At 44.1% G+C, this 144,179-nt stretch overlaps 4 protein-coding genes across 6 annotated transcripts in view; 3 read left to right on the plus strand and 1 right to left on the minus strand.

Annotated features, from left to right (window-relative positions):
- Positions 1 to 1,576: 1,576 nt before the first annotated feature.
- On the minus strand, positions 1,577 to 80,047 carry ZNF831 (zinc finger protein 831). Of its 2 annotated transcripts, none has more exons than XM_075845180.1 (6): positions 79,999 to 80,047; positions 24,830 to 28,437; positions 20,857 to 20,960; positions 20,356 to 20,474; positions 6,023 to 6,126; positions 1,577 to 4,061 (listed from the first exon to the last, which is right to left on the minus strand). In XM_075845180.1, exons 2-6 carry the CDS (start codon positions 28,412 to 28,414, stop codon positions 3,387 to 3,389), a joined length of 4,587 nt encoding a protein of 1,528 aa, XP_075701295.1. In that variant the 5' UTR covers positions 28,415 to 28,437; positions 79,999 to 80,047; the 3' UTR covers positions 1,577 to 3,386. The 2 variants fall into 2 exon arrangements, with proteins under 2 accessions (XP_075701295.1, XP_075701296.1); XM_075845181.1 differs by lacking the exon at positions 79,999 to 80,047 and adding an exon at positions 42,330 to 42,405.
- An 11,117-nt stretch (positions 80,048 to 91,164) lies between these two features.
- Positions 91,165 to 103,619, plus strand: LOC142666710 (androgen-dependent TFPI-regulating protein-like). Its single transcript, XM_075846861.1, has 6 exons — positions 91,165 to 91,556; positions 94,944 to 95,084; positions 95,219 to 95,320; positions 96,259 to 96,374; positions 97,554 to 97,705; positions 99,616 to 103,619. Exons 1-6 carry the CDS (start codon positions 91,407 to 91,409, stop codon positions 99,660 to 99,662), a joined length of 708 nt encoding a protein of 235 aa, XP_075702976.1. The 5' UTR covers positions 91,165 to 91,406; the 3' UTR covers positions 99,663 to 103,619.
- An 8,636-nt stretch (positions 103,620 to 112,255) lies between these two features.
- On the plus strand, positions 112,256 to 135,940 carry PRELID3B (PRELI domain containing 3B). Of its 2 annotated transcripts, none has more exons than XM_075847058.1 (6): positions 112,256 to 112,362; positions 130,329 to 130,497; positions 131,850 to 131,939; positions 132,094 to 132,164; positions 132,752 to 132,854; positions 132,962 to 135,940. In XM_075847058.1, the coding sequence occupies exons 2-6, from the start codon at positions 130,360 to 130,362 to the stop codon at positions 133,079 to 133,081; spliced, it is 522 nt and encodes a 173-aa protein (XP_075703173.1). In that variant the 5' UTR covers positions 112,256 to 112,362; positions 130,329 to 130,359; the 3' UTR covers positions 133,082 to 135,940. The 2 variants fall into 2 exon arrangements, with proteins under 2 accessions (XP_075703173.1, XP_075703172.1); XM_075847057.1 differs by lacking the exon at positions 112,256 to 112,362 and adding an exon at positions 123,875 to 123,985.
- A 4,578-nt stretch (positions 135,941 to 140,518) lies between these two features.
- ATP5F1E (ATP synthase F1 subunit epsilon) overlaps positions 140,519 to 144,179 on the plus strand; it is a 4,214-nt gene continuing 553 nt past the window's right edge. The window contains exons 1-2 of the mRNA XM_075845182.1: positions 140,519 to 140,670; positions 141,546 to 141,676. Coding sequence (XP_075701297.1) covers positions 140,639 to 140,670; positions 141,546 to 141,672 — 159 coding nt within the window. The 5' untranslated portion in view covers positions 140,519 to 140,638 and the 3' untranslated portion in view covers positions 141,673 to 141,676. The remainder of the gene's footprint in view (positions 140,671 to 141,545; positions 141,677 to 144,179) is intronic.

The following is a 144,179-nucleotide window of genomic DNA, read 5'->3' on the forward strand; positions in this document are numbered from 1 at the left end:
CCATGCACACGACCGTAGATTTAATTTCTATGGCCGACGGACACCTTTCCGTGCCGTAGAAACCTTCTGTAAAAAATAGGACATGTCCTATTTTTTTATTTTATGGACCGTGCTCCCATACTTTATAATGGGAGCCCGCCCACAAATGCGGACGACTGTCTGCGGCCGGCCGTGCCCATAATCACGGACCGTGATTACCGGCACGGTCGTGTGCATGGGGCCTAAGTCTGTATAAGTCACTACCTATGACTCGCTATTAATTTTATTGTACTATTAGAGCGCAGCGGTGATCAGTGACTGCAGTTTAGCTGCATTATATATTGCAGTTTGCTGTAATCTGAAATCCACCTTCTGTCTTTTTACAGGCTGAGCATGCTACCCTGTTCCTCCTCCATGCTTTACATGGCAGTGCTGCTTGTTCAGATTCCCTGCTATATATTAGGACAGGCTGATTTCCATTAGCGCAGGCAAAAAAATTATTCACTAAAAGCCACTAAGTGACCAACAAAAGAAGACTAAGAACAGTGCCACAAAAAAGGCAAAAAAGACTCAATACAGAGATCCACTTTAATATGGATATATACCAATGTTGATGCTCCGGCACATAGAATTACAAACTCAGCATCAAAAGATTGTCTAAAATCTGTACAAAAATCTGTTAAATTAACAAACAGTAAATTATATGCTCCATATACATGACATATTATATATATATATATATATATATATATATATATATATATACCCACACACACACACACACACACACTGTACAATGATTGTCAAGCATCATCAGATCATGAATACAAACCAATCAGCAGTGACAAAAATATAAAATAAAGCATTTAACACTAGAACCACAAGCTGCTTGTGTCAGTCCATAATATCATGCAGCTAATATTACTCCAGATAATTACAAAATAATATATAAAGCCCCATAAATCAGAGAAAGAAAAAGGTTCAAATAAAAATACTTCAAGGGGTTTCTGTTTTTATGGAAATAGTCAATTTATATATATATATATTTATTTAAAGAGCAATTCCACTTTCTAATATTATTTGTGTTTCAGTTCCTCAACATTTTAAGCCCTACGCCTGCTATTAGCGAATGGAAACATTCTTGTTTACATGAGGATGGAAACGTGTCCTGAGCATGTTTAACTGACACAGGTGCAGGGATAAATACAAGAAAGAGATCTGATACACTTAAAGAGGACCTGTCACTAGGTCATATAAGTTGAACGGGTTTGCTGACCTGAATGGCGATGTCTCCCTGATTCCAGCGCTGTTTTTATTTTTTTCCTGGACCCTCCTGTAGCACTGTTGTGTTGGCTCCTTATATGCTAATTTGCTGTAGTTAGTCAATAGGGCGTGAACTATCCTCACGCTGCCTCGTGCTGATTGGTCAGTATAAGAGGCAGGGAAGCTAGCTTAACCCCGTTGGTTAACTACAGAAAATTAGCATATAGGGAGCTAACACAACAATGGGCCATATCTCTGGAACGGGGCGGTCCAGGAAAAAAAACAGCGCTGGAATCAGGGAGATAGCGCTATTAAGGTCAGTAAACCAGTTCAACTTATATGACCTAGTGACAGGTCCTCATTAAAGGGATTCTCCATCTGATAGATATGGTTCCCTGTTCTGCCAGGCAAATCGGCTGCATTGGCTGCACTGAATATAGAGGTGACCTAGAATAGTGCGCAGCTCTTTCCATTTAAGGCTAAGGGAATTACGGAAACAGCTGAACAAACCCCTACCTATCAGACATTAGCGGTGTATCCTATGGATATGTTATATATGTCTGAGGTGAGCAGGACATGATCAGGACAGGTTTTCAGCCTGTTTCCATTCATTGCCCATCAGCAGAGATCTTGAAAATGGTGAGGAACTGAAATACAAAGTATATTAGAAAGCTGCAGAACTTGATCTCTCACCTCTCCCGACATGTCTGTTTTAGTAAATATTTATACTTACCATAAAATTACAATGATGGAGCATCTTTTCTTAGAATTCTGCATTGTGCCGTTTCTCTGTTGTTCCTCCTGGAAATCTATGAAAAAATAGACACCTGGGCATTACCATTCCAATCCATAGGTGTGTCCCTACACAGTCTGATACGGTCAGCACTGATTGGACAGTATCAGACTGTGTAGGGAAACGCTCATTCAAAAAAAGGACATCACAACACCCAGTTGTCAATTTAGTCAAACATTTTCAAGAGGAATAACAGAGGAACATCAAAAAGCAGAGTTCTAATATAAGATGCTCCAGAACTGTTAGTTCATGGAGGAGAATACAAGTATTTTCCTAAAACAGACATGTCAGGAGAGGTGACAGGATCTCTTTAATGTCACAAAACATTACTTTGAGTTTAATTGTCACCTATATGCAGTGAAGTCAGACATTTTCTGGATTGAATGAATATGTATTAGAAATAGGCCATATATTTACCAGATATAAAATTGTTTCATTATGACCCATTAGTTTTATAGAAACAACATATTCCATAGCTCTGACTATATTAATTTAATTAATTCTCCGTCCGCAGCGGGGATTACAAGCCAATTTCCTACCACAGGCACAACCATACACATGCAGTTAGCAGCATAGGGAGATAATTACCCAAATATGCATGAATATGGGACACCGATATCGTGCCCAGATGAGAACTTACAAACCTCATACTGATGTTGCCTTTGTAGGCTTCAAACCCATAGCCCTAGTGTTGGATGGCAACAGTGCCAACCACTTACCCACCATGCCATCCAGTCTTGAAACTCGAGGCTCATAATCTATCTATATTGGGAGCTCTGGTTCTTTTTTAGCTGATAAATTATAGAATTCTGGCTGCATGCAGTCACCACTAGGGGGCGCTTACAGCTAGTATTGAACTGAATGGGAGATGTATAAATCTGTATAGTGAGCTCCTCCTAGTGGCAGCGGCTGGTAACCGCTTTGAAAGTATCACAGCACACAGAGAAGTGCCGTCTCCAACCATGGTCCCCACCGCAGGTATGTGCCTAGTTACGCCACTGAATACACATGAAAACAAACTACAAAATGAATCTATCAAAAATATAGTGAATTCCTTTTAAATAATCAATGATTGAGGAATTCTGTCTGTCTTCACTGCATGTGGGCAAAAGCTGCACTTTAAAATACTACACTACAATATATTTGGAATGGCTTTCGTTAAGGTTCACTGTGAAATCAGTAATAAAGATAGTTCCTTCTGTAAAAAACAAACAACAAAATCCCAGTTCCGTATTGTCCCGATACATAAATCTCAGAAACATGAAAAACTGGTCGGCCATGAGAGTCTTACAGAGCTGTCCATTCCATCGGGCAGTGTCTCATATCATGTCCATAGTGATCCTTCAAACAACTACTCAAGAATTTCTATGTACAGTCGGCCCTCATCGTCACTGCTGGAGTCACTATATTCTACATGAGTTTGTTTCCTTATGAGCTCCAGGTTAATCTTCTTCTGTGTTTTTAGACTTTTATGTTTAAGGATTGGGGGTTCTCCATGGTTTTCTGACTGAAGTTTCCTGCTCAAGGTTAAAGTCCTAGGTCCCAGAGTTGACCCAGAACGACTTGAATTTGGAGCCATATAAGTATCAGGCGTATTTATGTTTTGTAAAGACGACCGGCGGATTTCATCCCTTGATTCTACAGGAACTCTTGATTTGGAGTCTAAACATGTCAACCTGGAAGTTGACCCTACAGCATCATCTCCTAAACTGTGTCCTATTGTCTTAGACCTGTGAAGAATCTTTCTGATGTGTTTTTGTGGTGGAGGACTCCTTAGATCTTGATGTAGCTGAACTTGGTTGACTAAATTTTCTTCATTGCCTGTCGGAAGACTATGAAGAAGAATATTTGAGCAAGACTTTTGCCAAACTAATGGTGCCGATTGGGGAGGTTCTAGATGGGCCGTCTCTTCAGTAGGCTGTGAATTCTGATGATCTTCACCAGAAACCAACTGTTCCAATGCTAATGTTGGTGTTGATATTGTACCCTCATTCATTTGATTGTCTGGTGTAGCTTCACATTCACTCTGGTAAAAGCAAGAAAGATTTTTAGAAGATCTCTTTGGAGAATCATCTCAACAAATCAACCAATAATAACTTAATCTGGCTATAGAAGCGGCAATATTCCTGCCTGATGTGATGGCTGTGTCGAAAATTGGACGATGAATGGTGAGCTATCAAGAGCTTCTGGTAATCGACACATGCTCAGTATTCCATGGCTAATCTCGTTGAATAATCCATCTTTTCTCACTGACTATGGCTATGTAAATGGGGAGTGAAATTGGTTATATGGTTATATTAAAAAAATATATATCAAATCAGCTCCTAAAGGGGTTGTCCACTTTTGACAATTTTCTTTTGTTAGAAGTATCCGTGACAATAAGTTGCTCACTAGGTGTCCTGCCACTGGGACCCCCAAATTCTGTTGTAATCTGTGGGGGAAGTTTTAAAATTCTCTGCAGCACCACCACAGGGGAAATTAAGTATTGCACTTTTCTCACTGAATTCAAAAGTATGTCCATATAATGCACAGACGTGCCTGGTCCTCCATACCAAGATAAGCTGGCATATGACTGAGGTTGCTGAACGAGGTTCTTACCTCTATTAATTCAGTATAGAGTATTTGAATATGGAATTTCTAAACAAGACAAACCCATAAAACATATTTTCCAGGAGTAGCTTGTAAATCAAAACAGGTAGAACCATTAGAATGACAGACAATCCATCATAAAAACTGTTTCCAATTTCTTGATTCCAATAAATTCCTGGAAGATCTGAACTTGCTCCTAGGAACATTTTGAATGTACTGGATTATTTTTTTGTGGTTAGAAATCTACGGTTATGGGAAGGTGCACAGCGTGTGTTCAGAAACAGGGGCCCTTTCCTTGTATCACCACTATAGCATCGCTGCTGTTCAGCATTATAAAATTATTCATAATACGGACCAACATATGGAAGGACTTAAAATTCTCAGAATGGCTAAAACATAAAATATTTCAGTTATTTACCATTTTGTGGATTATCTCTTCTTTGTCTTTTTGTTTTTCACAGGGATTCCAGGATTTACCAAAGACAAAAACTTTTCCAAACGAGGTGGTGATGGGGTCTATAGCTCATTAGAGGATTATCTAGGAAGACCCCTATATTTCAATACCATTTCACAAAACATTTCCTGAATCCTGTACGACACATTGGTTGAATAGGCAACGACTGTCTCGGATCTATGCATATTCCATGCCTCATATATCAAGATTTCCATGACTTAATTTAAGTTTCTATCTTCCCTATCTTGGCCCCAGTCTAATATGAAGCACTTCTTTCCGTGGAGGAAATCAGCAGGAACCTACAGACTCCATGGGAATGTAGCGTGGTGGCACTTAGCACAACCCATGATTCGACGTATGCAGGACAACTAAATCTTCCACTGAATCAGTAGATGCGATGTTAAGCTGTCTGAAGGGTTTGGATACACAAACTAAACCATTCTTTCCTAGTTTCATGTACTGATGGATCTCCTTTTGTAATAACTTCCATTACTGCTCACTAAATTAAGCAATGGTCAAAGAAGCAGCTGGGCAATAGTGAAGACCTTCTCCAGGAGGCTTCTCAACCTGATTTCTATCATAACAAAGTATTTGATCTTGTGTATTAAGTGTACTAAGTGTATTAAGAGGTTGTCTACGGTTAGAAAATCATGGGTGCTTTCTTCCAAAAAAAAACAGTGCCACACCTATCCATGTCTAGTGTCTGGTATTGAAGCTCAGCTCCATTGAAGGAAATAGAGATGAACTGCAATACCACACACAACCTATGGACAGGTGTGGCACTGTCTTTGGAAGGAAGCAGTCATGTTTTTCTAATCCTCGACAACCCCTTTAAGGTTGGAGTTTCTTCATTTCTAGATGCACTGACCGTACTATGTCCCTTCAGTGTGTCCATATACCTGAAAATGGGTTTTAGACTTTTTGAGTATGGAGAAAATTCTTACCTCTCGGCCCAGATCTCCTGGTTGAGATGTTGGATGATGGACGCTGGTTCTGCATCCTTCCTTATCACTAAGTTCAAAGTTAGCAGTTGTCAGTAATACTTCCCCTGCAGGAGAGAAGGATGAGAGATTAGTAAATAATCAGACATAGATCTGATCGTCGCATCATTAGACAATGAAGTGATCGCTCTGGACTTTGCCATCTCTCTAGGCAAATAAGGACTTTATGATGTGTAACATCAGTGGTGACATCAGTGAATGGGCGATGGGCCCAGATATACTATTTACAACACAGCCCCAGTGTACATATCTTATATGGTGCAATTCATCAAATGTGGTGACATGATCAGTGATTGGGTGGTGGATCCAGGTATAGCACCCGTTATGCAGTCCCAGTGAGATGGTATCATCAATGGTTCGGTCATGGACTCCAAATATGCCATTTGTGGCCCCAGTGTATATATCTTATATAGTGCAGTTCATCACATCTGATGACATCATCAGGCTTAGGGTGGTGTATTCAGGTATAGGATTACCCCCATGCCCCATAAGTCTCAAGCTAAATCTTTGCCATGGATTGTTCATATCCTTTTTGCAATTCTAAAAACAACAAACCCCCTCATGTAACCATCATGTCGTTTCATCCATCAAGTAATGTTTTTATGTATATTGGTTAATAACTACAATTTATCATTAATATTGCGGTCCCTCTGATGAGAACACATTTATTTAATTCCCTTTGCAGGACTTCAAGCACGTTTCATCCTCATGCCAATACTTTAAATGTTTTCATACTCTTTTAAAATGAAGAATACGTCTTGTATTATTTCTTATTGTCACGTGTAGCCTTGCTTTTTATATCTAGGAACAGTTTAGGGTTTTCTCCCCATGTGGCCCTCCTTGCAGAGAGTTAGACATCACCCACAGAGATAAAAGCTTCTTACAAGTTATAAAACTTTTTGCAGTCATACTGTAATAAAATGAGGTCTATGGCCTGTTGTTTCATTTTTGGATATCCCAATTGCCAGGATGGTGTCTTATTATTATTATTAATAATTATTATTATTATAATTATTATTTCCTGAGATTCTTGAGACCAGGCTGCCAGTTGGAAATACAGAAACTAATAAATCTTACTACATCAATGTTCAGCTTCAGAAAAGTGAAGTATTTTTCCATTGCTACCAATCAGATTTCCGCTCTTATTTTTCAGAGGCCCTTTGTGAAATTAAAGGAGCAACTCAATTGGTTGCACTATAAATGTCCCCTAATGCTCCTTCTCAAAATCGCTCAGAGCACAACTGGACTTTTTCAACCCATAGGAACCCATGATGCAGTGTCCGTCACATTGCTTGATCTGGACCACCGCACATAACTGCTCAGAACATTTGTTACTACTCTTCTCTCATATTGCAGTGAGGGGGGGGGGCAGTTAGACATGGGTTTCAGCCTCTGGAAGTAGACAATAATGTCTCAACTCACTGACAGCAAGCAGAGATATTAAAATTGGCGAGAAATTGAAACACAAAGTATATTATTTTTATTAATATTAATAGGCTTTATTTACATAAAACTTGAAAATCCTTTTAAAGGGGTTCTCTGCTATGGACAATCCCTATTTGTTAGAAGGGTCCCGTCACAATAAGCTGATCACAAATTGTCCCCCTGCTGGGACCCCCAGCGATCAGCTGCAATCTGTGGGGAAACCTGGCAGATAGTGTTCAATTTCTCTGCAGCACCACCACAGGGCAAATTATGTATTACACAGTGCTCATTCATATCATTGGGTTTTCTGTGTAATACAGGAGGGGTCCTACAGAGCGAGAAATGCTCATTATAACCACTCTCCACTCTGCCTAAGTGATGAGGATCCTGAACAGACAACCCCCCTCTATTATCGCATAATTTCCTGATAAGGTATATGATAATTGGTTTTCTAAATCAGAAAGTCCCTTTAATTGTGATTTTATAAAAACAGCTTTGATGCTACATTTATATATGAATCTCTCCTGTAACCTATAATTAAGATCCCCTGAAATCATCTAAATCTAAAATAAACATTTGCATATAAATTTTTGGTATTTGGATACTTGACCTGTACCCCAGCATTCATGTATTCCCAGACACTAAATTCTCATGTAATTCGCACATGGAAAATGATAATGTTACATTTTCATATACTGGAGCCAAAGAGTCACATTGTAACCCTGCTACGTGTGGCACATCTCCCTGCAAGTCCACTGAGACACTTGTACTCTGAGAAAGTTTGAAGAAATGCAGAAATTTTTCTATATGCAAAGACTGTTTGTAATGAATCCCGGAGGTATAATCATGAAGATATTTCCCACTTCACCAATCAATACAGCAGCAAAAATGGATATAAATCATCACTTATATTCTATATTGTGGCAAATATTTGCATGTGAAGATCATGGATTTGGAGTCAGCATAAGAGACTGGCTGCAGAGGTAGGTGAAGATGTCATTAAGCATTAGGCCTCGTTCACATCTGCATTGGAGGCTTTGTTGGGGGCCTCCGCCACAGATCCGGCTGAAATTATCGAAAACAAAAGCGCAGAATGTTGTGCTATTGTTTTCTGTAATACGAAGGCCACCATGACGGAAACCCAACGCAATCGGTTAAAGTCAATGGATTCCGTCAGGCACCGATGATGTCCGTCATGTAACAGAACCGGCACTTCCGGTGTTTTCGTCGAAGCTGAACAATGGAAACACAGACGCAGATGTGAACTAGGCCTAATTCTATCGATTAATTATGTTCTATTGTTGACTGGCCCAGTAAAGTACCAAAGGATCGACCAGTAGGTCCAGCAATGTGGGCAGCAAGACATTTGCCATGCAGCAGCCACCACAGGGGAAATGTAGTGTTACATGGCAGCCTTTCAGATGAATGGACAGCTCAAGCCCGCTAGAGTGGGAGCCGCTCATAGAGGGGGTCCCAAGCGGAGAGGCCCCTCTATGAAGTCCATATGCTCTTATAGTGCATGAGACAACTGCTTTGATTTGACCTGTGCACATGATAAACAAGAAAAATAGCATAATTAAGGATGTAATTAAAAGTGGACATGCACATGTTCTGTGTAGATTGACCAGGCCCTTAAAATGGTTTCCTCTGGAGTGCCCAAGGCCATGTCACTCCGTCATTGAATGCGAGTATAACATTGAGGTTCACCCAACTTCTAGAGTGCAAGTGTGGACCCAATCTTCTGTAATGTGCTCCTGAGCTGACCTGTAATGCCTTAAGACCTCAAGATAGCGTTCCACATCTAGAAGTCAACGCATTTGGATTATGCTTACAAAAAAATGCATAAATGAACCATGACCAAAAAGCATTGTGAATGCAGTGTTATCCCAGAGTTGGACCTTCAGTGTTCAAACATTCATGGCCTATCATAAGTCCCGGAGAATCCCTTTACATATTTATACAGGAAACTAAGTCATTTCCATTTATAAATATAGGTTCCTAAGCCAAACACCAATGCTACCTTAATCTATATTGTAGTAATATACCATCAGATCTTCGTATGGGCTGCAAATCTGGATGCGTACACTGTGGAACATTTAGGTATATTTGAGAGCGACTCCTGTCACACTTTCTATTTGTCACTGAAAGAATCATACAGTACTAAAAATTCACCTGTTTGTATAGCAAATGCCCCAGAACAGAGGCCCCTGTGTTTGACAGACTAAGAGCATATCTTGTCCTCCTCTCTCTCAGCACGCTTTGCTCTGGACAGCTGCCAGTCCATACAGATGTTTCGTGTTGAGAACCAGATCCCACTACTCCCCCCCTTGAGTGGACTGCCTGAGCTGCTTAGCATCATACTCTCAATCCTCTTACAGGTGTTTCCCCAGCAATCTGTATATTGACAATTATTTGTCAGTACTCTGACCTTCGCTCAGATGCAGAATGTTTCTGGTTAATATTCATGACAACTTAGGTTTGGAAACAGTAAACATTTAGCTATAAGCATCTGCTCAATGACCTACAAGTTGGTGTTGATTGAGGTGTGTACTAAGCTATGGTAGACACAGACACAATACATTTTCATTATGCCTAGAGGTAAATGAAGACTTGTATGAGGCATTCCTGACACAAGAATATCTCAAGTCTCGAGGCACGTTTTGTAACTTCATTTATGTCCAAAATCTTGCACAACTGTTGTTGACTACAAGTTTTAGTGGACACTTTCTTGTGAATTACTTATTGCATTCCTATGTAGGAAAGTCATAGCTATATCCCAGTGTTGGAACCAGGAAACTTGATCCTACCAGAGGAAATTATTTTAAAGGCCCACACTCCATCTATACACAACATGTCCACGCTCCATCTATACAGAACACGTCCACTCTCCATCTATACAGAACATGTCCACCCTCCATCTATACAGAACATGTCCACCCTCCATCTATACAGAACACGTCCACCCTCCATCTATACAGAACATGTCCACCCTCCATCTATACAGAACACGTCCACCCTCCATCTATACAGAACATGTCCACCCTCCATCTATACAGAACATGTCCACGCTCCATCTATACAGAACATGTCCACCCTCCATCTATACAGAACACGTTCACCCTCCAGCTACACAGAACACGTCCACCCTCCATCTATACAGAACACGTTCACCCTCCATCTATACGCAACATGTCCACGCTCCATCTATACAGAACACGTCCACCCTCCATCTATACAGAACACGTTCACCCTCCAGCTACACAGAACACGTCCACCCTCCATCTATACAGAACACGTCCACCCTCCATCTATACAGAACACGTTCACCCTCCATCTATACAGAACACGTCCACCCTCCATCTATACAGAACACGTCCACCCTCCATATATACAGAACACGTCCACTCTCCATCTATACAGAACACGTTCACCCTCCATCTATACAGAACACGTTCACCCTCCATCTATACACAACATGTCCACGCTCCATCTATACAGAACACGTTCACCCTCCATCTATACAGAACACTTCACCCTCCATCTATACAGAACACGTTCACCCTCCATCTATACAGAACACGTTCACCCTCCATCTATACAGAACACGTCCACCCTCCATCTATACAGAACATGTCCACCCTCCATCTATACAGAACACGTCCACCCTCCATCTATACAGAACACGCCCACCCTCCATCTATACAGAACACGTTCACCCTCCATCTATACGCAACATGTCCACGCTCCATCTATACAGAACACGTCCACCCTCCATCTATACAGAACACGTCCACCCTCCATATATACAGAACACGTCCACTCTCCATCTATACAGAACACGTTCACCCTCCATCTATACAGAACACGTTCACCCTCCATCTATACACAACATGTCCACGCTCCATCTATACAGAACACGTTCACCCTCCATCTATACAGAACACGTCCACCCTCCATCTAGACAGAACACGTCCACCCTCCATCTATACAGAACACGTTCACCCTCCATCTATAAAGAACACGTCCACCCTCCATCTATACAGAACACGTCCACCCTCCATCTATACAGAACACGTCCACCCTCCATCTATACACAACACGTCCACCCTCCACCTATACACAACACGTGCACACTCCCTCTATACAGAACACGTCCACCCTCCAGCTATACAGAACACGTCCACCCTCCATCTATACAGAACACGTCCACCCTTCATCTATACAGAACACGTCCACCCTCCATCTATACAGAACACGTCCACTCTCCATCTATACAGAACACGTCCACCCTCCATCTATACACAACACGTCCACCCTCCATCTATACAGAACACGTTCACCCTCCATCTATACAGAACACGTCCACCCTCCATCTATACAGAACACGTCCACCCTCCAGCTATACAGAACACGTCCACCCTCCATCTATACAGAACACGTCCACCCTTCATCTATACAGAACACGTCCACCCTCCATCTATACAGAACACGTCCACTCTCCATCTATACAGAACACGTCCACCCTCCATCTATACACAACACGTCCACCCTCCATCTATACAGAACACGTTCACCCTCCATCTATACAGAACACGTCCACACTCCATCTATACAGAACACGTCCACCCTCCATCTATACACAACACGTCCACCCTCCATCTATACAGAACACGTTCATCCTCCATCTATACAGAACACGCCCACCCTCCATCTATACAGAACACGTTCACCCTCCATCTATACACAACATGTCCACCCTCCATATATACAGAACAAGTCCACTCTCCATCTATACAGAACACGTTCACCCTCCATCTATACAGAACACGTTCACCCTCCATCTATACAGAACACGTTCACCCTCCATCTATACAGAACACGTCCACCCTCCATCTATACAGAACACGTCCACCCTTCATCTATACAGAACACGTCCACCCTCCAGCTATACAGAACACGTCCACTCTCCATCTATACAGAACATGTCCACCCTCCATCTATACACAACACGTCCACCCTCCATCTATACAGAACACGTTCACCCTCCATCTATACAGAACATGTTCACCCTCCATCTATACAGAACATGTCCACCCTCCATCTATACAGAACATGTCCACCCTCCATCTATACAGAACATGTCCACCCTCCATCTATACAGAACACGTTCACCCTCCATCTATACAGAACATGTCCACCCTCCATCTATACAGAACATGTCCACCCTCCATCTATACAGAACATGTCCACCCTCCATCTATACAGAACACGTTCACCCTCCATCTATACAGAACATGTCCACCCTCCATCTATACAGAACATGTTCACCCTCCATCTGCAGTATACAGAACGTGTCCACCCTCTATCTATAAAGTACATGTCCACCCTTCATCTATACAGAACAAGTCCACTCACAAGAAAAAAAGTGGCATGTCCTTTCTTGCCACGGTTCCATCTCTGACCTCCCATTGAAATCAATGGGAGGCAGAAAAACCTGCGGTGCTTGCTTCCGAGCTTTTTTCGCTGCAAACTTAGCCCGTGGTACTTGCATTAACTGCAATGGCCGCGGGCGAAAATCGCCACGAAAACCGAGGCAAAAAAAGTGCAGGCAGGTCAAAATCTGAAGATATTTTCTGCCTGCAAAAAAACTCTGTGTGAACAGGGCCTAAGATAATTTCGGTTTTCAATGATATAGGATAAAACTTTGGATATCCATATCTCGTAATGTTTTACATGACAGACTTACAAGGCTCTATCGTAAGAATCACTCTATATTTTCCTCTACAGATGGATTTAATCCTGAACAACAAGCCTGAGACATGACCTTTGTATTTAATGGTGGGGTTTTGTACAATATAGACCATATGCATCCCCAAGAATCATCCGGTTTTAGGGTCATTTTGCAAACTGTGTTCCTCCTGCCTTTTACAGGTTGAAGAATTTGACACTGTAACCTTGTCAATCTGTTTGAGGTTAGCTGTACTATTTACATGATTTCATGTCAATGTATACGCACATGATAATGCATAATGCCTCCTGCTTACATGTATTTACACACTATAGTAATAGGAAAAACATTGGCATCAGGACTGCATAATGGGAACTGTAAAAAGAAAGGTAACACACAGTAGAAGTATAAACTGAATGATGATATGGGTGTGATCTATATGTTGGGTTACATGACAAGTAAATGTTGTATTCAAATTGCAGGAAAATTGGCGCCGTAATGCCACATTGATTAAAGTTGCAAGTGATCTTGCGACTTTTGAAAATTTCTGGCACAGTTGTTGTAGTCTGTATTACTGAACAGTAATGTGATGGAAGAAAAACGAACTCTCCCAATGCATTATTGGAGCACAGCTAAGCTGTTAGGGGTGTCCATCCACAGACTCCTAAGCTCCCCCTAGTGGTGGCCGCAGATAGCCGGAACTTAAAGGGTAACTAAACTTTCAACAAACTTCTGACATGTCATAGTGACATGTCAGAAGTTGTGAGCGATCGGGGTCTGAGCACTGAGACCCCAACTGATTGCTAAAACGAAGCAGCAGAAGCGCTCGGGTGAATGATGAGCCGCTTCGTTTCTGATCGTCTTTTCTCGGAAAGCCGAGCAGTTGGTGTATGGGCACATAGACTTTCTATTGAGTCCATACACCATTACCACTCTGTGATCCCACTTGTCTTTTGACTAAATTCAAAAGAATTTTGACAAATTCAGCGAGAATTGCGGCACACATGTTTCCCATGTAAAGAGCAGACCCTACACTTGAAATGCATAGTAAAGGAATCTTCAAAGAATAGCCATTGAACAATTCCCAGTGGTATCACAAATGAGATGATAAAAATCTTCAAATATTCCATTTGCGTTGTACAACAGCTTCTACTTGACAAGCTGCCAGAGGTCTCCCTCTAATTTATCTATACCATATTGTGTGACAATGACATCCTACAGCTTGGAGATAATGTGTATGTGTGCAAGATAAAGCCACAGAGTCACGTTAAAGATTAACAAAACATAAAAGTATATTAGTATGAACTATACCGTAAAAACAGAACTCCCCCTGAGGAAGCAACCGTAGCGAAACGCGCGTTGGGGTCCATGTGAAGGAGCAAATACCAACCATTACTTTCCCTTGCTGTCATGGGTAAGGCTGCCAAATATTAATGAGACTTTAAAAGCACCATTACTTTATCCTATATTCTTTCCTTCCCTCTTATCCTCTACTTACTTTGATTATATTAAAAGGGTTATTGGATGAAGAATAGGTTAACTCTCTCTGTTTTTTGGGGTTCATTTATAAAGCCCTTATACCTGTAGACACTATTTTGCAAGTGTTAACAATTGCTCCATTGTTCATACTAGAGTCTTGTTCTTATTTAACTTTTTATACCGTATTTGTGATATATGATACATGTTTAATAAAAGTTTATTTTTTATATGAATTGGCTTTATGGCTCTTTTCTGTCCTTCTGTGTATAGCTGTATATAATAATATAGCAAATTTATTTAACAAATAAGACAAACAATGTTACGGAACCATAAAAAGACAAGACTCTAGTAAAAATATGTGGTATATCTAAAAAATGACTATGTAGCTGAGTATATATTTAGCAAGAAGTCATTTTGTTAAAATAAATACTTTATCAACCTTCTTTAAGAGTAAGGTCATACTTCTTTAACCCCTTAACCCACCAGGACGTGCCCGTACGTCCTGGTGCAGAGGTTAAAGTATGGAGCGGGCTGCATAAACTGCGGGTGTCAGCTATGTATTACAGCTGACACCTTGCACTAACGGCCAGGAACAGACATCGCTCTGATCCTGGCCGTTTAACCGCTATTGATCGCGGAATCTAAGCCGGTAGAAAGAAAGGGGCGGTCCCCTCTGACAGCCCATCGGCTCGACGCGATCGCAGGTTGCCAATGGTTGTCATGGCAGCCCGGGGGCCTTATGAAAGCCCCCAGGTCTGCCTTTTCTCTGACTCTGTTAAGCCCTGCCTCTGGCTGGGGTTAAAAGAAGCCTTTAAAAATGGCAATGTACTGCGATACATTAGTATTCAAATCCCCTAAGGGGACTAATGAAATGTGTAAATATAATTAAATAAAGTCTTCAGTAGTGTACAAAAAAAATATTAAAAATCCCAATTTTGTACCTGAAGTAATGTTAAAAAAATGAAAAAGGTAACATAGCTGGTATCTCCGCGTCCTTAAAAGCTCAAACTATTACAATATAATTTTATTTATCCTGCCCGGTGAACGCCATAAAAAAAAAAATTAAGATTGCCCAAATTGCCGTTTTTCGGTCACCTTAGCTCCCCCAAAAAATGGAGTAAAATATGATGAAAGAGTTCCATTGAACCCCAAAAATGGTACCAATAAAAACTGCAGCTCGGCCCACAAAAAATAAGCATTCAAATCGCTCAATCGATGGAAAAATAAAAAACTTATGGCTATCAGAATAGTGTGACACTAATTATTTTTTTCTTAAATAGTTTTGGTGGTAAAACATAAACAAAATATATAAATTTGATATCGTCGTAATCGTATCAACCCGTAGAATAAAGTGAACCTAATTGTATCAACCTGTAGAATAAAGTGAACATGTTGTTTTTACCGTACAATAAATGCCATCAAAACTAAACCCCCCGAAAATTGGCACTATCTGTTAAGGATCTGCCAGGCACAGCTTCTGTATCCACGCCCATAGGTAATCAGTCTGCACCTGCTTCTATGTCTGTGAGACTGACTCCATCTTCCACCACCCAAGATGGCAGGGTTAGGAGTGGGAGAGCCTATCACAGCCTGGCCAGACGGAGCTAGCTCCCGCCCTCTGTCTATTTATACCTGCCTTTCCTGTTCCTCCTTGCTTGTGATTCTTCTCTGTTGGTTTCCTGGCCCTGCTGCAGCTTCTTGAACTACTTGTCCCTGCTTCGTATTGACACTGGCTTACTGACTACTCTTCTGCTCTGTGTTTGGTACTTCGTACACTCCTGGTTTGACTCGGCTTGTTCACTACCCTCCTGCTCTGCGTTTGGCACCTCGTACTCTCCTGGTTTGACTCGGCTCGTTTACTACTCTTGTTGCTCACGGTGTTGCCGTGGGCAACTGCCCCGTTTCCCTTTGTTCTGTGTTTCCTTGTCTGGTTGGCTGTCGTGCACTTATTGAGTGTAGGGACCGTCGCCCAGTTGTACCCCGTCGCCTAGGGCGGGTCGTTGCAAGTAGGCAGGGACTGAGTGGCGGGTAGTTTAGGGCGCACTTGTCTGTTTCCCTATCCCTGTCATTACACTATCGCTGTTTTTTACCCATTTTACCCCACAGATATTTTTTTACATTATATGGTGCATTAAATGGTTCCAACAAAAACGACAACTTGTCCTGCCTAAAAACAAGCCCTCATATGGTTATGTTGATAGGAAAAATTAATAAAAAGGCATGGCTTTTGGAATGCGGAGAGAAAAAAACAAAACTGAGAAAAACTAACATTGGCCGTGGCGTTAAGGGGTTAAAAGCTTGACACTGATGAGATGTGCCCTAATGCCGTACATGACGAGCTTAATTTAAGAGTCTGATGATTAGGACAATCGTTTAGTGTAAACCTAATGACCCGTTTAAGAAGAAGAAAAAGTTTTCCCACTAATGTGTTTTTCTTCTGAAACAGAGCGTGACTTTTTGGCACATGTTCCTATTTAAGAGAAAAGAGTCAATCTCTAACAGCTGCCCCCCCCCCCCCATCTCAACTTGAACGCTTATAAGGTATGAATAACCCGAATAATGACATGGTCTGTAAATAATCGGATGGTATGCTGCTACAGGTGTCCACAATTGTAGATTGCGATGGAAACCACGTCTCATGTTACATGGTTAGGTTACCGGGGAGGAAGCTGACATCCTATGGTGACACTGCAGGTAACATCTATGTGCTAACCAAAGGCAGAAGATTCTTTAATGGCTTCAAGATGGGAGAAGACATGAAATAGGATTTCTGCAAATACTTTAATTTTATATATAATAAATTCTACAGAAAAAGCTGCAATGAATCTGTCAAGGGGAAAGGAACGGTGGTTGTATGTACATATATATATATATATATATATATATATGTGGTGTCTAAGCTTCTAGATGTAATCTCATCACTCATGTCAATGAGGGCTCCTCAGATGGGTGGGATCTAATTTAAGTAGGTTTTCCCATAAGGGACATTTATGACATATCCACACAATATAATCCCCAAAAAAAAATATTCGAAGTAGCACAAATCCCGATATCAGGAGCGGTGACACGCTGTAAGATCAGACAAACCCAGTCTGACGTAATGTAATCCTCAGAAAAATCGTGGTTGAACAGCAGCACACGTCTCCCAAATTTCCATCAATATTGGTCAAACATCCAGTAAAAAAATGGCAACGTTTCAACCCGTGACAAGTGGAGGGTCCTTCTCATGTCTGTGAGATCCATTGTGGGTAAAGCATAAAACAAGTTTCACATGTCTTGTTCCATTTTTTAATGTGAGAAATTCTATTCACACTTATTGGCAGATCATAAGAAAACAGCGAGGCGTCTGCCTTTGTGCCATGGGAAGATGCATTCAAAGGAGTAAAAGTCATGTTGCCCTTTATGCCACTTTCAGACGTTGGCTAAGAACAGTTAATAAAAACCATCCCACCCACTAAGACAGACTGTTAATCTCTTACATAATCTGCCTTCTCCTGCTATCAATTTGCCGGTTCCCACAACAGAATCGGAAATACTGCTGGTATTTTTCATTACTTTCTGGTCATAAAACAGGATGGCACAGGGTTCTCTTAGGCTATGTTCACACAGAGTTTTTTGCAGGCGAAATTTCTGCCTCAAAATTCCATTTGGAAGTTTGAGGCAGATTTTCCTCTCCCTGCACGCCGACTTTCGCAGCGTTTTTCGCCCGCGACCATTGAGCGCCGGGGGCATAAAACGTTGCGAAATATGCTTTCAAAGAAAGGGCATGTCGTTTCTTTTACCCGCGAGGCGGTTTTACCGCTCGCGGGAAAAAGACACCTCCGCCTCCCATTGAAATCAATGGGAGACTGTAATGACGGGGGTAGGGAAACGGACAAGTGAGCCCTAATCTACCCGCCACTCTGTCCCTGCCTACTTGCAACGACCTGCCCTAGGCGACGGGGTACAACTGGGCGGCGGTCCCTACGCTCAGTAAGTGCACGAGACAAACAGACAAGGGGACACAAGCAAGGGAAAGGGGCAGTTGCCCACGACAATACCGTGAGAAACAAGAGTGGTGAACGAGCCGAGTCAAACCAGGAGTGCACGAGGTACCAAACGCAGAGCAGGAGAGTAGTCAGTAAGCCAGGGTCAGTATGGAGCAGGATCAAAATAGTAGAAGCTGTAGCTGGGCCAGGAAACCACACGAGAAGAATCACAAGCAAAGGAGGAACAGGAAAGGCAGGTATAAATAGACAGAGGGCGGGAGCTAGCTCCGTCTGGCCAGGCTGCGATAGGCTCTCCCACTCCTAAGCCTGCCATCCTGAGTGGTGGAAGATGGAGTCAGTCTCAGAGACATAGACTCAGGTGCAGACTGATTACCTATGGGAGTATACACAGAAGTTGTGCCTGGCAGATCCTTTACAGAGACATTTTCGGGCCATTTTTGACAGGTTTTTTGGCGCGGTTTCCGCGTAAAAACACTTGTATAAAAACTCTGTGTGAACATAGCCTTACAGTGACTCTTGCTTGTTTTTGGAGGGTCCATTTAAATGTTCTTTGACCATGGTTTAATTGGAGCAGTCCAGATTTTCTACACATCGGGGCAATATAGATATTACACTTATTTGCTTTTGGGATGATAACTGTTCAAAAAGATGTACACTGAAGGTATAGACAGAAGAACTAGTAATCATGAGGTCCCATAGCTCTAAGGGATTGTCACATCTAGACTATTAGGACATATGAATGTCATGGACATGTCATAGAGCAAAGAGCCACTAACAAGTAGCGGCTCTGGCGGACCTGGTCTACCCATATTATATTATATTTGATACACATGTAATACTAAATTTCTCCTGTAGTGGCTGCTGCAGGGGAAGTGAGCAGCCAACTGCAACTCCGCCCTGGCAAAATCAGTTGTTTGCAGGGGGCCTCAGGAATCAGGCAGCTCTCATGGGACCAGGGGCCACATCTGCATGGAGGTTATATGTTCTCCCTGTGCAGCAGGTGTCTCTTGAGAAACACCCTGATAGATTAATTAACTTCTTAAAGAAATTAGCCCTAGTGTTTGGGAAATTACACTTTAGGTCATACTGGGCATAGGGACTGATGTGGAGAGATTACAATATCTGGACAAAGCTCCTGAATATGTTGCCGCCATATAAGAAACAGGAAATAAATAATATTAAAATAATTTGTATAATAAGTCCAATCAAAGCTATGGCCTAAGGTTGTGGGGTTGTCTCAAGTGAACAATCTGTTCTTAAATCGGAGCCGCTTGAATAGAAGACCCTCCCCAAGGATGTCCATCTGCCCTTATAGGACAGATGGAAAGAGGTTGATATCTGCATTATATACTTGTACTTTCCTTGAGGTGATCACGAACCTGCTCTTGAGTTATATTACTCGCATTGTGATACAATACTGTTCAAAATACTGAGTTGCAAAATACATTTTTGAGAGTGAAATCTTAGAGGATGGAGAACACAGTACATGGATATCTGATGGAGGTTTTAGGATAGACTCAAAGAATCTAAAATCCTGATGTTCACCCCTGGGGCCTGGTCACTGAAAATATGTTTTTGTGTGCTGTAGTGTTATGACCTGTCTCATTCTCCTCTCGAAAGTTTACAAAACCTCAAAATAAGGTGTTAGTCTGTACCTGACTCAAGAGTTGAAAGACAATTGATATTGTTATACTGTTGGTCTTGGACAAGAGCTTCTGGAGTCCTGTGTTGGGACACCTTGCTATGGGAACGTCCACGGGTACCATCCTTGCTCCTGCATTCGATAAACAACATAGAGACATCACATACTATGAAGAGACCTGCGTAGCCCGAGGCGATCTTTTTAAATCACTCATTGTCCTTATCTAAAACATTAAGAAGACAAGTGAACCATCCAGCCAAACCATAATCACCAAAAAAGAAACACTAATAAGAAATGAGTTAAAATTATGCTTCACCTGAAGATCATTTTCTGTACCAGACATGAGATAGGAGACAGGAAACCGAAGCATGACAACAAAATATTCATGTCTCCATTGCCAACAATATCAGACATGACCCTAGGCAACGTAGTAGTGGTGCCCAAAGTTGTGCTCATGGTTGACATCAACAGATAAATAAAGACAGCTATAGAAAAGAGTAGAGATGTGGCACACCTTTTTACATGCCTCGACTTCATGACTGTTCCCATCTTGCTAGACCTCTTGACCAATGGATGGAAATTGTCATTGTCAGTTTCTTTAACTTCTTCCAAACAATCCTGTAAAAAGGAATAACTATATATAAGAAAGGACATTAAAAAAATAGTTATTTCCATAAAGCTAACAACATCATATTATTACGGGCAGGGCCACCTTTAAACATCACATCACTGAATCACGTCAGAAGACGCCATTGGTGGGAATCAGTGCCCTGACGGCCGTGGTGTTGGAAGATTCCCCAGTGAATGAAAGACTTTGATGACGGACACAGAAATAGAAAAAAAAAAAGGGGGCACAGTGCTCTAATTGGTGGGGTTCTCCGGCTACAGATCACCCCTGATGATATTTTCTGTAGCCCCTGAGATGTTTAAAGGTGAACTCTCCCTTGAAATAATAAACAGAATTGTATAATCTCATGTGTTTATAATAATTGTGATGTCATCGCTTGCAAAGAGCCAACTTTTTGGAGAAGAAATGAATGGAAAATAGGACAAGCATCAATAAAAAAATTGAAATTCCAAAAACTGTATAGAAAAGCCTGAAGGACTAATGAGAAGACAGGACATTCTGGTTTAGAAAACCCATTTCGATTACTTTCTTAGGGAATTCGGAGTTAATAGGCGGGGGTCCCACATTCAGGAACCTCAACCAGGCAGACTGAGCACATCCATTACATGGACAGACACTGAGCACATCCATTACATGGACAGACCATTGATTTAAAGAGGCTCTGTCACCAGATTTTGCAACCCCTATCTGCTATTGCAGCAGATCGGCGCTGCAATGTAGATTACAGTAACGTTTTTATTTTTAAAAAACGAGCATTTTTGGCCAAGTTATGACCATTTTCGTATTTATGCAAATGAGGCTTGCAAAAGTACAACTGGGCGTGTTGAAAAGTAAAAGTACAACTGGGCGTGTATTACGTGCGTACATCGGGGCGTGTTTACTACTTTTACTAGCTGGGCGTTGTGTATAGAAGTATCATCCACTTCTCTTCAGAACGCCCAGCTTCTGGCAGTGCAGATTTGTGACGTCACTCACAGGTCCTGCATGGTGTCGGCCACATCGGCTACAGTTGATTCTGCAGCAGCATCAGCGTTTGCAGGTAAGTAGCTACATCGATTTACCTGCAAACGCCGATGCTGCTGCAGAATCATCTGTAGCCTCTGGTGCCGATGTGTCCTCGCTCGTCTGACACGATGCAGGACCTGGGGAAGTGACGTCACTGCGTGATCTCTGGAGAACACGCTGTGTCTGCACTGCCAGAAGCTGGGCGTTGTGTAGAGAAGTGGATGATACTTCTCGTCAGAAAGCCCAGCTAGTAAAAGAAGTAAACACGCCCCGATGTACGCACATAATACACGCCCAGTTGTACTTTTGCAAGCCTCATTTGCATAAATACAAAAATGGTCATAACTTGGCCAAAAATGCTCGTTTTTTAAAAATAAAAACGTTACTGTAATCTACATTGCAGCGCCGATCTGCTGCAATAGCAGATAGGGGTTGCAAAATCTGGTGACAGAGCCTCTTTAAATGAGAACTGTGTAATATTTAATTTCTCCTTTGGTGGCACTGTAGGGGAATTGAACACTTGCTTCTAAGCTCCAACACAGTTTACAGCTGATCGCTGGGGTTCCAGCAGCAGGAGAGCCTGTGATCAGCAAGAGAGCTTTCCTACAAAAAAAGATAGTCCAAATAATGCAGCTGATCCCTTGGGTGGTGAACTAATTCATAGTGGTCAATGAGGTCAGCTACTTCATCTTACCCTTGAAGTCATGACACTATAAGGGGTCGGACATTGACTTATCTATTGACCTATAGGTGGCACTATAGAGACAGTTTTCTTCCTTCTGGAAGAGATCTATTTTGCATAATTTTTCCAGGAAGCATTGCCCTAAAAACTCCCGACCAGCTTGATCTCTGCAAGGAGAATTAGTACCTTCCAAGAGGCGGTAAATAAGTCCCGGCATGAAGTATTTAAAGAGGCTCTGTCACCAGATTTTGCAACCCCTATCTGCTATTGCAGCAGATCGGCGCTGCAATGTAGATTACAGTAACGTTTTTATTTTTAAAAAACAAGCATTTTTGGCCAAGTTATGACCATTTTTGTATTTATGCAAATGAGGCTTGCAAAAGTACAACTGGGCGTGTATTATGTGCGTACATCGGGGCGTTTTTACTTCTTTTACTAGCTGGGTGTTAGGAATGGGAGTGTATGATGCTGACGAATCAACATCATCCACTTCTGTTCATTAACACCCAGCTTCTGTCAGTGCAGACACACAGCGTGTTCTCGAGAGATCACGCTGTGACCTCACTCACAGGTCCTGCATCGTGTCGGACGAGCGAGGACACATCGGCACCAGAGGCTACAGTTGATTCTGCAGCAGCATCAGCGTTTGCAGGTAAGTAGCTACATCGACTTACCTGCAAACGCCGATGCTGCTGCAGAATCAACTGTAGCCTCTGGTGCCGATGTGTCCTCGCTCGTCCGACACGATGCAGGACCTGTGAGTGACGTCACAGCGTGATCTCTCGAGAACACGGCTGTGTCTGCACTGCCAGAAGCTGGGCGTTGTGAAGAGAAGTGGATGATACTTCTCGTCAGAACGCCCAGCTAGTAAAAGTAGTAAACACGTCCAGATGTAACACACATAATACACGCCCAGTTGTACTTTTGCAAGCCTCATTTGCATAAATACAAAAATGGTCATAACTTGGCCAAAAATGCTCGTTTTTAAAAAATAAAAACGTTACTGTAATCTACATTGCAGCGCCGATCTGCTGCAATAGCAGATAGGGGTTGCAAAATCTGATGACAGAGCCTCTTTAAGGTCCCTGTTTAGTACAATGCACGGCATCAAGTGTCCCTTTTATTTCAGTTTAGATTACCCAGAGCTCGAATCTGAGATGAATACTTATCTGGACATATTACTGAAAAAGTGGCAATTACAGGGTGTTATAAGTAAGTCAACTCAAAATGCATATATAATTGGATTCATGGGAATATTACCACACATTATATGAATTGTCTAACCATCTGTAATATGTTAAGGCATATGAGAATATGTCACATGCCTACATTAAGCCTTAGGAATTCATCACAAATGATGTACCCTGAGGAAATGTATTATGCGTAATGATCAAAGACTTCATAAAGTTCCATGACATTTTGTAATAACATGATCATGATCAGACGCCATATTTGATAACAATTACCAGTCTATCGTTGTGTTGGGATTTGTATTACTACTGTTTGCCTAGGTAACTATTATGTGATATGTTTTCAAGGGGTTGTCTAAGTAAAGACATTGACATCATATTTCAGCGATATGCCACCAATGTCTAAATGGTGGGGTCCATTATAGTCAATAGCTGACCATGTGGTCTATGGAAGAAGCCAAGTGGAGCTGATTGGAGATAAAATGGCATGGTGCATTCCTATTGCACTTCATGCTGGTGATCTGCGGGGGTCACAACGGTCTGACCCTCTCATTAAACATTGATGACATATCGCTAGGATATGTCATTAATGTCTTTACTGAGACAACCCCATGAAAAGAAACGGGACAGTAAAAATATTGACTCCTTTGAACTTTACAATTGGTGAAACCTTTTGAGAAAGCTTTGGGCAGCCTGAAAACAAATAGATCCTTGACCAAATCGGATTTATAGAGGTTAAATCTTATTTGGAAATACTAGGAGAAGACTAACCTCACTGGAAAAATACTTATGATTAAAAGTCAAGAAGAAAAAAAGATGAACAAAATGGATGGCAATAGTGACAGAAATCATGAAGTCATCACTGAGAAGCATGAAGACCAAAGCAGAAGACATAACATTCTGGAGAAACACTTTTCATACATTAGTAAATTACAATATATCTTTGATGAGAAGGTTTCAATGATTTGCCTGATTAAAACACCTTTTGTTTTGCTGACATCAGAAGTGATGACATCACAGGTTTCCCATGAATGGTTGTCCTGTCCTTCATGTCCTTCTCAATTCTTCTTGCATGAGGTTCAGGTATCCTATCTTTAAAGGCATTATTTGACAAAGAAGCATAAACTGAATATGACTTTTCCTTTTGCTCTGCTGGGAGTGGTAGACATCTATCGAGCCAGCACCATGTAGACTTCGGTTCTGTGCTCATTGTTGAAAAGGTGACCTGTGTGACCCTAACAGTGCAGATACCAGATTGTGAATCTTTTGTGGAGAGCAATGAGTTTTCTTGGTTTTGACATCCTGTTGCTTTCCAATCAGTTTGTCCAGGCTGAAATATATCTAGAAATAATGGATCCTGAGAAGGTTTGGTAATGTCATTGGTTGACATGGTGTCACTGCTTACCAATGCTATAGAAGACTTCAAATCGATTTGTTTAGACATTAGGTCGTTGTTCTCCGATTGCATGGTATTGTCGCTACAGTGGAGCGCAGGTTTATAATAAAGAGTATTATATGTAACTCCCACCTCTCTATGATCCTCAAGTGTATGACGTCTCTCTCGGCACATGTCATCTAACCTGACTTTTTGGTACTGACTTCCCTGAGTGTCTAAACTTTTGTTCTGTACTAGATGTTGGGAAATCTTAGAGGAGCAACATGTAGGAACACATTCTTCATTAAGACTTATCTTCCCAAAGGGGGCAATTACAGAGTCGTGTTTCTGTGTCAGTTTCAGCTGATTTTCGAGTAAGGTTTGATGACATAGTTTGGTTGGAACAAGAAGGGATCTTGCGTTTGTATCTTCTGTAATGTCTAACACATCAGTGTCTTTGGAGGAAATACCAGAAACTTTAGGCTGGTTTGACTGTGCGCCAGGTTCCTCTACAGAAGTTCCAGTGAAATTAAATTTTATTAAGTATCTTGGAGAAAATAAAGTTTCTTTAGATGTGGATGATGGCTGAGTAGTTGGGATAAAAAGTTGTTTTGACTGTGCTGGTATTTGTCCAGAATATTCTCCATGAGAAAGAAGAACATTCTTACTGAGGATGGTGGAAAGTGAGTGACAAGATAAGATAGTGTTAGCTCCATCACCACCTAACGTTCTTGAAGTATTTACAATATCTGTGATGGGGTCCACATTCTTATTCTGATGCTCAACAGGATCTTCTGGAATGTCCAAGGAAACGCTGTATAATACCTCGCCTTCTAACTCTGCCACCTTAAGTTTTTTTCTGTCTGATGGAGATCTTTCATGGTTTTGGAAACTGTCAGTATAAAAGGCTTCTAAACAGTCATGCATACTTGAAATACTTGGTGCTTTTTGCTGATGTTCAGGCCCTGCAATACTTATGTTATCTGAGACAAAAACAGAAGGAGCTGAAACATTTGCTAGAACATTTAGTGAACAATCTATTTCAACTTTGGGCTTATTTAGGTTACTTCTGAACTTCGCTTCAGGCTGGTTTCCTTGGCCACTACCATCATTATCTAGCGATAACCCCAAACAATTCTGATGATTTCTTATAGAAATAGGAGCATCCATTCCTTTGCTGACGGAAGTCATCGTAGAAGTACATGTAAACTGCAAGCTTAAAGTTGAAGGTGAAACCATGGGTATAGAGACAAGATTTTCAGATAGTTTTCCCGTTTCACAAGCTGGTGGCAAACAAATTTCATTGCTGATCGGGCCTTTTGACTCTGGAGTCTCTTGTTTTGTTTTCTTTACCTGTTCATTCTTCTTATTTTTTTGATAAAATTTCTTGAAGGTTTCATCCCCATACATTTGCCACTTTTCATGAGAGAACATATTTACTTTTCTTTGTCCACCTTTTTTATTTGATGTTTTAGATTTTGAGGGAAGTTGATCTCCTACAACCATTTTCTTTTCCCTAATTTCTTCAAAAGTGGTGGAGTCGGAAACATTGCTAATTTGCATCTCATCTACGGCAGCTTGTCTAACAAGTCCACGAGGATGGCTACTTGAAAAGTCCACTGTGCAGGCTGTGGCAGTGTTGGAGAGTAATAAATTGCCATAGCTGGCATTTAAAGGTTGTTTTCCTGAGACATGTGATTTAATGCTATGTGCAGTCAGTCTATCTTTTAATCTTCCACTTTCCACAAATGGTAAAGAGTTGCTTCGAGTCAATATTATGTTCTCTATAGTTGTAGATATCTGAGTTGGTACAGAGTGAAAAAATAGAGGTTTGTTCTTCTCTGATACATTAAAAGTAGTTTTGGCAGCGCAAATGGATACCTTCTTCCTGTTGGCATCAAGGGACTTGATGTCAAAGTGGAAGGAGTCTTTGAACGTATATGGCATTGGCAGGTCAATGCTGCCTTGCTTTGACAGAGCAGTTTTTCGGGGTCGAACATTGTCCAATTGTGTATTATCCACAACCGCTTTATTCTGAGAGATCAGCATGGAGATACGTTCCTCCAAGTTCTTCTTCTGTGAGGATGCGGTTTTATCCTCACTGTCCCCAGGACCAAAACCTGGCATGTTCTCTGATTCAATACTGCACTCACTAAGGCTATGAAGAGGACTTCCAGCAAACATTTGAAGATCTGCACTGTCTGAATGGGATAAGTATCCAGAATCTGTACTTTCACATTTTTTAAGTTTCCTTTCAGAAGGAGAAGAGTCCCATTGCTTATCTAGACAGGCTTCATGTTGTCTCTGTAGTTGACCATGCCTTCTTGAAGCTGTAGACTTTGGATCCATCACTGTTCTTTGTTGGTTCGGCATACCTGGTGAGTCAATGGTCTGAGATAAATGGTCAGAATCACCATGTGCCTTGACAGATGATTGTGTAGATACATCGTCTTTGTTTCCTGGTAAATTATCATTTTCTAGATTTTTGTTCTGGATGAACTGATTTTTATCCATACAAACATCCCTCGTTCCACTACTGATATCAAAACATGTGTTTTTTCCAACTTGTACATGGAGCTTATCTTCATGACAACTACCACAATCGGAATCAAAGCTCTGCTTGGCATTGTTGACATGAGTTTGTGTCCTTCTATGTTTGTAAAGGTTGCTTTGGGTTTTAAATGAGATACCACATATGTTGCAAGGAAAGGGTCGCTCCCCAGTATGTGAGCGAATGTGCTTTTCTAAGACGCTTGGCTTCAAGCAATCCCGACCACAATGAGCACATATGTGCTTTCCAATACTCTTTGATTTTCCTAAGCTTGCACCAATGAGACCAGCAGGGGAATTGGGACTCAGAATTGGTAAAGTGTTCAAAATATTCAATGTGAGAGTCTGTGCTGGAGTTTTTTGGAGGATGGTTTGAGGCTGGGGGGTAAATATTACAGACAGGTTGGCATTTTCAATGGCAAAGCTTGTACCACCAGATGCTAGTTGAAAGGGTGTTTGTTGACCTTCCTGTTGGGCAATTTGAACTACAGGCAGACTGAGGCCATTTAGAACCACAGCTTGCGGAGATTTTCTTTCAGTTGTAGTGGAGGATTGGTGGCTATCGATACTTGGTGGAGCATTAGAAGTGCATGAAGGCCATGCCAAGCTGGATGACAAAACTGACACATTTGATGCATCCATTTCTACAAGCTCTTATGCCGTATCTGCAGGGAAAATAGAGAAAGAATGATAATTCTTACCAATGTAGTAGTTGTAATATTAAATGTAGTAGTTGTAATATTATTACAGAATCAACAACAAGATGGGAGTTTTTCTAAACATTTGGAAAACTTAAAACACATACTACGCGCTACATTGCAAAGGTTCACTATAGGAAAATACACAGCTTCAGTTCTATTGGAGGAAAACCTGTATCTATGTGTCTACGGTTGTTTCACATGAATATGGCAGTATTGTGCTGCTTCTGTCTTAAAGAAACCCTCAATGGCCATTACTTAGTTATAAGCAGGGGTGTAGTTGTAGGGGGTTCAGTTGCACCCAGGCCCTGGTGCCTGAGGAGGCCTGGTACTAATTTTGATAAGGGCCCAGGAGCTTTGGATCATGCTTCTGGTCATAAGGATATTCCGTGTATAATAAAATAAAACTGTGGGGAAATAAAAAGAACCCACATTAAAGGGGTTTTCCCATAATCATTATTTATCACCTATCCATAGGATAGGTGATAGATTTCTGATTGGTGGGGGTCCGACCATTGGGACACCACTGATCACCAGAATGGGCTGACCTTGCTGTTCCTGGGAGCCCCATAGAAATGGAGCAGTAGTGCGCATGCTCGGTCACCGCTCTATTAATTTCAGAATGAATGTGGGTTCCGAAGATACCGCTCCTTCCTATGGAGCTCCAGGAACTACCAATCAATTCCTATGGGGCTCCCAGGAACAGCAAGGTAAGCCCATACTCGTGATTGGTGGGGTCCCAGCAGTCGGACTCCCACCGATCAGATATTTATCACCTATCCTGTGGAGAGGCTACAAAGAGTGTCTCTCACTCTGGAGGACCCAACACGCCCATACACTACATGGAAAGCCCATTGATTTAAACTATGTAATGCCTCATTACTCCTGTGGTGGCACTGCAGGAGGATTGAACAATTACTACCAGGTTTCCCCACAGATTACATTGAATCGCTGGGAATCCTAGAAGAGGGCTATCCTGTGATCACCTTATAATCCGGAGACCCTTCTAACAAAAAGAGATTATACAAAGTGGATAACCCCTTTAAATACCTTCCATACCGATATATGTATTGCCCTGCTCCTTGGCTGTATAAACCATGGAGCTGTTGACTCGCAGTGTGGGAATACATTTTTCGAATCAGGGAGGCTCCCTTCCCTTTTTCTCTCCCCCTCGCATGGCTTCATTTGTATTGGTGCACACATTACTGGAGGCGTCACTTAATATGCGCATCTCGTGCCATGTTAGATCTTTGGGTGGAGTAGTTATTAGGCATCACCAGCTCGAAGGTGACAATAGGGGTCTCATGTTACAGGACGGGGCACTTTAAACTATATTGGTTTGGATATACTTATTTCGAGCCTTCAAGACGCTATAGATAGGGCTATTTTTCTTTTGATGGGTGGGGGTAGGAGCTGCATGTTGGTGTACACGCGATCCTTTGGCTTGTGGTAGGACCTTGTCCCTTTCCGGTCAAGAGGTAATCGCAGTCGTCAGCTGATATATCAACTAGGACATGCTCACCGCGAACGCGGTGGCGAGGCATCCTAGGTGGCTAAGACTCTAAAGAACCACGGGCAAGGTTTGTTTCTCTGGGCTTGTTCCTGCTGCCAGTCAAAATATCTTATAGCATTCCCAGTTGGAACATCAGGATTAATGAGGTCTTATCATTAAAACGTAAATGATAAAATAATTGATCATATTAGAAGACAAATATCTACATTTACAAAATCCCAGTAGGTTACATGTCCATGTATTGCCAATGTTATTTTTTAATATTATTATTATTATAACCCATTTAAACTTTTGAATTCACAAAAACCAATAACTATTCACTGCAGGTGAAATATTTTACTAATCAGATACTCATTTTATGTGTTTTGACCTTTAATTTATATCAACCTTCAATATTGGCTGATAAGCTGTTGGCTCAGATATACATATAATCCATTATAGTAACTCGTCTGTCCTAAGGCGTGGATTCAGAAAGTCTACCTTTTATCACAACCTAAAAACCTCGCCAGCAGCACAGTAAGCAGTGAAAAGATAACATTTACGCACAGCTATTTGCATGTATAGACCATAGTGAGTGACTTATAATAAAATATTTATTCATCTTGGCCCTTAGTCCTTTGTATTAAACACTTAATGTGAAAGGTTCCCTGCAGATTTACTAATTTAACCCCTTAAAGTGTAGCTAAACGTTTGACAAAGTTCTGAGATGTCATAGTGACGTCAGAAGTTTTTGATTGCTGGGGGTCCGAACACGGAGACCCCCACCAATCGCTAGAACGAAGCAGCTGAAGCGCTCGTGTTAGAGCTCAGCCGCTTCGCGTCTGTTCGGCTTTTTCCGGAAAGCCGATGTATCGGAGTACGGGCTCATAGACTTTCTATTGAGTCCGTAAACCGATACATTTATTTCCGGAAAAAGCCGAACAGACACGAAGTGACTGAGCGCTCACACGAACGCCTCAGCAACTTCATTCTAGCGATTGGTGGGGGTCCCAGTGCTCGGACCCCCACCAATCCAAACTTCTGACATGTCACTATGAGATCTCAGAAGTTTGTCAAACGTTTAGCTACACTTTAATGAACCGGCCTGAAAAGGTCTTAATGACCAGCTACATTTTTCAGTTTTTACCTCTCTGCATTTCAGCAGCCATAACTTTTTTTTTTTTTTTTCAATATTGTTTTTATTAACATTTTCCAATAAGGGGTACAAAAAGTAGAAAGGAGAGGATGGGGGCTGAGAAATATACAAGACATTGAGAAAGATCAAATAATGGGATAAAACAATAAATAAAAAAGGAGAAAAAAATAAAATAAATATATATATTAAATAAAATAAAAAAGAAGTAAACAAAAATAGGGGGGGGACGGGACAAAAACATAACAGTCATAACCGTTACTATCAGTGGCGTAACTACCACAGTAGCAGCAGTAGCAGCTGCTACGGGGCCCGGGGCATGGGGGGGCCCGTGTCGCCTTGACAGTCAGGCACATTACATTATGTGCCAGGCATGGAGGCACGGGCCCCCTAATGCCTACTAGTAGCATCCCGTCCCTAACGTTACACTAGGCATCCGGGGGGGGGGGGGGCCCGGTGACAGCCGTGGGGGGGGGGGGGGGCCCGGTGATATTCACTGTGCACTCCACTGATAGTCCGACTCCTCCTCCACACACTATGGAATAGGACGGCGATACGTGGTAGGAGGAGCGCTCAGGCAGGGGAGAGGACAGGGGGCGGAGCTAAACGAATGGCGCGAGACATCGGGCGGAGGACAGTACAGTCAGGAGCCAGGACTGCCGGAGAACTAGCATCCCATAGGACGGGCGGAGGACAATCAGAGGACGGCCGGAGGACGTGCAGACTGCAGAGGACAGGTACATAAAATAAAAAAGTTCATGGGAGAAGGGAAAAGTTTTTAGGTAGAAAAATCTGCCTCATAATTCCTTCCGGAATTTTGAGGCATATTTTGAACACTTCCCACGTTTTTCGTTGCGTTTTTTTGTGACGTTTTTCGGCCATCGGGCCGTGGACAGAAAAACGCAGCAAAAAATGCATGGGAGGCGTCGGCGTCTTTTTCCCGCGAGCAGTAAAACTGCCTCGCGGGAAAAAGAAGCGACATGCCCTATCTTCGGGCGTTAACACCTCTGACCTCCCATTGACTTCAATGGGAGGCAGAGAAAGCGTATTTCGCGGTGTTTTATGTCCGCGGCGCTCAATGGCCGCGGGCAAAAATCGGCGTGCAGGCAGAGGAAAATCTGCCTCAAACTTCCAAACGGAATTTTGAGGCAGATATTCTTCCTGCAAAAAACTCAGTGTGAACATAGCCTAACGCTTCTTTTACCCGCAGGCGTTTTTTACTGCTCGCAGGAAAAATTTCATGGTTTTCAATGGGTGGCACTTTCCCCCTAACACCTATACTGAAGCCTTAAGGTCCTGTTCACACACATTTTTTTGCAGACAGAAAAATCTGCCTAAAAATTCCTTCTGTAATTTTGAGTCAGATTTTCACATGCCTGCACGCCGTTTGCCGTATTTTTGGCTGCGTTTTTTGGCGGCGGACATTGAGCGCCGCAGGCAAATTTCTCTGCCTCTTATTGTCAATGGGAGGTCAGAGACGTAAACGCACGGAGATAGGGGCAAGTCGCTTGTTCCCGTGAGCGGTTTTAGCTCGCTCGCTGGAAAAGAGACATCCGTTTCCGTCTGTTTTTTTACACGTTTTTCCGCGTCAAAAAGCATGCTGAAAAACTCAGTGAATTCCCCCTCAGGGTATGTGCACACACACTAATTACGGACGTAATACGGCCTTTTTTGCCCCGAATTACGTCCGAAAAAAGCGCCTCAATAGCGTTGACAAACATCTGCCCATTGAAAGCAATGGGCAGACGTTTGTCTGTTCACACGAGGCGTATATTTACGCGCCGCTGTCAAATGACGGCGCGTAAATAGAGGCCCGCGTCAAAGAAGTGACCTGTCACTTCTTGGGGCGTAATTGGAGCCGTTATTCATTGACTTCAATGAATAGCAGCGCCAATTACGTCCGTAATGGACGCGGCGTTCAAGCGCCTGCACATGCCGTTACGGCTGAAATTACGGGGGTGTTTCTTCCTGAAAACATCCCCGTAATTTCAGCCGTTACGGACGCTGTCGTGTGAACATATCCTAACACATATACTGATGCCTGCCTGGCCCTGCCCTCTGCCAAGTTATATAACTTCAAACTTCACACACATTACATTACATTAAAGAAAGGGGTCCTCTGGGCATTTTATATTGATGGCCCATCCTTAGGATAGACCATCAATATCAGATCAGTGGGGGTCCGTGATTGATGGGACCATAGCGTTCGTCTGACTTTTCCCAGTTAACAAGCACAACACCATACACACACACACACACACGGGGCGACTGTGCCTGGGATCGCATTCAAGTGAACGGGACTGAGCTGCAATCCCAGGCGCAGCTGCTACCGATGTGTACGGCGTTGTGCCTGGTAAACACTGAAGAGGCCAAGGCGACGAGTTCTACGGCCCCTCCAAAAAAGCTGATCGGCGGGTGTTCTGGGAGTTGGACCCCCGCCGATCTAATATTGATAACCTATCATAAAGATAGACCATCAATAAGAAATGTCCAGAGGACCCTTTTAACACCCTAATGACATGCCACGTAAATGTACGTAGCAGCCATCATGGGGAAGTATGGAACGGGCTGAGCGCCCCCATACTCAGCAGGTGTCAGCTGTATATTGCAGCCCAGTGTCGCAGTGTAGCTATTGAGGTCGCAGTAGTCACAATTGCGACCTGGCCCCGAAGGCAGTGGGCCCGTAGAACTGATAAGTGTTCATTGTCGGGAAGGCGGGAGTTGTGGCGCCGTTGGTTACCGGGAGGGGGGGGGCCCCAGTCAAAAGTTTGCTATGGGGCCCAGTCTTCCCTAGTTACGCCCCTGGTTACTATTAAGCTCATTATATCCATAATTCCAATAAGTTAGGTGAGGGGATCTACATATTAAACAAATGCAGGCTCTCCCCTCCTCGTCGGGTTTTCAAACCCAGTGTGACGATAGCATGGGCATGGAACCAGCCAAATACCCTGTGCCAGTCCCACCGATATGTTATCCAAAAGCTTTCTCCGAGAAGTGAGATCGCCAATAAGCAGATCAGAGGCGTGACCCCCGCAGGCATCGTAAGAATCCGAATCCCCGACAACTCCTCATCTCGCAGTGAACACACGTTACAATATAGGTGCGTCCCCCATAAGTAGCTGTTCGTTAAACCATATAGTGGAGTCAAAGCAGTGTTTTATTTTCATTTGCACGTTCCGCGGGAGGAGTGAGATAAAGGATTTCCAAGTATTGAAAAATTGCTTGACCTTTTGCTCTTTATGGAGAGATGCCTCCATCCAATCCATCTTCATCAGATAGGAAAGCTTGTCAAGAAACAGTTTGATCGGCGGGGCCTGATCATGAAGCCAGGTTTGTAGGATAGCCTTTACCCCCGCTGCTACCACGTAGTGCAATAGTCTGTGTGCCCCGGGGGAACAGTGGTGTGTATCAGGGTCCAGGTACCCAAAGATTGCCCATAACGCTGTGTTAGGAACAAAGTTTGTGAGGTGTTCAGAGGTGAATGATTGTATTCTGGACCAGAAAGTTTGGATATTTGGGTTGGACCATAGACAGTGATATAGGTTAGCTTCCGGTGTGTGGCATTTGAAGCACTGCGAGGTGGGATAGACTCCTATTTTGTGCCCTATATGCGGTGTTAGGTATGACCTATGGGAGACTTTCAATCTCATCTCCAGGAAACGAGCCGAAGGGAGAAATTTATGTGCCTGCGTCAAGGCCGCTAAAATGGTTGTGTAGGTGAGCGTGTGGTCATCTGTTTGCCATTTGGTTAGGGGGGTTTGAGTTTGAGAATAATCTAAGGGAACGTGGATAAATTGATAATTACGAGTGATTTGACCCCTGAGGTAGTTTTGTTTTGAAAAATGATGTCGCAGGCATGGGTTCCATTCTTGGTCAGGTAGCGGTGGTAGTATCTTTGTTAAGTAGCTTTTGACTTGCATATAGCTAAAGAGATCAATCTGGTGATCCGGAAACTTAGAACATATCTCCGTAAAGGAAAACATCCTACGCTCTTCTATGTTCACAAATTGCCCCACAGAAGTGAGCCCCAGCCTGTACCACCTGTGGAAGACGGCAGCAGGGTTGCCACTCTGAAAGTCAGGGTTACATACCAAGGGCATATGAAGAGATAGCAGAGGAGAAAGATGAAAGAGAGATCTTATCTTCTGCCATGCCTTCCATGTAATAAATAGTAAGGGGTTGGACCTTGTTTCCCTCGTCAAGCTCCCATAAAGAATATGCAAGAGTCCTGAGGTGAGCCATAAGTTTTTTATTTTTTTCATTGACGTGGCTGTACAACGCCTTGTTTTATGCGGGAGAAATTAATATTTTTTTTTTTCATAGTTTGGAGGTATAAAAAATAATCTTTTTACGGCGTGAATATAAGAAAAAGCAATACTCTGCATCATTTTTCTTGTTTATTTTTTATCCCGTTCACGTTTCACGCTAAATAACCCATTAGATTAATTCTTCAGGTTATTACGGTCATTTAGAAATCTAATATCTGTAGATTTTCTGTTTTTATTTAGTGTAGGGGCAATAAAATATATTTTATGCAAAACAATGACTTTTTTTGGAAATTTTTTAATTCTTTTTTTTTTGTTGCTTTTTTTTAATCCCCTTAAGGGATAAGTGTATTTATAACTTTATTTTTCACTTATAATGTATTAGCATACTCCTGTATGCTAATACATTACACTGTGTCACTATGACACCGGCTGCTGTTAGGGCAGCACATAGTGGGCCCTAACAGCAGGCTTACTGAACAGACAGCCCTGGGGTCCTTTGTAGGACCCCAGGGCTGACTGCAGAGGGATTCCCCGGTGTTTGATTACGTCACCGAGTTTCCGATGACAAGATCAAAGCGGGGAGTTACCTTTGATCTTGCCGCGGTCACGGACCGCGGCGATCAAAGGGTTAAACAGCTGGGGTCCGAATGTTTTCAGACCCCAGGTGTATTGAGCAGGCTCCTCTGAGATCAGGAGCTGTTAGTTACACACGAGCGCTCATCAGCCTCTTCTACAACGACGCCAAAAGACGTCGCTGTAGACTAAGGACCTGCACCGCCTGCCGTCAAAAGACGGTGGGCGGTCATTAAGGAGTTAAGCTTTTTTTAATAGATTCCAATATCAATGTAACGTCTAACATGGTTTTGGCTCTGTGATTTAAAGGAACACTCCAGGCAAAACTGATACTCAGGGGGCGGTGCATGACACAGGGATTCTCTGATTGGAGTTCTTTGAATTATTTGTTTCAAGCCCCGCCTCCTCAGGGCCTGCACAAGGCTCGCTTTACAATAACAGGACCATGACAGATTTACCAGGTCTGTATGCAAACAAATACTGACGAATCCGGACACACCCTATTGACTTATAATGGCGTCCGTCAGGTCTCTGACATTTTTGATGGCAAGATACCAGAAACTCAGGCGGATTGGTAAAAACCAGTGTAAGGCTACATGCATACGACCGTTGTTTTCGTCAGTGTGCTATCCATTTTTTTTTAAAGGGATAGCACACTAACCCATTAATTTCTATGGACCCATATGCACTTCTGAGTTTTTCATGGATCCGTGTGGGGGCTGTGGGACCTGGCCGCAAAACTCAGAGCAGGTCCTATTCCTGTCCGTGTTTGCGGCTCAGTCTCGCCCATTCAAGTCTATGGCAACGTGAAAACCACGGACGACACACGGATGCCATTTGTGTGCTGTTCGTATGCCGTCCGAGTTTTGCGGATGTGTTGCTAGGCGACGGGGATCCTGTGAACAAATAACAGCTCCTGCCTTCCTTTTTTAATGCGGATCCGTAAATACGGATGACATATGGAATGGATGCAAAGGACTCACTGATGACACACGGATCGCAAAAACGGACAACAGATTTGTTGTCCATGGGCCGCAAAATACAAACGGTCGTGTGCATGTAGATTAAATTGCCTTTAGGGCTCATTTACACGAGTGTGTTATACGTCCGTGCAACGCGCGTGTTTTTCACGCGCGTCGCACAGACCTATATTAGTCTATGGGGCCGTGCAGACAGGTGCGTGATTTTTACGCAGCGTGAGTCCGCTGTGAAAAACTCATGACAGCTGTTCGCGCATCACGCACCCATTGAAGTCAATGGGTGCGTGAAAACCACGCATGTCACACGGACGCACTTCCGTGGGACAAGCGTGAATCGCGCAACAGCACTGAAAAGGATGAATGAAAACAGAAAAGCACATTGTGCTTTTCTGTTTACAAACATCCAAACAGAGTGTCATAATGATGGCGGCTGCGCGAAAATCACGCAGCCGCGCATCATACGCTGATGACACACGGAGCTGCTAAGTGCCTTTTGCGCACGCAAAACGCCACGTTTTTTGCGTGCGCAAAACTCACACGCTCGTGTAAACCCGGCCTTACAGTGATATATGCTTTCTTAAATGGGTTTTCCAATAATATGGAACTAGATCTTTTTTAATATAGCGATTTAATCATACTCCATGTTTTAATTCCTCACCCTATAGCTGTTCTAATTGCTCATCAATTTCAAAATATCTGCTTGCCATCAGTGAATTAAGGCATTCTACTCCATTCGGACACCAAAAATCGCGGACACAGCTGCAGAAAGCTCTGATACACTATAACGGGTTGTGCAAATGTGTGAGCAGAACTTTATCAGGATGTTTTTTTTTCCTTTGACACTGCAAGCAGAGATTTTGAGGGGGCTGAGGAATTGAAATAGGTGAATTAGATATATGAATAACTTTCAACAAATAATAATTAAAAGGCTTTTCCAGTCATAGCAAGTGACAGCACATTTCCAACCTTAACCTTTACTTGCTGATCAGTCGGAGTCTGACCGTTGGGATGCCCAATGACTGCTAGAATGGAGGGGCCACAGAGCTCTATGGAACACCATGGCTCCTTCTGAAGGTTTCGCTGCATGGTGCTACTGACTTTAAGGTGCTGTGCATGTACTGGAATGGCCCCATTAACTTCAATGGGGCTGAGTTGCAGTTCTCTTTGCAGAACCTGGTGAGGAGTGGTGCTGTGCAGAAAAATGCGAGGGGCATTCGGCTTCTTTCTTCTCGTGATCATTTGCGGTCCCTGCGGTCAGACCTCCACCAGTCCGCAAGTGACAGAATTTCCCAACATTATGTCATCCCTTGGTAAGACTGGAATAACCCATTAAGCTGTTTTTACATAAGAGTAGAGGATGCCCTAAATGCTCCATATATTCCCTATGTGGAAAAAAAAAACACATCAATGTCGGGAAGATCCATGCTGGCTGAAGGCTGCACCTTTTGCACCAGGCTGAATAGTTCTGTGACCTGCACACACTGGAGGCAGCCATTGTGTGGGACCGGTTAATACTCATACGAGTATCAATGTACATGTGAGAGTATTAGGGTATGTTCACACGGGCTATTTTCAGCTGTTTTTTTGGGGCAGTAAAGGTCCCGAAAAACGTCCGAAAGATCGGAAGCCTACAAACATCTGCCCATTGATTTCAATGGGAAATACAGCGTTCTGTTCCGACGGGGCATAATTTTACGCCTCATTTTAAAATAACACTTCTTGAGCCGTTTTTCATTGACTCTATAGAAAAACAGCTCCAAAAAAATGGCCGTAAAAAACACCAGTTGCTTAAAAAACGGCTGAAAATCAGGGGCTGTTTTCCCTTGAAAACAGCTCCGTATTTTCATTGGTATTTTGTTAAAGTGTAGCTAAACGTTTGACAAACTTCTGACATGTTATAGAGACATGTCAGAAGTTCGTATTGGTGGGGGTCCGAGCACTGGGACCCCCAGCAATCACTAGAACGAAGCAGCTGAATCGTTCGTGTGAGCGCTCAGCCGCTTCCTGTCTGTTCGGCTTTTTTCCTGAAAAAAATGTATCCTGTATGGACTCAATAGAAAGTCTATGAGCCCGTACTCCGATACATCGGCTTTCCGGACAAGGCCGAACAGGCACGAGCGCTTCAGCTGCTTCGTTCTAGAGGTTTGTGGGGGTCTCAGTTCTCGGACCCCCACCAATCCCAACTTCTGACATGTCACTATGACATGTCAGAAGTTTGTCAAACGTTTAGCTACACTTTAAGCGTGTGAACATACTCTTCCTCCTCGACATCTGTGTTACTCCTCGGCATACACTCACCAGTAATGGCTATGATCCCGCATTGTACAGACTATACAGCCAGTGATTGTGGATCCCAGAACAAAAGAGAAGATCTACAGCCTATGCTTATTGTAGTTGTCCATACCGTATCTGACAGATGTGTCAGTGATGTCAGGCAGGATGTGACACCCAGCTACGTATTTACTGTATTTCCTGAGATGCAAACTACCCTGCTCTATACACCTGCTCCAGAAGAAGTTTTGGGGTGCAGTGGAGTAAGAGTTATTAGCATTTCTATAACTTACCTCTTCACAGGTCAGCTGAATATACAGGGAAGTCCCAGCTTGCATTGATGGGATAAGCGGTGATAAGCGGTGACGCGATCAAAAAACAAGAACATAACATTGTGCTGGACCAGCTTCAAAAAGGGGAAGCAGAGAAATTCAATTTCAGTTTTTACAACCTTGTCACTTGGAAACAGAAACCGCTGACTGGTTTAACCCTAATGTTACCAAGCAGAAGCTCCAGTTATGTCATTTCCTACTACCGTATATAACATCTAACAATATAAGCAAGTCATATTAGACATATTACACCAATGGTGTTTTACTATATTTGTTTTTAGCTATATTCTCCAGCTAGTGGCGTACATAGAAGAGAGGAAGCCCCATGGCAAAGGTTAAAATGGGCTCCCATTATTGTGCAGGATTTTGCCAACGAGGACTAAAGGGTGTTTGTTTGCCCCCTCTACAGGACTTTCCATGGACCTTCAGCCACTTTCCACCTACTTATTTGCTAACAATGCGGGTCCTGTGGGGAGGAGAATGTTGCACAAGTTGTTGCCACCTAGTAGCAAAATGGTATGGGACCAACCAGAGCTGGGCATGATCCGCCCCTATGGTATGTACACCCTGGTCTCCACCTCTGTTATATATTATAACAGTAAATTATTCTTTAGATGACCCTATCATAACACTGCAGGTAAATCTTAGACACATAGCACAGGGCCTAAGGGGGTGGTGCATGACACAAGGATACAAGAAAAGGGTTACCCGGTGTGTTCCTTTAAAGGGGGTTTTCCTAAATTTAACATTGATGGCATATTTTATAAGTTTGTGTCCGTTCTTACTTCTAAAAACGTATACTTTTTTTTTGTTCTTGAGCTAAATCAAATTTTGTAAAGTCAAGATTTCCCATATACAGTATGGTGACAAAAACGTATGAGTTTTACGTATGCAAATGTAAGGTTTAAGGTTGCATACGTTGTCCATACGTCGCCATTGACTTCAATACAAATAAAAACGTATACGTGTGGTATACAATTTTGGAAAAGTACTGAAAAGCATAGCAGACTGGGCTTTTCAGGACATGAGGGGAAAGAACATAAGCACACAAAACGTATGCACAAACTACACCATTTGGGCATCCGTCCTGACCATAGAAATCAATGTACACGCTCTGGTACACATTTTGACACGTTTTTTTCATCTCAAGACGTGCACGTCAGACGTACAGTAAAAACGAGATGTGAACTTAGCCTTACTGTCTGAGAACCCATGTGTTTGCCTTTCCTCATCTAAGTTTCCTATGAGAATGTGGATGTGTTATCATGTGTTTACCTTCGCATGTGGTCGTGTTGACATTGCAGCTGTAGTATTCTCGTAGGAAGCTTTTGTCTTAGGCTGGGTTCACACAACCTATTTTCAGGCGTAAACGAGGCGTTTTACGCCTCGTATTACGCCTGAAAACACGGCTCAAATACGTCGGCAAACATCTGACCATTCATTTCAATGGGTTTGCCGACGTACTGTGCCGACCTGTAATTTTACACGTCGCTGTCAAAAGACGGCGCGTAAAATAACAGCGTCGTCAAAGAAGTGCAGGACACTTCTTGGGACGTAATTTGAGTAGTTTTTCATTGACTTCAATGAAGAAGAGCTCCAAATTACGTCCGTAATGGACGCCTCACAAAACGCGAGTACGAGCAATTACGTCTGAAATTCAGGAGCGGTTTTCTCCTGAAAACAGCTCCGTAATTTCAGCCGTAATTGTCGTTATCGTGTGCACATACCCTCACTTGTGATTTCCCATAAAAAACCTTTCTTGCTTGTGGTTGGCTCAGCTCAAGCCTACTCCCCTCTTTTGGGATACAATTGTAACTGCATACTAACAATAAACCAGAGGAGGATTTGGGGTATACAAAGCATGTCTCTGTGTGTCTTACTTCTCTCCGATATATCGATATAACTAATGGATTTGGATCTGGGCAAGTAACTGAAGGGTGTCAGTTGACACACCCATCTAAACCTTCAGTCTAATATATTTTGCACAGGATTGCGTCAATAACGGCAAGTAATACAACAAGTGTATCTATCACCATATCATGCAGAACCTTCCATCTGAAGCAAACACGACTAGACTGAAACTTTATCTTCATCTGGCTATATCATAAGACCAAACTTCATTCTACACCATGTCTTCTCTGTATGACCCCTTCATATTATACTACACCCTACCCCCAATATAGCCAAAACACATTCTACTCTACCTCTTCTTCATCCTTCCTTACTGTTCCTCAGCTAAAAACAAATCCTTATCTATTACAATAAACATTTTGTTTGATCTTCCTATTACTATTATTCTTTAGTCCTTCGCCTGGTAATGACACTTCTTATTGTCCTTGAGCTGCTAAAACCCTCTTATCCCTATTGGATCTCTTTTCAGAAAGTCCTCTCCTTACTATGGTACTCTGACTGTAAGCCCCCCTAACAATTAGACCATCCACCAGCGTAAGGCTGGCCAGACACGTTAGATAGCTGTCGGCCGACAGCTATACCTCCTGATCCCCCAATAGAAATGCTTGCACGGCTCGGCCGAGCGTGCATGTATTCTGAATAGGGAGAGGCAGTAAGTCGTTGCCAGGCACCACTGGCAGCGGCTTATTACCCTTAAGAACAAAAGGATCGGGCATGTTGAAATCCAACTGCCTGATAATTCTCTTCCCTAACATCTGGTGTCAGAAGAGAGTAGGAACCCCCATAAACATTAGATGGTCAGCTGACCTTGGCAGGTTCAGCTGACAATAATCTAATGTCTATGGCCACCTTAATGCCACCTCTTAGTATAAGTCTGACCTCTGTTCCATGCTGACCAGCGGAAGGGTGGGTAAGAAGTCCACTCCACCTTGTTGCCTTCTCTTTCCCCATCATATGTTGCCTCTCTTAAACTGTTCATGTTTTTTTTTCTTTTGTGTAGATCACAGCAATGAGTCAGAAACCCCAAACGTGAGCTTGTGACAAGCACTGAGGGGCGGGCAGCTCTTGTTATGACTCACAATAATGAAATAGCTGAAAATTGGAATGAAATGTATCTCTACAAGACAACAAGAAATGAGTCATGATAGATACATCATGTGCAGAACTTAATATAGTGCAGTCTGCCTCTACTGCAACAGGCTACATGTCCACTCCGTAGTGTAGTTATATGGTGACCTTTATTATCGAGCAGTAATAGGAGGAGATATAGTGGAGGTTATCTGGAGTAACAGGAGGAGATATAGGGAGAGGTTATATGGAGTAACTAGCTTTTATACCCGGCGTTGCTCGGGAGGTTGACTTACGGTATAGATAGAGTAAAAGCTCACTATTTAAATACCCAATTATGTGTTGCAAGGCCCCATGCAAACGACCGTAGAATTCGTCCGTAATTACGGACCCATTCACTTCTATTGCCCATGGACACCTTCCTGCATATTTACAGGAAGGTGTACATGCCGTAGAAAGGCTCCGCAAAAGATAGGACATGTCTATAGGACTTTATACGAGAGCACAACCCGCATAATAATTAGAGAGTATTAAAAGTTAACTTACCTGCTTCTTCCTCCAGTCCGGCTTGCCGGGATGACGTTTCATCCCATGCGACCGCTGCAGCCAATCACAGGCCAATCACAGGCTGCAACGGTCACATGGACTGCCGCGTCATCCAGGGAGGTGGGACTGGATGTCAAGAGGGACGCGTCACCAAGACAACGGTACGTATGAACTTCTTTTACTTACTCATTGCTTCTCCATGCATTTTAGTCCCTCAATTATACGAGACAAGACAACTAAACCCGCTGTGGCCAACATCGCAGTGCTGCTGTGCTAGGCAATTCAGCGAGGAATGATGTACATTGCAGCCAATTATGGGCTGCCACGTCATCAATAGGGGCGGAGCCTATTCCCTGATTTTAAACCAATGAAAAATCGGGCTTCAAACAAACTTTACATGGAGTAACAGGAGGAGATATAGGGAGAGGTTATATGGAGTAATAGGAGGAGATATACTGAGTAATAAGAGGAGATATATGGAGTAATGTAAGGAGATATAGGGAGAGGTTATATGAAGAAATAGAAGGAGATATAGGGAGAAGATATATGGAGTAATAGGAGGAGATATAGGGAGAGGATATATGGAGTAATAGGAGGAGATATAGGGAGAGGTTATATGGAGTAATAGAAGGAGATATAGGGAGAGGATATATGGAGTAATAGGAGGAGATATAGGGAGAGGATATATGGAGTAATAGGAGGAGATATAGGGAGAAGTTATATGGAGTAATAGGATGACATATAGGAAGGGGTTATATGGAGTAATAGGAGGAGATATAGGGGAGGTTATATGGAGTAATAGGAGGAGATATAGGGAGAGGTTATATGGAGTAATAGGAGGAGATATAGGGAGAGATTATATGGAGTAATAGGAGGAGATATTGGGGAGGTTATATGGAGTAATAGAAGGAGACATAGGGAGAAGATATATGGAGTAACAGGAGGAGATATAGGAGAGGTTATATGGAGTAATAGGAGGAGATATAGGGAGAGGTTATATGGAGGAACAGGAGGAAATATAGGCAGAGGTTATATGGAGTAATAGGAGGAGATTGTAATGACGGGGTAGGGAGACAGACAGGGGAGCCCTAATCTACCCGCCACTCAGTCCCTACCTACTTGAACGACCCGTCCTAGGCGACGGCGTACAACTGGGTGACGGTCCCTACGCTCAATACGTGCACAACAGACAAACAGACAAGGGTACACAGAAGCTAAGGGAATAGGGGCATTTGCCCACGGCAACACCGTGAGCAAAGAGTAGTGAACGAGCCGAGTCAAACCAGGAGTGTACGAGGTACCAAACGAGAGCAGGAGCGTAGTCAGTGAAGCCAGGGTCAATTTGAAGCAGAGGTCAATAGTACTAGCAGGACAGAAGAGCCAGGAAACAAGAAGAATCACAGGCAAAGGAGGAGCAGGAAATGAAGGAATAAATAGACCGAGGGCGGGAGCTAGCTCCGTCTGGCCAGGCTGTGATAGGTTCTCCCACTCCTCAGCCTACCCGCCTGAGTGGTAGCAGACCTGGGAGCAGATGCAGACTGATTAACCACGGGCTGTGTCTGGCAAATCCTTTACAGTACCCCCCTTTTATGAGGGGCCACTGGACCCTTCTTAGGTGGACCTGGCTTATTGGGGAACCGAAGATGGAACCTCCTGAGCAATACCCCAGCGTGAACATCCCGAGCGGGTACCCAAGTCCTCTCCTCAGGCCTGTATCCTCTCCAATGGACTAGGTACTGGAGGGAGCCTTGGACCATCCTGCTGTCCACAATCTTGGCCACCTCGAATTCTACCCCTTCAGGGGTGAGAACAGGGACTGGAGGACGGTGGGCGAAGGACGGTGAGCAGCGTTTAAGGAGGGAGGCATGAAACACGTCGTGTATTTGAAAAGACGGGGGTAACTCCAGCCGGAAGGAGACAGGGTTAAGGACCTCAATGACCTTGTACGGCCCTATATACCGGGGAGCAAATTTTTTGGATGGAACTTTAAGACGCACATTTTTTGAAGACAGCCACACCAGATCCCCGACAACAAACAAGGGGTTAGCCGAACGTCTTCTATCTGCCTGAGTTTTTTGTATGCTCTGGGACGCCTCTAGGTTCCTAGGTTCTTCTGAACCTGGGCCCAGACTGTGCACAGTTCCCGATGAACTACATCTACCTCGGGATTGTTGGAACCACCAGGTGAAATGGAGGAGAACCGTGGATTCAACCCAAAATTACAGAAGAAGGGGGAGACCCCTGACGAGTTACTGACCCGGTTATTAAGGGAAAATTCGGCGAGGGGAATGAAGGAGACCCAATCATATTGACAGTCAGACATAAAACACCTTAAATATTGTTCTAGAGACTGATTAGTCCTCTCAGTTTGGCCATTAGTTTCAGGATGGAAGGCCGAGGAGAAGGACAGATCAATCTCCAGCTTTTTACAGAAAGCTCTCCAAAACAATGAAACAAATTGTACCCCTCTGTCAGAAACAATATTGACAGGAACCCCATGGAGAAGCAGGATATGTTTGACAAACAAGTTAGCTAACGTCTTGGCATTGGGTAGTTTCTTGAGGGGCACAAAGTGGCACAACTTACTGAAGCATTCTACTACAACCGACACCACCGACTTGCCTCGAGATGGAGGCAGATCGGTGATAAAATCCATGGAGATATGGGTCCAAGGGCTCTGGGGAATGGGCAAAGAACATAGTAAACCCGCTGGTCGGGACCTGGGAGTCTTGGACCTAGCACAAATTTCACAAGCGGCGACGTAGGCCTTAACGTCTTTAGGCAACCCGGGCCACCAATAGTTTCTAGCAATGAGGTGTTTGGTACCCAGGATGCCTGGATGGCCAGATAGTGCAGAGTCATAAAATTCTCTGAGTACCCTTAGCCGGAATTGCAGGGGAACAAACAGCTTGTTCTCAGGAAGGTTCCCAGGAGCTGAACCTTGATCAGCCGCAATTTTGGAGACTAAGTCAGAATCAACAGAGGATATTATTATACCTGGGGCCAAAAGACAAGAAGGATCTTCCTCCGAAGGAGGCCTGGCAATAAAGCTATGCGACAGTGCATCAGCTTTAATATTTTTAGACCCAGCCCTATAGGTGACCACAAAGTTGAATCTAGTAAAAAACAACGCCCATCGAGCTTGTCTCGGGTTTAGCCTCCGGGCAGATTCTAGGAAAACCAGATTCTTGTGGTCGGTAAGGACCGTTACCTGGTGCCTAGCCCCCTCCAAGAAGCGGCGCCACTCTTCAAATGCCCATTTAATGGCTAAGAGTTCGCGGTTGCCCACGTCATAGTTACTCTCAGTAGGAGAGAACTTCCTGGAGAAGTAGGCACAGGGAGGGAGATGGGTGAGGGACCTGGTACCCTAGGATAAGACAGCCCCCACTCCCACCTCGGAGGCGTCAACCTCCACGATGAATGGCTCCATTTGGTTAGGCTGAATCAGCACTGGGGCAGAGATAAAGAACTTCTTAAGGATCTCAAAAGCCTGGACCGCCTCCGGAGGCCAGTGGAGGAGATCAGCACTTTTGCGAGTAAGATCCGTAAGAGGCTTAGCGATGATCGAGAAGTTAGCAATAAATCTCCTGTAGTAATTAGCAAACCCCAGAAAGCACAGTAACGCCTTCAGGGAGGCAGGTTGGACCCATTCAGCCACAACCTGAACCGTGGCAGGGTCCATGCGGAATTCATTAGGAGTGAGGATTTGACCCAAAAATGGTATCTCCTGCACCCCAAACACACATTTTTCAGATTTAGCAAAGAGTCAGTTTTCCCGAAGGGCCTGGAGCACCTTCCTGACATGCTCAATGTGGGAGGACCAGTCCTTGGAAAACACAAGTATGTCATCAAGGTACACTACAAGAAATACCCCAGGTAGTTTCTTAAAATCCCATTTATGAAATTCTGGAAGACTGCGGGAGCATTACACAACCCAAAGGGCATGACGAGGTATTCGAAATGACCTTCGGGCGTGTTAAACGCAGTCCTCCACTCATCCCCTTCTCTGACTCGGATAAGGTTATAAGCCCCCCGAAGATCAAACTTAGAGAACCATTGGGCCCCCTGAACCTGATTGAAGAGATCAGGAATCAAAGGAAGGGGATACTTGTTCCTTACAGTGACCTTATTCAAGTTTCGGTAATCGATGCACGGCCTAAGACCACCATCCTTCTTCCCTACGAAGAAGAAGCCAGCACCTACCGGAGAAGTAGAGGGGCGAATGTAACCCTTGGCCAGGCTTTACTGGATATATTCTCTCATGGCCTCACGTTCGGGACAAGAGAGATTAAATATCCTACCCTTAGGGAGCTTAGCTCCTGGTACCAAATCGATTGCGCAATCATATTCTCTATGAGGAGGTAACACTTCGGAGGCCTTTTTAGAAAAAACATCAGCGAAGTCCTGAATAAACTCAGGTAGAGTGTTCACCTCCTCAGGGAGAGAAATAAAATTAACAGAAAAACAGGCCGTCATGCATTCATTACCCCATTTAGTAAGATCCCCAGTACTCCAGTTAAACGTGGGATTATGCATCTGCAACCAGGGAAGGCCTAAAACCAAATCAGATGATAATCCCTGCATCCCCAGAACAGAACACTGCTCCAAATGAATGGAGCCAACAATGAGTTCAAAAACAGGGGTATGCTGCGTAAAATAACCATTAGCAAGTGGGGTGGAGTCGATACCCACTACCGGGACAGGTTTAGGCAAATCAATCAATGGCATAGCTAGAGACATAGCAAATTCCACAGACATAATATTAGCAGAGGACCCTGAATCCACGAAGGCACTGCCGGTGGCAGACCTACCCTCAAAAGAGACCTGAAAGGGAAGCAAGATCCTATTAGGTTTCATATTTACGGGAAATACCTGTGCGCCCAAGCGACCTCCCCGATGGTCACTTAAGTTTTCCGGCTGGAGTATTCTTACGCCTAGGACAGTCGTCCACTTGATGCTTGTCATCCCCACAGTAGAAGCAGAGACTATTCTTTCTGCAGAGCACTCTACGTTGTTGGGGAGACAGGGAGGACCGAGTTGCATTGGTTCATCCGAGTTTTCCGTGGAAGAACGAAGTAACGGAACCTCGGGAGCCATCATGGGGGAGCCAGAGGAGAAGGCACAAAAACGTTCAAGTCGTCGTTCCCTGAGACGTCGGTCAAGACGTACAGCTAAAGCCATAACCTGATCTAGAGAGTCAGAAGAGCGATAGCTAACTAACAGGCCTTTCAGGGCGTTCGACAGACCCAATCTAAACTGGCACCTCAAGGCAGGGTCATTCCAGCGAGAAGCTACACACCACTTCCTAAAGTCAGAACAGTACTCTTCAACGGGTCTCTTACCCTGACGTAAGGTCACCAGCTGACTCTCGGCAAAGGCAGTCTTGTCAGTCTCGTCATAGATGAGCCCGATAGCGGAAAAAAAAAAGGTCAACAGAGGAAAGTTCAGGGGCGTTAGGAGCCAAGGAGAAGGCCCATTCTTGGGGGCCGTCCTGGAGCCGGGAGACAATAATACCCACTCGCTGGCTCTCAGAACCTGAGGAGTGGGGCCTTAGACGGAAATAGAGTCTACAACTCTCCCGAAAGGAGAAAAAAGTATTCCGGTCCCCTGAGAACCGGTCAGGCAACTTGAGATGGGGTTCAAGAGGTGAGGTGGAGGGCACTAGCTGGTTAGCATCACGCTGGTCACACCTCTGACCCAGGGCTTGGACCTGTAGGGAGAGACCCTGCATTTGCTGAGCCATGGTCTCAAGGGGGTCTATAGTAGTAGGAACCAGGGTAGAAAAGGTATATGGGCCTGTGATTATGTAATGACGGGGTAGGGAGACAGACAGGGGAGCCCTAATCTACCAGCCACTCAGTCCCTGCATACTTGCACGACCTGTCCTAGGCGACGGCGTACAACTGGGCGACGGTCCCTACGCTCAATACGTGCACAACAGACAAGGGTACACAGAAGCTAAGGGAAAAGGGGCATTTTCCCACGGCAACACCACGAGCAAAGAGTAGTGAACGAGCCGAGTCAAACCAGGAGTGTACGAGGTACCAAACGAGAGTAGAAGCGTAGTCAGTGAAGCCAGGGTCAATTTGAAGCAGAGGTCAATAGTACTAGCAAGACAGCAGAGTCAGGAAACAAGAAGAATCCCAGGCAAAGGAGGAGCAGGAAATGAAGGAATAAATAGACCGAGGACGGGAGCTAGCTCCGTCTGGCCAGGCTGTGATAGGTTCTCCCACTCCTCAGCCTACCCGCCAGAGTGGTAGCAGATCGAGTCACTCTATCAGACCTGGGAGCAGATGCAGACTGATTAACCACAGGCGTCGACACAGAAGCTGTGTCTGGCAAATCCTTTACAGAGATATAGGGAGAGGATATATGGAGTAATAGGAGGAGATATAGGGAGAGGTTATATGGAATAATAGGAAGAGACATAGGGAGAGGATATATGGAGTAACAGGAGGAGATATAGGGAGAGGTTATATGGAGTAATAGGAGGAGACATAGGGAGAGGATATATGGAGTAACAGGAGGAGATATAGGGAGAGGATATATGGAGTAATAGGAGGGGATATAGGGAGAGGATATATGGAGTAATAGGAGGAGATATAGGGAGAGGTTATATGGAGGAATAGGAGGAGATATAGGAGAGGTTATATGGAGTAATAGGAGGAGATATAGGGGAGGTTATATAGGAGTAATAGGAGGAGATATAGGGGAGGTTCTATGGAGTAATAGGAGGAGATATATGGAGAGGTTATATAGAGTAACAGGAGGAGATATAGGGAGAGATTATATGGAGTAACAGGAGGAGATATAGGGAGAGGTTATATGGAGTAATAGGAGAAGATTGTAACGGCTGTCGCGCCGTTCCCCGTCGTTCCCACGGCCTCTGCTCCGGTTCCGGCACCCTCCCTCATCAGCTGCTCATCCCGAGCTCCACTTACCCGGTCCGGACGCTCTGCTGGCCCTGGACAGCGTCAGGTGAGTGCATCCGTTACCTCCTTCCGTGGTCGGCATCCTTGTTGTGCGGCTGCAGTCACTAGAGGGCACGCGCGCGCTGACTCGTACTGCCTTAAAGGGCCAGCGTGCGCCTTAATTCCTAGAACTCCCTATTTAAGGTTCCTCCTCCCTTCCATCCCTGTTTGTTCAACCAAGTTCCCCGTGAGTTTCCTGTGCCCTAGTTCCCTGTTTCCGTTCCTTCTGCCTTTTGTCTGGATTTCCCGTTACTGACCTCTGCTTGAACTTGACTATCCTTATCTGCCACCTGCCTTGACCTATTGCTGCCATACCCGTTACGACGTCTGCCGCCTGCCTTGACCTATTGCTGCCATACCCGTTTCGACGCCTGCCGCTTGCCTTGAACTATTGCTGTCATACCCGTTACGACGTCTGCTGCCTGTACTGACTTCTGCTTATTCATCCGACCGCCTCTACCCGCTTTGCCAAGCGTTGCCTGGGTTCCAAGCACCATCTCCCAGACGACACCGAGGATCCACGAACAAACCGGTGAGAACCGTTATAGGTTAAACAAGCCATGGATACCCTTGACACAGCCCTGCCTGACACGGCTGATATGGCTCAGGAGCTTTCTAGACAATGAGTCCGCCAAGATCAGCTGTTTCAGCTACTGCAGAATGTGTCCACTCTTTTTAACAAACTAGCACCTCCGGCGCCTCCGATACCACCACCACCGCAACAAGCTCCTGTCTACAGTCCCGGACTTCACCTACCTACGCATGCCCATTATGAGGGAGACCCCAAGACCTGCAGGGGATTTGTTAACCAATGCACCATCCACTTTGAAGTCATGGCACATCATTTTTCCTCAGACCGGGCTAAGGTGGCCTATATCCTGTCCCTGCTGTCTGTTGAAGCTCTGGCTTGGGCATCACCCTTGTGGGAGAGAAACGACCCGATCATGTACAACATTCAGAACTTTCTCTCCACGTTTAAAAGGGTGTTTGAAGAACCGGGTCGAGCCTCTTCTGCAGCTTCCTCTCTACTCAAGCTCCGACAAGGAACCTCCACTGTAGGCCAATACGCCATTCAATTCCGCACCTTGGCTACTGAACTCCAGTGGAATAATGAGGCTTTGGTATCGACCTTCTGGGAGGGTCTGGCGGGCCGAACCAAGGATGAACTTGCTGGCCGAGACCTTCCACCGTCTTTGGATGACTTGATCACTCTAGCTAATCGTATTGATATACGTTTCCGTGAGAGACAACAGGAATCTGCTCGAGGCAATTGGACATCAGGATTGGCACCAACCTTCCAAAGACCTCTTCTGGACTCATCTTCCTCCCGGTCGGACGTACCCATGCAGGTGGAGAGAACAAGACTCACGCCTGAGGAGCGCCAGAATAGACGCAAGTTGAATTTATGTTTGTATTGTCGTGGAAAAACGCACTTCCTCAGAGACTGTCCAGTGAGGCCGGAAAACTCCAATGCCTAAGGCAAGTAGGAGAGGCTACCCTAGGTGGAGTACCATAACAGTGAAGCTGTCCTTTGCAGGAACCACTTTCGACGTTCAAGCCTTCCTAGATTCCGATTCCGCTGGGAATTTTCTGTTCCAGTCCTTGGTAAATAGCTACCAAATCCCAGTGCAAAGTCTAACCAAACCTTTGTCCATTGCTTCTGTAGATGGGAGGCTCCTACAGGAAATTATCTATCTCGTCACCAAGCCCATTCTCCTGTTAACAGGGGCGCTGCACCAGGAACGTATCTCCTTCTATGTGTTAACTCCTTAATGACCGGGCATGTTTGTACCTTAATGACCAAGCCAGATTTGTCAAATCTGGTATGTCTGACTTTATCAGAGAATAACTCTGTGAAAGTTTTGAATATCCAAGTAATTCTGACATTGTTTTTTCGTCACATGTTGTACTTTATTTTAGTGGTAAAAGTAGACTGATACGATTTGCGGAAATTAATTAAAAAATAGAGAAATTGAAGAAATTTTGTAAAAATTATCATTTTTCCCTATTTTTAACTGCAATATGTCACATATGTACATACATACTGTACAATTTTTTTAATTAAATATATATTTCCATCTCTTTACTCTATTTTGGCAGCACTTTTGAAAAAAAATTTTTTTTTTTGAGCAATTTGGAAGACTTACAAGTTTAGTAATCATTTTATACATTTTGAAGTACATTTTGTTTTCCTGCACCAAGCCAGGTTTTCAGAGGCTCATAGGTGTCAGAATGGTGGAAACCCCCACAAGTGACCCCATTTTGAAAACGACACCCCTTAAGGTATTTATTAAGGGGTGTTGTAAGTATTTTGACCCCACAGTTTTTTTGTAAGAATTCATGCAAAGCAGGCGTAAAAAAATATAATTTCACTTTTTTCATAAAAGTATCACTTTGAAGACCGATTTCTGTGTAAAGTGACCATGAGAATGAAGAAACACACCCCAAAATATATCACCCTGTTTCTCCTGTTTTCAAAAATGCCCCCATTGTGACCCTAATGCATTGCTTGGACACACGACAGGGCCCGAAAGGGAGGGAGCACCCGGAGGCTTTCAGGACTCATATTTTGCTTGAAAATGTTTTAGGCCCCACTGTACATTTGGAGAGGCTTTGAGCTGCCAGAACGATAGAAACTCCCCATAAACGACCCCATTTAGAAAACTAGACCCTTTAAGGTATTTATCTAGGGGTGTAGTGCGTACTTTGACCCCACAGTTTTTTGCTAAATTTAATGCATAACAGGTGAAAAAAAAAATTATTTCACTTTTTTCATAAAAGTATCAGTTTGAAGACCGATTTCTTTGTAAAGCGAACATGAGAATGAAGAAACACACCACAAAATCTATCACCCTGTTTCTCCTGTTTTCAAAAATATCCACATTGTGGCCCTAATGCGCTGCCTGGACACACAGCAGGGCTTGAAAGGAAGGGAACACCCGGAGGCTTTCAGGACTCATATTTTGCTTGAAAATGTTTTAGGCCCCACTGTACATTTGGAGAGGCTTTGAGATGCCAGAACGATAAACTCCCCATAAACTACCCCATTTCGAAAACTAGACCCCTTAACGTAATTATTTAGGTATATAGTAATTATTTTGACCTCACAGTTCTTTGCTAAATTTAATGCATATCAGGTGAAAAAAAAAAGAATTTCACTTTTTTCATAAAAGTATTTGTTTTAAGACCGATTTCTTTGTAAAGCGACCATGAGAATGAAGAAACACACCCCAAAATCTATCACCCTCTTTCTCCTGTTTTCAAAAATACCCACATTGTGGCCCTAATGCGTTGTTTGGACACACGGCAGGGACCCAAAGGAAGGGAGCACCCGGAGGCTTTCAGGACTCATATTTTGCTTGAAAATGTTTTAGGCCCCACTGTACATTTGGAGAAGCTTTGAGCTGCCAGAACGATAGAAACTGCCCATAAACGACCCCATTTCGAAAACTAGACCCCTTAAGGTATTTATCTAGGGGTATAGTTAGCATTTTGACCACACAGGTTTTTCGCTAAATATATTGGAATTAGTCTGTAAAAATTAAAATGTACTTTTTTTCTGAAACAACATAGAAATTTTTATTATTTACAAGGAATAACGAAGAAAATGCACCCCAACATTTGTAAAACAATGTCTCCCGATTACGACAATACCCCATATGTGGTAATAAACTGCTGTTTGGACCCACAGCAGGGCTCAGAAGGGAAGGAGCGCCATTTGGATTTATGATTTTGCTGGAATGGTTTTCGGTGCCATGTTGCATTTGCAATGCACTGGAGGGACCAAAACAGTGGAAACCCCCCAAAAGTGACCCCATTTCTGAAAAACCTTCAAGGAATTTTTCTAGGGGTATAGTGAGCATTTACACCCCACGGGTCTTTTGCAGAGTTTATTAGAATTAGGGCGCGAAAATTAATATCAAATTTTTTTCCACTAAAATGTTGAATTTTCTCATTTTCACAAGGGATAAAGGAGAAATAAACAACCATTTTTTATAAAGCAATTTCTCCCGAGTGCAGAAATACCCCACATGTGGTCATACGTTTTGTCATTAGAAATGAATTAACCCTTTCAGGACTGATCCATTTTTTGCTTTCATATTTTAGATTTTCACTCCCCGCTTTCCAAGAGCCATAACTTTTTTATTTTTGCATCAATAGAGTGGTGTGAGGGCTTATTTCTTGCGGGAGGAGCTGCAGTTTTTATTGGTACCATTTTTTGGTACATAAAAAGTGATTCAAAAGTTGTAGTACATTTTTTTTTTAGAGCGAAGGTGACAAAAAAAAAAACTGCGATTTTGGCGGTTTCAATTATTACATTTTTTTAAGGTGTGCACTGTGCAAATTAAATAATGGTATATTGTAATAGTTCAGACTTTTACGAACGTAGCGATACCAATTTTGTTAATTTTTTTACATTACTTTAGAAGAAAAATGCGAAAAGGTGTTTTGTTTTTTTAACTTTAAAAAAAATAATTCTCACTACTAATAACTATAATTCTTCTACACATTTTATTAATCAATCCCCTTAGGGGACTTGAGCCAGCGATCATTGGATCACTGGTACAATACACTGCAATACTAATGTATTGCAGTATATTGTTATTCTTACAGGCTTCTGTAACAGAGCGATCGCTGTTCCTGTCCGTTAGTACCGAGGGGGCCTGCTGTAATACACAGCCGACGCCCGCAGCGTATGGAGCGGGCTCAGCACATGAGCCGACTCCATACATCAACCGCCGCACCATGACAGGCAATTAAGTCATAGTGCGCAAAGGGGTTAGTGCACAGCGGATGGTTCAAAGTGAAAATTGCAATTTTACACTGATATGCCATTTTAGTGCATAATATGTTGTGCCCAGTTTGTGCCACAGAAGACAAATACATCATAAAACGTTAAGCGGGTTCTCTCGGGTATGGCGACGCCGTATGTGTGGGCGCAAATTGTTGATTGGGCACACTGCAGGGCTCAGAAGGGAGGGACGCCATTTTGCTTTTGGAACGCAGATTTTGCTTGGTAGTTTTTCTGTTTTGGGTTTCGCTGGTATTTTAGTTTATAATGTGGGGGGCATATGTAATCTGTGCGGGGTACATCAGGGCATAATAAGAGGGTATAATAATGGGGTAAATAAATAATTCATAGATATGTACCCGGTGTCGCACTGATAAATGGCGCCCGATCTTATCCGCTTTTGGAACACTCTGCACATTTTGCATCGCCATATTCTGAAAGCCAGAACTTTTTTATTTTTTCTCCACCGGGGGCTTATTTGTTGCGGGACAATCTGTAGTTTTCATTGGTACCATGTTGGGGTACATGCGATTTATTTATTTTTATCACTTTTTGTTCAATTTTTTTGCAATCCTGAGCAAAAAACAGGAATTCTGACACTGTTTTTTAGGTTTTCTTTTTGCGGCGCTCACCGTATGCTATAAATGAAATTTTTACTTTATTCTGCGAGTTGGTACGGTTACGGCGATACCATATGTATATAGGTTTGGTCCTTTTTTTTAGCGTTTGCACAATAAAATGACTTATTTATAAACAAAAAAAAATTCTGTGTCACCATATTCTGAGAGACATAATTTTTTTATTTTTTAGTCAAAAAAGCTGTGTAAGGGCTTGTTTTTTGCGGGACAGATAGAAGTTTTTATTGGTACTATTTTTGGGAACATGCGACTTTTTGATCACTTTTTATTCTTTATTTTGGGAGGGGTGGTGACCAAAAAAATTGTGATTCTGTCGTCGTTTTTTATTGATTTTTTTGGGGGTGTTCATCGTGCGGGGAAAATAACATTATAGTTTTATAGTTGGGTTCGTTACGAACGCGGTGATACAAAATATGTGTACTTTTTTAACGTGTTCATTTTTTTTCTATAATAAAAGTTTTATTATAGGAAAAAAAGCAGTTCATGTTTATAGAACTTATAACTTTTATTTTTACACTTTTTTTAAAACATTTTTATTACTTTTTTTTACTTTTTTTACTTGTCCCACTAGGGGACACTTAGTCTTGCAGCTTTGATCGCTGCTAGAGTACATTACACTACACACGTAGTGTAATGTACTCTAACTGTCATTGTGACGTAACTGTCACACTGACAGGAAGCAGAGGAGGAACGGCCAGAGGCTGCTCCTCCGAGGCTTCCGTACATGGCAACCCGGAGGTCATTATCTGACCTCCGATTGCCGTGACAAGCATCGGTAGCCCCCACGATCACTTCGTGGGGGCTGCCGATGTGCTTCTAACCACTTAAATGCGGCGACGGCAATCCGTCGCCGCACTTAAGGGGTTAACTGCCGAAAGCAGCGGCGATGGTCCGCTGTCCGGCGAGACTGATGTCTCAGCTGTCTAGGACAGCTGTCAGCGCGGGTCTGTCACTCTGTGTTTACACAGAGTGACAGTTTGAAATGCGGACGAAAATGCACGTCCTGGTGCGGGAACTAGCAGCCGACCATGACGTACATTTTCGTCCTTGGTCGTGAAAGGGTTAAAGAACTCTCTGAACCCTTTGCTTCTAGGTCTACCATGGTTACAGAAGCACTCTCCTGTTATTGACTGGACTGGAGGTCAAATTACTCGCTGGAGTGACTTCTGTCACCAACATTGTCTACTATCTATTCGCCCACCTATGCCTCAGTCTACAGAACCTAACTCAGCAGGACTTCCTACTCCATACAAAAGCTTCTCGGATGTCTTCTGCAAAAGCTTCTCGGATGTCTTCTGCAAACATCAAGCTGAATCGCTGCCTCCTCACAGGCCATACAACTGTGCCATAGACCTGGTCCCCAATGCCACGCCTCCCAGAGGTAGAGTCTACCCTTTGTCTTTGCCCGAGACTGAGGCCATGTCTAGATTTGTCTAAGAAAATCTGGAGAGAGGATTGATCCGTAAGTCCCCCTCTCCTGCTGGCGCAGGGTTTTTCTTTGTGGGAAAAAAAGACGGCTCCCTGCGTCCTTGTATTGATTACCGAGGATTAAATAATATCACGTTAAAGACCAAGTACCCGCTACCATTGATCTCAGAACTCTTTGACCCTCTACAGGGGGCAAAAATCTTCACCAAACTAGACCTTCGTGGGGCTTATAACCTCATCCGTATCCGTGAGGGAGACGAATGGAAAACCGCATTCAATACTCGTGATAGGCATTTTGAATACCTTGTCTTGCCCTTTGGGCTTTGTAATGCTCCTGCGGTTTTCCAGGCCTTTATTAATGAAATTTTTTGAGATCTGTTGTACAGCTGTGTGGTGGTATACCTAGATGACATTTTAATCTTTACTCCCAATATTTAAACTCATCGTGTGCATGTGCACCAAGTGTTACAACGTCTGCGAGAGAACTCTGTTTGCCAAGCTAGAAAAATGCCTCTTTGAGAGAACCAGCCTGCCTTTCTTGGGGTATGTCATTTCCGACCAGGGTCTTCAAATGGATCCAGCCAAGCTGTCCTCAATTCTCAACTGGCCTCGTCCGCAAAAACGCAGCGAAAATCGCGAGTGGCTTAAAAAATGTCTGAAAATCAGGAGCTGTTTTCCCTTGAAAACAGCTCCATATTTTCAGACGTTTTTTATTTTGTGTGTGCACATACCCTAAAACATGCCAATATTTTACCTCCAGCTCTTTCACTCTAAGGCTGGGTTCACACGAGCATGTTACGTCCGTAATAGACGGAACGTATTTCGGCCGCAAGTCCCGGACCGAACACACTGCAGCAGGGGCGTAACTAGGAAAGACTGGGCCCCATAGCAAACTTTTGACTGGGGCCCCCCCTCCCCTGGGTGTCACACAACCCCCCCCCCCCCCCCTTGTAGATAGTGCCTTTTTTACAGCCCCCCCTGTAGCTAACGCCATACAGCCCCCCCCCTCTGTAGATAGCGCCATACAGCCCCCCTGTAAATAACGCCATACAGCCCCCCCTGTAGGGAACGCCATACAGCCCCCCCTGTAGGGAACGCCATACAGACCCCACCCCTGTAGAGAACTCCATACAGCTCCCCCCCCCCCGTAGGGAACGCCATACAGCTCCCCCCCTGTAGGGAACGCCATACAGCCACCCCCCTATAGGGAACGCCATACAGCGTCCCTCCCCCTGTAGGGAACGCCATACAGCGTCCCCCCTCCCAACAAAAATGCGACCTACAGTATGTCCTACAAAATACATGTATCCCCTCTCCACAGGATCTCCACAGGATAGGGGATACATGTGTGATCGCTGGCAGCGATAGGGAGAACGGGGGACTGAAAGTCCCCTGAACTTCTCCATGACAAACCTCGGACTTCCGGCGTCTGCGCAGCTCAATAACAATGAAAGGAGCGCTGGTCACGCATGGGCACAAGCACGACCGGCGCTCCATTCATTTCTACGGAGCTGCCGACACAGACCCCGGAAGTCCGAGGTTTGTGATGGAGAACTTCAGGGGACTTTCAGTCCCCCGTTCTCCCTATCGCTGCTACCGATCACACATGTATCCCCTGTCCTGTGGAGATCCTGTGGAGAGGGGGGGGGGGGGGATACATGTCTTTTGCTCTGTTTTGCGCCTTCAGGACCAGACACCGTTTAGCCATTTTTAGCACGTGTTTGTTAAATGGCTATAACTTTTTTATTTGTTGGGCTAACGACGTGATTTTTACGACGTTTTTTCCGTAGATCTTGATGGACATGTGTCTTTTTTCAGCCGTACTAACTATGTAACTATGTAACTATGTAACCATGCAGGTTTCATTTTTTTATCGTTTTTATACACACCTTTTTTGCTATTTTAGAATTTTTATTCATAAAGTTTGAAAATAATAGTAAAAAAATAAGCTTTTTTACATTTCAGCTATTTTTTTTTGGGTAATAACATAGTTTTACCCTAAAATAGACGTTTTATTTGTGACCGTCATTGTCTACCGTAAATTGTAATATATTACATGTCTATATTAGGGTAATTGGGTCAGCGCTAGCGTTACAACAATGATTGGCGGGGGGGGAACGTTTTTTTTTTGGGGTGGGTATTTTATGTATATTTATTATTTACATTTTTTTTGCACTTTACTATTTTTTCATTACTATGGTCTGTTCCTCAAAGGTCAAAGAAGACCTTTGGGGAACTTTATATATTTTTTTTCTCTCTTTTACACCATGTTTTTCCACTGTAACTGGAGCTGCACAGCAGCCCCAGTTACAGGGGAAATCAGCCCTCTCATAGTGACGATTGTCACTAATAGGGCTGTGCTGGGTCTAGTAAGACCCAGCAGCAGCCTGCCACTAACGGCACCCGGCGATCATGTGACCAGTCACATGATCACCGGGAGGAATAGAGACAGCGACGCTGCTGCTGTCTCTATTCCTGTACACAGCGCGCATTCAGCGCTGTGTACAAGTGATCAGAGAAGACAGAAGCAGCGAAAGCTGCTTCTATCCTCTCCTCAGGGTCCCCGGCAGTCACTGACAGCCGGAGACCCGACATTCAGCTGCCCGATCGCGCGGGCAGCAAGTTAAAACCCGAGCCGTAGAAAGTCTATGGCTCGGGTTTTAAGGACCCTGACCGCTGGCCATAAAAATACAGCCAGCGGTCGGGAACCAGTAAATGGCAGAGCGGGGAAATACCTCCCTGCTCTGCCGTAGTGTTCAGTGGCGTCCCGCTGTAGCAGCCATAGCGGCTGCTAGCGGAGCCTCCGGCCATGGTGGGGGCCCGTGCCGGCGGACGACACGGGCCCCCTCATGCCGCGGGCCCCGTAGCAGCCGCTACTGCTGCTACGGCGGTAGTTACGCCACTGCACTGCAGGGAGCCGGGCTCCTAGCATCATAGTTATGTACGATGCTAGGAGTCCCTGCCTCGCTGCAGGACAACTGTCCCGTACTGTAATCATGTTTTCAGTACGGGACAGTAGTTCCACGGAGAGGCAGGGACTGCTAGCATCGTACATAACTATGACGCTAGGAGCCCGGCTCCCTGCACACTGCTCGGTCCGGGACTTGCGGCCGAAATACGTTCCGTCCATTACGGACGTAACATGCTCGTGTGAACCCAGCCTAACCTTAAAGAGGCTCTGTCACCAGATTTTGCAACCCCTATCTCCTATTGCAGCAGATAGGCGCTGCAATGGAGATAAGAGTAACGTTGTTTTTTTTTAAAACGAGCATTTTTGGCCAAGTTATGACCGTTTTTATATTTATGTAAATGAGGCTTTCTAAAGTACAACTGGGCGTGTTTTAAGTAAAAGTACAACTGGGCGTGTATTGTGTTCGTTACATCGGGGCGTTTTTACTTCTTTTACTAGCTGGGCGTTGTGTATAGAAGTATCAGCCACTTCTCTTCACAACGCCCAGCTTCTGGCAGTGGACAGACACAGCGTGTTCTCGAGAAATCACACTGTGACGTCACTTACTTCCTGCCCCAGGTCCTGCATCGTGTCGGACACATCGGCACCAGAGGCTACAGTTGATTCTGCAGCAGCATCGGCGATGTAGCTACTTACCTGCAAACGCTGATGCTGCTGCAGAATCAACTGTAGCCTCTGGTGCCGATGTGTCCGACACGATGCAGGACCTGGGGCAGGAAGTAAGTGACGTCACAGTGTGATTTCTCGAGAACACGCTGTGTCTGTCCACTGCCAGAAGCTGGGCGTTGTGAAGAGAAGTGGCTGATACTTCTATACACAACGCCCAGCTAGTAAAAGAAGTAAAAACGCCCCGATGTACACACAATACACGCCCAGTTGTACTTTTACTTAAAACACGCCCAGTTGTACTTTAGAAAGCCTCATTTACATAAATATAAAAATGGTCATAACTTGGCCAAAAATGCTCGTTTTTAAAAAAAACAAAACGTTACTCTTATCTACATTGCAGCGCCTATCTGCTGCAATAGGAGATAGGGGTTGCAAAATCTGGTGACAGAGCCTCTTTAAACCCTAAAATTTGGGAATCGGGATAAGGTGTCAGTGCTACATACGTGTAATACAGTACACAATAAATGCATCCACAGTGCTTATTTTTCAAAAAGGTATTCCGGTTTTTGCAAATTCAGCTTAATCTTTGTAACTTTGCCCGCTATATTTCGTATAAATTCCTCACGATTTTCAAAATCTGTCCTGTTGATGATCACACAAGTGCCTGGGTTGTTACAGTTATCAGAGCTCTCTCTTGTAACAAACCATGCAACTGTAAAACTGTCACATGGCCAGGCCAGATTTTCCGCCTCCTGACGTAAGCAATGAAGGTTTCCATTCAACCACTACAATTAGATCTTGAAAATATTGGAGAACTGATGCGAAAAAACATTATGAAACTTGTATAACTTTTTATCACACGATGCATAGGCCTTTCTGAAGCCATAATACCCCTCTAAATTTGTATGAGAGCCTCTAATGATCCAGTTTTTTTACCCCACCATATTGCATGCATGCTCTGAACACGTATTGCAAAACACGAAGAACCAGTGCATGCAAATTACAGACTTTACGACTAACAAGTTACTATTTGCAGGTGTCTTCATGGCCGGCGTACATATACGCTCTGAGATTTGCACACTGTAGGCTCAGTTTAGGAAGGTTCTTCTCTCTGTACAGCCCCATCTTCTCAGTACGTTCTGCCTTGGTGTTAAGGACCTGGATGGCATGGCGTGGGTAGAGCTTTAATGACCGTAATATGGTTTTCCTGCTTATAATATCTGTGCCACTGCAGCTCTGTGTGGGCGTACAAAATGACACAACTGTGTTTTAACCTCTTCTATACATGATCCAAAAATGACTTAGCTGACGAGATACAGGAGCGGAGCATATGACTTATCTCTTTATGAGATCTACCTACAGAGTAAATGGGAACCATAGATTTAATTTGCATCAATACCCTGTCCTCAGTGGGGTACACACAAGAGAGGGGGCCCCATTGTGAAGATAGGCTCCACATTATGGTGTGGTGTTTTGCCACCCAGAACAATAGGGCCTTGTGTTTGCTTTTCTCTCTACACCCTTTACATGACTTTTTGGGCCAATTTGAGTCCTTCACAGGTTCTTGCTACTCCATAGAAAAGGGATAGTATAACCCGGACCGGGCAACATAAAATCCCAATGGTCTGCATCTATGGAAAATTCGTCATTGACTGTTCTATAGGTAATGGCTTATATAGCATGATTAGGTCCAGTATTCAAGCAGACATTTCCTATTGGTGTTCACCACTTAAAGTGTACCTCAAACAAACAATACATAACTCCTACTGCTATCTACTAAAGCTGGCCATTCACTAGAAATTTTGGAGAGCCGAAAAGGCCGACTTAGACCATGTGATACGAACGAGCGTGACAGACTCCATCTGAAGACAGATGTATGTGAAATGTTGACTTGTAAAGTCGTTGATGCCAAAAAACAAATCTGCAACCCATTAATAGATGCCAAAACCAGGCCACAGATCAAGGCAGAAAGCGATGGGGGATTTGTCTTTGTAACTTATGGTGTTGTCGTCCAAAACATCAACCTTCCCAGACCAACCATGAACTACAAGTAATTCAGAAAACAACCACTTTCCTGATCTCCAGTAACCACAACAGCTCAATAGTGAAGTGATTGGGGAGGAAAGGCCCAACAATGCTGCTTTATTGTAAGTCCGGGTTCAGAGATTCTGATCACAATAGATTGACATTAAATTTAATGTCTCGTTGATCGGCGCTCGTTATCACGGCTCACATCGGGCCACGTAAGAGGACTCTTAGAAGTTGGTGGGATCTACATGCAATACCAAAAGATAAACTGAACTGCACAAAGGGATGTCATTTGATAAGACCTTTTCTTCATCAATATAGAAAGGGTTCTTTACAGTAAGAGCAGTAAACTCTTGAATTCTCTACCATTAGAGTTAGTAATGGCAAAACACACATCAGCACAAGTCATCTATTTTAGGAACATAAGTATTAATAATAATAATCAATAAGGAGGAAATATTGAGTTAGGCTTTACCAGGTCAAGTATTTGACCCCCTATAGGGTTAGAAAATGATCTTCATTTGTGACCCTATGAAATGAAATATTAAGAAATTGTACTAAATTGTTTTAAATCACCTAGGTCTGAGAAAGATTGAACAATTTCTCAAATTATGTGACTATAGCTTTCAAGATAGATGTGGCCACCCTTGAATTATGAGAATACAGGCAATACAGTTATTCTCAAACCTTTTATGCTGGTAAATTAAGTAATCCTGATAATAGCATGATATTAAGGGGTTGTATATGATTAGAAAAACATGGCTGCTTTCTTCTAAAACAGTGTCACATCTGTCCACAGGATGTGTGTGGTATTGCAGCTCAACCCCATTCACTTTAAGGGTATGTTCACACGACAGCGTCCGTAATGGCCGAAATTACGGGGCTGTTTCCAGGAGAAAACAGCCCCGTCATTTCAGCCGTAACGGCATGTGCAGGCGCTTGAACGCCGCGTCCATTACGGACGTAACTGGAGCTGGTTTTCCATGGAGTCCACGGAAAACGGCTCCATTTACGTCTGAAGAAGTGACATGACACTTCTGTGGCGCGGGCGTCTATTTACGCGCCGTCTTTTGACAGCGATGCGTAAATATACGCCTCGTGTGAATAGACAAACGTCAGCCCATTGCTTTCAATGGGCAGATGTTTGTCAACGCTTTCAAGCCGTATTTTCGGGCGTAATTCCACGCGTAAAACGCCCGAATTACGTCCGTAAATAGGCCGTGTGAACATACCCTAATAGAGCCGAGGTCTAAAACCAGATACAAACCATGGATAGGTGTAGCGCTGTTTCTGGAAGAAAGAACGCAGCCTTGTTTTTCTAATCCTGTGCAATCCCTTAAATGCCTAAATATGCTCCGAACATCAGCTTTGCTTTATAAGGGAATCACTACGTAGCAGACACATTTGGTATAAACAGTGTTTTGTATTTGACTGCTGTTGATTTTTACGTTCACGGCATAGAAATGATTGCTACCCGGGCAATGCATAAACACATTGCCTATTCAAGGGTCATTTTAGAAAAAGTACAATAACAGAATTCCAGCACTAAGATGTATGTGATTAGGTCGGCAGGTAGGGGAAATTGGTATATCTAAAATTGATTCACGAGATTATGTTCTGTCCTTTTCCCCTACTTGTATATGGTTTTGTCTGTGTGTTTCTGCAGTAACAGGTAATTTATTAAAGAGGGGGATCCATATGTATTGAATATTCATTTTTTGCAAGCACAGCACGTCCAAAACTGGTACCTAAATCAACATGAACTATTTTTAGAAAAGAGCATTATTTTTACAGTACTTATAAAAACATTGTTTTCCACAGCCATCTGCTCTGAAGAGTGAAGCCTGACTCCAAAAGATGTGACTGGTCTGCCTCTTCATGTCATAATCAGGAAGATGAGATACGAGGTGCTGCTTGGTGGGGTCCTCACACTATAGACCTGCTTTAGTGGTTGCTACCTGTGACATAGAGGTAACAGTGTGGTCACCAGGGATTTTATTTCCCTGACTAAGGGTTAATGTAGTAATCACTCCATAGTAATGATATTATTGTTTTGTGTTCACTGTATGGCACGACTATCTTTGCAGTCAATGGCAATATTATATGGGAACTTCATAGTGATATTATTTAGCTACTATTGGGGCAGTAGTACTATCCATTTCCCACCTCTAAATTAAAGGGCATGAAACACGTTTTCCCAGGGGCATCCACAGAATTACATGAGGAAGAAAAATGTTTCAAACATCAATATAGAAAAGGGTTCTTTACAGTTAGAGTAATCAAACTATGGAATGCCCGACCCCAAGACACTATGTCAGCATTTAACAAAAGGCTAGATGATTATTTACGAATGGCATTGAGGGTTATAACTAATCAAACAAAGAATGACGGGTCATTTATTGAGGAAGGTTGAACCTGATGGACCGGTGTCTTTTTTCAACCTATGTAACTGTGTAACTTAATCTGACATTGAGAGACCTAATGCCTTTATTTCAAAGGTTTACAGTAATGCTCTTGTTTACAGTAATGCTCTTGTTTACAGTAATGCTCTTTACAGTAATGCTCTTGAGGGATGCCCAAGAGTCCACCATACTTAGAGAGGTTGTTACAGAAAAAAACAATTATCACCTATCCACAGGATAGGTGATAATTGTCTGATTGCTGGGGGTCCCAGTGTTGTGACCACCACCGATCTTTAGAATGGGGGTCCTGAACCCTGAGATTGTCCTCACTGCAACCCTGCAGTGATAAGCAGCTTAAATAAAAAGGTGGTCAAGAATGCGCCTGCAACTCCAATCAATATCTATGGGACTGACGGAGACAGCCGAGCATTGTACTCGGCTGTGTTTGTCATTTCCATAGACATGGAATGGAGCAACAGTGTGCATGCTCGACCGCCGCTCCATTCAATGTTCTCCTCTTTTCACGGAGGTCGAGAAGTGAGGAAGATCTGGGGGTACAGTACCCCCGTTCTCGCACTGGAACCCCCAGCAGTCAGACAATTATCACCTATCCTGTGGATAGGTGATAATTGTTGAGTCTGGTAAAACCCCTTTAAAGAGTGTTCCCATCGTGGACATGTGAAAAATATCCCAGCAGCAAAAAGGTAAAAGAGGTTGTCTCACCAAAGAAATGTGGCATATCAGTAGCATAACTGCCACTTCGTTCTAGAAATCCCTCACTGATCAGACGTTGGTGCCATATCATAGCAATATGCCACCAATGTATTTGATGAGACAACCCCAATTCAATATGATTACTCTTTGGATATAGTTTTTTTTTCAACTTTGTATCCAATTACAAATGATGCTATCAAGACCAATGGACCTTGTGCAGTAATCACAGTATCAAAGCATCAATTGTATATTACTGCCGACCCTTTATCCAGATGAAGAACAGGCAGCTGCGGTGACAATCCTGGATTCGGGCAGCCTTGTATGAAATTTATGTATCTATGACCAGATATGCCATATACTATTGAGTAATATTAAAATGAATTATGGATAGTAGAATAATTTCCTGCTGTTCTCCATCTATTAGGAGACCCTTCTCAAAGCATTGGTGGTCCCCTTCAACCTTTCCATAATTTTCCTTGGAAAGGTTTCCAACATAGGAGGAAAAAAAAAATTGGTGCGCAGTTCCCATGAATAGGAGACAGATGGGAACGCTCCATCCCATACTCTCCCCTAGAGATGTGTCTTCACCGTTACTCCCCAAGAAAATTGTAACTATTCTCATAAATAATTCCTCAGCAGGTCTAGATTTCGTAGTCCTCTAAAGTAAGAAATATCTGTGAAGTTTAAAGTTTATTGGTCCCCCATCTGTCTAGACATCATATATCGGCACAGTGATCACATACAATGTGAGAAAATGACTTAGAAGTTAGTATCATATGAACGGAATTTGTCAAATCCCCAAAGCTACAAAGATAAAGCCCAAGAATAATAAAGTTGTGCTGCAAAGGCTTTTTAAATATGAGATAGGGAAATTAAATGTTGAGCCTCATAGGGGACAGGGACTGTGAATAATGAAAACGTCCGTACAGCGCGGTGGAATATGTTGGAGCTATATGAGCAACAAAAATAAATAATTAACATGGAGGTACTCGGCAGGAAGTTTTGCATGTCATATCATGGTATTATGGAGCCTTTCTACCCTAGAAGTATTACAATTGTTTTTAAAATAGCGATTGGTGCAGAAGTTGCGCCACCATATAGCGCCTCCATACGGAACTTATAGAGGAGAATTCCCCTGTAATACAGTACCCTATGGAGCAAGCCACAAATTGGAGGAATATGGAGGCATAGTACAGGTCGGAGGTTGTATATGGAGCCATTTAACACCTGCATGCATGACCCCTCAGAGTAGGGTTTTATATGTAAACCTTTGAAAACATTTTGGTTATTTTTAATAAAAATGTCTATCAGTGTGTTTGGTGTAACTTTGTAATTACATTCTATTAAAAATATTTTTTACTTTTTGAGATACAGCTGCTTTGTATCCTGTATACAGAGCAGCTGTATTGTGCACTGAAACCTGTATCTGTCAGGTCAGCAGCACTGACGGGTTCAGTGACAGCGGGTCATTGCGTGTCTCTGACATGCAGGATCGAGCTGCTATCGATCACATCTATAATATGAACTTAGATGTGATTGATCGGTAAGGGCTCGATCACGCAGGACATGCTGACAAGAAACCCGTCAGTGCCGCTGACCTGACGGATATAGGTTTCAGCACAAGATACAGCTGCTCTGTATACAGGATACAATGCAGCTGTATCTCAAAAAGTAAGCATAATTTTTAATAAAATGTATTTACAAAGTTGCACCAAACACACCGATACACATTTTTATTGAAACAAAAAAACAACAACATGTTTTCAAAGGTACGCGGTGCTGCAACCGATCGAGTAGGGACCCACTTTTAAGAGGTCGCCGTGAAGTGGCAAGTGGGCTTGCATAAAATTTGATCAAAATGTTACAAAGAACCTCTCGTTCATGTTTAATAATTTTGCCTAGCCGCAATTGATCATAGTATATATTGGATGTGCGGTCCATGTCTAGTCTCCCTCATTGATATGTTTTCAAAGGTCTACATAGTCTTTAAGCTGCTGCTTACAGTAGATTTGGAAAGATAGAAAAGTCACATTTTTGCAACAAAAGATTGGAGCCATGTTGAGACAACACAGAGGGGACACTAAAACGGCGGATCCACGGCAGCGGGGGCAACTGGAGGGCACCAGATAATATTACTTTATATACCCCATCACATTTATAATTTTGTCCTGAGACCGGAGGGTCACTTTAATATTGTGAGATGTTTAATCAAATCAAATATAGATACAACAAAAGTCATATGGACCCCAGCGACAGAATACAGATCTTACTGACATATAATGGGGTCCGTCGGGGTTCCGGATAGGGACGACAGAATCTGTGACAAAACCTCCTAAATGACCCTCTGGCAGAGATGTGAGCAGAGCCTAATGCCCCTGGTACACCGGCCGATAATTGGCCGGAGAAGCGAGCGCCGATCAAAGAGACATCGTTGATCGGCGCTCGTTTGCTCCTGTCACAAGGATCTACCAAAAGGAACGAGCTGTCGTTACTTCGATCGCTCGTCCCCATACGTTATTATCATGTTGGCAGCGCGTCTTCCTGTTTACACAAGGAGATGTGCTGCCAACAACGATAATATTTTATTTATTTAAAACGATACGATCAGCAGATGATCCAGCGTTTGCTCGTTCATCTGCTGATCGCTGCCATGTTTACACAGGAAATTATCGGCAATGAGCGTTCTGTGAACTAATTGTCTGCCCGATATTCACCCAGTGTAAAACCCCCTTAACTCAGGTACACACTGCATTCATATATACGTAGGATCAGTTTGAGCATTCAGACAAAATTATTAATTGCTTAGAGAACAAATTCCTAATATTATAGAATTTTAGGAATGGCTCCTGTTAGCTGTGGCTCAGGTATACATGTCTTGTACAGTATAGGCACACATTTTCGTGGATTGTACCAGTGCAGAACATATTCACCTTTGAACACCATTATACATTTTATATTTTGATATAATCAACATCAAATGTTGAGTTACTTTGTAAACACATTGCATTACTTATTACGGATCCTGAGGCCGGATTCACACGAGCAAAAGGCACTTGACAGCTCCGTGTGTCATCATCATTATGACACTCTGTTTGGATGTTTGTAAACAGAAAAGCGCGTGGTGCTTTTCTGTTTTCATTCATACTTTTGACTGCTGTTGCGCGAATCACTCGCGTCCATGTGGTGCGCGTGATTTTCACGCACCCATTGACTTCAATGGGTGCGTGATGCGCGAAATACGCACAAAGAACGGACATGTCATGAGTCTTACGCAGCGGACACACGCTGCGTGAAAATCATGGACTGTCTGAACTGACCCATAGACTAATATAGGTCCGTGCAAGGCGCGTGAAAATCACACGAGTTGCACGGACGTATATCACGTTCGTCTGAATAAGCTCTCAGTAGCAGTTCGTATTGTCCTCCAGTGCTGCACTCACTATTCTGCTGATTGTCAATGGAAACTGACATCAAGCTTGTGGTCAGATATATTTCCTTACAGCTTAGCTCCCACAATGCAGTGGGACAGTAGGAGTAGTCTTGATCAGATCACTATACGTTGCCTGATATAAAGACTACACTTCACGTAATAAAGATCACTGTGACAAGCTCTGTGCAGACCCAAAACCAGAAGGGAATGTTGGGAGATTTCAACTCTGAAGCCTGCAGAATTGTGGCTGCAGCTCTGGCATATAATACAATGTGTTAGGATCAATACAAGATAAGTAATTTAAAGTACATACACAGTGACTACACCAGGAGAATAGTGAGTGCAGCTCTGGAGTATAATACAGGATGTAACTCAGGATCAGTACAGGATAAGTAATGTAATGTATGTACACAGTGACTCCACCAGCAGAATTGTGAATACAGCTCTGGAGTATAATACAGGATGTAACTCAGGATCAGTACAAGATAAGTAATGTATGTACACAGTGACTCCACCAGCAGAATAGTGAGTGCAGCTCTGGAGTATAATACAGGATGTAACTCAGGATCAGTACAAGATAAGTAATGTATGTACACAGTGACTCCACCAGCAGAATAGTCAGTGCAGCTCTGGAGTGGGTGGAGTAGGAGGTGTGGAGAGAGCTGCTGAGACTACCGTGCAGGCCTTGGATCCAGGGACTTTCCTTATTCTATCTGCCCAGGCCTCATACCATCTGCCTGGGCTTGGAAAGTACCCTGAGGGGGGTTCCATCCTAGGATGGAGCCTCAGACCTCTACCTCCCGGAGCATGCCAGCGGGGGGTAGAGGGTCATCCCAGCTGGCTGGGAATATGCAAACAGTCGCGGGGGTGAGGAGATCATCTCGGGGCAAGGCTGTCCTGGCTCCCCCTGAGGCTGGAACCCTGGATAAGGGTATGGAGACGCGGTCCGGCAGGGTGATCGAGGTGTTGTCGTCTGGAGAAGGACCAGCGCCGTCCGGACATTTGGATGACGGTCGTGTGGAGGAATGGGGACAGCTGAGGACCGGAGAGACGGTGGAGAACTTCAGCTCCCGTCTGGCTATGCGGTTGGAGGAGTATCGGGACCTCAGGAAGTCGCTGCAACGGCTCCGTGCGGACTTGGCGGTCGCCAGAGGAAGAGCTGCAAAAGCCTCAGGAGGTAAGAGGTCCCGATACCTTTTAAATGTGAAATCCTTGTTGGAGGAAATAAAAGAAGTGGAAGAGAGACGTGAGGAGATTTTGGCAGGCGGAGGGGTGTTTGGTGAAAAATTAAAAAATGAAGAGAGGTTTGCCGAGATGGCAGAACCTATAAAAATAGAAAGTGTGGAGGAAGATACAGCAAAGGAAAATGTGGGGGAGAAAATGGAGCATGAGAATGCAAAGTCCAGAGAAGGCTCAGATTCTGATGCACCCAGGAGCAGTGAGGAGGAGGAGGGTGGACTCACAGCTGGGAGAAATCAGGAGAGTTTTGATACTGACAGTGAGCGGCCTCCAGGATTACTTACACAGATCCGTAACGTGGAGTCGCCGGTATCCTTCCAGGGATTTTGTTTCGGTGCAGAGTTACCCGCAGAGGAGGAAAAGCAAAAGAAAAAAAAATTTAAGAAGAAAAAAAAGACAAAGGAAAAAAAATCTGCTGAAGGTTCATTTAAAATGGTGTATACAGCAAGATCCTTCCTGTGCTCTGAGCCAGATGCAAGTCAGGATCAGGGCGCAGGTCCCGCAAGACCCCCAGCTCAAGCCTCTGCAGTGGGGCTGGAGCGGGAATGCGGGGAGAGTGTTACGGGTCCGGCATTAGAACACGTGGTGGTCAAAATGGCGCCGGACGCCAACCCCTGCAAAGGGGGCGGTACTGGTGGCCTGGTGACGCCAGGGGGTGTGTCCCCGTGTCCGGTTAATGGCGAGCCCGGGAAACTGGTCTCTGATGCGAGTCAGCGGTCTGGAGAACGGGTAAACCAGAAACCGGATGTGGTGTCTGAAAGCCAGAAGTCTGTCGGTGTCGCAGTAAAGCCGTCAGACGTTCCGGACAAGGGCGGTCACAGAGGGGGCTCCGGCTCTGTTGGCCACTCCTCTGTGGGAGGGGGGAGTGGTCCGGCGCCGGAGGCGGCTCCAGTGACATCAGTGGCTCCTTCGTCCGCATCACTGAAAAGTGGTGTAGGCGAGAAGGGGGCTGCTGGCGTCGGGGGCGGCGGTGGCCCCTTTCCCAAAAATGTTCCGCACATAGAAAAGATGGAGGTTAATGAGGCGGAGGGCACAGCGGGGACACCGCTTATAACATCTGGTGGCGTCCCTGCAAAGGTGCCTGATGATGCGGAGACTGAAGCAGTGTCTACCCACACAAAATGTACAGGAAAAATACATAACATAGGACCAGGCCTGGCCAGAAGGATGACTGCAGGGGGACCTGGTGGGTTAAATAAAAAAGTTGCGGCTGTGGATGTGGGAACTGCTGGGGGTATGCAGGTGTCTGTAAATAAAGTTGCTGGAGTGTCTGCTGGTAATAGGGTGTTGAGTGCTGTGTCTGTAGGTGGTGAGGTGGTGGGTGGTGGGGATGGGGTATCAACCAGGGGCAATGGGCCTGGCGCTCCTCTTGCTGTGACATCCGGCAGGTCTTATGCTGGTGTGGCAGCGGGGGGACAGCGGGCCCACCCATCTTCATCCTCAAGGTCCGGGGACGGTAACTTGCAACAACGTCTCTTGGACGCTTTAAGAGAGGGAAAGCAAACCCTAACCATAGGGGGAGTGCAGAAGGACCTGTCTTTCTGGATAGACAGATATGGTCTAAATGCCTTCCGAGAGCAACGAGGAGATCAGTGGTTGCTCCCAACAGCCGGGCAGGCTGTAGCCAGGAGGAATGTGGTCCGTCTCCGGTGGCGTGGCAATGATGCGTGCCCTCCCAGAAAGAGGGTGGTGGAGCTGCTGCTGGGGATGGGCTTCAAGGCGAGTGACATCTTTGCCTTGATACATCCTCATGGCTCGGTCGAGTTTGACATCAGCTTTGTTCACCTAGGGGGCCTTGAGGTCTTCTGGGGGAACTACGAGCTGATGAAGGACGAGCCTGGCTGGCGAGACTTTGCTGCACAAGCAATTTCTCGCCAAAGTGGTCCCAAGAGAGTGACTGTTCTTACCCGTAATGAGTCACTCTCTTGTATTGATATCATGACCTGGTTGGGAAGGTACGGAGAGGTAGTAGAGATGCCACGGAAGAACATGGATGAGTTTGGCATCTGGTCAGGGGCCTGGACGTTCATGGTTAAACTAAAGCGTCTGGGACAGACGGTGTCCCACATACCATCGTCTGCTTTCCTGGGAAGAGATCGGATCCTTGTCTTCTACCAGGGGCAGCCGAAGTTGTGTCACCGGTGTGGCGACCCCTCACATTTGAGTGCAGGCTGCAAGGTGCAGAAGTGTGCTCATTGTGGGGGGATTGGTCATCTAGCCGCATCGTGTGACCGGATTCGCTGCAACCTGTGTGGTGACTTAGGTCACCCGTTCAGTCGGTGTCCTCGCTCTGTTGTCAATGCTTGTTCCAAACCTGCAGAGGATGAGAGGAGGGAGGCCTCCGTGGGTGAGGGTGCGGGCAGGGACGATGGGGCACAGGGGCAAGGGAAGAATGCAAAGAAGGGTCCCCCTTCTCGCCAGAGAAGGGCGGAGAAGCGAAGGAAGGAGAGGATTCAGAGGGCGCTCCAGGAAACTGGGACGACCTCTGATTCGGATCTGGATGACCCCCCTGAAGCTGATGCCCCTGGGGAGGCCGAATTGAACGAGGAGATGAGGAGGATCCAAAGGGAGCAGAGGGCTGAGGACTCTCAGTCCTCCCACTATGAAAGTGTGGGAGAGGAAGAGAGGACTCAGCCTACAGCAAAAGGGACACCGGGCAAAACCCAAGGGCCAAATACATCTGGCCCCGCCCTGGCCCAGGAAGGTAAATCCTGTACCCCCCTGGTGCGCTCTACTGATCGATACCATGCTCTTGTGGACGTTCCAGCCTCCCATACTAAGAGGGAGGGCATGGTAGGGCACCCCAGAGTCGTTGAGCCTCCCCTGCTGCAGGGGCCGTTGCCCCCAGAGGGGGAGGTTGACCCGGAACTTGGGGATGAAGATGGGAATAGGGTGGTGAGTATGGACTCCTCAGTTTGCAAGAAGCGAGGCAAAGAAGGGGGGTCCTCATCAGATAGAGGGGGGGGTGGGAAGAAGAAAGCCGTCTAACTCAAACATCCATGATGGCGGCACCCACTCCGTTGACGCTGGCATCAATTAACGTTGCCAGCATTAAGTCAGATAGGGCGAGATTTGCAGCCTTTGATTTTCTTGGCCGAGTTGAAGCCGACATTTTGTTTTTGCAGGAGACCAGGCTGTCACTTTTGGCAGACGTCGTTAAATCTAGGAGGGAGTGGCGACGCGGGCCCTCCTACTGGTCTCTTGCGGCTGAGCCCTATAGCGGAGTGGCGGTCCTTTTCACCGCACCGGTAACATGCCGACGGATGATTGAGTTAGAAATGGGGAGGTGCTTGATCTTAGATGTCCTCATGAGGGGACAGGAATTAAGACTAATTAATATATACGGACCCCAGAGCAAATGGGACCGTAAAAGTCTCTTCATGAGGATTAAGCCTTTCCTTTTTACAGGTCGACAAGTTATCTTTGGAGGGGACTTCAATACTGTCGTGAGGCCCCGAGATAGAGGAGGTTCCGGAGATAAAAAATTGACCTATGATAGTGTAGCATTAAAAAATATAGTTAGCGATGCTCGCCTGGTGGATATCCACATCAGGCATACCCCAGGCCACTCGGGTTTCACCTATCGTAGAGGTAGTTGTAGGTCTAGGATAGACAGGTTTTTTTTGAAGGAGGAAGCCATCTCTTCACCAGTGTCCGTTGTTGAGGTGGAGTTCTCCGATCACTGTATGATTATTTTCTCTTTGAACATTGCAGAGTCCCTCCAGATGGGAAGAGGTATATGGAGGCTGAATTCTACTCTCTTGGAAGAAGCGGAGATAAGACAGGACTTTGAGGATTTTCTTCAGAGCCAGGTACCTTTGTTGGATCTCAGTGGTACTAAGTCTGAGTGGTGGGAGTTGTTTAAAGTCCGGGTGGCAGGATTTTTCCGCAGGCTCTCGAGCCTCAGGTCCATGAGTAGGTACCGCCTATATCAGGAACTGAGGAGGAAACTCGAACATCTGGTCTCAACCGGGGGTAGTGGGGAGGAGATCTCCGTGGTGAAAGCTTTGCTCAGGAGGTGTCAGTATGATAGGCACACATCTTTAGTTCTTGAGAGGGATTTCGGGAGGTACCGCTCGCCCGACCCCTACAGGAACTGTAAGATGTCAGTGAGTCGTAAGGTTGTGACAGGACTGATTGATAGTACAGGATCTCTGAAGAGATCCAAATCAGGGATCTTGGAGGTCGTCAGATCCTTCTACTCGCACCTCTTGGGGAAGCAAGATCCAAACCGAGACGAGATGTCGGCTTTCCTGGCTGAAACCATCCCTGAGCCAGGGGTAGACCCCTCTCTCGGTGTTTTGATAGACTCGATCAAGGAAGAGGAAGTGGGATTGGCGATTGATGGGCTTGCCCTCAAAAAATCGCCAGGGCCGGATGGCTTAACATCCGAGTTTGATAAGACTTTTAAAGGAACCCTAGTTCCCCTCTTGACTGAGGTGTTTAATGAGTGCCTTTCCTCGGGTACTTTGCCAATGTCAATGAGGAGGTCGGCCTTGATCGTTTTATCGAAGGGTAAAGACTCGACCCGTATTGAGAATTGGCGTCCCATAGCGCTGCTCAATACGGACAGAAAGGTTCTCGCAAAGGTGCTGTTTAATCGGCTGGTGAAGTTTGCATCCCGGCTCCTTTCGCCGGTCCAGCATTGCTCTGTTCCAGGCCGCAGCACATTTAGTGCTGTCCTCAGTGTCAGAGAGGCAGTGGAGCAGGGAAATTCTGGTCGGTGGGAGGGGTACATCCTGTCCTTGGACCAGGCCAAGGCTTTTGACCGGGTGGACCACGAGTACCTCTGGTCGGTCCTTCTGAGGTACGGCCTACCGGGGGGGTTTGTCAATTGGCTACAGACCTTATACACTGGGGCTGAGACTTTTGCGCTGGTGAACGGTTGGGTTGGAACCCCCTTTGAGGTTGGGTCTGGTGTCCGCCAGGGTTGTCCCTTGAGCCCTTTGCTATATGCGTTCGCAATTGATCCTTTTCTTAAAAGGATCGATCGTGGGCCATTGGCGGGAGTCAGGGCCGGCCTGGAGGGGCCGGAGGCCACTCAGAGGGTGGTTGCGTACGCAGACGACGTCTCCATTTTTGTCTCCTCGAGAGGGGAAGCAGAGTGGGTGATGTCGGAAGTGGAGCGTTACTCATTGGCATCTGGGTCCAAGATCAACCGGGATAAGTGCAAAAGTCTCTGGCTGGGAGGAGGAGATCCTGGTTTTGATCTCCCGGACACCCTTCCAGAGCCTCAGGGGTCTGCTAAGATCTTAGGAGTCGAATTTGGCCCGGGTGATTACCCCAAGAAGAACTGGGAGGATAGGCTGAATCTAGTTGCCCAGAAGGTCGACCAATGGAAGGGTTGGTCCTTAACCCTGAGGGAAAGGGTTCACTTGGCCAAGGCCTACCTGGTGCCCATGTTGCTTTACCTGGGCAGTGTGTGCATCTTGCCAGAACCTCTCTGGACTCGGGTCTATAGCCTGTTCTTCCAGCTGTTATGGGGGAACAGGCTCAACCTAATCAAGAGGGAGGTTACTTACCTACCAAGGACACTAGGCGGGTTAGGTATGGTTAACCCGGTGGTGTTCCTAGTGAACACCTTTGTTAAGATCAACCTGGCAAACCTCTGGCAAGAGAGGGCTCCTTGGTGGATATCCTCCTGCAGGGGGTGGTTTCGGCCTTTCTTCCAGGAATGGGAGAGAGGAGGGCAAGTGAAAGACCTGCGTACACCTCACGGACATCTCCCGGCTTATGCCACCCTGGCGCTGAAGATTGTTCGCCGGTGGGGTCTGGAGGTGTGGGAGATCAGGACCATGTCGAGAAAATTTCTTGACAAGAGGGTCCTGATGACCCACTTCCAGAAGCCCCTGGCGCTCAAAGACTGCCCAAGTAGTGACCTCGGGGTGGGATTAAAACTTTTAAATTCAGCGAGGATTCCCCAGAAGTTTTGGGATCTGGCTTGGCGTTGCTTCCATGGGAGACTGTATGTGAGGGACAATCTAAAGTGCAGAAGCTCTGATGATCGGGATTGCCCCCGGGAGGAGTGTGGCGGAGTGCTGGAAAGCATGGAGCATTTCCTGCTTCATTGCCCTTTCAATACAGAGGTATACAAAAGGGTGGGAGCCTCCATTGGTTGGCCAGGCCTAACCAGCCTCTCCTATGCTGGGTGGGCCTATGGAGTGTTCGGAGACCTCGGTGGTAGGGACCATTGCACCTTGTTTCTAGTCAGTATAGTGGTCAGGCACTTTATGTGGAATGCACGATGTCTAGTTTCTACCCAGAAGAAAATCCTCCTAGTGGATGAGGTTGTTAGCAATATCATGGGTGACCTGGTGAAGGTGCATTCTTTGGAGGTTGGCAGATTGGGAGCATCCAAAGCCTCTCGTCTTTGGAGGGGCTTTTCCTTTTGGGTGCCTTAATGTGTCTGCCTTCATGAGGGAGGGGGGGTCGTCACCGGTGCTCAACTGGAGGTGGGGGTCTGCGTTCCGCTGAGGCACCAAAAAATTATAGAGATAAGGCTCGGAATAAGGGAAAGGTGAGGGTCAGCATAGGGTCAGCTTTCAATAGGGTCAAGAAAGGGCTAGTAATAGGGTAAGGAGATAGGGCAAGCGATAGGGAGGGTGCAGCGGTGGACGTGGTACCTTGGCCTCTGGGGGGGAGCTGGGGGGGCTTTCCCTTCTCTCTATCTGGTGATGGGCTAGGTAAGCACTGGAAGATTTTTGTTTTGTTTAGGATTGAAATGGCAGGAAAAAGGTTTACAAGCGACCGAACTTGGTGCTTTCGGGTACGGTGTATTTTGTATATGGTTTGGTATTTGGACAAGTTGGTGATGTGTATTGTATTATATTGTAGAAATGTTGTTAGAATAGGGATAGACTTAAGTGGGTTAATAGATAGGTTGGGAGGGGGTCGGGTGGGGGGGGGGGTTTGCCTGACCCAGCCCCGGACTATGCGGACATGGGAGGACATGGGGCGGGGGGCTGGGCTGGGGTGTTGGGTGTGGTGGTGGGGGCCAGCATCTGGACTATGCGGACGTGAGAGGACATGAGGCGAGATGCTGGCTGGGGTGGTAGAGTTTAGGTAAGAAGGGTAAGGTTAGGGAAAGTCAGGATGTGTATAGTGTGTTTAAAAAAAAAAATAAAAAAAAAATTGGGATTAGTATTATTATATTTTGGATTGTTTTTGTTATTATTATTATTTTATTTGTTATCATTATTATGTTGTTTCTTTAGGCCCTTGGTTGACGCGGGTCGGGGGATTTTCTGTTGGTACTTTTGATTACGTTTATATGATGTTTGTATATATTCTAGTTATTGTTTAGTTTCGGATGAAGTGTAGATGTAAGTATATAAGAGTGGGGTGTATGTGGCCGGGTCTGGTATGGTTTTCTCTTCTCATATACAGAAATGTATATAAGAAAATTTGTTTATAAGAATTTGGTTGTGACTTTTTGGTTATATGGAATTAGTTATGTATTTGTTTTTCAGTTTATGTTTTGTAAATTTATATAAAATAAAGAGATACAGGATGTAACTCAGGATCAGTACAGGATAAGTAATGTAATGTATGTACACAGTGACTCCACCAGCAGAATAGTGAGTGCAGCTCTGGAGTATAATACAGGATGTAACTCAGGATCCTTATGGGTTAAGTAATGTAATGTATATACACAGTGACTCCACCAGCAGAATTATTAATACAGCTCTGGAGTATAATACAGGATGTAACTCGGGATCAGTACAGGATAAGTAATGTATATACACAGTGGCTCCACCAGCAGAATTGTGAATACAGCTCTGGAGTATAATACAGGATGTAACTCAGGATCAGTACAAGATAAATAATGCTCTTTGTTTAGAAGTTTGTGTCAGATATCCAGAAACAGAAATCTCTGAGCAGTACCAAAGGGAATTGATTGTTCTATAGAGCCCTTCCATTTTGAAAATCAATGGTGATTTGAGATCACAGACTTCACCAACGTCCCAGATACACATGTATCTTTAACACATCAATATATCATTTTGATTGGCTTTTCCTTTTAAAAAAGGACCAACAGCATTACATTGGATGTCATTACATACCTGGACATTCCTGTATTCATCAGATCTCTCACTTTAAGAGAACCCAGATGTATATACTTGATTGTGACAGAGAATTATGTTCATGTGCAGGGAGTGATCCTGGTCTCATTAGTCGTGTAATGATTACCTGTTCGTTTATGCAGAGTAATTGCTTGGTTAGGGGTCAACGGCAGCTGGCTACAAAAGTATGATTTATGTTTTATCACATTTTGCTTCTTTCATCCAGATTTATAGGTTTTATGCCCTGATCAAGGGAGATTGCTCCACTCTCCAGGTGGCAGGTTTGAGGATGCCGAAACAAGTTTTCCATACTTGCAAGAGTTTTTTGTAAATATGAATGAGGGGGGTGTGGATGTACAGTTTAGTGATAGCGTTGGACTGCATGACCTGTATCTTTAAGAAGATGAGGGGAGCAAAGGAAGAGGCTACAATTGTGGGGTTGAGAGGTTGCAATGTTGGGCGCTCTGTGAGTTTGGCATTTATGCCAGGTTATGAATATGCAATAGATTCCCATGATCATAAACTAGGAGGAAATTTGTACTGCATGTACTTTTAGCTATGGTCAGCTACTTGGAATTGGGCCAACAGTTTGGAATGAGGTCCTGGAAACTGGAGAACCCCTTAATTCTCTTATCAGTCAATTTGTGGACCCAAAAAGGGTTGACGTTTATTCACCAGAGATGGGAAGACGTAAAACTTTTTTAACTGATTTGGGATAAGGAAATGTTTTTAATCTTCCCTAAAGTTATAGGTGGGTGCTGATGGCACCCATGTACTTGTGGAGGAATGGCTCTTTAATTCAAAAGTAGTATTTACAAACATGACTTTGATTTTGCCCCCCCAATCAGCTCTTTAGGGGGACATACTGGACATTAAATTGCAACCATTAGCTAAAATTTAATAGGGTATTCCTAACACCCCGTTTTATTTATAGAGATCTGTCTTTCAGTTGGCATTCCTACATATTCATATGTTTTATATTGAGGTTCTTATGAATACCCGTCAGAAGGGAAAAGGCTGTGATTTTATGCAGGATGTAGCCGGAAAGGGATGATTAGGCATATGCCCTGGGAGCTGGCGCCGTGGGCATCCGCAGCAAAAGTTGTTAATACATTTTTTTTTTTATATATAATATGGGGCACATTGGAGGAGTTGCCACCCAGCAACAGTAGTGGAAGGACATATTTCTTTGGGGAGTGGGGCACCAAAGTAAATAGCCTAGATTCATCTGTTTTATGGCAGTCTGTGGTCTGCCAGTAGACTCTAAAACAACTTGTGCCCGCTGGTAAATCTGTGGGGCAACAGTATGGATGGAAATGATCCAAAAAGTCCCCATAAAAGTCAATAGAGAGTCCTGGATGACATTTTCGCATTAAGATCTGGAGCCTTGGACAGCACCCTTGTAATAGATGCCTGTTCTATATGGCTGTCTATATAGTGTCCATATGTTGCTTCAGATCTATATCACTGATGGCTCTTAACATGGACTGAAAACTATAGCTGATAACAGAACATGGTGACGTCTGACCAAGGAAAATGTATAGGATAAGCCCAGGGCACATGACCCCAATTTCTGCCCCACCAGGGGGTTTCCGGCCATACCACAGAGTGACAAGGGACAGAATAAGACAGACAAATACACAACTCACCGGGGATCCGACACAAGGCGTGTGATGCAAAGTCCTTCTCTTCCCTGATTTCTCTCTAAAAAAGATACAGCTCTTGCATTATTATTTTTTATATATTTTTTTTGCTTTCATGCAGTTATGCTTTCATCAGTTGTCACGGAAACACTGTTTTTTTTTCTTTTCCACTCGAATGTCTACATTTCGGTAACCATAGCTACAAGACAACCAAAGAATGTAAAAGTGACAATTATAGGGTCCTGTAAGTTTACGAATTTGCGGTGCACGTGTACAGAACACTGTCTATACGATGTTGACATGTATACCCTTTCAGCCATTAGACTATATACGCCGCATTATATGGCGTTTGTTAAAGGGACTACAACAAAAGGTGACATCATTCTGCAACAACAGGCAACATTTGTTTTGTAGTCATACACGGACATGATACTAAATGTTATTTGTACAGTCCTTATGGGAACCCTCTTGTCCCACTGAAAAGCATCAAGAAGCCTTACATGTCACAAGTTGGGAAGATTACACAAGTTCATTCATGGGCATAGATATAGGGGTGCAAAAGTAGGAGCCGCTACTGGGCCCTGGTGTCTGAGGGGCCCAAAGGTCCCTCTGCTACATAAGAAAACACCGGGATTGGAAAGAAGGTTTTTTTTTTTTCAAGAAATAGCACCACTTTTGTCCACGGGATGTGTCTGGTATTATACGTCAGCCCTGTTCACTTGAATGGTAATGAGCTGCAATACCAGGCACAACCTATGGACAGGGGTGGAGCTGTTTCTGGGGAAAGAAGTAGACCCTTATTTCTAATCCCGGACAACTCAAAACAATTTATATTCTTCTTTTCGCCATCACTTCTACTGCTTCTCTCCAGAGACAGTATGGGTAGTCTGATGTTTGCAGTGATCTTCCATCATGTAAGCACAAGTTTTGAGAAGGGACATCAGGGAGATTCTGAAAATCATTGGACCAAGTAGCGAACGCAGCACACTTTTTATATAAGACACCTTCCAAACTACCACACAAATAGTGCATATGACCTCCTTCATCCCAGCCAAAAATGAATACAGACCCCAGACCAGACCGCCTAAATACATAGACTCCCTAAACTACTACAGCCCCCCTAAATACAGACCCCAGACCAGACGCCCTTAATACATACGGACTCGCTAAACTAATACAGCCCCCCTAAATACAGACCCCCAGACTCCCTAAATACATACAGACTCCAAAAACAAATACAATCCCCCTAAATATAGACCCCCTAAATACAGCCCCCCTACCACATTCCTTAAATATATAGACTCCTTAAAATAATACAGCAGCCCTAACTACAAACCCCAGACCAGACCCCCTAAATACATACAAACTCCCATAACTAATACAGCCCCCCTAAATACAGACCCCCAGACCAGACTCCCTTAATATATAGACACCCTAAACTAATACAGCACCCCCTAAATACAGACCCCAGACCCCCTAAATACAGACTCCCTAAGCAAATAGAGCCCCTCTAAATACAGACTTCCCAAACTAATACAACCCCCTTACCACATTCCTTAAATATATACAGACTCCCTAAACTAATACAGCAGCCCTAACTACAAACCCCGATCAGACCCCCTAAATACATACAAACTCCCTAAACTAATACAGCCCCCCTAAATACAGTCCCAAGACCAGATCCCCTAAATACATACAGACTTCCTGAACTAATACAGACCCCCTAAATACATAGAATACCTATCAAGATATATATATATATATATAGACAATAAATCCAGAATATAAATCACCAGTTGTACAAATATAGCACTAACCAATATATCAAAAAATATCTTTATTTAGAAAATATTTTTATAAAAACCATACATAGACCATCACACAAGATGTAAGACAACACATAATAAAAAAAAATACATAGACCCCCTAATCTAATTCAGCCCCCTAAATACAGACCCTCTAAATACATGCAGACTCCCTAAACTAATACTGCCCCCTTACTACAGTCCCTAGACCAGACCCACTAAATACATAGACTCCCAAAACTAATACTGCCCCCCTAAATACAGACTCACTTCTCCCCGTTCCTACAGTTCACTCTCAGGCGCTGGCCGCGGGATCAGGACATTATCTGTAGTAGCACCTGGGAGCGAAGAAGACTACAAACAAGAGGAGAAGTGAGTATATAGTGAAATAGGGGGCACCCAGCAGATTTGCCCGCTCATCCGAAAGTCCTGGAGATCTCTTTATCCAGCAGTGATCTGGACAGTGTAGGAGACTTGGCAAGCATGAGATACCTGAAATTCTATATAAATCTACACAACTATATCACATGAGTTGAGTCTAAGGCTGGGTTCACACGCTCTATTTACAGACGTAATTCGGGCATTTTAGCCCCGAATTACGTCCGAAAATACGGCTCCAAAGCGGCAGCAAACATCTGCCCATTCATTTGAATGGGCTTTACGGTCATTTTTTTTACGTGCCGCTGTCAAAAGACGGCGCATAAAAAAGACGCCCGCGTCAAAGAAGTGCCTGTAACTTCTTGAGACGTAATTGGAACCGTTTTCCCTTGACTCCATAGAAAAACAGCTCCAATTACGTCCGTAATGGACGCAGCGAAAAGCGTCTGCACTTGCCATTACGTCTGAAATTCCGGAGTTGTTTTCTCCTGAAAACAGCTCCGTAATTTCAGCCGTAACTGAGGCTGCCGTGTGAACATACCCTCAGGCTGGATTCACACGAGGTCATTACATCCGTAATTGACGGACGTATTTCGGCCGCAAGTCCCGGACCGAACACACTGCAGGGAGCCGGGCTCCTAGCATCATAGTTATGTACGATGCTAGGAGTCCCTGCCTCGCTGTAGGACAACTGTCCCGTACTGTAATCATGTTTTCAGCACTGGACAGTTGTCCTGCAGCGAGACAGGGACTCCTAGCGTCGTACATAACTATGATGCTAGGAGCCCGGCTCCCTGCAGTGTGTTCGGTCCTGGACTTGCGGCCGAAATACGTCCGTCAATTACAGACGTAACATGCTCGTGTGAATCCAGCCTAATAACAACCTCAGCTCTGCTTCATCTGTAGATAACTTAAAATTCACACTTAGATTCTGTATTTGGGCCTTACATAACAGGGTCAGGCCTGCAGCAATCTTCGTGGTTATTTGATGTTGTGCTGTCATTCACAAGACACGTGAGCTCGGCTGAGAGAAGCCTATAGCGGCGGCACACGTCGTGTTACTTGCAATGCTCCCATGACAGGCGTCTCCATGGCAACGCATCATGTTTGTGCTGGTGATAACAGGGGAGGCTACTTCCATAGCAACCATTTCAGCGTTAGCCGGATCATTAAATGGGAACAGCAAATAAAAGTGGTGAAAAAAAAAAATGGAGAAGGATGTTCGTTTCCTTATAGTGATCCACGGCTAAAGGGCAAACCACAACCACAAGGCTCAGCGCAGGGTGACTCGTATATATTCCAGTATTCTCCGTTCATCTGCGCCTGTCCAACGCAAATTTAGTGCAAATTTGTCATTGATTTTGTGGCGAATTTCACACGGATCTGAAATTTGCGCTGAAAATCTTCGATGTGTGAACTCCGCCTTAGGCCGGGTTCACAGGTAGTGTAAATAATGCGGATTTTCTGCAATGGATTTTGATGCGGAAAATCCGCAGCATGATACAGTAGCAGCTGAGCGGGAAAAACGCTCAGAAATTGACCTGCGGTGCGGTTTTTTAAGTCGCAGCCTGTCTTGTATTTGCGTAATCGCTGCTTTTTTTGCGGGTTTTCCCCAATAAATTCAATGGGGAAGTAAAACCCGCAAATAGTAGATGTTGCGATTTTTGCGGTGGAAAAGCTGCGATTCCGCCGAAAAAAACAAAACCTTATACTTATCCAGAATTCTGTCCTTCTTCGTCCGGGCCGGCTTCCTGAGATGACGTTTCATCCCATGTGACCGCTGCAGCCAATCACAGGCTTCAACGGACACATGGGCTTTAGCCTCATCTAGAGAGGCCGGACTGGACAGCCACGGAGGGATGCGTCACCATGACAACAACCTAGGTAAGTATGGGTATTTATTTCTACGCTGCTTACCGCAGCGGAAATTCCGTCAAAAAAACTGCACCACAATGTAGTCTGGTTTTTCTAACGAAATATGCTGCGGGTTCCAGGTCGGATGCGCAGCGTGGTTTTTACCGTGGTTGTATCTAACCTGTGGGAACCCGGTCTTACAATGAAACTCAACTCTGGATAAAATGTTTTTTTTTGTGTAATTGAAAGTTATATAATTTTCCAATAAACTCTCTGTATTAATTTCTCACGATTTTCAAGATCTCTGCTTGTTGTCAATCAGTAGGAATAATTCAGTGTTTACTTCAAATGGATAAAATTCTGTCCATGGTCATGTGATGAACACACAGGTGCTGGGATAGTAAGGCTGGGTTCACACGACCTATTTTCAGACGTAAACGAGGCGTATTATGCCTCGTTTTACGTCTGAAAATAGGGCTACAATACGTCGGCAAACATCTGCCCATTCATTTGAATGGGTTTGCCGACGTATTGTGCAGACTACCTGTAGTCTGCACAATACGTCGTTTTGACGTCGTTTGACAGCTGTCAAATGACGACGCGTAAATTGACTGCCTCGGCAAAGAAGTGCAGGACACTTCTTTGCAACGTAATTTGAGCCGTTCTTCATTGAACTCAATGAAGAGCAGCTCAAGATATACGAGCGTCACAGACGCCTCGTATATTACGAGGAGGAGCATTTACGGCTGAAACGACGCAGCTGTTTTCTTCTGAAAACAGGCTGTCATTTCAGCCGTAAAAGCCAGCTAGCGTGTGAACATACCCTTACAAGACGCGGCTCTGATAAACATACTGTAACGATCCCAGCACCTGTGTGTCCATCACATGGCCATGTAGTGAGCCGTGCACCTGTGTTCCATCACATGACCCTGTAACGATCCCAGCACCTGTGTGTCCATCACATGAGAATGTAATGAGCCGTGCACTTATGTGTCCATCACATGACCATGTAACGATCCCAGCACCTGTGTGTCCATCACATGACCCTGTAACGATCCAAGCACCTGTGTGTTCATCACATGACCATGGACAGAAATTTATCCACTGGAAGTAAACAATGAATGTGCCTACTGAATGACAACAAGCAGAGATCTTGAGAACCATGAGGAAATAGTACAGAAAGTAAATTGGAAAATTGTAGAACTTTTTATTAAACAAAAAAATAACATTCATTTGCTGAAACTGGACAACCCCTTTAAGGCCCTATTACACGGGCCGAAAATTGGGCAAACGAGTGTTGGCATATTTTATGCGGCCAAAAAAATGGTCACTTGTCGGCAGGACATCTCCCCATGTAAACTGGAAATGTGCTGCAGACAAGATGCAAAACGTATGAGGACCAACGCTCAGTATTAGGCCCCATGCACACGAACGTATTTTTGCGTCCGCAATTCACCCGCAACTCTGCGAGTGAATTGCGGCCCCATTCATTTCAATGGGCCCATGCACACGACCATGGTTTCCACGGTCCATGCATGGACCAATAGCCTGGACCGCAAAAAGAACGGACATGTCTTATTACGGCCGTGTTTTGCGGTCCGGGCTCATAGAAATGAATGCACGAGGCCATGTGTACGGCCCGCAGGTGACACTCCGCGGCCGTCCAACCCGAAAATCACAGCCGTGTACATGGCTACGGGTGGGTGCATGAGGCCTTACTGATCGTTCATTACGACCATTGCTCCGTCTCTTCAAAGAGGTGGTGCGTGTCTTTTTCACCAACTGCCCTCTGCGGCGAATTTTTTTCAAAGAAGGGCTTGTCTTTTTTTAACTGAGCTCTATGGGTGGCAAAAACCAGCCATGGGGGTCATGAGAATTTAGGAACGGTATAAATGTTGGTGTACCAAATGCCATATTTATGAAGCCACTTTTTCCGACGCATACAAAAGCCGAGCGCCATTTATTTATCAAAGATTTCCAACATTTTTCTACTATTGATATTTTTAGTGCATAATACCCAGGGGAGCAAAACTGAGTAAACATGACTGAAAACGTTGCTAAAAACTGACCTAAATGTTGTGTGTGAATTAACCCTAAAATTTGACAAAACTACGTGTTTTTTTAAGGCGTCTTTGCAAGCTTAACCCTTTCACGACCAAGGACGAAAATGCACGTCCTGGTCGGCTGCTAGTTCCCGCACCAGGACGTGCATTTTCGTCCGCATTTCAAACTGTCACTCTGTGTAAACACAGAGTGACAGGCGCGCGCTGACAGCTGTCCTAGACAGCTGAGACATCAGTCTTGCCGGACAGCGGACCATCGCCGCTGCTTTCGGCAGTTAACCCCTTAAGTGCGGCGACGGATTGCCGTCGCCGCATTTAAGTGGTTTGAAGCACATCGGCAGCCCCCACGAAGTGATCGTGGGGGCTACCGATGCTTGTCACGGCAATCGGAGGTCAGATAATGACCTCCGGGTTGCCATGTACGGAAGCCTCGGAGGAACAGCCTCCGGCCGTTCCTCCTCTGCTTCCTGTCAGTGTGACAGTCACGTCACAATGACAGTTAGAGTACATTACACTACGTGTGTAGTGTAATGTACTCTAGCAGCGATCAAAGCTGCAAGACTAAGTGTCCCCTAGTGGGACAAGTAAAAAAAGTAAAAAAAAGTAATAAAAATGTTTTAAAAAAAGTGTAAAAATAAAAGTTATAAGTTCTATAAACACTAAATGCTTTTTTTCCTATAATAAGACTTTTACTATAGAAAAAAAATGAACACGTTAAAAAAGTACACATATTTTGTATCACCGCGTTCGTAACGACCCCAACTATAAAACTGTTATGTTATTTTCCCCGCACGATGAACACCCCAAAAAAAATCCATAAAAAACGACGACAGAATCGCAATTTTTTGGGTCACCACCGCTCCCTAAATAAATAATAAAAAGTGATCAAAAAGTCGCATGTACCCGAAAATAGTACCAATAAAAACTTCTATCCGTCCCGCAAAAAACAAGCCCTTACACAGCTTTTTTGACTAAAAAATAAAAAAATTACAGCTCTCAGAATATGGTGACACAGAATTTTTTTTTGTTTATAATTAAGTCATTTTATTGTGCAAACGCTAAAAAAAAAGGACCAAACCTATATACATATGGTATCGCCGTAACCGTACCAACCCGCAGAATAAAGTAACAATGTCATTTATAGCATACGGTGAGCGCCGCAAAAAGAAAACCTAAAAAACGGTGTCAGAATTCCTGTTTTTTGCTCAGGATTGCAAAAAAAATTAACAAAAAGTGATAAAAAAAAAAAACGCACGTACCCCAAAATGGTACCAATGAAAACTACAGATTGTCCTGCAACAAATAAGCCCTCACACAGCTCCGGTGGTGAAAAAATAAAGTTCTGGCTTTCAGAATATGGCGATGCAAAATGTGCAGTGTCCAAAAGTGGATAAGATCGGGCGCCATTTATCAGTGCGACACCGGCCACATATCTATGAAATATTATTTATTTATCCCATTATTATACCCTCTTATAATGCCCTGATGTACCCCGCACAGATTACACATACCCCCACATTATAAACTGAAATACCAGCGAAACCCAAAACAGAAACCTACCAAGCAAAATCTGCGCTCCAAAAGCAAAATGGCGCTCCCTCCCTTCTGAGCCCTGCAGTGTGCCCAAGCAGCAGTTTGCGCCCACAGATACGGTGTCGCCATACCCGAGAGAACTCGCTTAACGTTTTATGAGGTATTTGTCTTCTGTGGGACACACTGGGCACAACATATTATGCACTAAAATGGCATATCAGTGGAAAATTGCAATTTTCACTTTGAACCATCCGCTGTGCATTGACCCCTTTGCGCACTATGACTTAATTGCCCGTCATGGTGCGGCGGTTGATGTATGGAGCCGGCTCACGTGCTGAGCCCGCTCCATACGCTGCGGGTGTCAGCTGTGTATTACAGCAGGCCCCCTCGGTACGAACGGATAGGAACAGCGATCGCTCTGTTACAGAAGCCTGTAAGAATAACAATATACTGCAATACATTAGTATTGCAGTATATTGTACCAGCGATCCAATGATCGCTGGATCAGGTCCCCTAAGGGGATTGATTAATAAAATGTGTAGAAGAATTATAGTTATTAGTAGTGAGAATTTTTTTTTTTTAAAGTTAAAAAAACAAAACAGCTTTTCGCATTTTTCTTCTAAAGTAATGTAAAAAAATGAACAAAATTGGTATCGCTACGTTCGTAAAAGTCTGAACTATTACAATATACCATTATTTAATTTGCACAGTGCACACCTTAAAAAAAATTATAATTGAAACCGGCAAAATCGCAGTTTTTGTTTTTGTCACCTTCGCTCTAAAAAAAAAATGTAATACAACTTTTGAATCACTTTTTATGTACCAAAAAATGGTACCAATAAGAACTGCAGCTCCTCCCGCAAGAAATAAGCCCTCACACCACTCTATTGATGGAAAAATAAAAAAGTTATGGCTCTTGGAAAGCGGGGAGTGAAAATCTAAACTCAGAAAGCAAAAACTGGATCAGTCCAGAAAGGGTTAATTAATTTCTAATGAAAAAAACGTTTGACCACATGTGGGGTATTTCCGTACTCTGGAGAAATTGCTTTATAAAAAATTGTTGCTTTTTTCCTCCTTTATCCCTTGTGAAAATGAGAAAATGCAACATTTTAGTGGAAAAAATGTTGATATTAATTTTTGCGCCCTAATTCTAATAAACTCTGCAAAAGACCCGTGGGGTGTAAATGCTCACTATACCCCAAAAAAAATTCCTTGAAGGTTTTTCCAAAATGGGGTCACTTTTGGGGGGTTTCCACTGTTTTGGTCCCTCCAGTGCATTGCAAATGCGACATTGCACCGAAAACCATTCCAGCAAAATCATAAATCCAAATGGCGCTCCTTCCCTTCTGAGCCCTGCTGTGGGTCCAAACAGCAGTTTATTACCACATATGGGGTATTGTCGTAATCGGGAGACATTGCTTTACAAATGTTGGGGTGCATTTTCTTCGTTATTCCTTGTAAATAATAAAAATTTCTATGTTTCAGAAAAAAAGTAAATTGTAATTTTTACAGACTAATTCCAATATATTTAGCGAAAAACCTGTGTGGTCAAAATACTTACTATACCCCTAGATAAATACCTTAAGGGGTCTAGTTTTCGAAATGGGGTCGTTTATGGGGAGTTTCTATCGTTCTGGCAGCTCAAAGCTTCTCCAAATGTGCAGTGGGGCCTAAAACATTTTCAAGCAAAATATGAGTCCTGAAAGCCTCCGGGTGCTCCCTTCCTTTGGGGCCCTGCCGTGTGTCCAAACAACGCATTAGGGCCACAATGTGGGTATTTTTGAAAACAGGAGAAAGAGGGTGATAGATTTTGGGGTGTGTTTCTTAAGTTTCATGTTCGCTTTACAAAGAAATCGGTCTTCAAACAAATACTTTTATGAAAAAAGTGAAATTATATTTTTTTTTCACCTGATATGCATTAAATTTAGCAAAAAACTGTGGGGTCAAAATACTTACTATACCCCTAAATAAATACCTTATGGGGTCTAGTTTTCTAAATGGGGTCGTTTATGGGGAGTTTCTATCGCTCTGGTAGCTCAAAACCTCTCCAAATGTACAGTGGGGCCTAAAACATTTTCAAGCAAAATATGAGTCCTGAAAGTCTCCGGGTGCTCCCTCCCTTTCGGGCCCTGTTGTGTGTCCAAGCAATGCATTAGGGTCACAATGGGGGCATTTTTGAAAACAGGAGAAACAGGGTGATATATTTTGGGGTGTGTTTCTTCATTCTCATGGTCGCTTTACACAGAAATCGGTCTTCAAAGTGATACTTTTATGAAAAAAGTGTTTTTTGTTTTTTTTTCACCTGCTATGCATTAAATTTAGCAAAAAACTGTGGGGTCAAAATACTCACTACACCCCTAGATAAATACCTTATGGGGTCTAGTTTTCTAAATGGGGTCGTTTATGGGGAGTTTCTATCGCTCTGGTAGCTCAAAACCTCTCCAAATGTACAGTGGGGCCTAAAACATTTTCAAGCAAAATATGAGTCCTGAAAGCCTCCGGGTGCTCCCTTCCTTTCGGGCCCTGTCGTGTGTCCAAGCAATGCATTAGGGTCACAATGGGGGCATTTTTGAAAACGGGAGAAACAGGGTGATAGATTTTGGGGTGTGTTTCTTCATTCTCATGGTCGCTTTACAAAGAAATCGGTCTTCAAAGTGATACTTTTATGAAAAAAGTGAAATTATATTTTTTTACGCCTGCTTTGCATGAATTCTTACAAAAAAACTGTGGGGTCAAAATACTTACAACACCCCTTAATAAATACCTTAAGGGGTGTAGTTTTCAAAATGGGATCACTTGTGGGGGTTTCCACCATTCTGACAGCTATGAGCCTCTGAAAACCTGGCTTGGTGCAGGAAAACAAAATGTACTTCAAAATGTATAAAATGATTACTAAATTTGTAAGTCCTCCAAATTGCTCAAAAAAAAAAAAATTTTTTTCAAAAGTGCTGCCAAAATAGAGTAAAGAGATGGAAATATATATTTAATTAAAAAAATTGTACAGTATGTGTGTACATATGTGACATATTGCAGTTAAAAATAGGGAAAAATGATAATTTTTACAAAATTTCTTCAATTTCTCTATTTTTTAATTAATTTCCGCAAATCGTATCAGTCTACTTTTACCACTAAAATAAAGTACAACATGTGACGAAAAAACAATGTCAGAATTACTTGGATATTCAAAACTTTCACAGAGTTATTCTCTGATAAAGTCAGACATACCAGATTTGACAAATCTGGCTTGGTCATTAAGGTACAAACATGCCCGGTCATTAAGGAGTTAAGAGACCGTATACTGGTAAATATAGCATTTTGCTCACGATTTGTTGACATTTCACATACGGTTTGCTCGCTGTGGTAAAATATTACCACAAAATCACCCGGTATGGACATGCCCACGCATATTGCACCAACTAAAATACTTTTACCTCAGATTTATTCCTCTTTTCTGTACATTGACTGACATGAAACATTACATTGTATTTCCAAGCTTACCTGCAACCTTACAATAAGAAACACAGTAAATGAACTACATTGAGACAATTTTGGTCTCCTACAAGATGGCCGCCGTTCGGTGAAGACGTTCGTGGAGACGTCTGACAGAAAACATTTCTGCCTCTCACGTCTGCAATATCTGCAGTCGGATGGACCTTGTTCCCACACCAAAGAACAATCCGACCTGTGTCCCTGTGTGGTCTCCATCAACCGGGCCATTCACTGACGGAAGTGTCACAAGAGGACGACCTTCTTGTGCAGGCTCCTAGAGATCCTCACCAAGATGGCGGCGCCGGGGTTTGTCCTTCATCTAGGTTTCCTGGCCTGGAATGGGTTCGCAGTATGGCAGAATGTAGAGGTGACTGGTACCAATCTGAGCCATGGAGCCAATACCTATGGAGGCAGGTGGAAGTACCTGACCTTCCTGAACCAGGTGAGATATGACCCAGCTTCAGCAGGTTTGTGGAACTACAAATCCCAGCATGCCAGAGGGTACCATACAAAGGGTTTCGGAGGGTTGTAATATATTTATTGTGGGGGATATCTCTTCCCCCCCCCCCCTCTGCTGTTAACCATTGTACCAGGCCGCAGTAATGTCATTTGACTGCGTCATTCAATGGCGGTCGGCTGCGTAATGTAGCGTCCAGTATCCTCAGCATGAACCGTTTCCGTTAAATCAATGAGTTTCAATACCTGCAAAATCCAAAGGGGGCGCTATGCTTTACCAGTGTTGCGCCACCTATGTTCTAGGGATCGGTGGCGGCAGACCTCCATATGTGTTACGGTCGTAACGGAAGCCGCAACGCCGTGCCGGATTTGTCATACAAACGGATCCTACTTATGGCACCCCGTTGACTTATAATGAGTTCCGTCATGATCTCTGTCGCAAGAATAGCGTAGCACGGCTCTAACGCTACTCCGCGCTGCTGTGTTTTATTCATCCCGTATCTCTTTCCTCCCTCCCCGGGTGACTGCGTGTTGAGCGATCACAATCACATGGACACAAGGGACTTTGCCCGCGGGTGAAGGTAACTGATCATCGCCATTCCACAGGGTCAGGCTATTAGGGTGGAGTAAGGTATTGGCAGAATGGGGTGACTGAACATAAGGGGTTAATTTTTTTTCTGTATTGCGTCACCGGCCGACTGTAACGTCAAAGAAGATGGAAGAAATAACTTGCACCCCAAAATTATTTCATTCTGCATTCGATAATCCAGAAATGCTGATAATCTGGCACTTGTTTCCAGTGCAGAACTGCAGTGTAAAGAGGATTTCACAAGATCAGATGCAGAAAATGCAAACATTTCTGGAGTTTATATTTGGTGATATACATCGGGGGTGGTCTGAGATTAAAAAGGAGGGTCTGTTTTTTTTTTGTTTTAAAGAAACAGCGCCACTCTTGTCTATAAACGGTGTCAGGTATTGCAGCTTAGCTTCATTAAAATGATCGCTGAGCTGCAATACCACACGCAGCCTGTAGACAGGTGAGGTGCTGTTTTTGGAAGAAGGCAGCCATGTTTTTCTAATTCTTCGTGGTGGACGAGGATATGGAAAAAAGTATTGAGACACCTCCACATTCCACCTACAGGAGCTTTTATGACATCCCATTCTAAATCCATAGACATTAATATGGAGTTGGTTCCTCATTGCAGGTAAAACCGTTTCCTCTGGGGGCTTTCTACAAGATTTTGGGGTGTCTGTGGAAATGTTTGCCCATTCATCCAGAAGCGCATTTGTGAGGTCAGACACTGGTGTTGGGGGAGGGGGCCTGACTCCCAATCTACATCTTACTCTATCCCAAAGGCGTTGGATGGAGTTGAGGTCAGGACTGTGCGGCCAGTCAAGTTCTTCCACCCCGAACTCCCCCCGATCATGTCTTTATGGACCTTGTACACTGGGGCACAGTCAGAAAAGACCAAACCCCAAACTGTGCCCAGAAAGCTGGAATCTATAATTGTCCAAAATGTCTTGTATGCTGAAGTGTTAAGATTTCCCTTCACTGGCACTAAGGGACCGACCCCTGAAAAACAGCCCCATAGCGTTACCCCCTCCTCCACCAAACTTTACAGATGGCACAATGCCGTCAGGCAGGTAACGTTCTCCTCACCAAACCCAGAGGCGTCCATCAGACCGCCAGATAGAGAAGCGTCACTGCACAGAACACGTTTCCACTGCTCCAGAGTCCAGTGGTGGCGGCTTTACACCCCTCCATCTGACGCTTTGGTGATGTAAGGCTGGCATGCAGCTCCCCCATGCCATGAAGCTCCCGGGCACAGCTTTTGTGCGGATGTTAATGCCAGAGGAGGTTTATACTCTGCAGTTATTGAGTCAGCGTAGCGTTGGCGACTTTTATGCGCCTCAGCACTCAGCGACCCCGCTCTGTAACTCTACGTGGTCTGCACTTCGTGGCGGAGTTGCTGCGCTTCCACTTCGCAGTAATACGTCTCACAGTTCATGATGGAATATCTAGGAGGGAAGAAATGTCATGAACGAACTTGTTACAACGGCGACGTCCTAATACGGTGTATCTCGGGCGTATCGCCACTAATAGACGCGCTCTAAATAGATCCAGAGCCATATGTCTATATAATTTGCTGTCGGAGCACCTGCATCCATTACTCCTGGCTGATCCCAATTTATCATAGAGCACCCCTGGATGAAATGCGTTTTACGCCTGTATCTAATCCTCCGGCGTATTGACTTGTCCAGAGCAGATGATTTGTGACACTGGTGGAATTCTTTTAATCTAAGGAATGGAAACATGTGTCAGCCTCCATAGTCATGTGGTTAGGTCATCCCTGAGCTTCCAGTTAGATAACTCGGTGTTTACTACATTTATGTAACATTGCAGGTTTCTGTATCCAGAGAAATAAAACTGGAGAAGAATGAGACCGAGCTGTTGTCGGGAGCAGCCATTAAACTGTCCCCCGATGCGTAGATCAGGGGATGAAAGTAGCAGAATATACTGAAGAAGGAAGAGTCTATGCCATCCTGGCCAATCAGGAGAGGGCTCCCGTGTGGGGAGTGGGGGGGGGTCACTTATTGCATTTGTGATAGGCCTGTTCACATCATCCCGATACACTTTGAATGCAGCGGCACAGTGAATGCTTAGTCATTGTGGCTTGGGGGGACTACGATCCCCTGTTCAGGCGATCGGTGGGGATCCCAGCAGTTTGACCTCCACCGATCCAGCATTTCTCACCTATTCAGGTGAAAAATGCTGGACACTGGAATACCATTTAAAGGGGTTGTCCACCCTGATGCTGAGCTAGCTGCTGCAAGCCACAGACCTGTCCGTAAATCCCAGGTAGTAATATATGGTATGTGGATCAATCACCCACATGACATCCAAATGCCCTTGAGCGTATGGACAGGGGTTGTCCTGTGTGGACAACATCTTTTAGGGGACTATCGGCGGACATGTAAGAAAGTGCAGTCCTATAAGAAGCGGATTGTGGTGGGTTTCTCCCCACCGCTAATTCTTTATAATGGGAAAAGTTTTGACTTTCCAATACGAGAACCGCCACGGACACGGGCTCTGCTAACTGAACGTCTCCTAAAAAAACGCATGAAAAGGCTTTTTTTGGAGACCTGTACCAGTTGGAGAAATGGAAGAGGCATCCGGTGCCACCGCCGCTCTCCTGGAATATCTGGATTAAACCTTATCAGTCAAGGATTACAGTACTGAGGGAATAATTGATTGGCGACATCTCCAATTTCTTGCACTGGTACAAATAGATATATATATATGATATTTATTATAACATTGCATTTTATTTTCTTTGCAGTTTTAATCCAATGTGTACTTGTATTTCCCCAGATTCTTCAGACGGCGTTCTTCGGTGTCTGCCTGCTGTGTGATCTGCTCCAGCTCTGCCTCTCCAACAGGAACCGATTCTGCTCAGTTCTGTCACGGTTAAAAGATTATATTTTTGCTGCCCTGGCATTCCCAGTCGGCGTGGTAAGCTTGGCAGTTCATTCATGCTCTTCCACTTCTTTGAAATTTGTCCACAAGGTGGCACCAGTAGAATGTGCATGGTTTTCATATATTTTATTGACATTGCTTTTGATATTTTATCTTTTTTCTTTTTCCAGTTTGTATTTACTTCATTCTGGAGTATTTATGCCTATGATCGGGAGCTGGTCTACCCCAAAGAACTAGACAGCCTCATCCCACAGTGGCTTAACCATGCCATGGTAAGACTCTCCTAGAATTCCTCTTTATGGGGAGGCTCCACGTTGTAATACGTATTTGTACATCAGAGGTTGCCAGATTCACAGTCATGCGTGTAAGTGTAATGAGTTGTTCTCCTCCCGCAATGAATGGAAACAACCTCCCTGGTAAGGACGGCATCTGTTATATCATTGAGCTATTGCACGATATATTGGAATTAGTTGAAATCCTTTAATCCGGAATCCAATAATCCAGAAAAACTTTGAAAGATTGAGCCAAGAGAACTCATTTGGAAATTCTTTAATTAAAAATAGTAGAAGACTTTTTTTTCTCTAATCTGACACCTAGACCCCATAGATTTTGGATTAAATAAATTTTACAGTATATGGAAAGTCAATATTTAGTACAATATTAAAGGGGTTGTCCAGGATTAGGAAAACATGGCTGTTTAGTTACAGAAACAGCGCCACACCTGTCCATGGATCGTGTCTAGTAGTGCAGCTCCGCTCAATTAAAGTGAATGGCTGAGCTGCAATACCACGCACAACCTGTTGACAGGTGTGGCGCAGTTTTTGGAAAAAACTAGACTTGTTTTTCTAATCCTGGACAACCTGTTAAATTCTTTAATCCAGCTTTCATAGGAGCTGGTTGCTGGATTATGGGATATTTAGGATTATTGGTCAGATCAACCTCACTTATGAACCCTGTAGAAGAAAGCATAATCCCTATGTGTTGAGCAGGCTAATAAGTCATTTTGGAAAGGTCGGCCGAATTGGACATGCTGGATATCCATCTGTAGGCAGGTTTCCCAAAGAGGCGATAGAAAGAAAAAGTAATATATAGTAATCTAGTGTGTTTTTATATATTTATATATATATATGTGTGTGTGTGTGTGTAATCCCTGTGTGATGTCTCATATGTCGCACCCTGTCTTATCCGCCTTCTCTGCCATTCTTTACAGCACACGTTTATCCTTCCTCTTATCCTCATTGAGCTCTTTGCCTGTTCACACCAATACCCAAGCAAGAAGAATGGCCTCGCTGTCCTGGTGGTGTTTGGCATTGCATATCTGTCATGGTAAGTCATTTTTTTTTTCTAGTAATTAAATGGTAACAAAAGTTTTGATTGGTGGGCTGTCCGAGCACTGAGATGCCACCGATTGCCAAAATTAGCCGGCAGAAGCGCTCAGCTGAGCGCTGTGCCGCTTCAATTTTGGTAGAGTTTCCTCGGAGCGGTGTACAGGCTCAATAGATGGGTCTATGGACCACCACGCCACTCTGAGGAAAGCCGATGAGAAACTAAGCGGAACAGCGCTCACGCGGGCACTTCTGCTGCTTAGTTTTGGAGATCGTGGGGTCTCAGTGCTCGGACCCCCACAAAAGATCAAATCTTCTGACGTCAAAAGTTTTTTTTAAGTTACACTTTAAAAAGGAGTTGTCCAGGATTAGAAAAAAATAATGCGCTGAAGCAGCGCCACTCCTGTCCATAGGTTGTGTCTGACATCGCATGTCTCTGACATAAGTCCCATAGGAATCAATGGTCAGAGCCATGCACAGCCACTTCTCCATTCATTCTCCTCCTGGATGAGGCAGCCACATCACCATGCGGGACAAGTTTCAGGTGTCCCCCGTTTCGACCCCCCCCCCCCCCCCCATCTCACTGGAACCTGTGTCTATCAGACATCTATGGCTTATCCTGTGGATATGCCATAAATCTCTATGATAAGAATATGTAAACATTTCCGCTTGAGGGATTGATGTCTCCATTTTAGAGTTAGGGACTGTCCAGTCTAACGCTACAGCTTCTTCATTGTGTAATGAAAAGTTCTTTAACTGCTTAATATAATTGGTACTTTCAGTTTATCAAGTCAAGGTATGTGCTTGCTGTCAGTGAATGGAAACATTGGCTATAAAATCCGTACTGCTCGCACAGCTCATGGGCTTATTATAATATCTGAGCGTAGATATGAGATGTGACTGTAGCCCAGGACAGGATAGATGTGTGCTGCTGCTGTGTTCACCTCACAAAGTAATGCCTAAACCGGCAAGCCCGTCAGTTGTGTGATCAGGATAAGGATGTTCCTGTTCACTGACAGTAAGCATAGCTTTTGAAAAAAGTAAGGAACTGATGCACAAAGTATAGTATGCAGGATCTTCAGACAGATCGATCTATGGATTATGTGACTGCGGACAGTGCATGGTAAAGTATTGGTGACAGTCGTCCTCGTATTTATGTCCTCTACTCCCTTCTGCACAGGGTCCACTGGGTGCGTTATGCAGCAGATATCTGGGTGTATCCCATACTGGCCAAGCTGGATGTGATAGGAATGCTGGTGTTTTTTACATCGTCGTTCTTATGTATGTTCGCTTTCTACTGCTTGGGAGAGTGGCTGACACGGCAGCGCTGGGGTAAGTTTTTCCACATTGTTATTTATGTATTTAACGTTCATTCAACCTTAGAAACAAGACCATAGATGACCGCAACCTAAATTCTATATTCCAATGACCACATTTTGGAGGATGATCGAATGGTTAAATTATGCCGCCTGCTCCTCACAAGGAAATATAATATCATAGAAGTCTAATAGTTTCCTATAATACTATGCAAATTGCCGCCAGTGTACTAATTGGTGGGAGGTGGCTGTTGTAGTTCCCTCTCTGGGCTGTTGAAGGGGTTTTCCCATCTTGGACATTTATGGCATATGCACAGTATATGCCATACATGTCAGATTGATGCGGGTCTCACCTCTGGGAGCCGCATCTATCTTTAGAACAAGGCCCCCTAAACCCCGTTCTAACTTGCTTGGCTCCCTTCGCTTCCCGGCTTGGTCGGGAGCTACGGAAACAGCTGAGTTCACTAAGCTACGCTTTTTCCGTAACTCCCATAAAAGTGAATAGGAGTGCAGGAATCGGCGTAGCACAGCGAAATCAGCTGTTTCCGTAGCTCCCGACCTCCCGCCAATCGGACATTTATGGCATATTCTGTTTCTATGCCATAAATGTCTAAGATAGGAATACCCCTTTAAATGACCGGAAATGCTCACAGAGGAAAACAAGTCACTTAACAGGCATCTATCTACAGACAGAACCCTAAGGTTGCCCATACACAGAGGAAAGTTGGCGGGACCGGCCGACTGTAATTTATATGGTGTGTCCTGACCCTCCCCAGACAGATGTCGTGGGAAGAAAGGAACGGTATGTTGGATTTCAACATGCCCCGATCATTTGTTACTGCGGGAGATGAGCGCCGCCAGAGCTGTCGGCTGGCAATGACTGTAAGTGTACGGGCAGCATTAGCAATGCAAGTCTGTGGGCGCTCGCCTCCTGTTAGTCTTCATGAGCTGTATGCAAATAACTCTGGCTAAACCCTCAACCAATCATATGCAGCTATACTGCTTAGACGGTGGTAACCATACCATCAGAGAAGTCAATTGATCCGGGTGGAATTTGTGTTTAGACACATTCACGTTTTTTTGGGACGCAAAGTTAGAACAATTATGCACACTAGTTTAGATTACGCTAATCTCTTGAATAATCTGGATGAATTAAGGTTTTTGTTTTTTTTTCTGTTTTTAAAGAGGTTGACCATTTCATACACCCTGTTAGGGTTTGCGGTAATAGCAGGGGTCCTCTGTTCAGGATTCTCATCTCTTGGCCGGAGTGGAGAGCGGTTACATAGAGCGTCTCCCTCTCTGGACGACCTGTCCTGTATTACACAGACAACCCATTTATATTAATAGGCACTGTGTAATGCTTAATTTCTCCTGTGGGGTCGCTGCAGGATAATTGAACACTTACTACCAGATTTCCCCACCGGTTACAGTTGATAGCTGAGGATCCCAGCAGGGCAGACACTTTATCAACTTAAGGGGGTTTTACACGGGCCAATTGCCGGGCAGATAATTAGTTCACAAAACGCTCGTTGCCGATCATTTCCCTGTGTAAACAGGGCAGCGATCAGCAGAGGAACGAGCAAGCGCTCCATCATCTGCTGATTGTATCGTTTTAAAAACCTGAAATATTATCGTTGTCGGCAGCACATCTCTGTAAACAGGGAGACGCGCTGCCGACATCCTAGTAATGTATGGGGACGAGCGATCGGTGCCATCTCCTTTTACCTTTCCTTTCCGCTACTTTTGCTTCCCCATTGAGTTTCTGAGCTTTAACAGACCATTTCAGGCATAAATCCTATATCCGGTATAGAGTCTGCATTATTTGCAGTAACGTGTAGGATCCGGTTTCCCTTTGCGAGTGACTGATCGCCTGACCTGGATAGCCGCGATACGCCACCTTTTTAATTTTCCCTTCTTATTCCGCAGGCTCTGGACGTCCCTCTAAAAAGAAGAAGAAAAAGAAGAGTAACTAAAGCCGAAAAAAGAAAAAGATTCAGGACCAACGCTTATTTTTTTTTAATTTAAAATTTTCTTAATTTTTTTTTTTTTTTTTTTAATGAACAAAGAAACTTTCCCCCGCTCGCCGGACGAAGGAACAACTACAACCGAAGAACAATTATATTGCTGACTGCTTCAGGTCCCCACTCTGCAGGTCTAATCTAGCAGAGAAGAGCTCACTATCTCCACCTAGTGGCCCGATCTACATAAAATCAAAAGACAGTAGCAGCAAATTACAGGCGCCAATTATAAAGGGTTTGAGGTAATTATCAAAATGAAGATTTCTACCCCTACCTGCCATCCATATTTAAATTGACAACGACAAAAATGGAAGGCCCAATATAAAAATGTTGACTTTGCCCGTTTTTTTTATTTTTTATTCCGGTTATGTTTACATACTGGGGACATGGCTTGACCCAGCAGTAATGTACTTCGAGCTGGTCCTAGTTCCTGCCTTAACCTGTTGCCTTACAGCAGCCTATGCATAAAGGAATTCTGGGTAATGGCTATGGGACTGTGAAGATTTTCTTTACTTTGTGCACTGCTAATAATAACATCAATGGGACCGTGGACTGCATGGTATTTTATAGATTTACTTTTCACGATCTTTCGGCTATGGATACATCTTGGCATTGTTCGTTTCCCGGATTCCAGAATGGTTATGGATGTCTGGTGTATTGCGTGTCAATTTGGGAAGGACTAAACCAGTCTCGCTTGCTTTGCCTCTAGGACTAGGGCCCGTTTACACAAGAAATTCTGTTTAGTGACGTAATATTGTATTTACATGCAGTGTGTTATTTGTATGTCACAATTGCACAAGGACTCTAGTGGGCGCTATGGAGCCAAGGAGAAGGAAGCTTTGCTGGCAGCCGGCACCAGATCAACCATTTGGATTATTGTTGCTTAGTGGTGCCCTCTGATCTACCCTTTACCAACCGCTTGAGGAGGTTTTTCAGCAGAAAGCATTAGCACGCTTCGTTTACAGCCAGGTTTAGATAAAACAACGTAAATGAGAGCATCCAATCAGAGCAGCTCTCCTGACATGTCTACTTGTATTCCCCAAAATATAACAATTCTGGAGCATCTTTTCTTAAGTTTGTGTTTTGCTGTTCCTCCGTTAGTCCTCCTGGAATTGTATGAATAAATTGACAATTGGGCGTTACCATTGCCCACACAGTCTAGCAGTGTGCAGTCAGTGGTGACAGTGTTAGACTGTGTAGGGACACTCTGTATTAACAAAGAGAATGGTAACGCCCAGTCGTCAATTCATTCGTATGTTTCCAGGAGGAATAACGGAGGGACGGCACAATTCATATATGTAAAAAAAAAAGATGCGACGGCATTTCATATTTCATGGAGTATACATTCATTTACTAAAACAGTCGTGTCAGAAGAGCTGACCGGTTATCATGAAGCACAAAATCTGTCCTTGTTTACCTTATTATTATTATTATTTAATTTCTAAATGTTCCTCCTTAGATGGGTTTTCTGGGTTTTTTAAAGCGTACCCATCATTGAAAGTACCCACAATCACTCCTTAGGAAGCTGTAGGTGTGTAATAGATGTAGTGCAGCCAGAAATGCTTTGTCTATCCTGCATATTTTGGGTCTTCTTCCTTCTCTTTGCTGATTTCCATAAATTCACAAGCGGGTTGTCTCTTTCTGATGTAAACGGGGAGCTGCGCTCTGAGCAAAATCTGAGTTCTGCCTCTGCTCATCCCCCTTCCCCTTTTATAATGTTTCACTAAAGCTCTAATTGAGAAGCTGCTGCAGCATCCCCCTCCTCTCCATCCTTCCTGTCCTCTATTTACTGTTTTACACTAGATGGATTTTTTGGTTACTGAGGAGGTTTCTGAACGTCCTGAGAGATCCTTGTGAAATGGAAACTATAGACTTCTGGTAGGTGAGGAAGATGCCACTTTCCCCCATACATAATATATTACAAAGTTTCTTGTATTCACATGTACTACTGATTTATGGGGAAAAAAACAACAATATATAACAGTTTGCTTTAATATGAGATGGGGTTGTCCAAAGTAGACACACCCTGTAAGGAATTTTTAATAAGCCTTGTATGTGCCTGAAATAAATTGTAATATCATTACCTTTCGCATTCTCTTCCGTTTCCCGCCGTCGCTCTCCATGAGTCCCTGCCACTTATGTGCAGAGTGATGACATGTCCTTTATAACCGCTGCGGCCAACCTCTGGGCACCATGGTGATGTCCTGTCCCACAGTAGCAATTAACTGCTATGGTCACATGATATAATTTTCAACAAAACATCATCACGTTGGACTCTAAAAAGGAGCGGCGAGGATTCATGGTGACTGGCGGTAGGGGGGACGGAGAATTTGAAACAGGAGCATGTTAGATAAATCCTTTAAAGGGTTTGTCCACTTTAGACAAACCCTTGTGGTTTTGTAGGTCCCACGTTCATCCCTTTGCAGAAGGGAAACTGCAGCGCTATTCTAAACCAATGCTCTTTCTGATTGGATGTGTTTTTTTTGTTCGCCGTAGATACACCGACTGTACGGATGTAGCGGAGCTGAATTTGTCATTTAACGTCTTGGGGCTGGATCATTTATGGATCTGTTTCCTAACAGACTGCTCACATTTGGGGCAACCTAGAAGATGGCCTCATCATGGTAACTTGGTAAATGCGATATCACCAACTGCGTGTCTTCTCCCCACGATGAAGAATAGGGAGAATGACAGGATATGTATAACATGGAGTTATGAGTTGTGCCAGTGACTATTTCAGCTCTGCTACATCTTTACAAGTGGTAATAACATCATATCGGCCAAATTATTGGAGCCTCTATGGTCGGTTAAAAGCATGTGTCCACCATTGAACACTTTTTCAGTTTACATAGAGAATTAATTTACATATAAAGTGGTGTAAATACATGACATTACTTATATACTGATCCTGAGTTACATCCTGTATTATACTCCAGAGCTGCAATCACCATTCTGCAGGCTTCAGAGCTAAAATGTGTGTCTACAGTAACCTGTTGTAGGAAAAACTGACTTACTGTCTCTGCTGCATCAGAGGAGCTCAGTTAAGCTATTAGGGGTGTGTCTGACAACCACCTGTTTCCAATAACAACCAGCAGAATTGTGAATACTGCTCTGGAGTATTATACAGGCTGTCACTCAGTATCAGTACAGGATAAGTAATGTATGTACACAGTGACTCCACCAGCAGAATAGTGAGTGCAGCTCTGGAGTATAATACAGGATGTAACTCAAGATCAGTACAGGATAAGTAATGTATGTACACAGTGACTCCACCAGCAGAATAGTGAGTGCAGCTCTGGAGTATAATACAGGATGTAACTCAGGATCAGCACAGGATAAGTAATGTAATGTATGTACACAGTGACTCCACCAGCAGAATAGTGAGTGCAGCTCTTGAGTATTATACAGGATGTAACTCAGGATCAGTAATATAATGCATGTACACAGTGACCCAGCTTTTTATATAGAGTAGATCTGTTATGATTGTAAAATGGTTTTCAAAGGTGGACGTATGCTTTTAACTCTGAGTAGGGTACTCACTGCTACTATTACATTGGATAATCTCTGTTTACAACATGTATCATGGACGCCTGTATATTACGTATACGAGCATAAGGGAAGCTTCTAGTTCACGTGACTGTAATTTATTGGTGAGCACAATATGCTGTTAATACTGCAGGATTAAGATGGTGATGGGCTATGGAGTTTCTAAACGTCACGTTTATTAATGCTGGATCATACTTGAGATCATCATTGGGGTTTGTACGCTCTTCCCATTAGACTGTTAACCATTTGTTGTGGATCTTACCATTGGGTACATGCAGCGTTAATGTTTGCAGGAATGGGGGGAGTCTTTCAATATTGATTGTTGCATTCAGTCTGTGGTCTGTGAATAAAATCTACTGAATATTCTCCTTTTATTAAATTATTATCTCTTTATCTGGCAGGTATCCTGGTTTAGGTCTAAATCACACCGGTGACTTGTGGTAGCACAATATCACTGCTAAAATGGCTGCACTCGGTTGCTTCCTTCAGGAGCCGTCTACTTGTGGTACCTCTATCATGAGGGAAATGCCAGTGTGACTTCCAATGCCTCATTGCCTGAAGGTCTTTGAAGGAGCAACTACTCACAAGCTATTGTAGTAGTATAAATCTGCAGCTGATAGAGAAATCATATCCTCCTGTAACCGTATAGCATAACATTAAAAAAATTAGTAGATCAATAAGACAAAAATATAGATTAAAACTACTATACAAGAATATAACTACTATAATACTGCCCCCTATATACAAGAATATAACTACTATAATACTGCCTCCTATGTACAAGAATGTAACTACTATAATACTGCTCCTATATACAAGAATATAACTACTATAATACTGCCCCCTATATACAAGAATATAACTACTATAATACTGCCCCCTATATACAAGAATATAACTACTATAATACTGCCCCCTATATACAAGAATATAACTACTATAATACTGCTCCTATATACAAGAATATAACTACTATAATACTGCCCCCTATATACAAGAATGTAACTACTATAATACTGCCCCCTATATACAAGACTATAACTACTATAATACTGCCCCCTATATACAAGAATATAACTACTATAATACTGCCCCCTATATACAAGAATATAACTACTATAATACTGCCTCCTATATACAAGAATGTAACTACTATAATACTGCCACCTATATACAAGAATATAACTACTATAATACTGCCCCCTATATACAAGAATATAACTACTATAATACTGCCCCCTATATACAAGAATATTACTACTATAATACTGCCCCCTATATACAAGAATATAACTACTATAATACTGCCCCCTATATACAGGAATATAACTACTATAATACTGCCTCCTATATACAAGAATATAACTACTATAATACTGCCCCCTATATACAAGAATATAACTACTATAATACTGCCTCCTATATACAAGAATATAACTACTATAATACTGCCCCTATATACAAGAATAAAACCACTATAATACTGCCCCTATATACAAGAATATAACTATTATAATACTGCCCCCTATATACAAGAATATAATTACTATAATACTGCCCCTATATACAAGAATATAACTACTAGAATACTGCCCCTATATACAAGAATATAACTACTAGAATACTGCCCCCTATATACAAGAATATAACTACTAGAATACTGCCCCTATATGCAAGAATAGAACTACTAGAATACTGCCCCCTATATACAAGAATATAACTACTATAATACTGCCCTCTATATACAAGAATATAACTACTATAATACTGCTTCCTATATACAAGAATATAACTACTATAATACTGCCCCTATATACAAGATTATAACTACAATAATACTGGCCCCTATATACAAGAATATAACTACTATAATACTGCCCTCTATATACAAGAATATAACTACTATAATACTGCTTCCTATATACAAGAATATAACTACTATAATACTGCCCTCTATATACAAGAATATAACTACTATAATACTGCCTCCTATATACAAGAATATAACTACTATAATACTGCCTCCTATATACAAGAATATAACTACTATAATACTGCCCCTATATACAAGAATATAACTACTATAATGCTGCTCCTATGTACAAGAATATAACTACTATATTACTGTCCCCTATATACAAGAATATAACTACTATAATACTGCCTCCTATATACAAGAATATAACTACTATAATACTGCTCCTATGTACAAGAATATAACTACTATAATACTGCTCCTATGTACAAGAATATAACTACTATAATACTGCCCCTATATACAAGAATATAACTACTATAATACTGCCACCTATATACAAGACTATAACTACTATAATACTGCCTCCTATATACAAGAATATACAGTGAAGGAAATAAGTATTTGATCCCTTGCTGATTTTGTAAGTTTGCCCACTGTCAAAGACATGAACAGTCTAGAATTTTTAGGCTAGGTTAATTTTACCAGTGAGAGATAGATTATATAAAAAAAAAAAGAAAATCACATAGTCAAAATGATATATATTTATTTGCATTGTGCACAGAGAAATAAGTATTTGATCCCCTACCAACCATTAAGAGTTCAGCCTCCTCCAGACCAGTTACACGCTCCAAATCAACTTGGTGCCTGCATTAAAGACAGCTCTTACATGGTCACCTGTATAAAAGACTCCTGTCCACAGACTCAATTAATCAGTCTGACTCTAACCTCTACAACATGGGCAAGACCAAAGAGCTTTCTAAGGATGTCAGGGACAAGATCATAGACCTGCACAAGGCTGGAATGGGCTACAAAACCATAAGTAAGGCGCTGGGTGAGAAGGAGACAACTGTTGGTGCAATAGTAAGAAAATGTAAGACATACAAAATGACTGTCAATCGACATCGATCTGGGGCTCCATGCAAAATCTCACCTCGTGGGGTATCCTTGATCCTGAGGAAGGTGAGAGCTCAGCCGAAAACTACACGGGGGGAACTTGTTAATGATCTCAAGGCAGCTGGGACCACAGTCACCAAGAAAACCATTGGTAACACATTACGCCGTAATGGATTAAAATCCTGCAGTGCCCGCAAGGTCCCCCTGCTCAAGAAGGCACATGTACAGGCCCATCTGAAGTTTGCAAATGAACATCTGGATGATTCTGAGAGTGATTGGGAGAAGGTGCTGTGGTCAGATGAGACTAAAATTGAGCTCTTTGGCATTAACTCAACTCGCCGTGTTTAGAGGAAGAGAAATGCTGCCTATGACCCAAAGAACACCGTCCCCACTGTCAAGCATGGAGGTGGAAACATTATGTTTTGGGGGTGTTTCTCTGCTAAGCGCACAGGACTACTTCACCGCATCAATGGGAGAATGGATGGAGCCATGTACCGTCAAATCCTGAGTGACAACCTCCTTCCCTCCACCAGGACATTAAAAATGGCTCGTGGCTGGGTCTTCCAGCACGACAATGACCCGAAACATACAGCCAAGGCAACAAAGGAGTGGCTCAAAATGAAGCACATTAAGGTCATGGAGTGGCCAAGCCAGTCTCCAGACTTTAATCCCATCTAAAACTTATGGAGGGAGCTGAAGATCCGAGTTGCCAAGCGACAGCCTCGAAATCTTAATGATTTACAGATGATCTGCAAAGAGGAGTGGGACAAAATTCCATCTAACGTGTGCAAACCTCATCATCAACTACAAAAAACGTCTGACTGCTGTGCTTGCTAACAAGGGTTTTGCCACCAAGTATTAAGTCTTGGTTGCCAAAGGGATCAAATACTTATTTCTCTGTGCACAATGCAAATAAATATATATAATTTTGACAATGTGATTTTCAGTTGTTTTTTTTAATATAATCTATCTCTCACTGGTAAAATTAACCTAGCCTAAAAATTCTAGACTGTGCATGTCTTTGACAGTGGGCAAACTTACAAAATCAGCAAGGGATCAAATACTTATTTCCTTCACTGTAACTACTATAATACTGCACCCTATATACAAGAATATAACTACTATAATACTGCCTCCTATATACAAGAATATAACTACTATAATGCTGCTCCTATATACAAGACTATAACTACTATAATACTGCCTCCTATATACAAGAATATAACTACTATAATACTGCACCCTATATACAAGACTATAACTACTATAATACTGCCTCCTATATACAAGAATATAACTACTATAATACTGCCTCCTATATACAAGAATATAACTACTATAATACTGCACCCTATATACAAGAATATAACTACTATAATACTGCACCCTATATACAAGAATATAACTACTATAATACTGCTCCTATATACAAGAATATAACTACTATAATACTGCCTCCTATATACAGGAATATAACTACTATAATACTGCCCCTATATACAAGAATATAACTACTATAATACTGCCCCTATATACAAGAATATAACTACTATAATACTGCTCCTATATACAAGAATATAACTACTATAATACTGCCTCCTATATACAATAAAATAACTACTATAATACTGCCCCCTATATACAGGAATATAACGACTATAATACTGCTCCTATATACAGGAATGTAACTACTATAATACTGCTCCTATATACAGGAATATAACTACTATAATACTGCCTCCTATATACAAGAATATAACTACTATAATACTGCCCCTATATAGAAGAATATAACTACTATAATACTGCTCCTATATACAAGAATATACCTACTATAATACTATCTCCTATATACAAGAATATAACTAGTATAATACTGCTCCTATATACAAGACTATAACTACTATAATACTGCTCCTATATACAAGAATATAACTACTATAATACTGCCCCTATATACAAGAATATAACTGCTATAATACTGCTCCTATATACAAGAATATAACTACTATAATACTGCCCCTATATACAAGAATATAACTACTATAATACTACTCCTATATACAAGAATATAACTACTATAATACTGCTCCTATATACAGGAATATAACTACTATAATACTGCCTCCTATATACAAGAATATAACTACTATAATACTGCCCCCTATATACAAGAATATAACTACAATAATACTGCCGCGTATAAAATATAAATGTAACTATTAGACCTTCCCCCTCTGTCATATTTTTGTTGGCCTTTGCTCAGTAGAATGGCTGGAAGCTGTTTCGATCTAGTCATACACGATAGAAATATTTTTTGTAGTGACCATTGGATGAGTTTGTCGTCTTCTCCCTTTAAAGGGCAATCTCTGTATTTCTAGGGCTTGACTTGGTATCAGAGATGGACTGGTGCTGTAACAAGGTCAGTGCATTCATAGACCGTTCTCCTGGAACATATGGTTATAATGTCTGCTTAACTAAGACACGCGGGGCATATTGCTAAAGTAGGAGCATGCCAGAGGTTGAGGGGGTTAAGAATAAATCTGTTACTTTAAAATTAAGTACATCTGTGGTGGGTTACATGGATTTCTATGATACAAAGACTTCTCCCCCCATGGATTTGGCACAGGGCTGCTCAGTCTCTCCATTAAAAGTCTGATATTGAAGAATCCTAGGAAATTAAAATACAGAAAGGAAGATTATCAGAAAAGAGGCATGTTTCCTAGCTCGGGGTCAGCGCAGCTTCCACCACCACCGCTCCTTTTATAGCCCTTTTTTTTTTTTTTTAAGCAAATATATTAGGCTGGGCTGTGGGGTATATTAAAGCTCAAGTCATTTTGTGTCTGACCTTCAAAGTAACATGATAATTCTCTTACTATTGATGCTAATGATCAATCATCCCTGTAAACTGTAATCTCATAGGAGCAAGTGCTGGGTCTGTGGATTTATTTCTTTTTAAACTCTGGGAGGAGAAGTTAGCTACTTCCTCACTGTCATCGTTGAACTATACATAAAGCAAAACTAAACCTTGTAACCGTATAAACTATAATTTTATTATCTTGATGGACCTGTCTTTTTTTTTTTCTTCAACATATGTGACTCCTTCTTGAAGGACATTTTAACATTTGGTCACTGAGATCAGACCATGTTTTACACTGTCTGGTATATATTCCCTATCAACTGTATTTTCAGTCAGTGTCTCTGCACACTGAAAGGGTTAGGAGGGGAAGGGTTGTTTTTACAATGTCTACCAGGGGATAGGTCTAGTGGGTAGCCGGATGACTGAGAAATAAGCCCCATGGGAGGTTATATGACTGACAATGGTAGCTGCCAGTTAGCTACTTCCTGTCCTAGTAATTGAATGTAGGTGTCTGAAGCACAAACAGCTGAGTTTACAAGAAGACTGCACACTGTTAGGGTATGTGCACACACACTAATTACGTCCGTAATTGACGGACGTATTTCGGCCGCAAGTACCGGACCGAACACAGTGCAGGGAGCCGGGCTCCTAGCATCATACTTATGTACGATGCTAGGAGTCCCTGCCTCGCTGCAGGACAACTGTCCCGTACTGCAGTACGGGACATATGTCCTGCAGCGAGGCAGGGACTCCTAGCATCGTACATAAGTATGATGCTAGGAGCCCGGCTCCCTGCACTGTGTTCGGTCCGGTACTTGCGGCCGAAATACGTCCGTCAATTACGGACGTAATTAGTGTGTGTGCACATACCCTTATTGGACATAAGGATTCAGGAGCACAGTCAAGCTTTCTGTCTACGCAATGGGACATCCTCAATTTATGACCTTTTGTGAGCACTTGAATGATGGAGTTGAGAAATACTGATGTGGACAATCCTATAACCTGGCACAATCCATGCGGGATTATTGAAATTATGTTGCGTAGGTTTTACCTTAATTTTCTTCCTAGTTACTATATAGTTGTACTTGGATAAGAATTCCTCTTGTCATGGTGTTTGGTTTGATACCAAGGTGACAACTCGGCGCCACTTGCCCCTGTGATAATAGAATTGGGTTCCTGTTTAGCTTGTAGTTGCGGCATAGGAAGGGGATGAGGGCTGGTGTAGCACCCTGGCCCTGGGGGGCACCAAGCCACTCTGTCTTATGCAGAGTAATTTTGATATATGGCTAGGGCAGCAAACTAACCATATGCCCTGGGTAAAAGAAAGCCTAGCTATGACTTTGGGTTCTTCTAGAACCTCAAGCTGTGTCTATAGCTCATCGTCTATGAGGCAATGTTGCAGTAGGGTTCCTATTAAATTAGCAGCCGCCAGGACCACATTGCCCAGGTAAAAGCTTGATTAAGGTGTTTGATGGCCGTAGGGTCTCCATCTGAGCCATATGAAAATCTAGGACGGCAGTTCTCGGCCTGTTGGTTGAGCTTTTCCGCTGATCTGTAAGCTGCCAGCGATCCAAATCTACTTCTCTATAGAGCTAGATCCCCTTAGCTTCTCTAATGGCTGGCACATGTCCAGGTACCAGTCTTAGAGAAGCAGATGGTTAGGTTCTGCCTCGGAGCTCCATACGGGGTCCTCATCTGCTTCCTGGAGATAACTAACATCATATAGGACGCTGATTTCACCCTATACACATCCCACACAATAATTGCTCTTTTAATTGTCCTGTAGCCGCTCGTCCCCGCTCTCCATCATCATCACCTGGGTGGTCCCTGATCACAGCCGTAGTACGTCACCTTTTTCCTGCCGAGCCTTTGTCCCGGCCCCTGTGGGAACCGGGGTCCTAGTGACAGTTTTGAATCGGGGTCTTTTCAGCGGGTGTCTGCGGCACAGAGCGTGAAAATAGAGACCAAGGCACAGTGCGCCCTCACAATGAGACCGCTAATGAGAACTGACAGCCGTGGCTGATTAACCCTTTCAAATAGATGCGGCAATGGCTAACCTGTTTGATCACCAAAACTCCATGAGTTGCCACCCCTTCCCCATCGCCAAGGATATTGAGGGGAAGGGGTCTGGTAAGCTTTGTGTTGTGACTTGGATTTTATCCAGAAATTAACCACTCGTATGCTGGAAAACTATAGTAAACCAGTACTGCGACACGCTGGCAACGGCGGTTTTTTTAGCAACGATCAAACCATTTCAAAGCCGATCTTTCTCCATTTTACAATAGTCGCCATCCAAGTAACGTTTTGAGCTGATGGACTCGGAAAGCTGGCAGTCATCTTGATTGCAGCCCGCTTTCCCTAGACTAGGTACAAAAAGGGATTTTTGCCCATTCGTTCTTGTGATTAGAGAGGGTCTCAGGTCGGGCCCTCACCGACATTCATATTAATGCATATCCTAGCTATATGCCATAATAATATCCCTTTAAGAAGACGACTGAAGAACGGAGGGGCTGCGGCCCCCTCAATGCTTATCCCGGATCATCTATATACATGATTGTGCCTGCAGCTCAGCTCTGTTCTTCTGATCAGTGGGTGGTCAGACACACATTGATGACCGGTCCTATAAAGACATTTATAATAGCCCGAAGGAGAGTTATAAAACCGGTGCAAATAATTAAAGCGGTAGCAACCAATACGATTACAGCTCTCATTTTTCTTCGGGAGATTTTAGTTGCAACCTGATTGGTTGCTATTAATAACTCCTCCCCTTTTTGTTTTGCATTAGATTTATACATTTCCACCTTCTCATATTTATTTGAAGTATGTTTTACTAGAGGAGGCCTGGTCTAGATAACCTGTATTCTAATCTCCTATTAGGGTGTTCTGGATTTATAAAAGCGAGTCCATCATTCCAAAGAGTGTCTACAAAGAGTGTGTCTCACTCTGGAGGACCTGGCACGTCCTTGCATTACATGTACAGCCCATTGATGTAATACTTCATTTCTCCTGGGTGGGCACTGCAGGGGGATTGAACTCTGGATGTCGGTTTTCCCTACGGGGACCCTTCTAATAAAAATGATTGTCCAGAGCATTAAAAGTTTGATATTGAGCTCTTCATAGGCATCTCAAAGCAACGATGTTTCGTCCATGGACACATGACCTGCTACTGCTGCGGCCAGTGATTGGCTGCCATGGTCACATGTCCAGAGATAAAACGTCTTTGCGCTGCGAAGGAATTTAAACAATGGAGCGTTTGACCCCTATAATATAAGGGTATCTATAAGATATCCTAAGAAAGAGAAGCTTGGTGGCCCCTTATGCACCAAGTAAATGGCCGCAGGTGAGCCCTCTCCGCCAATCTGAACAGTAGCAAGAACGTAAGTCGCATACAGCGTGCACAATCATCTGAGCACTGATTGAGGGGGGACGTTTCATGTATGACCCATTATTTTAAACCGTCTTTGCGGTGAGAGATGGCCGGTACTAGTTGTAAATGGATTACAGTTAAAGGAACGATCGCTGAATTACAGCGACGCTAGTCGGTTACTGCGGAACTTTGGTGCCCCCTTGTGTTCATTGTGTCAGTCATGACTGCTGTGCACCAAACTTTACATTCTTTTTTTTTTTGTTATTATAGAGTGTGCAATCATATTGCAGTGAGGCTTTACTTAAATTTATTGTATGATATAGGCCCCAGCTGCTGAAGAACCTCTTTTTCAACAGGAAACAGGTGGCCTAATGTCCGTCACTGATTGACAGGTCATCTTTTCTCTTTACAAAGAGTTTCTGCAACAGGTGCAATGTGCATTATAAAGTTCCCCAGCTTCCGCCGAAGCTCAGTGCATACCTGGTCTTCTTTTTGGAGAAAAAGGAGGCTATTTATTACCTGTCAATCCATCAAAAACAGGTTCTGCAGCAGCTGAGGTGTATATTATAATCATCAGTGTTGGGACGTTTACATGTCTAGTTTGGTCTCCTATGGCGGGGGGGAGGTCTCTGACCTCCAGCAGTAAAGGTCTGGGGATGACCACGCCAATCAGGTACATAGATACGGTATATGTAGGTGTAAATCTGAATTTCTAATAGATTAGAATTTCCAATAATCCAGTAGCCACAATCATGTTGGATTATCGAAATTTTACTGTATATTCCAAAAAGTTTCACTTTATGGTATTAAAAAATTCTGATTGTTTTTTCTTCTGTAGCTCCCCCTTCCTGGCCATGGCCGCATGTAAAGAAGCCAACACTGGCTCAGCCCACGGAAGGCTTCCCTATACACATACAGTGCCAGATCTATAAAGCGACGAGCTTGGTTGGGATTCAAAACGAGGATCCATAAGGGTCATTATGCGATCCCTTAGTTGGCTCAAGGTTGAGGGGTTCTAAAAGGGTATGACCGCAATGTCGGCGGCACTGTGAAGTCCAGGAAAGGTGTGGGATGGGAACGTCACACCTGAGCAGAGGGGCAGTCAGACGGGAAACTAGGCAGGGAACAGGTCGCCAGGTAAAGGGAGCAGAGGCTAAGGGGGTATAAGGGGCAGACAGGTGAAGGTATACACTGAAGAAAGGAAAAAGGATCACGACACTACTCTCTGAGAAGGGCAAGTAGGTTTTGGTTGGCCACAGCGAGCAAGTCAAGAGCTGTACGGCAGGGTGATCACGCTAGTGGGGGAACATGAGCTTTATGGCAGGGTGATCTCGCTATTGGGGGAATACTAGTTGTACGGCAGGAGAGCGATCGCTAGTGGGGGATCACAAGCTGTATGGTAGGGCGATCTCGCTAGTGGGGGAACTTGAGCCGCACAGCAGGGCGATCACCCTAGTGGGGGAACACGAGTCATACGGCAGGGCGATCCCTAGTGGGGGAACACGAGCTGTATGGCAGGGGATCTTGCTAGTGGGGGAACACGAGCCATACGGCAGGGTGATGACGCTAGTGGGGGAACACGAGCCGCAGAGCAGACGATCACAATAGTGGGGGAACACGAGCCGCACAGCAGGGCGGTCACGCTGGTGGGGGCTAGTGAAACCAGCCTAAGGCCTTATGGATGAAGTGGCCAGCCATGTGGTCGCTGTATGTGGGGAGGGGATGAGCCTCGGCTGAAATGTTTATCTGCGACCATCTCGGGGGAAGATGAAACGTTTAGTTATTAACCAGTTGTTTGGAGGACAGAACGTGAACTTCATTGTAAACACCAGCGCAGCAATAGAAGTGTTCAGTCACCCACCGGCTCATTGTCCTTCTAACAATAGGGGTTGTGACATTGCTGGAGCCGGCTGGCCTGGAAACAATGTGTTTTTGTTAACACTTTTACTGCATATATATCATCTTAGGATCACGGCTGGAAGTCTTATTTATAAGTCAACTACTTGGCTCTAATGTAATAGGTCACATCTATGACCAATGGCTCCATCTAAGCTGCATGGTCTATGTCTGGGGTACTCTGAGACTCAGAATGCTGCACTGTCCATGAACCATGATTTACACTGCAGCTCTGCTTGCTCAGATTGGATACTGTGTATAAGCACAAGCCCAGCAAAATCTCACAATGAAGTCCATACATGTTAAGATGATTTCTCTTACTGTATGGATATAAGGATTAAAAAATAAAATAAAAAATATTCCGAGATCAAATCACCAGTAAGATAGGGGTATTCCACCACATTTTTTGTGGGGTCTCAGACTGGTCCCATGAGCGGCCCACATGTGCCGTGTCTCCCCATTGAAATGAACAGATATAACAGAAACCGCCAAGTGAAGTCTGGCCCATCCTAAAGTTTCCCAATGGTCAATGTTTTCTGACCTATCTTTTGTGCCCCATTCACGGGTCTGATGTTTTTTTAGGCTTTTGTAGACCCGTTGTCATTCACAGTTAATATAAGGCTGGGTTCACATGACCTATTTTCAGACGTAAACGAGGCGTATTATGCCTCGTTTTACGTCTGAAAATAGGGCTACAATACGTCGGCAAACATCTGCCCATTCATTTGAATGGGTTTGCCGACGTACTGTGCAGACAACCTGTCATTTACACGTCGTCGTTTGACAGCTGTCAAACGACGACGCGTAAATTGACTGCCTCGGCAAAGAAGTGCAGGGCACTTATATACATTATATGCAGGGCACTTATATACATTATATGCAGGGCACTTCTTTGCAACGTAATTTGAGCCGTTCTTCATTGAACTCAATGAAGCACAGCTCAAAATTTATAAACTCATAATACGAGGAGCATTTACGTGTGAAACGAGGCAGCAGTTTTCTCCTGAAAACAGTCTGTCTTTTCACACGTAAATGCCTGCTATCGAGTGCACATACCCTAAGGCTGGGTTCACACTACCTATTTTCAGGCGTAAACGAGGCGTATTATGCCTCGATTTTACGCCTGAAAATATGGCTACAATACGTCGGCAAACATCTGCCCATTCATTTGAATGGGTTTGCCGACGTATTGTGCAGACGACCTGTAATTTACGCGTCGTGGTTTGACAGGGTATGTGCACACGATGAGAGGCTTTTACGGCTGAAATGACAGACTGTTTTCAGGAGAAAACAGCTGCCTCGTTTCAGCCGTAAAAGCTCCTCCTCGTATTTTGCGAGGCGTCTGTGACGCTCGTAAATCTTGAGCTGCTCTTCATTGAGTTCAATGAAGAACGGCTCAAATTACGTTGCAAAGAAGTGTCCTGCATATAATGTATATAAGTGCCCTGCATATAATGTATATAAGTGCCCTGCATATAATGTATATAAGTGTCCTGCACTTCTTTGCCGAGGCAGTCAATTTACGCGTCGTCGTTTGGCAGCTGTCAAACGACGACGCGTAAATTACAGGTCGTCTGCACAGTACGTCGGCAAACCCATTCAAATGAATGGGCAGATGTTTGCCGACGTATTCTAGCCCTATTTTCAGACGTAAAACGAGGCATAATACGCCTCGTTTACGCCTGAAAATAGGTCGTGTGAACCCAGCCACAGCTGTCAAACGACGACGCGTAAATTGACTGCCTCGGCAAAGAAGTGCAGGGCACTTCTTTGCAACGTAATTTCAGCCGTTCTTCATTGAACGCAATGAAGAGCAGCTCAAGATATACAAGCGTCACAGACGCCTCGCAAAATACGAGGAGGAGCTTTTACGGCTGAAACGAGGCAGCTGTTTTCTCCTGAAAACAGTCTGTCATTTCAGCCGTAAAAGCCTCTCATCGTGTGCACATACCCTAAAAGCTGGTGGCACATAGAGATATTCTTCTGCCTTCTCTGCCTATGTCTTCTGACGGTTGAACTCTGGCATTGTATTTAAGAACCAGGAAGATCAGGATGAACAACATAACATAAGTCTCTTTTTAGATACAGGGGTGCTGCAGTCTATGAGGGCCTCATGGGAAATTCTTTTTTTGTCTGTAAAAGCATCCATGACCTTGTCAGTATTGCGGCATTCATGTTTTTCCTTCACTTTGTCCTTGGCTTATATGATAAGGCTGCTTGATGGATAGAGACAGAGACACCGTTCCTTTTCCAGATTGTAAGCTCTTGTGAACAGTCAAGTCAATGTGAACAGTCAAGTCAAGGACCGCATTACTCTGAAGACCGTTCTATAGCTCCCAGTGTTGGATATGGCGAGCCTCATACCAGACCTTGACGCGACTGAGGTTATCACTATGTACACAGAGCACGTGTTACAAGTGACGGCAATAGGTGACTGCCATCTCTATGTATTGACTTAGCCATGAAAAGCTCAGACAGAAAGACATTAGGGGAGATGTAAGGAAACGAGGGAGAAGTGGAGTAGTTGTCCATGGCGACGTTGGGAAAGATAGCTGCTCGACAACTGTGTGTATGGTCACCTTCATAGATTGTTTCCCTTATATTTTATAGGTTTGGCCCAGCACTGGAACAATTTTTATTCATGATGAAGAAATATCATACCTGTGACTATCCAGCAGGGGGCAGCGAGCTGTAAATATCTCTATGCAGTATGATCGCCCAGGTTATTAGTCAAATTCTAATGCTACATCCGAAGCTGAGCAATATCTCACATCATATAGAATATACAAGTCATATGCGGACATTGTGCGAGTCCAAATCACATCATACCCCATATCCTACCTAGCGTGTATAGTTGTAGTGTTGTGGACAGTGATGTGGCTGACACACAGGTTTCAGCACTACATGTGTATGTTATTATTAACGCTTCTAACCACATGTAAAATTACTCCTGTAGGGTGGGGCAGGTTAGGAAACGCTATTATAATTATACTTTAATCTTTTATAGTCTGTAACATCTGCACATAATCCATGTCGGATTATCTGAAGTTTTCTCGTATTAGTGTTAAAAATATAACCTTGTGACAGTGGCGTTAAAGGTCTTTCCCCGGAAAGAGATCTCCCCATCTCCGTCCCCCATGTTCCCGGTCTTGGGTAACCCGGCGTTTCCTCCAGGGCGGGAGGGGGGTCCTTTTCGGAGCTGGTTGCAGGCAGGTAGGGGCCCCGCTTCCCATTACCTGCAAGGGGAGTCATGGATGACTGGCCCGCAACTGACGTCTTTGACAGACCCTCTTCCCCTCACTCCCTGGCAAGTCACTCAGCTGAGACACTTCCTGAGGTCCTTACCTAACTCTGCGGAATATGCACGGGCCAAAACTCCGTATGAACTCCTCTGCGCAGGCACGGGCTCGATGCAGCACTCTCTATCCAGACTGTACTCCCTACTGATCTCCCCATCTACCCTCTCCACACCCACATATTTGCTACGGTGGGAAAGGGATTTGGGAATTTCACTCTCGGCTGAATAACAAGATAAGGTATACACGATGACACATAAATCGTCCATGGCCAGCAGGTATCAAGAAGCGGGATTTAAAATTTTAACACAATGGTATAGGCTGCCTTCCAGATTACATGCCATGATTCCGGCGGTCTCCCTGCTGTGCTGGAGATGTGGCGACCAAGTGGGAACGATTCTCCATGTCTTTTGGGAGTGCCCGAGGCTGACTGACTTTTGGTCGGAGGTATGGCGCATCACTTCTAAATTCACCGACTTCCCGCTCCCGGGCACACCGGCCTTCTTCTTGCTCCATCTGTGCGAGGTTCCACTATCCTCATATCGTCGCTCAGTGGTCCGCCACCTGGTGAACGCTGCCAGGGCCTGCATACCAGCGCTGTGGAGACAATCTGGTACGCCGTCGCTCAGCATGTGGTTTAATAAGATACCGGAGATCATGAGGATGGATGATCTCACGGCATCCATGAGAGGTACTCACGCCAAGTTCATGAAGACCTGGTATCACTGGGTCAGGTTTCAAGCATCAGTGGAGTTCAGGAACATCGTAGCCTCCTGATTTGTGCCCTTTACAGGGCATATGACACCAGAATTCGTCCTTTGCCCTCCCTCCCGTCTTTCCTTTTTTCTCCTCTCCTTGTTCTTTCCCCCTCTTGAATTATGTCTCAGGCTGGGTTCACACGACCATGTTAAGTCCGTAATGTACGGAACGTATTTCGGCCGGAAGACCCGGACCGAACACAGTGCAGCGAGCTGGGCTCCTAGCATCATAGTGATGTACGACGCTAGGAGTCCCTGCCTCTGCGTGGAACTACTGTCCCGTACTGTAATCATGATTACAGTACGGGACAGTTGTCCTGCAGCGAGGCAGGGACTCCTAGCCTCACTGTGGGCCTTGTGCATGTCTGCAGGTTCGGGATGCAAGGCCCTAGCCCCAATTAATGTTGATATTTCTCTGATTGCACACACATCATACAAGATGTCCTCATTTTCCAGCCTGCGTGCCGAAGTGCTATTTGCTTGCAGATTCTTTTGCATCATCGTGTTATGTTTGAAAAATTGATAAATAAAAGAATTTATAAAAAAAAAATATAACCTTGTGTGCAGTTTTTCTCTTCTAAACTCAACTGTTTGTGCTCATGACTTCTCCTGCCTTCAGTGTCTGGATAAGCCATCATTGTCAGCCATGTCCGCTCCCATGCATCTGCTATTTTTGTCACCTGGTCACCCAGAGGTCCCTCCTATTCTCAGGTCTTCCTAGAAGCCAATCACAGTGGAATAACCATCATCCTGCTTGCTTTTCCCCAGAAATTAATATGAGTTGCAAGCATTGGACATACCAGCATGGAAAGAAAAGTTTTTCTCACATTTTGGAGAGTAGATGCTGTTCAGGTTGTAGGGAACCCCATATTTATGCCAGCAGCTCCTCGTACTGAAGTGAATGGTTGATATGCCACAAACTATCCCTTTAAATAGAGAATGGCATATCCTGCTATGGTATATATGGAAACCGCAAGCTCAGCTGGTTCTGTATCTCCCCATAGACCTGTATGGTGCAGGTCATATGTGCATTGCTCAGCCGTCTCTACGTACGATTTATCCCGAAACTGGCAGGGGTCTCCCAATCATCATAGTTGATACATGTTATTAAAGTGAATCTCCAGCTTTTAACACCATATCAATTTTAGGTCCATCATTCTGCACTGGTTTCTTAATATATTTTATAGGGGTCACTTCTTATTTCCTGATACAAATCTCCAAATTCCCTGCATAAACACAGTCAGATAATAAAATTCTGTCTGCTTGCAGTGACCACTAGGGGGAGCTTGCGAGTTTACTGTATATTTTTTTTATCATTGCGTTTAATGTATAAATAGTATGCAGTAATCTCCCCTAGTGGTGTCTGCTTGCCAAGGCAGGGGATTTGGATCTCTGTATCACGGGAGGGAGCTTTGACTTCTATATATGACATATTCAAAAATTAATCCTCCCAGAATTTTGGACCTAATTAGATAATTTAAAAAAATGGTGCTGAAGTGTGGACATTTGCTTTATTTATATCCGATTTCTGATGTTTTTATTTTAGAAAATACTTGAGCATCTTTTCTTACAACTGTACATTGTGCCGTTCCTCTGTTATTCCTCTTACAAATGTATGAGTAAATTGACAGCTGGGAGTTACCAGTTGGGGGTGTGTCCCCACGCAGTCTGACACTGTCCAATCAGTGCTCACAGCCTCAGACTGTGTATGGACCCGCACTTTTTGATAAAGGGACTGGAAATACCCAGTAGTCAATTTATTCATACATTTCTAGGAGGAATAAAAGAGGAACGTCACAACACACAGTTCTAAGAAAAGATGATCCTGAATTGTTATTTTGTGGGAAATACAAGTATTTACTAAAACAGACCTGTCAGGAGAGGTGACAGGTCCTCTTTAGGTTCTCATGTGACGTGGGACAGTGCTTGGGGGCAGAGAACGTTCCCCATACAATGTCACCTTGTATCTGCACAAAAGGCCTGGTCTCACATGACACTTGTAGGGTTGGCGGCTGAGACAGGAACAGACTGTCACCTCTCACCCAGTTCCACAATTCAGTCCCGCGTGTTGCGTCATCTTCACTCTGGAGGATCCGTGTTCTTGGCAGCCGGAGTTATTAGTTGTTATTTATGGGTACAACCTGCATCTCGGCTGTACTGTTAAAGGGTAACTAAACGTTCAACAAACTTCTGACATATCATTATGACATGTCAGAAGTTTGAATTGGTGGGGGTCCGAGCACTGAGACCCCCCACCAATCGCTAGAACGAACCAGCTGAAGCGCTAGTGTGAGCGCTCAACCGCTTTGTGTCTGTTCGGCTTTTTCCGGAAAGCCGATGTATCGGAGTACGGGCTCATAGACTTTTTGTTGCGTCCGTACACCGATACATTTATTTCCGGAAAAAGCCGAACGGACACGAAGCGGCTGAGCGCTTCAGCTGGTTCGTTCTAGTCATTGGTGGGGGTCTCAGTGCTCGGACCCCCACCAATCCAAACTTCTGACATGTCGGAAGTTTGTCGAACGTTTAGCTACCCTTTAAATAATAGACGCAAAGGGACACTACGTGTAAATAAAAATCTCTGTCCTAGACGCTGCACATATGAACCCAGGCTGTTTACATAAGAGGGTGGCATATGCACTTCAAGGGATTGTCCAGTTTAGAAAACCCACTTCCATACTGAGTTAATAGAGGGGGGGGGGGGGTCCGCTGTTCAGGATGCCCAATTCTTGACTGGAGTGGAGAGCGGTGACAAGGAGGAGCTGTCCTGTCCTTCATTACACAGATAACACATTGAGCCTAACAGATTAAATACTTCTCACAGCTGAAGGTTTGCTACAATTGTATCCAGTCTAGAGAAGCGTCTGTGAAGCGTTGGGTTCCGTTGATGGGTCCCGTCAGACCTTTCCGTCAGGGGAACCCATCAACAGAAATCGTAGCTTTCTGTTTGCATTACCATTGATTTCATTGGTAATGCTTCCATTGCTAATGGTTTCCATTTGTCTCCGTTCCGTAAGGTTTCTCCTTTTTTTTAATTGAATCTATAGCGCAGTCGACTGACGGAACCTAACGCTGATGTGAACAGGCCCTAAACTGTTTGGACTCCAGGTTGATACATTTTCCTGCACTGATACATTGTAGCAAATTATCAGGACAGCAGAGAGATTTGTGCTGTGAATGTAATTCACTCACAGGATTTTCTACACTGGATACAATTGTGACAAACCCTCAGCGATGAGAAGTGTTAGGTTTGTAAGGCCTGGGTGATTTTTGTAATGTAGAAAAGTCCAACGTGGATTTGGTCATGAATCTGCGACAGAAATCAAAGTCAACCCTCGGATTTCTGCCGCGGTTGTCATCTCCACAGCCATGAATCTCGCTACCCGACGCTGTTTTCACGAGTAAACCAAATCTAGGAGTGATATGTCACTTCTTTTTTTCGGAGATGCGGTTTTCAAGTCTGCACGCTGAAAATTCAGTCCGTATGATCAACAGGTCGGTTTCCCATTGAAAACAACAGGAGGCGTGTAATAATCGGAACTTACATTTTTTCCGACGCAGAAATCGTTTTGGAATACGTGTGAATTTTCCTTTGTGTGAACAAGGCCTGAGGGTTCTCAGCCTCTGGATCTAAAAAATAATGTTTCCATTCTCTGACAACAAGCAGAGATTTTTTAAATTATATTGACGAATTGAAACACCGTTGCATAAGTTGTCGTTATAAAATGACGTTTTCAAGTCTTGTCTAAATAAAGATCATTTTATAATCAAAAAAGCTCTGATCTCTTATTGCTGTCAGTGAGTAAAAACCTTGTTTATAACCGGAGGCTAAAAACCGCTTCTGGTCTAGTTCTGCTCACACTTATGATGGGTTTGTTACAATGTATCAGTGTAGGGAGCACAAATCCTGGACTCCAAGTTGATAGCTACACTGATACATTGTAACTAACTCCAGCTAAGTGAGCAGGATGAGGCGAGGGGGGGGGGGGGAGTTTAGCAGGCTGTGGATGTAAACAATAAATGCTTTCATTCACTGTCAGCAAGAAAGGATCTTGTAAGGAATTAGAAAATTTAAAAACATATTATTTTCGGTCAGTGTTATCTCTTTTTTTGGAAAGCTGGGTGACAACCAACATGGCCGCTGTGGTCCTTCATTGAGCTGTGAGCCCTGATGGCTGAGGGGTGCTGGCAGGACTAGTGCCACTGGTGTTGGCACAGATAATCTGATATGAGGCGATAATCTGTACTTCTGTGATGGCACCAGGATTGTTTCCAGTTCATGGGACTAATAAATTGGAAAGTTCATTGGACTATGCAGAGAATGGGGAAGATTCCTCCTGAGATACTTGTGTGACTGATGACCGAAATGATCAGTACAAATTCTGTCTGCATGTATCTACCACTAATAAATACGGAATGTTAAGGGTTAAGAGCAGGAGAATTCTGAAGTGTTATAACCCATTGCATCTTAAAGGAACATTCTGGGCTAAAGTGATACTAATATGTAGGGCAGGGTCTGAGGGGCGGAGCATGACACAGGTATTCTCTCTTTAGTTTCCTCCCCCCTCCTCAGGCCTTGCACAAGTCATAACAAAGTGTGTCTTGTGTATAGGAGATCCGCCACCTATCTGTCAAGGTGGGGGCGGCAGAACCTGTATACAACACCCCCCCCCCCCCCCCCCAAAAAAACAAAAAAAAACAGTTATTTCGTTTTTGTTCTGCCTACCAGTCTTATATGGAAATGCCACCTGGCACTATTCATTGAAGCGTTCTGGCTTGACCCATTTATGGGGGTGCTCCGCTTGGTGGTATTAATGAGGGCATTCGGGCTGATGAAATGCACGGGGGTATTCAAGCTGTCACTATCAATGGGGGTGCATTCAGGTTGGCACCATTTATGGGGTTACTTCACTTGGTATTACTAGGGGCATTCAGACTGGCAATATGCTTGACATTTTAGCTTGCAACATTTATATGGGTACTCGTACTCCACTTGGTAGTATTAATAGGGGTATTCAAGCTGACAATAAACATGAGGGTATCAAGCTGGTACTTCATCGGGGCATTCTAGTTGGCACCATTTATGGGGGTACTCTGTATGGTTTTAATGAGGGCATTCTGGCTGGTGAAATCCATGGGGGTATCCAATCAATGATGGGGCATTCAGGTTGGCACCATTTATAGGGGGTACTCTGCTTGGTAGTAGTATTAGTGGAGCTACACAAGCTAGCACTATCAATGTGGGTGATTCATGTTTGCAACATTTATGGGGGTACTCCACTTAGTAGTAATAATGTGTCCATTCTGGCTGGCACAGTATGGGGGTTCTCCAGCTGGCACTATGCGATTATTGTCACTCTCTGTCCTTGTTCTATATTCTGCCTGACGCCCTCGGTGTCACACGACAAGCCTGAAAGTGAACCTGTATTATAAGTGAGCGCAAGAGGTTAAACACACGACCGGCACGTGAAGGTCACCTCCTGTTCCTTTAACAACGCCGGGTCAGGGGCGGGGCTAGGTGACGCAAATCAGGAACGTAACGAGTGACGCCGCGGTCTCTGATTGGTTGCCGCTCCTGCCTGGACTGCGCACTAGGCGAACGTCCGTGTCACTCGGTGTCTGGCGGGCAGAGAGGTTCTACCACCGGCAACATGAAGATCTGGGCCTCAGAACACGTGTTTGAGTAAGTATTGGAGGCGTATTAGAAGTGTTGTGCTCATCGCTGTCTGCCGAGGGGGTCTATATGGGCAATTTGCGCGGTCGCATAATGGAATGTTCCTTAACAAGATCAGCTAATGGACGGTTTATGGGACTACAAATCCCAGCATGTCTTGCGAGCCCTAGACTCCTAATTAGTCTGGCTGAAGCTCCAAGGCAATCTGGGAGTTGCAGTTCGCCAACAGCTGAGTGGTCACTGGTGACCTAAACCATGGAGTGCAGTGAAATACTTGCTGGGATTTGTAGTCCTATAAAAAAAAATCTCAGATTTGGTAACTGTCGTTTAATTTTTGTAAGTTTCTCGCCTAGAAAAATTGGATTTTTTTCTCCAGCCTCCATTGATCCTCCACTACACAATAACGTGATGTCACATGACAGCGGCAGCCAATCGCAGCTGCATCTTTGTTTGTGCAGGGTTTGGGGGCCGTGATGTCATAGGTAAAGATGTGACCGCTGGTAGGTGCGCCATTCTTTCCGTACATGATGATGTCACACTCTATTGGATCCATATACACTGTAGACACACAAGGTGTCATGGTCATGGTTGCCCATAGCAACCCGATCTTTTGTGATCTGACTTCTATTGGTTGCTTTGAGCAACAATGACACTTTTATGATTTAAACCGAGGCAGGATGTGGGGGCCGCTGCCCACATAGAACGCCCCCGGGCGTAAGGACCTGGATATAATTGCAGCATCCGCCCGTCTTTGTTACTAATGAGTGTTTATTAGTAATATAACATCTGCATGTAGAACCCATAAGCGACACGACCAGCTCTGCTACATTCTATTAGGGTATCATTATATAAACCAGTCATCAATGGGTATTTTTTCTGGATCATCAGACTTTCTGGATTATTGGCTTCTCCTAGAAATGATTCTGCTTCATGTTCTGTTCTGTGCCAGGAACGAGCGTTGGATTATCAGGTTTTTCTGGATTATCTTTGGTGGATTAAAAAAATATTCACTGCGTTTTGTAGAGATCTAAAATGTCATATTTAATGGGTATGACGTCTGTGTCTGGCGCTGTAATGATCAGGACAGACGAGCGGTGACATATAATTGCACAATAACTTAACGCTAGACCAGCGGCCTGCACACTGTAAGACTACAACCTCCAGCATGCTCCGCTAGGAGTTGTAGCTTCACAACAGCTGGAGTGTTAGGTTGCAGATTGCCGTACATGACCACGCTATACGTATATTTACATACACAGATCAGCCGTGACGTTAATACCACTGCCGAGAGCGCCTACAATGGGCAGGTGGGCACCCGAAATGGAGCAATGGAAGGAGGCGCCTGGTCACGTTTTCTTTTACATCATGTGGACGGCCGGGTGCGCGTGCGGCGTTTACCTGGGAAAGAGATGGCACCACGATGCATTATGGGAAAAACGTCGGGGCAGTGTGATGCTCTGGACAATGTTGGGCTGGGAACCTTGGGTCCTGGCCTTCATGTGGATGTGACATGCACCACCTACCTACACATTGCTGCAGACCAAGTACCCCCTTCATGGCAGCGGTATTCCCTAATGGCAGTGCCCTCTTTCAGCAGGATAATGCCCGCGCCACACTGCAAAAAATGTCCAGGAATGTTCTGAGGAGCGTTAGAGGTCAAAGTGTCGACCTGTCTCCAGATCTCAATCCGATCGATCATCCGTGTTATGTGCTGGAGAAACCATTCCGATCCATGAAGACCGCACCTTACAGGATCTGATGCCAACGTCTTGTGCCGGAAACCTTCAGAGATGCTGTGGAGTCCCATGTGCCGAGCTGTACCGGCGTCACGAGGCGACCTACCCAATATTAGGCTTCGTTCACATCTGCGTCAGGGTTACGTCAGGGGAACCCATAAACGGAAACCATAGCTTTCCGTTTGCATTACCTTTCATTTCAGTGGTAACACTTCCGTTGCTAATGGTTTCCGTTTTGTCTCTGTTCTGTAAGGTGTCTGTTTTTTCGCTACTGATTCCACCAAAAAAACAGAAACCTTACAGAACGGATACAAACGGAAACCATTAGCAACGGAAGCATTACCATTGAAATCAATGATCATGCAAACGGAAAGCTATGGTTTCCGTTCATGGGTTCCCTTGATGGAAAGGTCTGACTGAACCCATGAACGGAGCCCCGACGTAGATGTGAACGAAGCCTTAGGCACGTGGTGATAATGTTATGGCTGATCGCGGTGTGTGTGTGTGTGTGTGTGTGTGTGTGTGTGTATATATATATATATATATATATATCTATCTCGCTACTTTCGCTCGGGTGGGTGGTTGTTTTGTTAGGTAGAGGAAGATTTGCATCTTCTGGAAATGATAGGTAACTGATCATATGGATGTGTCATGGCCGTCATAGTGATTGTCACCCAGCTTTCCCAGATACAGATGTGGGAGCTGCTTGTAGGATGAGGACATTAGTGACCTGGGTGTTTGCAAAACGGATATATCCAGAGTAGATTGTAGCGTGAACTTTACCCACATGATGGCACACTATTCTACACGTCACATTGATGTCTATGACCTTCAGGTGACGAAAAGATCAAAAGGGATTTCTCGGTTTCCTTAGAATTGATTCTTGGTTGAATGTAAGCTATTGTTCCCTGTTATCAGCCACTTCATGTGGGGAAAGCTGACTGTAGTGTTCTTCGTTTAGATTAGTGACCAGAACCCCGCGATTATACATACACAGGTGAGGCTGATCTGTTCTAAAGGGGACAGACTTCTCTTTATTGCCCCTTTAAATAGGACCCAACAGCCGTCCTGACATGTCTAGGAAATAGTTGTATTCCCTGTGAAATAACAATGCTGGATATGCTGATCTCTGCATTGTGCCGTTCCTCTGTTGTTCCTCCTGGAAATGTATGAATTTCCAGGGGGAATTACAGGAAGATCAAAATGCAGAGTTCTAATAAATGATGGTCGAGCATTTTAGGGATACAGTTATTTACTCAGACCGGGCCTCTTTTTAATAATCTTATAATAGCAGATAATCCTATAATAATAGATGAATGATTTCTCCCAGCTACAGGCTGCCATGACATGCTGGGACTTGCAGTTCACTGCTCAGAAGCACAAGGCACGCTGCATCCTTTAATTACACGGCAGAATAGTTTCTTAATGACTCATTAATATCTTTGTATGGTGACAGTGTTGTGAACAGTACCCGCACCTCGCCCTTTACCTAACTGGTTAATCCTTGTCGGTGGACCACAGGTGCTGTCCAAATAGCCACCATCCTATACATAGTGACATCGTAGATTATCAGGCGGGTTTGGAATTTCGGTCATAAACTAAATCAAATATTATGTCAAACTGCAGCGTCTTCTGCAAACGTCACCTCTCAAAGGGCCACTCGCTATAAGGGTATGTGCACACACACTAATTACGTCCGTAATGGACGGACGTATTTCGGCCGCAAGTCCCGGACCGAACACAGTGCAGGGAGCCGGGCTCCTAGCATCATACTTATGTACGATGCTAGGAGTCCCTGCCTCGCTGCAGGACAACTGTCCCGTAGTATAATCATGTTTTCAGTACGGGACAGTTGTCCGGCAGCGAGGCAGGGACTCCTAGCATCGTACATAAGTATGATGCTAGGAGCCCGGCTCCCTGCACTGTGTTCGGTCCGGGACTTGCGGCCGAAATACGTCCGTTAATTACGGACGTAATAAGTGTGTGTGCACATACCCTAAGAGGCGTTTCATAACAGGTGCGTGTAGCTGTATCTGGAGATAAGGTAGTGATTGTGGGGGCAGGGATTTCTCTGGACCATGCCAGTCACGACTACAGTCAGCCTGAATTAGCTGATAACAGGGAGCAATAGCTTGATTTCCATCTGCGCGGTAGGAAGAAGTTACGATAGACTTTGTGTCTAGTGTCTCGTGAAATGTGGTAACAACGATTGCAAGCTTTCAAGTCTCATCTGCGAGGTCGAGTGTCCCCTTTTATTTTTTGCTTTGCAGAAGTACTCACGCCTCATATTTCCTACAGCTGAGTTCCTATATTTGGCAGTGTAAAGGTTAATTGTGGTTGGAGGATGTGTGACTGCAGTGTGGCGGCCATGTTGGTGGGGTTGATGGGACCTGCATGCGTTTCTCGTTAGCTCTGGAATGTTAAAAAGGGAGTGGGGGGGATGGGTCGCCGCAACTGCCGGCTTCCTCTGTATCACGCTTCTTTCCATCGCTACATACATGCCACCGCTCCATGTGACTTGACTCTTATATAGTTCTAGAGGTATCATGTGACTTTATGGATGAACGTTAAACCTACAGTCCTTTTTTTTTTTTTTTTTTTTCTTTCTTTCTTTGAGCTGTTGCTCTCTGGTATCAGCCATTTCAGGCTACGGAGCAATAAATATTTAGATCCCAGAGCAAAAATGTGATTGTGGGAAGAGTTGTCGATGCAGAATTCTTGTGATCCTATTGTAGGTCGGTACAGTCATCCTAGGCCTTTCTAGTCTGAAGTGGCTGATAACAGAGAAATATAACCCGCACACTACCATTGTTCATACAGTGTGAAACAACTCAACTTGTCGGACATTACATGTGTATTTCTGTGATGCTGATGTTTCAGTGACAGTATTACTGTAGGTACGAGGCCTCGGCCTGAAGTCGTTACATCTCCTGTGTGGTTTTCTAAGTCTCATAACTGTGCGGTTCCCGTATTAGAAAGGAAGCGTCTTCTCTCTGCCGCGAAGCGTCTTCTCTCTGCCGCGAAGCGTCTTCTCTCTGCCGCGAAGCGTCTTCTCTCTGCCGCGAAGCGTCTTCTCTCTGCCGCGAAGCGTCTTCTCTCTGCCGCGAAGCGTCTTCTCTCTGCCGCGACGCGTCTTCTCTCTGCCGCGACGCGTCTTCTCTCTGCCGCGACGCGTCTTCTCTCTGCCGCGACGCGTCTTCTCTCTGCCGCGACGCGTCTTCTCTCTGCCGCGTCGTGTCTACCTCTGAGATTCTGTAATGGACATTCATGTTGATTTATCTAATGCTGCAACGGCCTTGAAGGCTGAGGACATGCTGGGAGTTGTTGTTCTGCAACAGCTGGAGAGCCGCAGGTCGGAAATCACTAATCTAAAACTCGGAAATGCGCTCCGTCTAGTACAGGGGGACCAATTTTAGTAAAGGTCTGAGCTGAGCACCAGTATTATGTTGTCTTGTACGGCTCTGTTCACATCTGTCATTTTTGTTGTTTTCCGTCATAGGAACAGGACCACGAAAATAACGGCAGAGACGGACACCGACGCCCCACAGAACTCCCTAACATTAATGGTTTCCGTCATGGTGTCCGTAATTTTAGCGGACAATACAGCGCTGCGTGCTTTGCCGTTTTTGTCCGGGACTTTTGCCGGAATCTGCATCGGAGCCTACAACACCGATGTAAACGCAGCCTTAACATTTCGCAAGCTTTGTAGAACTATTTACATAGAGTATATTCTATTATTTTTTTTTAGCGGGAAATCCAAACCCAGACCCCTAAACAAATGAAGAGAAAAAACAAAATAAATATATACTTACCGCTCCTGGGTCCTCTTCACTGCCAGGCGGCGCCGCCACACACGTCGTCCTGATGCTGACGTGTGTCATGTCCTGGCGGTAGTTCCGCTCCTGACTGAAGACGCTGCCCTCATCTAATGCATATATGACGGCAGGTCTGGGGGTCCGGATTACTGGCATCCGCGGTCTGGATCCAGTTGAGGACCCCTGGTCTTCTCTAATGTGTTGTGGTCTCCCACAGGTGTTGGAGCCTCATTGTCTTTGCAGTCCTTATTGCTGGGTCTCTTTTTAAGACTCTGAGGAAGGCGTATTATCCATTGACCTAATCCCACAGGGGAGGTGCGTTACTGTCAATAGTATTTTATTTAGCCTGAAGAGAAGAACATTTAGAAATGAGAAGACTGTAATAAAGAGCTGGGCGACTCCACCCCGTACAGTAAGCAGCAAACGGACCTGTAAGCTCCGCAATTACCGTAGAACGGAAAGATCAGAAAGGCGCAGGTTCAGGATTCTAAATAAATGGGTTCTTTAATGAGGGTGAGAAGATCGCAGGGACCCCAGCTGATCAGATGTTATCAAGGAAGTCCATAGGTGGTCACATAAGTGTTCCAAAACGAGAGACGCTCTTTGCAGCACTTCTGCTCTGACTAATAGGGGGGTGTCCCCTCTAAATGTCGTCCGTATACTCTGAAAGAGCACAAAAATGGGTTACGTTCAGATTGGACACCCCTTTATTCTGTCTTCTATATGTTGAATTGTTAACCCTATGTCTCCTGGGGAGTTGGTTAAGTATAGTTAGTAACGTTTATTTCTGTTGTATTTCAGCCACCCGTGGGAAACCGTCACAACGGCCGCTATGCAGAAATACCCGAACCCCATGAATCCAAACGTGGTTGGCGTGGACGTGCTGAACAGACATGTGGACGGCGGCGGGAAGCTGCACAGTCACCGGCTCCTCAGCACAGAATGGGGGATGCCGGGATTAGTCAAATCTGTAAGTTTCCATCAACCACTGCAAGGTCACCCTCCCCTCCCAGCGTGGCACTGTGACGCCACTGAGTGACCTTTACGAGGCACAAAGGAATGGCTGTATCAGCGGAGACTGTCTAGTGTAGACGCAGATTGCGCTGGGGCTAGAGTTTTTAACTGTTTGAGTGCTGAAGGGTGGGATTGAGATGAAGGTGTAATATAACCAAAAGACACAGCATGGATCTAAAAAGGCTCAGAAAAAGTAAGGTGCGGCCATCAGCAAGCATGTATTCACGTATGAGCCAGATCCTAGGGCGTATACCCATAAAGCATCCAAAGCATAAATATATAACCTAAAGAAAAGGACGCCAAAAGACTGAAAATGTAGAAAAATAAGGAAACACTTTATTTGAGAATAACACATAAATATACAATGATTAAAAAAGAATCCATAAACCAACAGGTAAAAAAGACATACAAGCCATGCAATTTGATGTAATGAATACAGTCTGCATAGACAAAGAGTACTGAAAGCCAAATGGCTTAACCTGGCACTAAATATTTCGGCAAGCCGTATATAAGTTGTGATGAGTACAAAGTAGAAATATATATCATATACAATGGTCAAGGTAAGAGTACTCAAGTACGTAATGACAGCACCGCAAAACCATGGGCAATGCTAAAGTATAACATATAAAAGATAGTCAGAATGAATAATGACAATGCACATACCCATTGAAAGCCCAGGTTAAGAGTGCACAGCGAGATGTCTGCCCCAACGCGCGTTTCGGCGCAACTGCCTTCGTCTGCCTTCGTTGACCCCCAGACGAAGGCAGTTGCGCCGAAACGCGCGTTGGGGCAGACATCTCGCTGTGCACTCTTAACCTGGGCTTTCAATGGGTATGTGCATTGTCATTATTCATTCTGACTATCTTTTATATGTTATACTTTAGCATTGCCCATGGTTTTGCGGTGCTGTCATTACGTACTTGAGTACTCTTACCTTGACCATTGTATATGATATATATTTCTACTTTGTACTCATCACAACTTATATACGGCTTGCCGAAATATTTAGTGCCAGGTTAAGCCATTTGGCTTTCAGTACTCTTTGTCTATGCAGACTGTATTCATTACATCAAATTGCATGGCTTGTATGTCTTTTTTACCTGTTGGTTTATGGATTCTTTTTTAATCATTGTATATTTATGTGTTATTCTCAAATAAAGTGTTTCCTTATTTTTCTACATTTTCAGTCTTTTGGCGTCCTTTTCTTTAGGTTATATATTGAGATGAAGGTGGTTGTGGGCTATCAGATAATGGCAGCACCTGCCCTGTCTGCTTGAACTACACAATTATTTTTGTGATCTTTTGTAGATTATTGGGGCATCCAGGACGAATACCTACATCCAGGAACATTCGGTGGTTGACCCTGCGACCAAAACAATGGAACTAAAGTCTGCGAATGTAAGTGAAAGTGGCGACCTCGGCGTATCGCGAGACCATGGCGGTCTCGGGATCATAAGTACATTTATTGGCCTTTTATGTGTTTACGACCCAGCAGGTTCATAGAGCGTGACATTTCTCTGACTTGTTTTCTTCTCTCCGCTGTTCTGTACAGATCACCTTCACACACATGATATCGGTGGACGAAAGACTAGTCTACAAACCACATCCTCAGGATGACAAAAAGTAAGTCTGCCATTCCCTACAGTAGACGCACCGGAACGGAGAAACTTTAGGAAAGGCGGCATTGCTGCTAAAACTCTCTTCACTCTCCATGTTGGGAGTTGTAGTTTTGCAACCGCTGGAGACCCATAGATGTATAGTGTCTTCATTCATTGGACTGTTTCAAGACTACCACAACTATCGCTTTAGTAATCTTTTGCACCTTCAAGAGTTGTGGATTGAACTTTTTTTATTCACTCTCTACTAGGCAATTCTGAGTTAATAGAGCGGGGGTCCCATTTAGGGTCCTGGTCTATTGAGCAGAGCGGGGCTACTAGGAGCGTATTTGCCCTGGAGGACCCAGCACATTCATACGTTACTCAGACAGACCACTGATTTAATTGAAAACTTTGTAATGCTTAATTTCTCCTGTGGTGGCGCTGCAAGGAAATTGAACACTTGTTGCTGGGTTTGCCCACCGATTGCATCTGATCGCTGGGGGGTTCCAGCATTGGGACACCATGTAATCCGCTTATTGTTGGGGGACCCTCGTAACAAAAAGCAGATGGGTAATGCTTTGACTTTTAACTAATCCACTTTTGCGTTTTCAGAACTGTGCTGACCCAAGAAGCGATTATAAGTGTAAAAGGAGTCAGTCTGAGCAGCTATTTGGAGGGGATGATGGCAAACACCATATCCAGTAATGCCAACAAGGTAAGCGCTGGTAATGACCTGTGCCCATATAGGACACTGCAATACGCACCTGCTCAATTGGGTAGAGTAATTCCGCTGCCCTCACTCTTCCATTTTTCCAATTGCAGGGCCGGGATGCCATGGAATGGGTAATCAATAAACTAAACACGGAACTAGAGGATCTGAAAGCAACAACCAGAGGAGGCATCAGGACGACCATGGCCGCCGCAGCCTATGTAGAGGAATGATCCTTGCTCCTCCTCGTCATCATTAGGTGTTATTACTGGAAAGGCTGCAGCGTCTCTCCGTGCACATAATCTATTTATTCTTATTTAAGAATGTATCTTTATTAAGTAGGATTTTTTTCAAATTGGAGAGAAGTGGCAGCAATGTGGGAACAAGCGGCGAAGGGGACCAGGCTGTGAAGTGACCATCCACAACTGTAGCGTGGCCTCCTCTCAATAAACCCATTTTCTAGTGTCGGCGCAGTTGTGATGTTATCGTACCAGCTTCATGGCCACTGTCGGACCAAGGGTCATGTTAAACCAGCGCCTCGAACTGAAGCCCCCGAAGCTCGTATCAAGCACCCACAGTCTTACTTGGCAAAGCTTGCGCTGCTCTACGTTAATGTTTTGGCCGTTACGGATACGTTTACCTGAATCCGGTTGTAAAAGTGCATGTGGCGCCACTTGCATGCTAGAACAGGTGATGTCACTGAACCAGTGACCCATCTCTTTAAAATTGACCAGTACAGGTGTAGTAGAGCTGAGTTTGTCATTCGGTACAATTGTGACAGCACAATGAATTATGTGCATTATCTTAAAGGGGTCTTCCCCCATATCGGCCATTTACGGCATATGCACATGATATGCTATAAATGCCCGATAGATTCGGGTCTTACCTCTAGAACAGAGCCCCCTTTCCCCCCTCAAAACCTGTGTCGATGGGCTCCAGCCACTGAGTTAAGTCCAGAAACAGATGAGCACATTTTGCTATGCTGTTTCTGTCACTACTATTCTCAGCAGACTCGGCTTTTTCCATACCCCCGGCCACCTTGTGACCCAATGGCCGGAGCCCAGCAGCAGATCGGAGGGTGTCAGTTGGTCCTACATATCAGACATTTACGGCATAATCCTGTGGAATACCCCTTTAAGTTTGACTTATCATAGTGCACAATGTTTCAGCCCCTAACTAGGTAAATATTCAAGTTCAGCTCTGCTACATACGTTAGTTGATATTGCCTGTATTTTGAGTATTGCATTGTACCTGATCCTGGAAAATAATATAATGCTATTACGTTACTACTAGAAGCTGAATATTATCCGGGCCACAATTTATGAGCAATAATATATATTTAGGATTCGTGGTATGAACCTGGTTACCAGTTTCTATTACTGTGCAGCTTTAATAACGTGCACTCAATATGAAACGCTGAGTGACCCCAATGAAAATGCGGGAACTGTGACAAACTATGGAAAAAATATATTTTTGACTTGAATTTTGTCAGGATACAGAAGAGATTCGTAATGTGAACGTTTTGAGATAAGAAAGACATGAGGTAGAATTTTTCGGGGGCCGGGTTCTCATCTGGGAATGTCGTTTTATTGCACAAAGGAAAGCTCAGCATGGACCCCCCATGTGCGGCGATGATGGGAAGGGGTTAATATTTAAAGAAACAATCTTCCAAGAACTTTAATTTTTTTTTTAGTCCACGAACGTACGCGGTTATTTCACCAATTTTCTTTGACGTTCATAGTCGCAGCATTCGGCTGTTTCCGTCACCCCCATAGAGTTTGAATGGAATGGCAGTGAACCGCTTCCTTCAAACACCTCCTTTCCGTAATTCTAGCGATCGCGGGGGCGCCAGCGGCTGAACCCCCATCGTTCTTAACACTTATCACCTATCCAGTATTAATAGAAAATTCGCTTGCTGGCGATAAAACGTTTTGTTTATCACTATACACTGATGTAACCAATGGCTGCTACGGTTTCACACACATTTAAAAAAAAAAAAAAAAAGTGCAAAAAATCGACCTATATGTTGGCACGGTCAATGCAGATTCAGGAAATCACACCTATTAGGGTATGTGCACACACACTAATTTTCCCTTACTGAAAACATGATTACAGTACGGGACAGTTGTCCTGCAGCGAGGCAGGGACTCCTAGCATCGTACATAAGTATGATGCTAGGAGCCCGGCTCCCTGCACTGTGTTCTGTCCGGGACTTCCGGCCGAAATACGTCCGTCCATTACGGACGTTAATGTGGTCGTGTGAACCCAGCCTTACCGCGTTCCCCTTTTTTTTTTTTTTTTTTTATTATATAAACCTCCCCTTTATTTTACTTTCTAACCACCATTATCTGGCCCAGTCTTTAGTATAAATATGTCTTCTGTAATGGTATTAGCGGGTTCCCCAATTCAACGTGAGCTAAAAATGGATTGTTTGTCCTACATGGCAGCCATTTTGTGTCTACCTCTGTGATATGGATCAAAATATGTGCTGAAGAAACAAAATGGCTGCCTCTGCACCATGGGCCTGGTGTGTCAGAACTGCCTCAGATAACATCTGGTCTTGTTGCGCATAGCAACCAGAGTTCAGCTTGCATTTTTTCCCGGGTATTATGTTGAGCTCTGGTTGCTATGGGCAACAAGGTTATTTTGCGTCGTTTTGATAGATGAGGCCCAATATGACTAGTTTAAAGCTATTTGAGGTACTTTAGATTAGCACCTTCCTTTTTCTTAGGCCAAGTAAATGTTAGCGTGCTGTTTAAATCAGCGGTCTGCAAACTGTGGCTGACCAGCTGTTGTGAAACTACAACTCCCAGCATGCCGGCTTCTGTCCGGGCATGCTGGGTGTTGCTTTCACAACCGCTGGTCAGCCACAGTTTGCAGATCACAGATTTTAGGAAAATGACAGAATATTGTGTTGGCTTGTGTGAAAGAAATGTAACGTGGCCTTGCCTGTACGGGCACGAAGGGTTAAACACAAAAAATATTTTGTACAATTATCACTCCTGAGTTTTATTTTTATATTCTCCTTGTTTTTGATGTAACGTATGTCATTTCGACAAGCAAAGACCAGTAAAAGCTGGAAAAGGAACAAACCTGCGTCTGTCTTTATTGTCTGCATTGTGTTGGTGTAACGTGCCGAAGTACTCCGAAATATATCACGATTTAATGCAATTATTAGGGTATGTTCACACGCTGTGTTTTCAGGCCTATTTCGTGGGGTCTACTCCTCGAAATATGCCTGAAAAATTGAAGCTAAACGCCTATAAACATCTGCCCACTGAATTTAAAAAAAATGGCGAGTAAAAAAAGTGCCCCGTAAAAAAGAACCATGTCACTTCTTGTGCCGTTTTTGGAGCGGTTTTTCATTGTCAATGGAAAAACAGCACCAAAAATGTCTAGAAAAAACACCTCAAAAGGCATTTTCAGCTTCAAAAACGGCTGAAAATCAGTCTGTTTTCTCTCCGCATGTGAACATACCCTAAAGGTGCCCGTACACATTAGATGAACCTCCGCTGTACCCACCAATTTTAGCGGGACTGGCTGACCATCTAATGTGTATGGGGTGTTGCGACTCTTCCACCATGTCGGGAAAGTGGAGTAAAGATAGATCGGACATGTTGGATTTTAACATGCCCAATCTATTGTTCCTGCTGGGATAAGCCGCGGCTAGGGGAGTCTGGCACCAGCTTATTCCTCTTTCTATTGAGGACACCTGCACGCTTGGCTAAATGTGTATGTGGGGGGGTCAGGAGGAATAGCGATCTATGTAGGGCCGCCTCTACTTTTATTCTCTGCTGCTTGCAGTCCGCTTCACTCCTGGTGACGACCGCAAACATGGTGACTGCCGCAGACCGCGTCCAGGCCGTGGTGTCAGCATTGTCCAGCGGCGCCCGAGAGTAGAGGATGCCCAAACGAGGAGAGGCGAGTGTTTTCATCAGAGGATGCGGAGCACTTGGTAGATTTGTCAGTAGTTGATGCCTTTTCACAGGAGACTCCTAGACAGTTGGCATCACAGTAATCGCTACTGATCGTCTTTTCCGTAGGTATCATTATCATTACATGTGGAACGTTAAGCCGATAGACGGGACCCCGCTATAATGGGTAAATGCGCTACAATTGTTCTAATAGGAACGGTACAAACATTCGTAGCTAAAATTGGCTGAATATTGCTGATCGCTCGTGAAATTGATCATATCCGTACAATCTCCCGTGTATGATGGACGTTTAGCATTTTATTATGAAAAAAAGTGTCAACAAATGGACTAGTCAGACAATTGCTTATTGGAAATCGCTTTATGCAAAATGACCTACAGCCATGGCTTCTTATTTGTGTCAAATTTTTGCTTGTTGTCAGTGAATGGAACCATTCTTGTTTACTTTGAGGCTGAATACTTGTCTTGATCATATCCTTTTCATACAGCTGTAATTTGATATGAGAGGAAATCCCTCCCAGAATTATACTTTAGTCCTGTCCCCCCCCCAACCTCTTTCCTGACATCGCCTTCCCCCTCGCCGTGTTTGTTTTCTCTACCAATCGACGTGTCATTGCTGTTTATGTAACACATTTGTACATCTTACAAGCAATATGGTTCTATACACAACACCAGAACCAAGCTCAGTACATAAATACAGCACCAGCACAAATACAGCTCAATTTAGTGCAACCCCTGCTGTATAGGTATGTACGGCATAAAACTACAGCTCCCAGCATGGCCCGAACAATGGTAAGGATATGCTGGGAGATGCCGTTTCACAAAAATAAATCCTATCATAATCATCTCGCTGCAGATCATACAGTGACTACATTACTGATTAGAGGCAGAATAAACACATTAAGTGACTCACCGGTGACGTCTCAGATTCTAGTTCTTTTTCTCCATCCGGTCCAGACCTATATGATGAATTCTCCCGGTCACAGACCATTTCTGCAGTTTGCCGCTCACATGTCTTCAGCTTCTCACTTTACCAACATTTCTGCACCTATAAATAAAGATAAAGTTATCATTATACCACACACTACGCCCCTAAATATAATAGCGCCACACACTGCACCTCTAATTATAATAGCACCATACACCGAGGCGCACACACACACACACACACACACACACACACACACACACACACACACACTGTGCCCCCTGTAGATAGTGCCCCCATATAGCCCACCCCTGTATATAGTGTCCCACAACTAACTCCCCCAATAGTGCTCTACAGATAGCCCACCCCTATATATAGCCCCCTGTAGATATAGCCCAGCCCTGTATATAGTGCTCCACTAGATAGTCCACCCCTGTATATAGTGCTCCACAGATAGCCCACTCCTGTATATAGTGCTCCACTAGATAGTCCACCCTTGTATATAGTGCTCCACTAGATAGTCCACCCTTGTATATAGTGCTCCACTAGATAGTCCACCCCTGTATATAGTGCTCCACAGATAGCCCACCCCTGTATATAGCCCCCCTGTACATATAGTCCACCCCTGTATATAGTGCTCCACTAGATAGTCCACCCTTGTATATAGTGCTCCACTAGATAGTCCACCCCTGTATATAGTGCTCCACTAGATAGCCCACCCCTGTATATAGTGCTCCACAGATAGCCCACCCCTGTATATACTATATACAGGGGTGGGCTATCTGTGGAGCACCATATACAGGGGTTGACTATGTACAAGGGGGGTATATACAGGGGTGGGCTTTCTGTGGAGCACTATAGGGGGAGATATTTGTGGGATACTATATACAGGGGTGGGCTATATCTACAGGGGGGACTATATACAGGGGTGGGCTATATACAGGGGGGACTATATCTATCTACAGGGGGGCTATATACAGGGGTGGGCTATATACAGGGGTGGGCTATATACAGGGGTGGGCTATATACAGGGGGGGACTATAGCTACAGGGGGGGACTATATCTACAGGGGGGGACTATATCTACAGGGGGGACTATATCTACAGGGGTGGGCTATATCTACAGGGGTGGGCTATATCTACAGGGGTGGGCTATCTACAGGGGTGGGCTATATACAGGGGGGGACTATATCTACAGGGGACTATCTACAGGGGGGCTATATACAGGGGTGGGCTATATACAGGGGGGACTATATCTATCTACAGGGGGGCTATATACAGGGGTGGGCTATAGACAGGGGGGACTATATCTACAGGGGGGGCTATATACAGGGGGGGCTATATACAGGGGTGGGCTATATACAGGGGTGGGCTATATACAGGGGGGCTATATACAGGGGGGACTATATCTACAGGGGGGGACTATATCTACAGGGGTGGGCTATATACAGGGGGGACTATATCTACAGGGGGGACTATATCTACAGAGGGGCTATATACAGGGGGGGCTATATATACAGGGGGACTATATCTACAGGGGGGCTATATACTATATAGCCCCCCCTGTAGCTATAGCCCACCCCTGTATATGGTGCTCCATAGATAGCCCACCCCAGTATATAGCCCCCCCCCCCCCCCCCCCCGGAAGATAAAGCCACACACTTTTATTACAATTTAAAAAAAAAACAATTCAAACTCACCTTATTCCCGCTCCCACGCTGTCTGGCAGCCATGGAGACCTGCTCTCTTCTGCGCAGGTCTCCTGGGGGTTGAACGCAGCGTCTATGAAAGGCGCTGATTGGCTGGGCAGGATGACTTTCCCTGTCAGTCAGCGCCTTTCATCGACGGAAGCGTCACTGGTACAAAAGGTACCAGTCGCTTCATTCGTGGAAAGGCGCTGAATGGCCGGGCACGGAACGTGCCCGGTCATTCATTGCTTCTAATTATACCTGTGTCCTTGCAACACAGGTACAATTATAGTGCAGGAGGCGGGGGCGCTGGCGCCCCCCTCTAAGCTGCGCCCGGGGCACATGCCCCGCCTGCCCCCCCCTAGCTACGCCCCTGCCGAGTCCCCACCTACCATGTGCCACAAATACTGGTGACTTGTGTGGCTTTGGGCCCAGTTCTGTCACCAGTTCCCAGGTGCAATGCCTATCTGCAAGCCCTATAGCTACATCCTGGACCTGGCGTTGTTGGTAAACACATTGTATCAAAAATAAGTGGTAAAGTGACTTCATAAAAATGGTGCTAATCCTGAAAACTGGTGTATATACATAGAAATATCTGCCCTATTATTTTTATTTTACTGAGGGCAAGCGCTGATCTTGAAAATGGCGGAGAATCAAAACTGAAGCTAAAACTGCTGCTGTCAATAGCAACCAATCAGAGCTCAGCTTTCATTTATTAAACGCCTCTGAAAAAAATAATAGCTGAGCTCTGATAGGTTGCTATGGGCAACAAAGACAATTTTACTGTAAGACTGTCTTAAATGACTCAAAGTTGCATAATTTTATATTTTACACTGTATAAGCTTTATTTACACAAAACTGGAGAACTGCTTCAATTGCTTCTTGCAGTGCTATATTTATAAAGGGACATTATATTACAAAATGACGGACTGATGCGATACTTGTCCGTGTTTAAACTGATACTTAATAAAGTTTTTGGAAGAAAAAAAAAGAAGTTCCGCAAGAGGTGACCCGGACATTACGTGCGTACGGCTGCTAATATTACCTCTTCTGATTGGTTAGATATAACCGGAACTTACCACGATTGGCTAACACAGGAATAGGTTGTGATTAGTCGACCGGTCGTTATCCCCTCTTAGGATTGGTTACTTACAGTGCGGCTCTCCTTTTCCGGTCGCATTCTCCTCCTGACCTTCTGTCAGTGCCATTTCGGTCAGCGAACGGGTCTCGAGCGGCTGGAATCATGGTGGCGTACTGGAGACAGGCTGGAATCAAGTGAGTGGTCACAGGCGGGTGGTGTGTGTCATGGCTTTTGCGTAGGGTAATTGGAGGGCTGTAGCGGCCTAGCTCGTGTCTGCATCCCCGGGTTATTAGAGAGGGCAGACCCCATGCAGTTTTACTCCACCTATGGGGACAACATGGGCTGCAGACCATGTTGTACAGTGATGAGGTTTCCCATAGAAGTTGTTCCAAGAACATCTGCTTGCGCTGCCCCTTTAAGAGGTTTGGTAGTGCAGTGGATGTCCCCTTTAAGGGCACAGACGCTATAGACTCTACTTATAATTAGTTCGGAGGGGATGGTGTTGTCCGTAGCAACCAATCAGATCTAAGCTGTCACTTTGTGTAGTAGTTTCGGTTAGGGAATGAATGCAGTGATCTGATTGGTTGTTGGGGCCACTATTTTCTCAGTAATTTATTCCTATGTCCTCGGCTGTCAGTACGTGGCTCTTGCCAGGAGCCGTCATGTAGCAGAAGTCCTTGACTAGGGATCTACTCCAGTCCTCACCCCTGTTATTGTAGGATGAGGAGACATTTAAAGGATTCCCCCAACTGGACGACCTTGCCCATGTCTTATCGGTGCAGGGAAAAGACCAGGAAAATTGGTGCAGTCTTTAGGTGATGGCGCCAGGCAAGTGGGAACGATTGCAATATATGTGGAGGTAATTCTTTCTTCTTGTGGACTACGCGTTGCTGGAGTCCAAGCAGTAATACGTTGATCAGCTTATCCGGGGGAAACTTCTAACAAAAAGGGATTGTCCAAAATGGAGCACTCGTCTAGTGACTCCATGGGAAAGGTTATGACAGAATTAAATCTTATAGCGGCCGATCGTGTGACTTCAGATTCTTACAGCGGCTTTCTGTCTTCACAGCTACATTCGCTACTCCCGGATCTGTGCCAACGCGGTGAGAGCGGCTCTGAAACCACAGTTCAAAGCGGAGGCGGAGAAGGTGTCAGCCGTCAACGTGAGGATCCTCAAACCGAAGAAAGCGAGTTAAACTGGTGAGTGCTGAGCGCGTGTCCTTACTTCTGGCAGGGCGGCGCTCGTCATTACTGGCGGGGCGGCGCTCGTCATTAAGCTCTTCATATTTGCGCTACAATTTCTGTTATTTTATTCTGTCACAGTAAGGTTATGTTCACACAGCAGCGTCCGTAGTGGGCGAAATTACGGGGCTGTTTTCAGGAGAAAACAGCCCCGTCATTTCAGCAGTAACGGCATGTGCAGGTGCTTGAACGCTGCGTCCAATACGGACGTAACTGGAGCTGGTTTTCTATGGAGTCCACGGAAAACGGCTCCACTTACGTCTGAAGAAGTGACATGACACTTCTTTGACGCGGGCGTCCTTTTTACGCCCCGCCTTTTGACAGCGGGGCGTAAAAACAATGACCGTCTGAACAGAACATCGTAAGACCCATTCAAATGAATGGGCAGATGTTTGCCGACGCTATTGAGGCGCATTTTCGGACATAATTTGGGGTAAAACGCCCGAATTACGTCCGTAAATAGTGTGTGTGAACATACCCTAACAGAATAACAAAAATAACGGGGGCGCGTGATCCGTCAAATGACCGACACCAACGGTGTCCATTGGCTTTGAGTTCCGCCCGGTTTCCATTATTTTGCTGGACAAAATAGCTCAACATGCTGCGCTATCTTTTTCTGGAAAACATGACGGGATCTGCGGTAGAGACCCCTAGTGGCGCCCCTGATGCAGATGTGAACAGAGCCTGACTGAGGTCACTGTGGCTGTCAGTGACTTGCTGGAAATGTAATATAGGAGGGAGATGGTGACTAAACTATCAAATCAAAATGTTATTTAATATGGAAATGGGCCACAAGGTGCACACCACCAATAAGTACTGGGCTGAATTACTAGGGAAAGGTAAGAGGATAAAGCGGGCGGTTCTATAAAAAATAACATATTACATCTTTTAAAGCGCAATTAAAAATGCTGTCTCCTACGGATCAGGGTCTCCGAGTGACCCCATCATCACACCCTCAGAATGGACACTAATGACTGTGTAGGCAGGTGAGCGGACAATGTTCGGTGTGATGGAACTACCCGCTGTATATTATAGGACTCTAGAGAAACCGCATAGAATGTCACTCCAAATGCTGCTAAAATAATGGCTCAATAACCAGCAGGGCCGATGACACGTCATGTAATGGGGAGCACTATGCCGTGCTCAGAGATGAGCGGCAGAGATAAGCGTGAGCTGACCTCTCTATTATTGGAGTCATTATTTCCCGGCCTATACAATTGAACCTGGTTTAGGAGATACAAAATGTAAACACGTTTCACCGGCATTTCCGGCTGCTTCTAGGGGTGGAGACGGCCGTTCTTTAGGACATAACTTGACTGACCGTTCATGTAGCCGTAATAAGTAAACATTATATTCCGGTGTGAAGACTGAACACTGGCCAGTAGTTATATATTGTTCCTACATTTAGACAAATAAAATGATACTTTATTATTCTGTTTTTCCAATTTGACCGCACATTACTCAAATATTATTGTGTATCGAGTTAAATGCACTTTTATTTGAAACCGTTTCCTTTAACCTGGAGTCGTTTTTTATTTATCTAAATGTAGAAGAACTGGCCAGTGTCTAGTCTTTACGCCGGGATATAATGCTTGCCTATTACGATTGGCTATGTGAAATATCAATCAAACAATGTCCTGTATAAAGGCTTTGACACCGGCAGTCTCCACCCCTAGAAGAAGCCGGAAATGGCGGTGAAACGCGTGTCAGGTGTTTAAATTTCATATCTCTTACACCGATTGTATAGGCCGGGAAATAATGACTCCTATCACTACAATAATAGAGGTCAGCTCACGCTTATCTCTGCCGCTCATCTCTGAGCACGGCATAGTGCTCCCCATTACATGACGTGTCATTGGCCCTGCTGGTTATTGAGCCATTATTTTAGCAGCATTTGGAGTGACATTCTATGCAGTTTCTCTAGAGTCCTATAATATACAGCGGGTAGTTCCATCACACCGAACATTGTCCGCTCACCTGTCTACACAGTCATTCGTGTCCATTCTGAGGGTGTGATGATGGGGTCACTCAGACTATGGCTACAGGAGACTTCTATCTCTTAAAACAGAAGTTGTTTTATCTTTGTGAGCCCAGACAACCACGCGCTTTATCCTCTTACCTTTCCCTAGTCATTCGGCCGTGCTGGAAATAGCCGGTGATGAAGGTCGAGTCGTTGTCTCGTGTCAATGTTTCGTATTTACCAGTTCTATTGTTTCGTTTTTATCTCTGGGTGACACAACGTGCCGGACATTACAGCTTCAATAGCTGATTGTTGTCCTCCAGCTTTCCCGGACTCCTGAATGGCAAAACTGCCTAGTTACGCGGCAGTATGGGGGCGGATGTATCACTAGAAATATATACCATTCAGAAGTCAGGAAAAGCTGAATGATTTACCTGCTGTACAGCGGGGAACAGAGCCACAAAAAAAATAACTTCTGCTGCCACGTCACACAGGGGGTCC

This window comes from Rhinoderma darwinii, chromosome 13 (genome assembly GCF_050947455.1).
Source record: "Rhinoderma darwinii isolate aRhiDar2 chromosome 13, aRhiDar2.hap1, whole genome shotgun sequence".
Classification (NCBI taxonomy): Eukaryota; Metazoa; Chordata; class Amphibia; order Anura; family Rhinodermatidae; genus Rhinoderma; species Rhinoderma darwinii.

Excerpts from the sequence above, each read along its gene's own strand:
- PRELID3B (XM_075847057.1), top strand. The coding sequence starts at position 123,954 with ATGAAGATCTGGGCCTCAGAACACGTGTTTGA. Across the intron at positions 123,986-130,328 it reads GCCTCAGAACACGTGTTTGA|CCACCCGTGGGAAACCGTCA; the intron begins GTAAGTATTGGA and ends GTTGTATTTCAG. Across the intron at positions 130,498-131,849 it reads TGCCGGGATTAGTCAAATCT|ATTATTGGGGCATCCAGGAC; the intron begins GTAAGTTTCCAT and ends GATCTTTTGTAG.
- ZNF831 (XM_075845180.1), bottom strand. The coding sequence starts at position 28,414 with ATGGATGCATCAAATGTGTCAGTTTTGTCATCCAGCTTGGCATGGCCT. Across the intron at positions 20,475-20,856 it reads AAGTCGAGGCATGTAAAAAG|GAGCAAGGATGGTACCCGTG; the intron begins GTGTGCCACATC and ends TATCGAATGCAG. Across the intron at positions 6,127-20,355 it reads TCTTTCAACTCTTGAGTCAG|GGGAAGTATTACTGACAACT; the intron begins GTACAGACTAAC and ends TCTCTCCTGCAG.
- LOC142666710 (XM_075846861.1), top strand. The coding sequence starts at position 91,407 with ATGGCGGCGCCGGGGTTTGTCCTTCATCTAGGTTTCCTGGCCTGGAAT. Across the intron at positions 95,085-95,218 it reads TGGCATTCCCAGTCGGCGTG|TTTGTATTTACTTCATTCTG; the intron begins GTAAGCTTGGCA and ends TTCTTTTTCCAG. Across the intron at positions 95,321-96,258 it reads AGTGGCTTAACCATGCCATG|CACACGTTTATCCTTCCTCT; the intron begins GTAAGACTCTCC and ends CATTCTTTACAG.